The following is a 107,398-nucleotide window of genomic DNA, read 5'->3' as shown; positions in this document are numbered from 1 at the left end:
TCGACGTTTGACGTCATAGTAGAAAATCGATTTTTGACATTTATTGCGGGTCATTTTTGATTTTGTGAGTATGACGTTATGCATTGGCACATACATCCATTTCATATACACTCATGTCGTTCAGATGTCAAGCTGTATTTTCTTCGCTCACACTTTCCGTAAAGATGCCAAATTAAAAAAATCGTAGCAGAGTGCTTTTATTGGTGCACGATAAAAAACTGAGAAATTTACTGTTTTTGAACACACACAAAAGTTTTGAACAACTTTTAGCAGTGTCTATTTCTCAAACCCTTGAGGTAGCCGCAATTATATTTATACCAACGGATAGGAAATCAAATATTCTACATGTCTGTGCAATTTCATAGCCGTACGCAGAAACTGGGCCACGCGATCGCCAATCTCGCACAACGTTCACTTTTCAAACTTTATGAAAATGTGCGCCTGAAAAAAAAACTCGGCATCCAGGGGGTTAAGCTGTGTTTGAGAGGTCGGGCCAAGTCGGGCTGAACAGAGACTTAACACTTTTGATGGAGGCTATGTTGAGAATGGAGAGCGAAAAGGGCTTCACTTTAAGGGGCCAGTTTTCTTTACATGTTGCACTTCATAACATTATGAAGTTGCTATAGGTGGATATGAAGCCGGTTTATGGATTTAATTACAGTTGAAGATGCACGTTGTAGGTTTAAGCTGGTTTTGATAGCTCGGGCCAAGCCGGGCCGAACTATTGTGGTTGAGATGATGTGGGGAAGAATTCATATCTTGCATGCTTTAAATACTATGAACAGTGAATTTATGGGATGGTATTAATTGGATGTAGACGTAGGAAACATTTTCGTGCCGATAGAAACCTGTGTCCGAATGAAGTCAAATATGTATGCATTTTAAATCATGTTTCGTTTATCGATTCCACTTTTAGACGTAACCTCGGTCAGCCAGCTCTCAGGAAACTCGTCTTCATGAGTTTTAGCCGATTTATTCGTAGTAAACTGTATATGGCACGCGTTTGTGGCTTAAAATTCATTATTATTGCCAAGGATGTATGTTGCATTAATCATTTGTAGGCATGGGGCTCATTAATGGGTTCATTATCCAATAATATGTTTGGCCCGCCGTGGCCCGGCCCGGCCCGACTTTTAGACCATCCCTAATAGTCTGATTATGTCAAGATTTTCAAGAACATCCTAGAGGCTCTTCCGAAGAAACCAATAGTGAAAACAATAATCTTGGATTTTGAAATAAACATCTAAACATTACGAACAATTAAACAATAAAGTCAACATAATAATAAAGTCAACATAACATTGTTTGATATATGGTGACGTTTTAGCCCATTAATCAGTAACCGTTTTCGCCAATTTAGTGCCGTTTTCACCAATCGATTTTGGTACCGTTCTGCTGTGGTGCCGTTTTAGCTATAACCCTTATTAAGATTTAGCAGAAGTACATACTGTTCTGGTAAATCAGGGATATGTAACGTCATTATATATCTCGGAATGACTTTAGTTAACCAATCGCAATCCAGTATTTATTGACGTCATTGTAGAACGATGGTAATAATCACAAGTCAATAACAATAATCCAACTGGTGTCTATATTCTAGCCAGGGTATGATCACCATACACAATGCTAGGCTTCTAGTGACTTAAGATTAGCGTGTTGAGAGACAATAAATTCCTGGACCAATTTATATGCCTAACAAAGAGGTGCTACAAAAAGACAGGTGAATTTGGAATATACTTTGTCCATTTCTAAATCTATTAAGCAAAGTAAACTTTATGGATGTAAACTTCTTTATTGTGAATATCGGGATGTTTCGGGGCGTGTGCTTGCTTCTTCATCACCTGATGAAGTCGTGTTATTCGCAATAAAGAAGTTGACATTCATAAATCTTACCTCATTGCAACGGTGAGCGTTAGCGCCGTAAGGCAAACAAACCAGTCTCGTTTCTATCCCTTCCCTGTATCGGTTAGGAGCTGTACTGGGCTATCGCTGTGAGGAGCTTGGCTACAATCATGTTGTCGAACGTTGTCAGGCGAAGCGCTAACCTGTTCGGTGTTTTCGTCAGGAAGATGAGCCAAGGGAACAAGCCCATGTCAGGCACACAGGATACACAGGAAAATAGAATAGTTTGGATTGATCTGGAGGTGTGTCTAAGAGAATATATGTGATAAGAGAGATGACATCAAAACGAAAGTACACTTAAAATAAAAAAATATTTGATGCGCACCCTGCTACGTCGAGAGTTGAGTCTCGGTTCAATCCGCCTGGGAAATAGTCTTATTTCAAACGAGCGAAGCTAACCTTTCGTGTCAACATTTATTTAAAAGGTCACGTACGTCATGCTTCAATTCAGTCCTTCGGCACTTTCTCGCTCTCGCAGATGGTGCTTTGACTGTAGACTGGGCTACTGTCTGTAAGGACAGTCACAAGAAATTTTGCGACCTAGGCCGTATACGTTTCGCAACCCTAGTCTCCGAAGATCTCAGTAAATCCAAGTGCACCTGTAATTTAGTTTCTTCACAGCATGCAGAAAAAGCCTTGTGGTTAATGCTTGGGGCATGTAGTTCTAAAACCTGTCATCAAGGTATGGTTGATTGAGTCTGGACAAGACAAACCAGTGATTAACAGCATAATCATCGATCTTTGCCGATCGGCATTCTAGAAGTTGGCACGTCAAAAATGAAACATACAACTTTACTGATGACATCTTCTTATTCATTGCATAGAGAGATGTTTCATTTATAATGTTTAACATACATTTTTTAAAGACTTGAGGCCATATATACACTTAGTATGATTCTGTTATAATAAACTAGATGGACAGATTTTTCAGCCAATTTATGAAAACACTAACATACTTAGGCATTATATTAACTGCCTACATGAAAATTCATTTTGTTTTGCACATGGATTGTAACAGACACATGAGTTTAATTGATAAACAATGTTCAGGGGAAGCCATTAGTAGGTATGACAAATAGAAACAGTATAAACAGTCAGAGAACACCATTCGTTTTCTTGAAGTTCATCACCATCACCAGTGCACCAAATAAAGATGAATACATTTCCTTATTAATTCCAAAATGCTGTTCTTCTTTATTGATCAGTGTGAGAATTCCAGGCTTATACTTACAGAAGTACTTATGATAAGTGCAGGATGGATTGTGAACCAGTTGAGATTTCAGGGATTAGTGAGAGACCAGTGCCCTTGTAATGTAATGAAACCAGATGTTTTTATGTTTATACAGACATTAATGCAGACGTTTGGTATTAATTTATGTCAGATTGAGCAGTTTACAAATTCATTTCAGAGAATAGCTTCATGTATCATTGACCAGTAACGTCTCAAAAGGTACTGTTCTGACTGACGTGAAGCACATGTGATAAGGTAGTGTACTTTTTTCAGATGACCGGACTGAATGTAGAAACAGATCAGATCCTGGAGATAGCTTGTCTTGTCACGGATGAACAGCTCAACATTGTTGCTGAGGTGAGAACCAAATACTGTCACATGAGGTACAATTCTAATGACATGCAAACTGAAGGACACATATACACGACACATATTTATACATCTGGGAAACTCTTTTGTAGCAGGATTTTATTTTTAATATTCTTTACTGAGTTTTTGTGCTACTAGATGACATTCATAGTATACTCTTTTTGTAGTAGCCTTTCCTTGAGGTCAGTATCGTTAAAGAAGTAGCAGAGGACTTTATGTAGGCATAGGAAATAACTCTCGGTGAACATAGTTTCTCACAAGATATGGTAACTGCTGTGTCTATTCAAAGTAACATGTAGGATATTGCTGTAACTGCTTGATGACTTGTCACTCAGGGCCCAAACCTGGTCATCAATCAACCAGAGTCTGCCTTGGATGCCATGGACAATTGGTGCACAGAGCATCATGAGAAGGTATTACATTCTGTCATAACTATATTTCTTTTGAGTAATTATTTCAGATCAGGCAAAATTAACCTAAACTATGCTCATTATTACATACTGAACAATATTTGTTTAGGTAGTATGTAACAAATCTAGCCCAGCAAATTAATAGACAGTTTGTAAAAGCATTAACTTGAGTCGTGGTTTGATTCCCTGAGTGGGTATAATGTGTACTAGTCTGTGGTCAACTGTGGCACCATGTCAGTGATATTCCATCAACTACAAGACTCCAGCTATTTGACATACTGTTTCAGTCTGGTTTGACAGAAGCTGTGCAGAAAAGTATAATCACACTACCCAAAGCTGAACAGGAAGTTGTGCAGTTCGTCAAAATGCACACCCAACCTGGGATGTGTCCTTTGGGAGGCAACTCTGTGCATTGTGATAAGATGTTTCTAAACAAGTACATGCCACAGCTTGTGAACCACCTCCACTACCGCATCATCGATGTGAGCACTGTGAAGGAGCTATGTAGGTAGGTAGCCTTAAACTTCAAACATTAGCATTAACGATGGTTTTACTCCCAATGGGAAACAATCTCTGGAGATGTATCAGAGAGAGTGAGTGAGTGAGTTTAATTTTACAATATTCCAGCTATATGGCGTCAGTCTGTAAATAATCAAGTCTAGACCAGACAGTCCAGTGATCAACAGCATGGGCATCGATCTGCGAACTGGGAACTGATGACATGTCAACAAGGTTAGCAAGCCTGATGACCCAATCCTGTTAGTCACCTCACTACAATTGTCATGACAAACACAGTTGTCTTTTGTGGCAAGCATGAGGTGCTGAAGACCTATTCTGCCCTGGACATTCATGTATCTGCTGTATCAGAAATAGTGATCAGGCAGTGTTATATCAAACTTAGTCTCTGTCAGTTCCAGAGTTCCAATTTTTACTTTGCCTAGTGCCAAGCAATTTGTCTGGATGATACCTTCACAAATACAATGACTTTTGTCAAGTTAACATCTTCCCTGAGGCATCATAAAGATGCCATCATCCATACATGCTGCTTGTGATGATATCAGATATGCAGATGCCCTGGCCAAAATGGCTGCCCAGATGGACAAAATCTGTGTCAAAATGTAGGAATGGGAGTTGTTACACTGATGCACCAGGTTTGATTCCACATGCTCTCCACATGATAAAGTTTGAGTGATGAAAATCAACAGTACTGCTCTCTTGACATTATCTGCTGTTGTTGTGGCCTGGGGACCTGTTTGAATCAGATGGCTATCAACTCAGTACTCCATCCTGCTCAGGTAGTAGGCTCCAGCTGTGTTGGTGTTGTGTGCTTGTAGCGCTGACACATGGTTGTCACAGTTGGCATAATGTAAAGGAAAATCTGTTTGCAGGCGATGGTGTCCTGAGAAATATGAAGCAGCGCCCGAAAAGAAGGTTTCCCACAGGTCTGTAAACATCTGTGGTTATCTCTGAGTTCTTGCTTCATCAAGTGGTTATCCCCATGACCTCAGTTGTATGACTAAATAACCGGCAGCTGTTGTAAAACTGAATAGCCGACAGCTGTTGTGTGACTGAATAACTGACAGCTGTTGTGACTGAATAAAATAACAGCTGTTGTGTGACTGAATGACTTACAGCTGTTGTGTAACTGAATAATTGACAGCTGTTGTGTGATTGAATAGCCAACAGCTGTTATGTGACTGAAAAACCAACAGCTAAATAGCTTACACTTGTACAACAGCTGTAAATGTAGCTCAGTTTTGAGCTGTTGTACCACAATGACTGGCAAATTGTTACCCTATCAATAAGACGTCAAAAAAATGATTGAGGTCATATGTAACTTTCTTCAATATGGTATTGTATTTTCACATAATGTTTCTAACATTTCAGTATATAAATTGGTTTGTTTCAGAGCACTGGATGACATCAAGGAAAGCATTGAGGAGCTCAAGTATTACCGTGACAGCATATTCTGCAGTTGAAACACTCTTTAAGCATTAACTTGTACCGAGTTGCAGGAAGTGAAGTATGTTGACATATCTTCTGAGGGTGGCATTTTGGAAGTTGGAAGGACATACTACCTTATTGGGCAATGCCTTGACCTAACATTTCACTAATGGATAAGGGTGCAGCATATTGACTGAGCCACCTCAGCTTGCTTTGGAGACTCAGCTCCTTCAAGAAGGCTAGGACTGGTTGCCAAGGCATGTCTGTGTACTCGTTCATACCATATGGTGGCATGGTGGCATGGTGTCATGGCTGGGCGTGTTGTGGTACCCTGATGTGGTATCTCCACAGGACTTAATCTAATTGTGTATCATTTCTTTGGAAGACTGTGACAAATCACTCTTACATTGGTGTTTCAACTATGGACTGAGGAATTATTCACTTTGAGTTGCCAGACTCCAGTCTACCAATGAAAAGAACTAACTTCACATTCCTAGAATTCAAGGCAGTGATGCTGGTGGTAATTCATTGGACGGAAGTATTAAAGGCATCAGACCTTATGATCCAATCAGACCATTTATCCGTGGTTTGGTGATCAACTCAACAACATTATACCATCAGTCTAAGTAAACTTATCCTCAGTACTTTTCGTTACACTCCACTACTGAGTCTAACAAAACCTTATGGGAGGTCACATCAGGTAACCTTTGGGACTGACCAATCAGAACACAGCTTACCAAATCACGAAAGTGCACATTCGCACATGTTTTGAACTTTTCATCTTGAAAAGGTTCACACCCGAACGATTCTGAATGCTATTTAGCGTACGCTCACTTCCGGGTGATGCATAAGGCGTACGTACAACCATGACAACGGTGAGTAAACAGTCATTGAAAATAGTGTTTTGGGCAATATTCAACGATGTCAGCTTGCGGGAACATTAGCTAATGGTAACCACCATGTCAACAGAAACCCCAAACCCTATATACCACAGGTCAAATAATTGAGAAATTAAACGAGACTTACCTGTAAGTTGAAGTTTGATCGAGATTCTCCGAGGCATCAGGGAACAAGTGAGGTCACGTGAGATTGCGCGTGAGGAATCGGTTCAGTCTTTAAAGGATTTGCTCAGTGGAATATGTTTATAAAATCATAAGAAAACAGGGTGGGTGGGTGAGGCACGTGACCTCACTTGTTCCCTGATGCCTCGGAGAATCTCGATCAAACTTCAACTTACAGGTAAGTCTCGTTTAATTTCTCAATTCTCCTTCAGCATCAGGTCACGTGAGCTCCCGTGAGATTTTAAAGTCATTCCACGGAGCAAATGGGAAAAAACCCATAATGAACACAAGCACAAGGCAATATCATTAAACAACAAGGAAACATTTATTATTTCCGAAAGAGCATAGGATATGAAACATCATGTATCCAAATATTCCTACACTAATAAATCTATATTATATACAGCTAAAAAAAAAAAAAAAAAAATATCCCTAAAGTGGATTTGCTAGATTAGACGAGGACAGAACTGCCTCTCCAAAGGAGTGTTCTTTATGCATAGGTTTGCAGTAGAAACGGGCAAACACACCTGCAGATGCCCAACCTGCAGCCCCCATGATGCACTGCATTGGAGCACCCTGCATGTGTGCAGCACTAGTCGAGGCTGCTCGGGTGCTGTGGCCCGAATAGATGGTGGTGTCAATCCCAGCAGCAGCAAGGGTTAACCGCAGCCACCTGGAAATAGTCTCTCTGGTCACTGCCCGGTGGGGTGCATTAAAGCTCACAAGCAATTGTTTTCCTTCTCTTATATGTTCAGTCCTTGATACATAGGCTTCCAAGCACTTTACCACACACAAATTTTCATTCTCAAAGGCTTCAATTTCAATAGGTTGAACATGAACCCCAGGTCGAGACTGTTTTACCAAACTTGTGAGTACAAAAACTACCTTACTACCTACTCTACTCATATTATCTAAACTAAGCAATTGTAAGGACTGTGATCTCTGACCGCTAACTAAAGCTAAGAGCATGCTAAATTTTAAAGTCAACGTTTTAAGTGATAACTCCTCATTTTTACCCAAGGACTCTAGATAGTCTAGCACAATCTTTACGTCCCACACATGTTGGTACCTGGGCAGGGATGGCCGCAAATTAAAAATGCCCCTCAAAAACCGTTTTACTAAGGGATGTTGCCCTACAGGCATACCTGATGGGAGAATTAATACTGCTGACAAGGCACTGCGTGCAGTATTAATAGCACTATATCCACATCCCGAATCAAATAATAATTTTAAGAAATCTAACACAGTGCCTATATTAGGCAAAAGCGGATCTCTCCCTAACCGAGTACAATATTCCATATACTTTAATAAGTAGGTCTTGTACTGTTTTTGAGTGCCGCCTCTCCATGAATTCATTATAATTGAGATGGTGTCATGTGAGAGGCCCTGTCTCTGTAAATAAGTCCTGATAAATGGCACACCATCAGACGGATCTTTTTGTACAGAGGATGTCGCTCCTCCTCTTTGTAAGGTAACATTAGAGTTCTCTCCCCCTGGGGAATCAGACGAGGATGAGATACACACATGCGTAACATCACTGGATACCAGTTCTGTGTTGGCCATTTCGGTAACACAACCAGACCCTCTGCTCTGTCCTGTCGAATTTTCTGTAACACTCACTCCAAGACACCGAAAGGAGGAAAGGCATAAAATCTTAAATCGGACCAGTCATACATGAATGCATCTACAGCATAGGCCTCTGGGTCAGGTCGCCAAGAAAAATATTTAAGTACTTGTTTGTTTAAGCGAGACGCAAACAAATCTACTTCAGGTATGAAAAATATTTTGGTAATAAGATCAAAGCAATGTTTGTTCAACATCCATTCCGTTGCATCATTAAAAACTCTACTTTCCCTATCTGCATCACAGTTAAGGATACCAGGCAAGTGAACTGCTGATAACCACATGTTGTTTTGTTTAGCTAACAGCCATATATCTCTTGCCATTTGATTACACAGTCTTGACTTGGTACCACCCATGTGGTTTATATAGGCTACAGCTGTAGCATTGTCAATTCGAATTCTAACATGCTTGCCTACCAAAACGTCTAGAAAACACTGGATACCCAACAGTATGGCTTTGAGCTCAAGGTAGTTAATGTTGCTGCGTAGTTCAAGCTCAGCAAGCGACCATCTACCACCTGTTTTCTGATTAGTATCAGAGTCCAGCATTGCTCCCCAGCCTAATCTGGAAGCGTCCGTGGTAAGAGTTATTGATGGTAAGCTTCTAGAAATTGGGGCACCATTTAACCTAATATTGTCTGCCCACCAGGCCAGATCCTGTCTGCTAGCTTCACTGATTGTCATAATAGAGTCAAAATCGCCTCTACCTTCCTTTAGAGCAGCAGCCTTTTCAATTTCCAATTGTTTAGTAAACAGTGGACCAAATGGCATGGCTAAGGAATAGGCCACCATAATTCCAATTATCTCTGCAAATTGTCTGATACTGATATCCTTTCCTCTGGAAATACTATGATATTTTTCCAAAAAATTTTCAATCTTCTTTTCTGTGAGGGATACAGTCATATCGATGGAGTTAATGATAAATCCCAGAAAAACAATGACCTGACATGGCTTTAGAATTGACTTCTCATAGTTTATTAAGAAACCCAGTTTTTCCATCTTTTCTCTAGTCATGTCAATATTTTCTTGACATAGCTGAGTGGTATCACCCTGTAGGAAAGAGTCATCAATATAAGCCACTGACAGATACCCCATGTTTCGCAAATCACCCAAAACTGGTTTCAAAAGTTTTGTAAAGACACGAGGTGCAGATGTCAAACCAAACAGCAAGCACCGATACTGGTAAGTATTGCCTCTCCAAATGGATCTTAGATATTTCCTGTCTTCAGGTCTAATACTAACAGAGTAATAAGCTTCTTTCAAGTCAATGGAGCCCATATAGCAACCTGGGGTAACCAGGCGTAAAGCTGACACTAGGTGTTCCATTTTGAAATGTACTCTTTCAATAGATGAATTTAGCTGTTTCAAATTTAGAATCACTCGGTAGTCCCCATTTGGCTTAGGTACCAAAAACACAGTACTTATATATCCATCATCATATACCTGCGTTACTTGCTCAATAATTCCTTTTGACAACATAGACTTTACTTCCAAATCCAAGTATTTCCCTTGTTGCTCATTCAGTCTAGTCTCACGAAACTGAGACTGGTAGGGTGAATCAGTGAAGTCAATTTTGTAACCTTTTACAATTTGCAAAATAGTTTCATCACTAGTCAAACATTGCCATTCACTGAGAAATTTAGTGAGCCTGCCAGCAACTGGGGGGTCCAGAATACTAACCTGGTCTACCTTGGCCGTCTCTTCCCTCCCCTCATTGCTGCTCCGCGGGGAGACTGATAAGTTTGGAACTTGTTGGGATAAGGGGACTGGCGATAAGTTTGATGGCTTTGAAACTGGTCTAAAAAACGACCACCGCGACCCCTTGAACGGAAACCCCGGCCTCTAGGTGAGAGAAACCTGCTCTGACCAGGTGTCCCCCCAATCTTAAACACAAGCTTGTTGGTCTCAGACAACTCCTTAATTTTGTCTTCAAGGTTATCACCAAAGAGCATATCCGTGACTGGCATAGCATGCGCACATAATCCCTTATATTCCCTTCTCTACGCTTAATACTCAACTCATAGTTGGCAGCAGCAATAAGAGCCTCTCCATCTACAATTTCACTCAACACTTCAGGCAATTTGGATCCCATTTCAGCCATATTGGCCCCATTAGGTTTGGTTAGGTCACATAAGGTGTTGATTGCTGACGTGAGAGGCATCAGACCATGGCAGAGAATATCCTGCATTTTTTGTGCTTTAGAGTCACGAGCATGACTGTCATTGTCCATAATCTGCCAAATGCCAGGTTTAACTTTAGGTGGTTTGAGTTTCGTTAGATTGCTTGGAGGCTGGTGTTTTTCAAATATCTCAGATCGTTGCTTCTCTTCCAGTCTTGTGACCATCAGTGGTTTTTGTTGTCGCATCTGCAGATGTCGACAGATCATGACTATTGGCTATAGAGTTGTCAGAAAGTAAACATTCAGAAACATTGGCCGAATTATCTTGTCCCAGAAATTCTTTATGCATTTTCTCAAGAATAGGATTTGTGGCGCCGTCGTTGCCCGAGGTCGCCATTGTCTAATTAGGGACGAAACAGTCAAAGTGAGAACAAACCCAGCAGCTTAAGCAAATGTCCAAAATTCCCGATCCGTGGTAAAGTTCCTCAAGTTGTAGAGAGAAAAACTGCAAATTAACTATCCAATAAGGTTGAAGACACGAACGCTCTAATAATCCAAAGAAATGTCACAATATTCCAGACGATGGGAAATGGGTCAACTGACCGAACCGACGCCAAACTTCGCACTGAACCGATTCCTCACGCGCAATCTCACGGGAGCTCACGTGACCTGATGCTGAAGGAGAATTGTGTTATATGTGGATTTTTGTTTGTGGAGAGTTCTGTGTCAATGACCTGAATACTTTGAAAGTCCCTCCGATCCCTAAATAGTAGCTGTTGTCTGATTGGTTAAATCTATTTAACCGTCTTGCATTTGATTGGACAGTCATTGGTCGCTCAAAGGTTACCTGACGCGACCTTCTACTAGGTCTTGTTAGACTCAGTGGTGGAGTGTAACGAAATACACTGAGACTAAGTTTACTTAGACTGATTATAGCATCTTAGTCGAACCTGGTGACAATGATCCATTTCTTTTGGCCAATCTTCACATTCAGGTTCCCAGGTACATCCCAGGGAATCATAATGTAATGCCAGATATCAAATTAATCAACTATCCCAGCAAAGTGACAACTAGTTTTAACCACATTTGTTGGAATAACAACTTTATCCAAACCTAGATGTGGTTCAGGTGTTCGGAGAAGAATGTGCACAAGACCCAAGAAAGTTATTGATTCTTACTTTCTTTATTCATGTGAATTCATTAACCTGCGCCGTACTGTGCCCATCCTTACTCACACACCTGGCTCTCCTTTCTTAGCACTCCTCCTTTGTGTTCAGGATTGATTCCAATACATCGTTCCGCTTATGAGTTGAACGGATTGTAGCACTCCACTAGGAGCCCAATTGTTGGCACATCATGGTTGTTACATATGGTATCATATTTAGATGGACTCAAGTTCGAATAGATTCACAGGAACCAACTAGGATTAATGTTGTCTGAGGCAACCACTTGGATGATGGGGCAGTGATAAAGTTAGCATCATATGACTGAACTTGAAAAGAAATATCAGTCACCTAATGGTGTCTTGTCTATGTTATTCAAGACAGCAGTCATTTTGATACCTGTAAGGAGTGTGTGAGGTTAGCAATACTCCAGCTATATGGCGGTGGTCTGTAAATAATTGAGTCTGGATCAGATAATCCAGTGATCAACAGCATGAGCATGAGCATCAATCTGCGCAATTGGGAACCGATGGATGACATGTCAGCGAGTCTGACCACCCGATCTAGTTAATCACCTCTTATGACAAACATAGTCGCCTTTTAGTTGCTGAAGGCCTATTCTTCCATGGACCTTCACGGGTCGGTACCAGTAAGGGTTAAACAAAAACACAAACAGCAACAAACACGTTTGCAGGTGATATGCTGTGTTTATTACTGATTTTTAAGAAACAAGATCATAATGGCACAATGCCATACATCATAGTCATCTTAGGTTTGTAAAAATTGTGCCCTGCTTGTGGTTTTCATTCAACTAGTAAACATTTTCATTTCCTTACAAAGGCTGACAAGTCCTGAAAATTCATTAATACACTACCCATCAAAAGTTTAGACTCTAGGGTAAATGTAGCCACTTTTGTCAGTCAACACTTCTAAACTACATTTTGGAAAATGCTGTTTAAAGGAATCCTTTACACATGAACTGATGTATTGTAAAATAAATTCGTAACGTTGGAAAGACTATTGACATGACTTCAATAAACGATGAAACTTGACAAATTCTGAACAAAACTGTCCTCATAAATGCAGCTGTTGATATACACTTTTCAGCAATTTGATGCATGATCCTCATGTATTTCAGTTGGTTCCCCTAAGTTAGTAGAGTAATATAATGCCATATGCGAGTCTAGACTTTTCATGGGCAGTGCACAATATTGTTATCATATTGCATTGCTTCTGATGTTATATATTTAGACAGAGTTGTGACTAATCAGGAAGCAAGATCAGGGCCTAGATTTTCAATGTTCTCCTAGCGCTAAAATAGTCGAAAGTCAGTGTTAATGTATGGCACTTATGATTATCTTAGCGCTAAGAGAGCTTCGAAAATCAAGGCCCAGACTTCTAGAGGGTTTGCAACAATGCTAATGCAAGGTAAAATCTCATTCATTATTTCACGCTGCCATTATAACTGTACTGCCATTGTGACTCTTTTGCAGTAATTTTATTGATCAGTAAACCCACTGAAGTAAAGTTGTTAATAGTAAAACATGCAGATTTGTTTTACTTCCTGTTTCAGCCCTAAGATCATCACTAAAAACCATGTAAACAAGACAGCATTCTTGAACTACAGTTGCCTCTATGATAAATGTAGACAAACAACTTGAAAGTAAATTGAGTATTGTTGAGTATTCCCCAACTAGTAGTTGGCATGATGGCATTGCACATTATGGATAATACCTTCTCAATGAATACATTAATAAATGTATTAGCATATATTTTGGCAAGATAGTTTGGCAAACAGACCGATACATCTCACAAAATTTAATACATACTTACTCATTTGCACATATATAGGTATACATGACAAAAATTTTGTCTGTAAACTGTTTAAATAAGTGCAACAACGTGTCAGCAATAAAGACCACCCACATAACTACAACAACAGACAACAGCACAAAATCAGTGACATCATTCATGGCACTAACACAACCTAAACCACACCCACTTTATTACAAGCAAAAAATATTATTTTGATTAATGTGAACGCAAAACTGATTGGATAGCAAATCAAATGCCCAGGACTTACCGTAAGTGTTCACCAATAAACATCAAACCTTCGTCATACAGCTGGAATATTTGTGCATGTGGTATAAAACAATTCGGCCAATCAATCATTTATCAGATCAGACATTTCACCAGGTTTGACAGCTGAGCAATGTTCTGACATACTGATTTTGATGCATAAATACTGTCATCAACCTGACTGGTTCAGTAACCAGTAGGTTCTTCCTGTGCAAGTGAACAGGGAAGGTTAATATAACCAACATTTCTACACCCAGGACCTTGGTGGAAGAATTCTACATGAATTTTCACCTATATCCATCACTGGCCTTGTAACAACACCAGACTTGTGGCAGAATGTGTTATGTCACCTTCTTAATTCCAAGAGTCAGAATGCATGTATACAGCAAATAAATACTCTGACGAAGAGCTGTTCATCTGCCTACAATTTTTCTTATTTCCACAGAAATTAAAATCAAGGAATGTCTTCTCAAAGTGATATTTTGAATATCTAATCACAGAACTACAATACCAGTACACACATACATGCAGTTCATCATAGGGTATGGTTTTGGGCAACAGATCTTACAGTGACTCCACCAATATAATGTAAGCTCACACCAGAATATAATCAGGATTTCCTTAATGCTCTGAATCAACTCAAAAGTACATGGAAAGTTCCATCAGAGATGTGCTCCCAATACAAACAAACATAATAAACTTGGGGGGAAATATACTGCATCCCGAGCAGTGCACAATAATATTCTGTGTAGTTTCAATTTTCATTTTCTAGTTTGTGGGGACTATATCAATTATGCTGCCTTTAAGGCACTAGAAGATCAACAGTCCTTACCAGGTACCCAGCCCTAGAAACCCACATGAGTCAAGCTGCTGGATGCAGACACTTACAGCGATCTCTCAGACCATCACTATTAAACTTCATCTGATCAGTGTGTTGTACCAGTGCCTAAACTTTTGAAGCTGTCTTAGCACTAAGATAGTTGTAAGTTAATGTCAATCTATGGCAATTACAACTATTTTAGCGTAAAGACACCTTCGAAAATCTAGGCCCCAGACAACAAGCCACCTCAATAGAGCCTACACTCTAGGCAACAACATACAGAAATACACCATGTGCAACTCCTACCATCCTCAATATCTCCAGGGTATACGTTCCGATAAGTCTCCACTATACCTCCACTATACCATCTACGGGTCGGCCCGATAATTTTATTACCTCCCTTTGCTGGCTCCGCATTCTCACAGTAGCCAATCAGCAAGGCCGCCGTTATAACCCAACTTGCCAGTGTTCAACAAAGGTAGCAGTTGCAACTGCAAAGGTTTCCTTGCTGTGCGACTCACAATTTGGGGAAATCATACAGACAAATTTATAGGTTCGAAACCTTTTTAAAAACATGTACAAGAAATCCATCTACCTCTTTCAGAGAACCTCTGCATAATTTGTTTGCCTAGTTTAATCGGTTAGATAATTTAAAAAGCGAAAGTGAGTTGTGATTGGTTCGCTCAAATTCCCAGCGGAGACACCTGATTGGATAAAAAGCCATCCAAGGGAGGTAATAAATTTATCAGGCTGAGCCGTAGATTCATCCAGGGTATAGTGGAGACTTATCGGAACGTATACCCTGGAGATATCGAGGATGAACTCCTACATACATGAATACAAACCTGCACTGAGGACTAAGTAGAACAGAAGCCAAGCACTGCTTCAGTCAGGTGGTACATCTTGGTGATTTGACTGACCCTGAAAGTCCTACTGCATTCAAATACAGAACTGTTTGTGCTACATCTCCAAGAAAAATGCATCAAGGATTTACAGGATGCAAATTCCTGCATCCTATACGCAAAAAAAAATTAACAATGGATGCAACAAAATCAATCAGGGATGGAGGATAAGTCAAAATACTTTTTTTTAATATGTTAATCAAGTAACAGTACGTAACCACTGAATCTTCTACTGGCCAGGTTGTGATATCATTTACAGTTTAATTACTGTGAATATCATAATACACAATACAAAACCACTGACTGAATTGCAACAATTTGATAACATAGTATTAATAATAATTTTTGAGTGTCTGGGTCCCCCATTCTGTAGTCCAGGACCCCTGAAAATTAAGAGTAGGAGTCCCAGGGACCCTCAAATACAAGACTCAAGGTAAATCCCTGATACATGTTGTTCCTTTAATGTCCCCATTGTCAACAGAGCAGCTTTTTAATAATCTATTCTAGACTACACAGAACAGGTTGGATATTGTGAGCAATTGATCTACAAAAGCGGGATAATGCAAACCAGCAAGTCATCCACCAATCCAATGGCCACCTCTTACAACAAAAACAAGTAACTGGAACCAGTTCTAACTAGGAACTCCCACACAGTACCACACAGTACAGAGTCTGAATAATGCCTAGTGAACCGTACAGGCAACACACTCCCACAGTATCATGAAGAGCTATCAGCAGGAGCTGGTATGAGGACTTCCTGATCATACGGAGCATTCTGTACAGTTGCGTGAATAGAGGACATGGATTTCTCCACAACATCCTCCTCCTCCTCAGGTTTCACCTTAGCCCAGGACTGTTCTTCTCCACGAGCAAACACAACGAAGATGATTGTTCCGAACACATAGACTGCTGCCGTGATGATAAACACAATCCTCCATCCAGCTATCGTCTCCTGTGGGCATGCACATAATATATCAAAGGTATTGAATAGGTTACTAACAAAACGTCAAATAAAATACTGACAGTGCCAGGTCATGTCTTATTACAGATAATAGTTTAATTTACACTGAAAGACAGAGTTTGAGATGAGCGACATATTCACTCCAGTGACAAAAATAAATCTCTGATACATGTATATCATTTGTACCGATATTTTTCATACAATGAAAGTAAAAGGACAGCCAACGATGAAAAATATGTGTTGTCTCCATGTATTTTCTATTCTAAATACCAAAGTTAAAGCATTTCAGGTGTCTAGTGAAACATGAGGTATCTTGACTAATGTGAAAACTGTAATAGTTTAACAGTGAATGTAAGAAACACATCTTAACAAGTATCAGTCAAAAGCAAAACGTCCTCCCTCTGGCACTCATACTGTTTCACATGTTTAGGGTGCAGTGGGATAGCCTAGTGGGTAAAGCATTCACTTGTCATGCCCAGACCCTGGTTCGTTTCCCAACATGGGTACAATGCATGAAGCCCATTTTTGGTGTCCCCTATGTCATTGCTGGAATACTACTAAAAGTGGCATAAAAATAAACTCACTCACACATGATATAAATTTATTTTTATAAGAAGTAGTCTTCTAAATAATGTAACTGCAAATAAACTAAAAACATCAGATTTCATTTAAGCATCAAATCCATCATCAACTTGGAGATGTCTTACTAATGGCAATTCTCATAATATGATTAGCCTGGCATCAACCATTCACATTTTCCCTTATTTCAGTGCTCGAAGCTGCTTGAGTTGGAGTCAAAATTATGTTCTCACTCCGTGGAAATAATTCCAATTGGCATTCAAATATCGAAGTGGATTAAATAACCAAAGGATTTACCTGCTAAGACATTCATAAAATGACAAAACTTTCTGTTGAAAAGCGATATGTTCTCACTGAGAAACTACCAAACTTACAGGTAGTTTCCAGTCTCCTGATTATACTTAACACAGGGTTACTTACATTATTATTGGTGATGATGCCAACTAACTGAGGGCCCAGGAAACCTGGAATCGTAGCAATCCCATTGGTTATGCCCAGTAGGACTCCTGTAACCATAGCAACACTGGTTACTACATTTGTCATGAGTTCGAGGAATAATACAGTGTCCAAGCAGTCTTATAATACTTTACTAAGTTTACGATATTATACCTGAGAATGAACAGCATATCATATTGATCACTAACAATGTATTAATTTGCCTCTACATGATCCACAACTGGTGTAGTGTTGACAAACCCACGATAATAAAAGGGGTAATTTGGGGGTTAAAAAATCCTAACAGTCCCAGTTATGCCTCATGTATCAGATGTTTCTAGTTTGTTTCTTACCATCTCACCCAGCTGTACAAGCTAGGTATACAATCAACCAGATATTCAAGCTATTGATATTATTGATCAGTGATCCATGCTATGATCCCATCAGTCACATGATACATGCAACAAGATGATGACTAATTCTAACTAGAAACACTGCGGATGCTGCTTGTTGTGACGGTTTATGTGATCTAAGAATTCTGCACTTGGTGGACTGAGTGGAACTGTTTTGAACAGTGTGGATCACTGCTCACATTACTGATCACTAGGGCTGCAACGAATACACTATGTGGCGAATATGATACATATCACCAATACTAGTATTGAGTAACGAATACGAATAATTATTCACAATATAGAACCCCCATGTTGACTGTTAATTTGTCAGAGTAGTAACTACTGACCCAACATGACACTCAAAGTTGGTATGTAGTACACTTATAATTGTAGTCCACAGTACCATGTGCAACCATTGAAAACAAACATAACTTGCACTACTGCAAGGCTAGTACAAATTCCATTCTTGCATATTTTCACTTTAATATATAATATGTATAGATTCATTCATATTCAGTTCTGGTGACCATGGATAACAAATTGAATTCATGAAGGGCTACAGTTTCATATGGTTAGACCATGGATGATGATGATGAGTGATGAGTGAGTGATGATGATGAGTGACGATGATGTTGATGACATGACATGACGATGATGATGATGATGATGATGATGATGGTGTCAAGATACCTGAGAACTTAGGAGCAATGTCTAGATGGTTGATCATATATCCTCCCATTGTGATCCCACTGCTCCCCAAGGCCAAGGTCAGCAGTATAACTGCCCACACATGGTTACAGCCCACATAGCTGACACCGATCACCATGCCGGCAGGGAGAAGCAGCCCTGGAAGTCAAGCAGATCATGAAACTACCGCCACTGTGATCAAATCATCGTTTAGTGTATCACAATATGTATTCAAAAAAATGGAATTCCTACTGAGACTATGAATTCAGCTACTGTAAGCAAAAAAGATGTTTACATTAGTTCAGCTAAAACTCCCCAGAAGCTTTCACAAACCAGACATAAACTCAACAAAGATAAAAACTTTACACTCATTTCAAAGTCAATAATTTGAACATTTTGGAAAATGGGTTTGAAATAATGATTGTATTCAATTCTCTTGTCATCAAAGATGCTGTAGCATACAGATCATGTTTGTCATGGAATCTGTTCCACCGGAAATGCGACTACAATGTTCCTGATCAAAAATTATGAGTCACAACTTAATGAAATCATGCCAATATTGGGTGTGTCCTCCATGGGCGCTCACAACTACGATACAACGTCTCCTCATGGATTGGATGATGTGTCTGCCGTCGTGCCCAGAGAAGACATTGGTGTCGATGGAAACTGGTTAGGATTGGTCAACAATATGGTCGCCAACAATATGGTCACTCGACCTCCAACCAATACAATCCCGGTAGATGTGGCAGTGACAAACCGATTACGCAAATGACAATCTGTCGGTCTTCTGCATGTGACGTTACACACGGTCGACCAGGACAAGGGTTGTCAGCTGTGGTGCCAGTTTGATGGACACTTGTCTGGAGATTATGGATGTCTTTCGACTGCATCCCATAATCCTCGCAATATCAGTGACAGATGTTTCCACATAGAGCATGCCAATGGCACGTTCACGCTGAACGTTTGACAGTCGTGGCATTGCAAATTAGCGAATAATTAACCATAAAACCATGGTTTTCTGAGATGACACTCTACTCTGCTACCGTGAGATCAATTGCATGTGTATCAATAGGTCACGTAACTTGTGGCAAGTAGAAACATGATTTTAGCATGCAGTGCTCTCCCCCTTGCTATGTAAGCCTGACCAGTAGAATGAATGTGTGACGTAATGCCCTTGACAATGCATATAACCATAAACACAACAAGAACTCTTTCAAGACAAATTTCAAAACACTATTTGAAAAATAATGAGTGTCAAGTTCTTAATTTTGCTGAGTTTAGTTTAAATCTTTGATATGTAACAACACAAATATGTGGGCAATGAGACCAATAATCATTATCCTCTACTTTTACCACTACTAAAATACTCTGGACATGACAGATGTTTTGACAAAGGTTCTGTGTCCCCTTTTCCCCTCACAGAATGTAAGAAGTGTTACCCAGTGAGTTCATGAGTCTGCGAGTGTTCAGGGTTGACAGGTAACCATGGGAACGGAGATAATCAGCAACAAACCCGATTGCAACTTGAACTGACCACAGCGCTACGTAGGGCACAGCTGACAGGAAACCATCCTGACAGAGGGAAACCATTTGAATGTTGAATCATCTGATTCTGACTGGTCAGTCAGAGGTATTAAATCACGCACGAATGCAATAGCCAATTCTGCTGCTGCTACATCACAGATGCTCATTTAGAAAAAAAATTTCTTTCTCATTTTAAAATGACAATAATTAAAGTGACAAGTTCCAAAATCAGACTTGTGGTATGTTTTTGATATTTAAAGTATGTGTGGTGACACTTTGTGATTAAACACCAGTAGAGTAAAATGTTAGCAAAAACAAAATTTCCAGAATGAAACATATTCTGACTTACAGACTGGATATCAAACTTGAGGATTCTCCTCATAAACGTCGGGAGGCAGGTGAGAAATGTATATTGGCCCCAGTTGGTTGCAAAATGTCCTCCAACAATTCCCCACAATGCCCCAGAGGTGAAAATCTTCAACCAGGGTGTCTTCAGATGCTGGAGAGTACATGAACACATTCCTCACACAGCTGTAGCTCTGTCAAAGTTGAGTTCTTACAAAGTCACAAAACATAATGATGGTTGAAAGAAACTTTACAATTTTGCTTCAGGTGGTCAAGACCCTATGTATAAAAAACATTCAGTTCAGTTCACTTTTTACATCTCATTCACACAGCTTTCCTCACCACACCGAAACACAATATCAGTTCCTTGGCGATGTTATCAACAGCAGGGCATCACTGTTGACTGACTACATGTGATCATATATTTGACTGGTGCACCTGAACCAAACTGACACATTAACATTTGACAGTATCTGGCATACAACCAATATGGGCAGAACTAAATGCCAACATTTCACCCATTGGCAGACATCCATCATCTGGTGGCCAAAATGCTCCGCTGCCTCACACGAAAAATAGCTACACCCAGGATGCACATTGTTAGTTTAGTTACCAGTATTAGACAACCTTCCCTTTCAAGAATGTTGCTTGTCAGGGAATACTTTAGGACAAAACAACTGATGAAATAGTATTAATATCATTATATAATATTTTCTTTTCTTTTGATCAGTTTCAATGTCAATGGCACATCCCTGGGGATCATACAACTCTGGCAACCATTAAAGTACACAAAGTGGCTTTCCCATGCTTAAGAGATACCCATCCATAGCTGGGTGGACTGCAACACATAGTCACAGTACTTTGTCCAAGTTTTACTGCATGTCATTAGCCCGGTTCCTTAGATCGCTTGCCCACAGTGAATGAAGGAATATTTTACATTGTTTATTTCAACTACAAAAAAGTTACACTTCTCACACTTTATATGAAGCTTAAATATGCTTTTCCACAGACATATATTATCTGGACAGATAATGTTTGGCTGTATTTGTTAATTACCTGCTTCTTGCCAACAGAGTGTTCTATGTACACTCTCTCCTCCTTGGTTATTCGAGGATGGTCAGCAGGAGTTTCATGAACCATCAACATCCATATCATGAACCACACACAGCCCATCGCCCCTGAAGTGAAGCATAACAGTAACACTTACAGATACATACAGACATCCACACGTATACAGACAGAGTCTCACACAGGCAGACACACAGACACTAAGATCGACAAAGAGACACATGGGGAGACATATGGACACACATGGAGAGAAACACAGATAGACACTATGGGTCGTGTACACAAAGAAAGATACTGATAGACACACATGGTGAGGTACTTAAGAATATTTCGTTCATGTGACGCCATGTATGCGTATGCATGTCTGTCTGCTTGTACTCGCCCAGCCTCAAGTTGGTTTTATAGTGCTAGCTCACTGAGATAACCCTCTCAGAACCAGGGATGTGAATACCCCTCAGACACATTATACTGACTCCGAGCTGATTAGCCCTTGTTGTACTCATTAATGCCGAGTGCCAGTCAGGAACAAGTACCATATTATAACATCTTCAACATACAGAAACATACAAACAGAGACAAACAAAACAGACACAGAATGATATCACAGAAAGAGATACACATATTTTCAATATCAAGGAATGTATGGAGTGGGGGCGATGATGATTTTTAAAGAGGTCACCTGGAGGCGGTTCATGAGATCAGTACAGATGTACTACCAGGTGTGGTCACTGATTTTCTACATCAGTATGGAGTGGGTGTGATGATGATTTTTAAAGAGGTCACCCGGAGGTGGTTCATCAGATGTGTACAGATGTACTACCAGGTGTGGTCACTGATTTTCTACATCAGTATGGAGTGGGGGTGATGATGATTTTTAAAGAGGTCACCCAGAGGTGGTTCATCAGATGTGTACAGATGTACTACCAGGTGTGGTCACTGATTTTCTACATCAGTATGGAGTGGGGGTGATGATGATTTTTAAAGAGGTCACCCGGAGGTGGTTCATCAGATGTGTACAGATGTACTACCAGGTGTGGTCACTGATTTTCTACATCAGTATGGAGTGGGGGTGATGATGATTTTTAAAGAGGTCACCCGGAGGTGGTTCATCAGATGTGTACAGATGTACTACCAGGTGTGGTCACTGATTTTCTACATCAGTATGGAGTGGGGGTGATGATGATTTTTAAAGAGGTCACCCGGAGGTGGTTCATCAGATGTGTACAGATGTACTACCAGGTGTGGTCACTGATTTTCTACATCAGTATGGAGTGGGGGTGATGATGATTTTTAAAGAGGTCACCCGGAGGTGGTTCATCAGATGTGTACAGATGTACTACCAGGTGTGGTCACTGATTTTCTACATCAGTATGGAGTGGGGGTGATGATGATTTTTAAAGAGGTCACCCGGAGGTGGTTCATCAGATGTGTACAGATGTACTACCAGGTGTGGTCACTGATTTTCTACATCAGTATGGAGTGGGGGTGATGATGATTTTTAAAGAGGTCACCCATCTCGTTCATGGGAGGTGGTCCATCAGATTTTTACAAATGTATTATCAGGTGTGGTCACTGATTTTCTACACGACATGCAATGGGGGTTGTGTAAGGTGGGGGTGGGTGACTTGTCACTTACATTTTACATAAATTTCAGGCATCGGTGGAGAAGGGTGTGTGTCTGTGTGTGTGTTCATTAAATTGGTCATAACACCCCCAAGCCATAACTTACAGACAAATCCTTAATATATTGGACAAAATAAGTTAGGGGCATTGGTATTTTTATGACTGATATTTTAGCAGTAAGTCCATGAAAAAATACACAATTATTCATAATTTTAAAATTTACAAATATCCCTTAATATTTTTGTCCAGTATATATACCACACTCCAGTTAATGAAGGAATTCAACATTGACTTTATGCTGGGCTGCAATCTTCCACAGCAATACTTCTACACAATCTCCATCTGTGGAGTCTTTAGATCATCTTGAATAACAACAAGAGTAAAAGCATGCACTGATTTGTTATTTGTCCACTGTCTCTAGAACCATGTTCAACCCTCAAACAAGGGACACCATAAACTCATTTGCTCAACATCATGGAACATGGAACTGTCAATACATTATCCACTAGAACCTGTTTTTGTTTTGTTTTTTCCTCCTACTGGTGCTTATATACTGTGATAGATTATCCCCTTCATGCACCACTATACGTTCTGTACTGTCTTGCGTCTCGTAGGCCATATGGCCGAATGTTATATTTTATCAGTGTTTTAAATCATGTACGTATATTTTATGTATTTATGACATGTGACACATAAATAAAAAATTTCTTTCAGTATTTTCTCTAATAACCTCCCTGGTGCCTATTATCTCAAAGTACTTCCAGACCTAGTGCTTGCTAGAGGCTCCGCGACTTTAGCGCTTATTGGGTGTGCTGTGCATATTACTTTAACCAGTACTTTAAGCCTCTGCTTATGAGATAACTAGCGCTTATTAGAAGAATTACAGTAATCCACATACCAAATACATAAAAGACAGATGGCCAGCCTCCGAGAAACGATGACGCACACAGTAAGCCCGAGACTGGCATGGAAAACACCACTCCCAACTGAGCCCCTGTCAAACAAACACACATGAATGAATGTGAAAAAAACATGGAAAAGAATGATTTAAAGACGTTGATTTTTTTCACGGTAGTTTGATTGCTGAAGTTAATGTGAAACGATTATTTGATTTTATCTTTACAAAACCAATGTAATTATGATCTGAAATATTTGTTTTTTTCTGGTACATTATTTGTGCAACCTTTTTGCAGAATCTAATAAAAATTATTAATTAAATTTAGAATCTCTTTACACAACCTTGGAGTTAACAATTACTGTAAATCTAAAGATATTAATTTGAGTAATTCATTTTGTAAGTTGTGTATGATGAATTTCATATTATTTTGTCTGTGAGAAATATTCAGCCATTTGTAAGAAAATATATTCCATCCTACCTTTATGCCCATAGCATTTTAAGTACCAAAAATGTCAAAATTATTAAAAATGTTGACTTAGTTTTTAGAAGTGCATTTAACTGTCATAGAACATGACTGTCATGTGATCCTTCAATGTATCGTACTGATTTTAATGTGCTCTAAGCCATGAGGCCCTTATGCTATATTTACTCTGTTCTGTTGTGCAGCAGTGAAACAGTCCATGGAACAGATAGTGTCCATGCTGGATCTGCCTTCAGTTGTGAGATCCCTGAAGATCTTGGTTAAAACTGATCTTCAGTAACCCATACTCTTTGTAAGAAGTGACAAACAGGATCCGTCAGACTAGTTGACTTTGCAGACTCATGTCATCGTATGCCATTTGTGCAGATCAATACTGATGCTATTAATCACTGGATTGTTATACAGATCAATAAACTATTCACAGATACAACTGAAATACTGTTGAATGCAGTGTATACTTCATAGATTGTACCTATATTGCAAGCCAGCTCAGTTGATCAGCAGGAATATACTTCACACATTTAACCCATATTGGGAGTCAAATCCAATCGGTGAGCATGATTAGAAAAACTAAAAGGCATTGTATTTGTTTGCTGTTTAACGCTGCACTCAGCAATATTCCAGCTATAGGACTGTAAAGTGTGAATAATTGAGTCTAAACCAGAGAATCCAGTGATCAACAGCAAGAGCAATGATTTATGCAGTTGGGATACGATGACGTGTTAATCATGACATCTGACCACTCATTCACCTTTGCTACCTCTTACGACAAGAATGGGTTGCTAAAGATCAATTCAAACTTGGATCTTCACTGGTATCTTCCTTCCCTTGTAAGTAAAAGAAAATAAATATGACATATAAAATATTAATCTGACTAAAATATGTCCAATGAAAGGGTTATAATACCAGCATAGGAAAATCCTGCAAGCTTGCTTCTCTCAAGGATGGGTGCCCAGTTGCCCCACATGGCATGCATGGCTGGGAAGGTGACCCCCTGCAACATTAGACAAGTAAGGACAGAGATGGACAAATAAGGACATCATCACCTTCTGGATACCTGCTTCTGTATCTCAACCTGAATGCATTTGTCATATTCCCTTGTCATGAACTCACCTCCACTATCTCCACTATCCACTACCCCCTTGTCATGAACTCATTACTCCCATCCACTTGTCAGGAACCCAAATTCCCCATTCCCTTGTCAGGAACTCACCTCCACTATCTCCACTATCCACTAGACCCTTGTCATGAACTCATCCCTCCCATCCCCTTGTCAAGAACCCACCTTCCCCATTCCCTTGTCAGGAACTCACCTCCACTATCCCTCTGTCACGAGCTAACATCCCCTTGTCATGAACTCCTCCCCTGTCCACTACCTCCACTATCCACTACCTCCACTATACCCTTGTCATGAGCTCATCCCCCCATCCCCTTGTCAAGAACTCACCTCCACTATCCCCTTGTTAAGAACTCACCTCCCCTTGTCATGAACTCACCTCCCCTATCCTCTTGTCAAGAACTCACCTCCCCTATTCCCTTGTCAGGAACTCACCCCCACTATCCCTCTGTCATGAACTAACCTCCCCATGTCATGAACTCACCTCCCCTATCCCCTTGTCAAGAACTCACCTCCCCTATCCCCTTATCATGAACTCACCTCCCCATGCCATGAGCTCACCTCCACTATCCCCATGTCATGAACTCACCTCCCCTTGTCATGAACTCACCTCCACTATCCCCTTGTCATGAACTCACCTCCCACATGTCATGATCTCACCTCCCCTATCCCCTTATCATGAACTCACCTCCCCTATGCCCTCTAGGACTCGTACAGCTATGAAGACAGGCAGTCCCCCAAGTCTTGCTGCCAGTGGTGTCAGCAGTGTAAGTATAGCAGTGCACAGGATTCCAAAGCCGTACAGCCTCTTGGCACCAAACTTCAGTGCCAGATAACCGCCTGGCACCTGCAACAAATCACAAACACAGTTATGGACGAACAGTTTTCAACAAAATTACAAGTGAGATTTCTTGAACATTAGAAGAAAACCTAAAGCCATGTTTCAGCACTGTAACACAAGATCTGTCAGTGGAAACAAAGAATCTGCAGTGCTGCTACAGTGAGCAACATCCCAGCTGCATCACAAGTTCCTCTAAATAATCAAGTCTGCACCAGACTGGAAACAGATTCCCCAACAGTGTTGGGTTATTTACATTATCCACATCTCTGAATGCATGAACAAATATTTCTCACCTCGGTGGGGATGTAAGTATGCACACATATTTCTCATGTGATCACCTGTGATCATACACCTGGGGATACATACACAGATATCCATGTCACCTGGGTCGGGATGTATACACACATAGTTTCACCTGTGAGGGGATGTATACTAACAAACTTTTCACCTGTGCCGGAATGTATACACACATACATGTATTTCTAACCTGAGTGAGGATGTATAAACAGATATTTCTCAACTGGGTTGGGATGTACAGACACATATAAACCTAACGTATGCTTCTCACTATATATTAGGTCATCTCTTGTTATCCCAGAACTACCGCAATTACTTTTCTTTAGTAAGACCACTTCCCCGGTTTTACTTTTCCCATCTTTATATGAAAATAAACATTCAAATGATACATGAGTGTTTGAAATCAATTGAAAAATATCATTCAAGATTAAACTCACAATACAAAGATTTTCTGATGCAGCATTGGAACAGCAAATCTCTCATCCATAGGTAGACGTTCTACCGCACGACCACCGGGCTGATGAAGGTGGTAGGGTTAAATTATCTACTTATAGTTAATGTCATTAAATTGATTTTACACACACTTCAGTTATTGTTATGTAGCTTCATTAAATAATCACCTACATTGTAATTACCCATCATTGACAGTATATATGTTAGAGAAAACACTTCTCCTCAGTTCTGGTAGACAGTCATCTGTGCTGGGGTGTATACACATATATTTGTCACCTGTGTGGGGACACATTCACATATATTTGTCACCTGTGTGGGGATGGGTACACAAATATTTCTCACCTGTGTTGTGATGTATCCGTAAAAGAATGAGCCCAGGATCAGTCCCTGAGTCTGCTCATCCCAGTTAAACTCTCCTGTCTGAAACAGACAATATGTCTCATGAATATCTACTGTCTTATTAGTTGTATGCTTCTCTCATGGGTAATATGGTTTAATGTACACTTTTTCTGTTGCAATGTTCCCTGAGCATGGCGCCAAGGTGGTGTGCATCAGTATAACCAGAAGGAGAAGCAAACAACATATCAATCTCATCGCCATGTTAAATATATAAAATATCATTTTATTTTAATACAATTTTCTGAATAAATTTGATATTTTATACTTATCCTGACTCATGCTCATCTCCTCCCTCTATGCGAAGATAGTGGAACATTTGAAATCAATTGACGTTCCCTTCTAATTGAAGTGGACTACAGGGTCATAATCACTCATGCTAGCCTGTTCACTCATGCTAGCCTGTATTCAGTATAAAAGCTCTCATCCAAGCTGAAATAGTGTTGTGGGATACTTCCGTAGGTGTCTCAGTAGATATCGGGATGAATAGGTGCTTGAAACATGGTCTCCTTGCCTTAGCAAGTTGGAGATATATTTTCCAGGGAGCTTGATACATGGGTTTAGTAAAGCTGTCTCCCCAAGATGACCTTGATAGTAGACCTTGTTGGCATAGTTAATCCCACAGACGCCGAACTAGACGCTCCAAAATAAATGGTTGATCATTCTTCTGGGTGACAAGTACAGAGAGGATCATCCTTTCTTCTTCATTCTACAGGTTGTGGAACTTGGAATGAGAGTCTTGTTGGTAGCCCTGGAATGGGCCCATTTAAACAAGGTATGACGTGTGGTTGTATCCTGCTGAGCTAGTCACCTATGCTCCACTTTGTAGGATTTATTATAAGTCTCAACAAGAGTCATCAGAAGATGACATATCCCCCCGGCCCCAACATATTTGAAAGGACAAATCATCTGACAGTTACTTAGTGTCTTTTTGGAAACAAAGCCCATCTGTCCATTTTGAGGCTTAATCGGAACTGCTTCCATGGAAACCAGGAAAAGTAAATATGCCAAAAAGCATGACATAAATAGCAAAAGGCACAACTTTGTAGTCTGCCTCAAATATCTCCCAAGTGTTGCTGAAAGATATTCAGACGTTTTTGAGTTCTGCTCTGGAAATGAAACACGGCTCTTACTTTTCAGACTAGGTCCAAAACGTTTCCATGGAAACCGAGAAAATAATAAATCACAAGATGTTGTACATAGCTAAAGGCACCACTATAGGTTCTGATTGATATATCTACCAAGTTTTGCAGAAAAACATTGAATGGTTTTTGAGTTCTGCTCCGGAAACGAAGCCAATCCCTCCATTTTGAGACTATGTCTGAAACATTTCCATGAAAACCAAGAAAGTTATAAATCACAAAAACCTGGAAATACCAAAAGGCACCACTATATGTTCAGATTGATATATCTACCAAGTTTTGCAGAAAAATATTGAACGGTTTTTGAGTTCTGCTCCGGAAACGAAGCCCACTCCTCCATTTTGTGACTATGTCCAAAACGTTTTCATGGAAAACGAGAAAATAATAAATCACAAAAACCTGCAAATACCAAAAGGCACCACTTCAGGTTCTGACTGATATATCAACCAAGTTTTGCAGAAACATATTAAACCGTTTTTGAGTTCTGCTCCGGAAACAAAGCCCTCCCCACCATAAAACACCAAAATGTTCCATGGAAAAACAAAAAAAATAAAAGAAATGGCAAAAATCTGTAAATAGCAAAAGGCACAACCATAGGCTGAGATTATTATATCTATCAAGTTTGGTAAAAAAAATATCGAATGGTTTCTGAGTTATGCTCCGGAAACAAAATGATTACGGACGGACAGACGAAAAAAATTGAACTCCTGTAAATTATGTTAATTAAGTTGAGTCTGGAAATGATTCAATGTATACAACTGTTAAATAAAGCAGTGAAAGTTGGTGAAATACATGTCTGCATAGTGAACTCAAAAACAGTTAATCGAATGGTTTTTAAATTCCGGGCACTGCATACATATTATGTCATACAACAAGTCATATGATGCTAGCTAAATATAATATAATGTTTACTATATCAGAAATACATTTAGCTTCTGAATGCATTTAAAAAAAAAGCTTTTTCTATTTTCTACATTCACTGAGCAAATGAAAAGCCTATGAAATAAAAGTGAGTGAGTGAGTGAGTGAGTGAGTGAGTGAGTGAGTTTAGTTTTACACCACTTTTAGCAATATTTCAGCAACATCAAGTCAAGCAGGAAACAACAGAGATTGGGTCAACATAGTGTGTCCATGTGGGGAATCAAACTAAGGACCTCAGCCTGATAACATAACGCTTTAACCACTACACTAACCCACACGACGTACGATTGTTGAGAAAAGTCATGACATGACCACTGAAGGCAAACACGACGTGTTGTATAATACATGGATATCTGTTTCATTGCTCCCAGCACTCAACAATATTGTATAGGTGGTATGGACAAGACAATCAAGTGACTGAGCTCATGAGCATTGATCTACACAATAGTGACGTGATGACATGGTTTAACCAAGTGAGCATCTAGTATAGGCCTAGGCCTGACTCGGTTTGTCACCTCTTCTAACCAGCTCTTCTAACATCTTCCAAGCTCAAGCAGTCTCAGTGTTAACACAAAAACTGCCTGTTTCACTCACATAAATTTTCATTTCATGCACGATATTCTCTACCTGTCATGCTCTATACACAAAGCCTCCTGTGTTCTGGGACCAAGTAACCAACACAGTATTTGCCACAAGGAAACAACAATTGCTTGCGATTGATGACAACATGCTCTAAACAAGACATCTAAATTTGACAGTGGGACCTGCCGCAAATGCACATGCAAGAACCTTGAGGCTGTGTGTCTTGGAGCAATGCAGAGCTTTCTTGCCTACCAAAAACACTACAAACAAATGATAAAGCACACACCTCATATTCTCAACATCATGTACGTAAACACAATTTTATTACCTATGATTCAGTACCGTGGACATCATGGATTCTTTAACAGGACTCAAATGAAAGAGTATAGTCAGTTTGTGAAATATGCCCAAAGCCCAGCCAGACAACAGGGCTGTTAACTTCAAAAATGTTACGAGCCCAAAATGGATTTAACCAGACCAGTCAATCCAAAGAAAATATCTCAATTTAAACTCAGATGTATGGATGATGTTATTAAAAATTTTGACCAGACTATCGGGCTGGCCAGATGTAAATTTAGATCATCACAGACGGATGTTATTTCATATACTGGTATAGCAGAAATTACTGATCGATAAACCTATACTTGATTTAGGAGAAATTGAGCATCTACATGTTTAAGGCAGAGTCTATATGAATGTTGTTAAGTATTGATACAAATAAAGACAAGAATTTAAGGATGTAAACTTCCTTATCTGACGAACACAATGTTTCATCAGGTGAAGGAATAAAAATATACTCCAAAATGTTGTGTTCCTCAAATTGTTAAGACGTTGACATCCATAAATTGTCATCTTTATGTTTAAGGGAGTTGTCACACACTTGCAGAACTTTATGGCACTGACTTACAGCATGAACTGTGGTGTTGCTGAACCCTCCTGGAGCCTCACATTCTGAGCTGTCGTTGAGGTCACTTTCGGTATGAGTACTGTTCACCATAGCAACCAGCGCCACACTGAGGTTCACACGGAGACAGTAGACAACAAAGAATCCCAAGAAGGCCCAGATAGCCAGTACATGCCGTGCCTGGATGAACTGACATGGTACTAGAAACAAACAAATCAAATTTTAAGAGCACAACCATTAATAAACTGGAAAACCATGCTTTCAGGAAATTCCCAATGACAGAACTCTGCAAGGCTTAAACGAATACGTTGCGATACAGAGCCACAGGTAAAATTTAGCTAATCAGGGTACTCTACCTACTGTATATTTTTGGAGTGGGTATTATATTTTTTCCATTACCCACTGCTTTCAAACATGTGGGTATTTCAGTGATTTTACTCACCTAAGTATATGTCACTGAGAAAGTTTACAGAGCAGCCATGTACTGCCTCATGTAATACCGAATCAACTTCAATATAATGGAAATGGTTGCATGAAAAATCACTCATTCTTTATTGACTGTACATCACCACCCCTATATCATCAGTACAATTTTATCAGTACAATCGATGTCTTTTTCATTACGCAAGTGATGTTTATAAATATATTCCATATGCTGTAAACTTTTTTGCATATCTAAAATTTTAAATGTGTAATTGGTATACTACAAACATTTTTCAATGTGTAATTGGAAATTTTCTATGCATATTTCACTCGGATATGCTGCTTATCTGGATCTCTGAAGATATGATTTTCTTACAGTCTAGAGTATTTTCAGTACTTTGTCAGACCTCCTTGTATATGCAATACATATTGCAATACATGACTGCATGACTGAATGCGTCTAGGTACAATACTGATCAAAATTTGTAGGAAATCTTGTGACAGTGTATGCCAATATTCTACCACTTTTTCTTCATATCATCAATGTTTCTAAGTCCTTTTTGGTTTATTCTAATCCCTACACATTGTGAACCATATATCACTCGTTTTTGTTGATATTGATAGATATATTATAAGGTAATAGCCTGACAATGTAACTTTAATTTTAATATTTGCATTTTTGTTTTTATTAAGTTGTCGTAGCTTTCAACAGAATCATTGTTTTTGTCGTGAAGTGTAATGATGCAGACGACATACACTAGGGCGTGCGTGCAAATTATGATTCATATAGGCAAACTATGAAATGTCTACATATTACATTCCTGTTATACATTCGCAAATTGCTTCTTTTTATTAACTTTCAAAATGCATACAAGTATGATTATAAAGTAATTAGGATTATGAAACCAAGTATAAAGACGTATATTGACAAGTGTCTACATACTGGTGAGTGAACGTTACAAACCAAGTACATTTAGCAAGTGATGAAATTTATCGCACAGTATTTTCACTTCAACCCCGACTTCGTTTACGTTATGTTACAGGTTGTGTCATGCAAACTGCTTTTGGCTATGACTCAAATACATATTTATGCTGTTTTGATTTTCTAACTTGATGAAAACAAACCATAATCCCATTAATTCAAATGGATTTGACTTCACGATTTTCAAAAATGGTGGCGACCTGTCTGAGGATGAATGCTATTTAAGTTTGTTTTCACCGACTTATAAAAGCAAAATTACTTTCTCTACCTGTAGTAAAATATGTATTTTATTGATGGACAATAGGATTTTGCATCACACTGCTTATAACATAACAACTTCACTCTTGGAAGTGAGGTGGAGGTCAATATAATATTGCTTGCAATATAAATGTCACTTCAACCCCCACCTTGCTTCCTTGGAAGAAGTCCTCATGTTAAAAGTTGTGTCATAAAAAATCCTTTTGGCCCTGATTCAAATGCATATTTAACTACCAGTAAAAAGTAGTTTTGATTTTCTAACTTGATGAGAACAAATCATAATCTCAATACAGTAAAGTTCACTTATAACGTACACGCTTACAATGAATTGCTGGTTACAACAAATTCAGAAGTCCCGACTGCTTTCCTATATATTGTTATGAATTAACTACCGTATACACCGAACACTGATCGAAATTATCTGTTACAACAAACAAATTGACAGGTCCCTCTGTGCTATTTCACACCTTGATTGACGTGTTTACAACGAATAGCTGATCCGAATCCACTGGGGTGTCATCTCATGTGTCACCAATTAGCTTGTGAAAACAAACAGTCTTCCTCACATGGGATCAAGGGTATAATAAAATAAACTTACCTTTGAACTTTTATCATTTATTTAATCTTGGTAATCTTGTTAACATTGTCAAGGCATAAATAGCGATCTGGGAAGTCATTCTTTCAAGTCAGCATGGAAGGCTTGTCACGGAAACGTAAAGCTCTAGAATGTAGGGAGAAGTGACTGACATTGCTATTGTACCAGAGGCGACACACGAAGATTTCTTGAATGCAGATGAAAACATTGTGACCACAGAAAGACTTACAGATGAAGATATAGTTACGGCAGTGAAGAAAAACAATGAAACAGTTGATAGTGATGAAGGTGACAGTGAGACAGTGACAGAACTTATTTTATTTTCTGTGTGAACATGATCTTGTCTGAAACCAGTGATGTGGTGATGATTCTTATTAATTTCCGAATATTCACGAACATTCCCAAATCGCTTAGAACAAACTTTGCTTACAACAAACTGAAAACAACAGTCCCTTTGAGTTCATTATAAACAAATATTACTGTAATTCTAATGGACTTTAGCCAGTGACTTCACGATTTTCAAAAATGGTGGCGCCCTGTCGGAGGATGAATGCTATTTAAGTTTGTTTTCACCGACTTACAAAATCAAAATTACTTTTCACTGGTAGTAAAATATGTATTTTATTGATGGACATTAGGATTTTACATGACACTGCTTATAACATAACATAATAATGGTGTTCCGTTTATGACTAACCAGAAGTCTTTCATATGCAGTGATAAAAAGAGTACCCAAAAATTGAGTTTAGTTGTTCTTTAAATGTTGACCAAATTATATTAAGTTTGCACTTCTAAATAGCCTCAACATCATGCTCATATGTTCAGTTACATAAAATGCCCAAGCTGTTACTGTAGACAGAATATCATATCTCACAGAACATTTGTACATGGTGACTGGTAATCCATTCATCACATTTATTTGACCTACTGTATCTCGTTATGCACATTTTACCTATTTAGAATGCAGTACAATTACATGGACCGGTGCATCCTAATTGTTTGATCAGGATTCTGTGCATACTTTCAATATACCATTAATGGGAATATTTCTGCACAATGGCACATGACCAATAGCCATTGCTAAACTGGTAATACCTTAAAAAAAACACGTGTTTGTAATGCAATGATATGTCACATTACATAACTGTACCATTATCAAGATAAGTGATCAACAACTGTAATTACAATATCAAGTACACTGAAAAAAATGAAAATATCATACTTAGTTTGGAAGATAATGACAAGTTTAAATTCATTCCAGTCATGATTTTGACTTGGCTGGGATGGGTGGTTTGGATAGGGTTGGTCGAGTAACCAGATTTTTAGGGGGGTCAAACATTAAGAGTTGGCCTGGCAAATTTTGATACAAAATAGATAAACTGAAAAATAAACCAATGTTTCACTTTTCACCACAGCTCAGCATCCAGAAAGCAAATTCACCTTTTTCACATCATTAAATATTCTTGATGAAAATGATGACAATTCAAATTATCTGAACTTCATTTCTTTCACCATTCTATCAAAAGTAAGCTACCAGCACATTTCATGTCTGTAACACATAAACACTGAAGGATTTAACACTTCATGTAGAACTAAATTTAAGACATTGTTCTGCAACTTATGCCAAACATGACTTTCTAACACATCATTCATAATCAGCAGTGAGGTGATCAGTTGATGTGAAAGAAAGATTTAATGATACATCAAAAACATTTTTCAAGAATATGCCCTCCTCATTTTACTATATCACAAATGTTTCCTGCAGCAATAATATTTTCAGAAGATACAACCTGCGACACACATTTACCATGCTTACTCATATGAGCTAAAATTTTAATCCTACATCAACTCATGTTTTAATCCCATATCATGGATGGAAATAGTATTTCTTGCATTGGCACCATAGGTATTGAAATATCACAGTTGATGTCATCTTTGATATATCCAGGGTATATATTGCGAATAGGATCTCCACTACACCCTGGATGCATCTACAGCCCGATAAATTTATTACCTCCCTTGGCAGTTTTTTATCCAATCAGGTGTCTTTGCTGGGAAGCTGACTGAACCAATCACAAATAACTTTCGCTTTTTAAATTATGTAACTGATCAAACTTGGCAACACAAACCATGCAGAGGTTCTCTGAAAGAGGTACAAGGAGTTCTTGCATATATGTTTGTAAGCTTTCCCCGAATCTGACACACACTGTGACCAAACCTTCGCAGCTGTGACCACTGTCTTGCTGACACTAGCAAGCTCGGTTGTAACAGTGGTCACCTAATTAGTTTCTGTGAGATTGCGGAGCCAGCAAAGGTAGGTAATAAAATTATCGGGCCGTAGATGCATCCAGGGTATAGTGGAGATCCACTGGAACATATACCCTGGAGATATCAAGGATGAGATCATGTTAAGATGGCATGAATGACCTGTTTTCAGTGTGCTCTAGTGGCACAAATAAAATTACGAACAGAATACACACCATGATTCAGTTAATAGGAAATGGAATAAATCTGACCAACTGAAACGATTCAAAACCTGGTTTTGCACCTCATCCAACTGTTTATTGTTGGCACACTCAAACTCACGACTTCGTATGTCCATTTTGAATACAAATGTGCACAAAAGGAAATCCTGTTTAGGATGATTACATATACTGAACAGCAAAAGAAACACAAGTTTTGAAAATATGAAAATACATAAAAGTAAACATGAATGTTTAAATCTCCTGTTTAGAAACTTGACAAAAAGCCAGAGTCGTCTCATTTGCTGCTCAGAATAGTTTGTGTGTTAGTTTATCGGTCCAGGACAAATGAGTGTTTTGATGGGGTTCAGGGCCTAGATTTTTTAAGCTCTGTTAGATCTAAGATAGTCGTTGTAAGTTAATGTTATTGTGGGAAATGAACTAGGATTTATAGCTTTTGGGTAACGTTTGTATAAGAACAGGGTTGGTTCAAGGGTGGCTTAAAAGTAAAAGTTTAACTGATCTGACTCAATCAGTTGAGGTAATAGTGTGTCATTTATCAGCTGTTAAGTTTTTGTTTGTATTTTTCTACATATTCTGTTTTGTAATAAATTATTGTCAGTTGTTTCCTTGTTTCTGTTATTTTCCCTACTTGCCCGATTAATGAACTGGTTACTGAGTGTGAAAGTAGAGAACACATCAGCCTGAAACACTACTTTTTTAAAAATACACAACGCAAAGTCCAACGAAGGTTGATTAACATCTTGTTCCTACCTGATTATTTCTCAAACTCAGCTGTCACTGGGTGAAGGTAACGTACATCAACACCACGTCTACTACAGAATTAAACAAATTATTGTAATGAAATGACATAACTGTTATAACACACTCATAACACACTTCCCTTCCAATGTTCTTCCCCATTTTGCATCGTGCATAACTGGCCGCCACACTATTTTCGGTATTCTCTACCCTATCACTGGCCTCTTTTTATCTGTGGTATATTCCATTAGGTCCAGATACCATGCTGTTTTAGTACATTAGTCTTCAAGGTTGTTAAACATGTCAATATAAATATATATATACCACCCTTGGCACTCCCTACTATTCACCTGATGCAGGAGCAAGCATAAGCTCCAAAATGTGTTATCCATAATAACAAAGTTGACAATCTGCCTTTTCATATGCTTTCCACTTCTAGATACCCTTCAAGCACTTGACATGACTGTTGTTTTATTGGATTATCAAAACGTATGGGTACACTTAGTAAAAATTATTTCACAAAGGCACAGTGGATGTCTTTTTCCATCTACAATATGAATGTGGAACAATATTCCCATAGAAAAAAGACAAATAGATTCTTTACCAGGTTTTAAATTGAAAATTCAAATTAAAATAACTGTAGCCCCATCTTTCTTTTCGTCTTTTACAAGGAAACTGAACATTCTCCACACAAAACTAAGGTACAATACAAGTCCGTTCAATTATTAAACAAGTCCGTTTATTCAGAATTAATTTAAAATCCGATGCTTCTTGTGCTTGTGGTCATTATTGTGAAAACTCATGGCATTACCTTTTAGAATGTTCTTTATATACAACGCATACAAAAGAATTGTTTGTAAACGTAAATAAAACATCGCATACCCATCAATTTAGATTTATTGTTGTTTGGTCATGCTACTCTGTCACTTCATGAAAACAAATTATTATTTGAACATGTAAATATATATATTAGGTTAACTGAAAGAGTTTTATAGTTCATTCTTGTATATAATATTGCCATAAATCCCTGTTGTCAATGTTTTTATATTGTAAATATGACATATGCAACTTCTTGGAGAGGGTGTTCCTAAGTTGGATAACATGTGCCCAAACCTTTTCAGTTTTGATTAAAATATGTTTAAAGCAAGCACCTGAATTATCTGTGTGGTGCCCTCATTGAATTTCTCTCCCTATTGTTCACAAATGGAATGTTTAAAACAGCAATTTAAAAACTTTGTTGGCAAAAAGTGTTCCAACTAGTTTTAAATACACAATTGTACATTTATTCTTTTTATGCTAAATCTATACTGTACAACATAAATAATTCATAAGCTTCGTTCCCCTTGTTTCTAACTGGTGTTGACATCTCTTGTTTGTAATAAAGTGTTCTATTGCCCTATAGAAGGCCAGATATTCAGGATGTATCCAGTGAACAATAATTCACATTATGATGTCAATAAAAGAATAACTTTATCATATCTGTTGATCCAATAAGGTTTTAATGGAAATGTGTTATCACAGTTACCTTGGATCAGATGCCATCTACCAGCAAGGAAACAGAAGGATACAATGTCAGTGGGATGTGCATAATCAGATAGCTTATCAGAACTCACATACCACAGCATTCAAGTCTTGGCGCAGTTATATCTTTAATGTAAGCAACATCCCTGGTGATGTTTCAGCAGCGTGGAGATGACAAAATACAAGAAACTGCTGATGACAGGACAACCAACATTTTGTTTCACACACATTAAGAATATAAGGTGCAAAGTGAAGACGTTAACACCTTCAAGAATCTGTCCTTCCACATAAGGTAAATCTGGGATAACTGCCTCAGTTTAAAGGAACCTTTCTTATATTATTACAACTGAATTAGAAGCATCAAGAGACAGGATCAGGTGGTCAGGCTCGCTGACTTGGTTGACCCATGTCATCGGTTCCCAATTGCGCAGATCGATGCTCATGTTGTTGATCAGTTGATTGTCTGGTCCAGACACAGTTATTTACAGACCGCCACCATATAGCTGGAATATTGCTGAGTGCGGCATAAAACTAAACTCAATCACTCACTATGTACACGTTAGGACAACATTGGCTGAGCACCATTTCAGGAAAGGTTGAGATAAAGTCAATGCCCATCATACGTTCAACTGTTACAAATGTATATTTCTTTTCATCCTTATTATGATTTGCAAACAACAAACGACCCTCCAATTACCAAAATATCAAATGAAAGAATTCTTCCAAAATTAGAAAGATAAAATAACTGCTCAACTATTATACTGCCTCTGAATCTGTACCATCACTCTATTTTGTACTACTATATTGATACCTTTATATTTGTTTGTATGGATTTGTGAGCTTAGCTGAGGCCAGGGAGAAAAAATCACCAATCAAGTAATATTACTTTCAAATATTGCCTTATCTTAGCAGTATTTATATTGCTGCTGTGCAGTTCATTAACATAATCTGATAATGAAACAGGATTACCGATAAATGTAATACTAATTAGCTATTCACTGATGTGTTCAATGTTCAGTCCATTCACCGCAATCGATGACGTTTTTATATAACATGGCAGAAAGGAATCATGGCAGTGCAAAATAGCTGTTTACTCACAATCAGTTGTAACAGTTATCACCATTTTAGCATTTCTTGTGTCATTCATTAAACTATATATATATATATTTATTTGTTACATATATATCATAAAGACACCTTGAATAATTGATTGTGTGGCTAAGTTGAGTACAGTTACAGTTACAACTTGTACAGTTAATTGATTAACTGATTTGGAATGGACTTCTTAATGACTTTTGTGAACTTGAACTTGTTATTATATTGACCCTGTGACATCCCAATGACAAAAAAAATATCATATAGGAATTAAAAATTATTATTATATATGATTCATGACATTACCTTTATCTTTAATTTTTTGTTACGTTACTTACTGTAAAGAAGTTTCTATTGCTGTCTGTAATTGGTGTCAAACACCATGGGACAAAATACCGGAATACCGGAATAATTGAACAGAACTGCGCACTGATGATTCTCATGTATTGGCAATAACTGGAATACAGCAATAAGTGTTCAGCAGCCTGTACTGGTGTAATATTTCTTGGAGCCTATTTCCTTATATTCCATCTTTTACAGATGAGGACCTCCTAAGAAGATCACATTAAAATTTCACGTCCTTCTGTGACTTGCAAGTAAAAATATGTATTGCCCGCCAGATATGATGGAATTTCAAACATTTAATGATAGATTTCTATCTATTAAGTCAAACTTATGATTTCAAAAACTTATTTGTGTGGTCAATTATACAAGGCCGACATATTATTGCAAAAAAAACATAGGTAATTCATAAATCATATATACCTTCCTTTTGTCCTGGTTTAACAAGTGGTTGTTTTTCACCTGCGTTGGCCATTGATCTGTCAGCTTCACCTCCACAGGTCCACTGCCAGTCGCTATCGCGCACTTATGTTGGCAACTTGAAAGACTGAGTCGACCTGATCAGGCTGCTCTCCAAGTTTCATGAAAATTTGCACTTTAAAAAGTTATCAGTTTAGTGTAGTCAGCCTTCAACTTTCCAGTGGTGATAACGACTTGATCAGTCTTGTGTGGCGTGGTTTGTTTTCTTGTCACAGTTTGTGGAGATGAACTTTGACAGTTTTGTTATCAATGTGTGCACGTGACAGTGCCAAACAAACGCACAACACTGATGACAGAAGTAAGCTGGGCTCTGTCTCCAAGCTGGCGCAAAGAAAGAGGGGAACCATACTAGAATTTCCGTCTCCACTTAGATCGAGCAAGTGGGGTTTTTTTCAAGCTCCTAACAGCAACAACGTCACCCACTTCTACTTCCTCCATAAAGACGATCGTACTTCAAACTCCTTAGCAGGGCTGTTTCGGGCATCACGTGCAACTAAATCAACATCAACACTAGATGGCCACAATAACAGGGGATGTCATGTGCTTCCTTTAAGCTGTCTTGACGCTTGGAGAAGCTCTTTCCAGATCTGTGAGATTATTGGTTAACTCTAACACAATCAGCAATCTTCGGATCTTTGTAAAACACGACGTTGACCATAATGAAACAGGTGCCAGGTTTGACAGGACGATGGTTTACGAATACGCGATCGGTGGCAGCTTTACTGGGAAAAATAATAATTTTGTGAATCATTAATCAAGTGGTAACAGATGCATGGGATAAACCACGACAGGAGTTGTTCATGTAGGTATATAAGTACATGAAAACATGTCTCGTGCTCCATCACAGTTGTCAGAAAACATGGAAAACGAAGAAAACCGACCACTGTTGCAGAATGATGGCCCAGAAGCGAGACGGAGAGAAGAGGGTATTAATTTGTTTATCATTTACCAGTGACAGTGCCAGTGTATCATTTATTCAAGTAATCTCATCTGGTGTCAGTTACAAACAGGAAAGTTTTTAAATTGATTTAAAATAGTTTGCAGATTATATTATTTTCTGTGATATTTAAGTCACCAGAATGGTTGCTAGCTGCTATAGCTTGTGTTGTAGATCTTATTTTAGGTATGGGACATGGTGTGATGAACATGAACGATTTCATCGCATGCTTCATAATGATGTCCACATCTTCACTGAAACGACACATCCCTAGCAATAAAGACATTGTCAATCCCTAATTAAATCATTCTTCCTGCTTACTTTGTAATTTGTTCAAGATCTCATTGTAGATATGGGTAATTTCCAAAGACATCAAAGATGTTAGAAAACAGTTAAAATGGTACTCATTATTACCATGGCAATCTGGTTGCCGCTGAGTGTAACATACCTGAGCATGGTATCACATATACAGAGTATGGTCTTACATATTTTAAAGTTTTATGAGGCAACATCTGCTGCCAAGTGATTTCTGTCAACACACATTAGTAGGATTATGAAGAATTACTGAAAAGCTGGTATAAAAACTGCTTTCTGGCATTTGTTGAGACTGCAGAGGCTACAGTCTAGTTACAGTAGCATTCAGTCTTCACTCTTGTTTTTGGTGTCATGTTTTAATTTCGCTGCCAAAGGTAGATTCAGATGTCACTGAAATCTGAACTTTTTCAGGGGAGAAGTTGGGGTAGTATGTCATTGGAAAACATTAAGTATTGGCTCTGGAATATAAGTTCTTTGTATATATCTGCTCTTTTACTGTTAGGGGTAATTTGGTTTTTGGCCAAGATATCTCTATGATAAGATATCAGTCACGGGTGCATATGGATACTGAAATCTGTTTTGGCCTGTGGTTTTGCATTTTAAAGTTGAAAAAGTATGTTATTATCATGGAGGCATTGAATTGAAACATGTCACATCTGTCACATGAGCATTAGGACCATAATTGTATTGTCCTCAAAATACGTCACCCATCATCATTTTCATTTGACTTTTCTCAGTCTGTTGTGTCATGGCAAAACATTTTTCTATTTATTTGTTGTGTGATTATGGACATGAAAGATGAGCTAGGGTCATTTAGAAATGATCAGGTGTTCAAGGTGTCATTTATTTTCATTGCTCAATAAGCTCTGATTTTTCAGGGCAGTAAATCCATTTTAATTGAAATATTGTTAAGTACCGGTATGCTTTTTGGATGTCAACCAAACACTGTTATTGTCTTAAACATTGAATCAACTTATTTCATGTTATTATAACAATTTAAGTAATATTTATCAGTGAAACAGTCTTTTGAAAGGATTGTACATGTGTTTTGAAGATAAGGCTAAGACACTTGACAATTATGTAGTTTTTGAAGCAAAAATCTTTCAATGATTTTTCTGAACTTTCATGTATGTTATCTTTAATGTAGATAGCAGAGAGCACATTTGGTAATAATGTGAAAATTTCAACTTCTTATGAGTTATAAGTATTTCATACAACATAAGATAAAGATGAAAAATTCTTGTAGGAACTTTTTGTCACTAAGAAGTGTATAAGATTCATACAAGAAACACCATTTTGATTCTTATAAGTTTCTTATTCCTATTTCTTTCTTATAAGAATGTATCTCCTTATAACTAATATAAGAATCCTATAGAAATCATATAAGAAACGGGCGGAACTTCTTTTATGTAGTATTTTATGTAGAGACTCATCATGGAAAGTAAGTATGGATCATTGTCATCCATGAGTTAAGGTTTTGATCGCCACCAGGAATAATGTATGAAATCCAAGGATAATGAAAGAAGATTTGAGTTTGTTTCTTTTCTCATCTACATGTTCTCAATAACCATGACAGCATTGTTTGTCAACAGCAACATGTCAGTGGATTCAGGCGAGGCATGTCTTGGCATTCATGGCTTTCACTGGATTCTTCAATGTCTACTGTCTCCGTGTCAACCTTAGCATGGCACTGGTTGCCATGGTGAACACATCGTCCACCGCGACCAACAATGACTCCATCTCCGAATGCAAACCTTCGTACAACACATCAAGTCCTTCACAAAATGTACGTACAGACCTGCTTGGTGGCAATGCATATTATTATGTGTCGGCCACAAATATATTTTGAAAAGCAAGAAAAATGATGTATTCTTTAAAAGATTGATTCAATCTGTACATCAGGAGCACCCAAAATTTGTCAAAATTTACTCCCTAAATTCTTGACCACTGAGAAGGTGTTGACAAACTTTATTCATTAACACACCACAGATCACTGGATATATGTTACCAAATTAAAGCTAAAATATTTCTGTGTACAGCAACACCAACACAAGGTGGAACAAATCGAACCTCTACTCACACACAGGGAAAGAGCACGCAATCCCACTCATAACCTGCATTACGTTTGATCACTTTATAAATGGCATTGTGTATTCATAGCTTTCGGCCAAATACTGTATGGTAGTTTGTAAACTGAATAACAATACAGATCTAATTATGATCATAAATGACAACGTATTGAGCTTTCTGTACTGCAAGGAACTGGCCTAGAAATCTCAGGTTGAATATTTAGTGTAAATACTGACAAACAAGGATAAGTTAGTCCATTGCAGAGAACATGTTTATGAGAAGTAGGCAGTGCACAGAAATGAGTAAAATTAGTTTGTGGCAGGTAGAGAAGAAGTGGACTAGTGCACGTGAAGTGCATGATGATGAAATTGACTCCACATGTAGGAGTTTGCTGAGACAGGCCACACACTTCACCTTCTGTTCTACGCTTGTTCACAGAAAACCTGAGGTCTTTTCTCTCACAACGGCAAGTGCCAGTGGGTTGCACTTATACATGCTAATATAGATCAACTGTCCGGTCAGCGCTCAGCTTATCCTTATTTGCCAGTAGTTGTGTTGAGTTTTCTGAGTGTTGGTGAATATTGGTGACGTTTCAGCTTGGTGAATTCAACTGGGATGAACAGACACAGGGACTCATCCTCGGTGCCTTCTTCTATGGTTATGTCACGACACAGGTGCCAGGGGGATTCCTGGCAGAGAAATATGGAGCCAAGTTTATTTTTGGATTTGGAGTTCTGTCCACATCAGTCCTCACGCTGTTCACACCTTTAGCAGCCCGCTGGCACCTCTACGCTTTCTACGCCCTTAGAATACTGGAGGGAATAGGGGAGGTAAATTTCCTCATTCACTGACATCTTCTTGTTTCTTGAAAAGTGTATAGGTCTTTTGATTTAACTGGTCAATATACTCATCCAGTTAATATTTGACACATGCAATTTGCAGAATTTCTTTTCTTTCCTCCACACGAATAAATGTTTTGCAAGAAGCAATGACAATTAGTTATGTGATCAATTGTCTTAAATATTTATATTTTACTGTTATTTGGATCACCATTATAAAACACTCTGTACACAAACTAAGGAACACAAACAGGTTTAGGCTAACAGAACTCACCTTTGTCAAATAGGTCATGGTTAGTCTAGTCATCAGACGCCAAGTTTGTCTGTGAACAGACAGGACTCGAAACAATTCAAAATAGCACTCACACAGCCTTAGCTTATAACAGTCAAATAAATTTAACTTAAAAGCTCTCGTGAAAATGAAGTGTGGGAGCGTGTGACACACACACGCACGCACACACACAGTTCTTTCTCAATTGTGTGCCCCCCTCCCTTTCTCAAAAGTACCCGCCCCTGTATGAAGCAAAGCAAATAGCTGCCTCAAACAAAGTCATATAGTGTCACAGAAAAATAAATCAGACAAAAGAATTCAAGCCAGTGATTGTGTTTCAGTCTTTACCTGGCTCATGGTGTAGTGCGCAGTGTTACATCCCTTTGTTCATTCACAATTATCCTGTGCATTACATCTCTAAATCTTCACCTGGAAATCATGTACCAGTGAAATCGTCTCGCTAAAGAGAGGATTAAAGTGAGGACCCTGCAGCCTATCAAATTGAATCAGATCATGGATAATGGACTTAAGTGTGGAAGACATGTTTTCATAGGAAGGAAGTTCTTTTGCTGCAAGATTTGATGATTAATAGAGTGATTTGATATGTGTGTGTGGAAGTGTTTAAGCTGAGTTTACACTTATCCTGTTGTGTAGTATGTTCCAGTGTGTTCCAGGTTGTGACACTTCCAGCTATGTGATCTGCTGCAGGATGTGACATTTCCAGCTATGCGATATGTTCCAGGGTGTGACATTTCCAGCTGTGTGACATATTCTAGGGTGTGACATTTCTTGCTATGTGACATGTTCCAGGATGTGACATTTTCTGCTATGTGACATGTTCCAGGGTTTGATATTTCCTGCTGTGTGACATGTTCCAGGGTGTAACATTTCCCACTAAGTGACATGTTCCAGGGTGTGACATTTCCTGCTATGTGATATGTTCTAGGGTGTGACGTTTCCTGCTGTGATATGTTCCAGGGTGTGACATTCGCTTCCATTATGTTCTAGGGTGTGACGTTTCCTGCTATGTGACATGTTCCAGGGTTTGATATTTCCTGCTGTGTGACATGTTCCAGGGTGTGTCATTTCCTGCTATGTGACATGTTCCAGGGTGTAACATTTCCCACTAAGTGACATGTTCCAGGGTGTGACATTTCCTGCTATGTGATATGTTCTAGGGTGTGACGTTTCCTGCTGTGATATGTTCCAGGGTGTGACATTCGCTTCCATTATGTTCTAGGGTGTGACGTTTCCTGCTATGCATGCGATGTGGGGGAACTGGGCCCCAGTGTGGGAGCGGAGTAAACTTGCAGGTTTCTCCTACTCAGGTGTGTATAGACTGCCAGTGAGTGTCATCAAGAACAGACTATATGTGAGTTTGTTTGAAGATATCATTCAACTGTAAGACTCACTGTCCCAATCAGATACAAATGTTGAAAAATTCATGTACTAGAAAGCGAGATTTGTTCATATAGGAGAACATGAATTATAGTGACTAGGATATTTTTTTGACATCTGGAAGGGTTTTATTGAGATGGGTGGTATATACTTTGTACATTTAGAGATATCAGGTCTCCTGTCCCTCATGGCCACTGAACGTCCAGGCGGAGTGTATCTTCAGTAACCCATGCTTGTCATATGTGGAGACTAATGGGATTGGGTGGTCAGGCTTGCTGGCTTGGTTGACACATCATTGGTTGCCAATTGTGCAAATCGATATTCATGATGTTGATCACTGGATTGTCTGGTCCAGACTCGATTATTAACAGATCACTAGCTGGAATATTGCTGAGGGCGGCAAAAAATTTAGCTCACTCACTCACTTTAATCCCTTGCAACAAACTCAACCAATCGGACTCTTTACACATTCTTCATTGTTAAATCATGGAACATATACTCACCCAAAGATGAAACGCATAACTGTTTGTGTTTGTAAAAGATCTATTACTTGCCTATTGCGATGATGTTGTTTTTCACAATTGCACAAGTAAAAAGTCAATTTTACCTGAAAATGTTGATTTTAATGAGATGTCTTACAAGGATTAGAAGACATTGCCACAACATGACAGAAATCACCTTCCAGTAGAAATTGTGCAGCAGAAAGCATACACTCTCTGGCACTAAAAATCCAGATTACTTTCAGAAACTGGCATTGTTTTGAAGGAGATTCAAGATTAAATCAGTATGTCACACCTTGACTCTGCGACACGGAACATCGCCATTGAAAGAATGCATGCTGGAGATCACCAGTCTTCTGTTGCCAGGTGTCAAATGTTAGTCTGAGCAAGATATCATGGCTTGTAGCTGGTTGCAACCAAACAGGTATAACAAATGACCATCCCTGTACAGACAGACCTCAAGTTACCACTGCAGCCCAAGATATCGGCACATCTGGGTAGTACAGTTGCGCAACATACTGCCATGGGTGAGAGCAGAGCAGCTCTGGTGCATGGCCTTCAGAGGATATCTGTTCAAACTGTACAGAACAGGTTGAAAGCAATTGGTCTGAGAGCCATGTTTAAAAATACAAGTTTCGCAGCAGATTTCACATCTCAATCAGTTTCATCAACAGCTAGCTGTGTGTCAAGATCATCCTACAACCTTTCACAACATTTTGAACACAATTAAAGGAATATTCATACTTCCTTCTTAAAAATTTAGCGGATTTTTCATCTCCTCCTTTTTGTTTAAGGGAGATTTACCATTGTTTTCAGGTTCTTGGCTAGGGACAGTGGTCTCAATGCCGATATCTGGAGTGCTGTGTGTGTCGAACATTCTTGGGGGATGGCCGTCAGTCTTCTACATATTTGGTGAGCCATTTTCTGTTGTAACACATTCATATTACTTCTCTATGCTATATTCCAGAGTCTAGATTTTTTAAGTTCTCTTAGCGCTAAGGTAGTTGTAAGTGTCATACATTAACATTAACTAACAGAACTCCGAAACTCAACGTCCAGGTGAATGGTTCAGCAGCCTGTAAACATCTGTACCTGACAATCCAGTAGTTCATATTATGATCAACTATGCAGGGCTACAGTGTCAAATAATGAACCAAATCCTTTAGCTTGACCACCTGATCAATGTTTAGTAGCCAGTTACTAGCAACATAGGTGGGCAGGTACTAGGCATGGAATGGCTAGCTTAGGTGCCCAGGTAGATCCTGAGTAGTACTGAGGAACCTGCAGGACTAGCTCAGCCTGTAAAATAAGTAGTTAACTACAGGTGTTCAGGAAGATACAGGTTGTGTCTACTCTATGATAGGTGCTGTAAGTTGTGTATGGGTGCTGGCCTGGTTCTGTCTGATACACGAAACACCAGCGGACCATCCTCGTATTTCCAAGTCAGAGAAGGAGTACATCGAGAACTCTATCGGGAAAAGAGAGGTAAGTGTGCACATCAGAGAATGTGAGTGAGTGAGCAAATGAGTTCAGTTTTATGCTGCTTGCAGCAATATTCCAGCAATAACGTGCTGGGAACACCGGAAATAGGTACCACACATTGTGCCCATGAGGGGTACTGAACCCAGGTCTTCGGCGTGACAAGCGAACACCTTAACCACCAGGCTACCCACAGCGCCTACTTCATCAAAAGAAGCATTTATGAAATTTGCTTGAACAATTTAACATTCAATGATTTCATTTCCCATTCAGTTTACCCCTGATGCTAGATGAACTATGACACTGACATCACTTGTGTATCTGTCAGTATAGTCAGTGAACAATGACAGCTGAATTAACAAGTTAGTCTTCATTGTAAACCAAAAGTCACTGTGTTCTGTTATCTGATTAGTTGAAAAACATGATCAAATGATTTGATTCAAGAAAACTGCTGTTACATACCCCTTCCGTGCTGCTGTCTTTTGTAAACAAATACCAATGTCATACATTTATTCGTTTGGCTCAAAAGCGGAAGGATACACTGGAAAAAAAGTTCACCTTTACAAGCTTGTAAATCTCTTGTAAAGATGATGTTTACAAGACATTTACAAGCTTGGAAAGATGATGTTTACAAGACATTTACAACTTGTAAAGATCCACAAGGGGAGATAACTGGTGGGTGATGGTAAAACGGTCCGCAAGGCCTCAAATTCACACCTAATAAATCCCAAAGGCTAATTACAGTTTGACCCCTGGACATAATTAATGAGGTAATTGGGGCGTGAAATGAGAGTGGGACAGACCACTGTTCAGTGGAGAGTGGTCACTCTGTTAGGGGTAGGATACTGATGCTCTTACCACAGTGTTTGGTGGAGTGAAGATGCATGGGTCTTTCTTTCACTATGCGCAAGCTGTTTAGAAAAGAATTCTGACTCAGTATCCCACTTATTTTGTGTTTGGGAACAGTGAATAACAAATACCATAAACAATATCACCTTGTCACCTGTGATAATATGCTAAATGATAGAGATTGTGTTGTGATAACATAACACATGACAGTGTATGTTGCTATGAATCATGTGGTCGATCCAACCTTTACCAATAGTACCAGTGATACAGATGGGATAGGTCACCTTTTGAAATACTTTACAATCATATTTGATTTCTGTTGTTTCTGTTGATTCTTCCTTTCTGTGGTCAGCGAAGCAACAATCCACCATAATCCCATAAAATCATTGAGGCATGAAGTCCAATAAGCCGAGTGAACTGTACCTAACTGAATAATTTTAGGCTTCGTGGGACTACACCTGTTGTACATGGGCTAGTTGCAGTTAACACATACTGCTATATTTAACATAACTAAACAACAACCTTCAGGAATGGAACTCCATGACAGAAATGTGCCCTGGACAAATAACAGGTAAGAGGTTGGCATGGGAGGTTAAAGTAACTTGTTCGAAAAACCCATCCCAACGTTTTCGAGGTCATAAATTTCATGTTGGACTGGGGACGCAAATTAATAAACTGAACATGGTGCAACATAGTGCTGGCCAGACACTGTCCCAAAGAAAAAGAAACATCAAGACCTCCAGAGAGAACTGCTCACCCTGGAGCATAGGGCATTATTGATATGTTGTATTATTTTGACAGGTTATCTCATGGAACGAAACTTTCTAAAAGGTCACATAAAAAAGGAAATCACAACTTTGCAGATTCTGATACCTTTCGGTATGCAGTTACCGAAACAAATCATAGAAAATGCCAATTCAGCCTATAAAGAAAAAACCGCGATGGAAAAAAAATCCACGAATTCGGAGTTCAAGCGATTCACTAAATTTCACCCAGCGCAGGGGGAAGAAGTTGTTTCAACAGTTGTGCTGCGCTGCGCCCATAACGCATGCGCAGTGAATAGGTTCGCAGAGCTTGAAACCGTATGCATGCCCGGAGTATGAGGTCGTGAGCAGTAGTGTAATCTTGGTTGTGTACACAAACAAGTAAATAATCTACTCGTTACATAAAAAAACATGTTGATCGTAAGAAGCAGCCTCTATCACAGAGAAAGCTTAATGTCTGGTTTATTGACACCTATATGTATGGCTGCCTGTCTGCTAAAGACAATATGCAATACACAGCTTCAATCATTGACCACATGCCATTTAAACTTAACACCTATCAGGCTATACGCCATAAACAAAATACATTGATTGATGACTCATGCACCCGAGTCCTGTCTCAGCCACATTATGCAATAAAGCAAGTGTGATACTTGTACATATGACATGTTTTTTATGTCTCTGGGTTGCAAACAAACTACATCCGTTTTTCATGGATGACTGGATCTCACGGAAACTGGTGCAAACGCTTGTCAGTTTCAACTCCTGCTTTGTACTTGGACGAACGACAGTTTCCAGTAGTTCACCATCTCTACTGAGATGATTTTTGATTGGATCGAACGCAAATTCAGAGATTTACAAAACCCAACATTTCTACATACATTCTTTATGGATAACAACATAGTGTATATGATTTTGTTTGACAACGGTATATCAATCCATACTGAAACGATGCATCATATACAGTACAAAAAGTTGATATCCACAAGTTGATATCTTGTGACTCGCCATACTTCTAAAATGCCCATCAAATACATCTTTCTGAACACACTATGGGCCCCACCTTATGAGTGCTCGGCGTATAAGCAAATGAAGCAGACAATCGTTTGCCGTCGTTACACTTGAGTGCACATCCACCAGCTATGACTGGGTTTGGTCTCCCGCTGGTTTCCTTACGAGGGACGAAAGTCCAAGTACAACCAGGGATACTCTACAATACTCTATATAGGCTCCCTGGTACAACATATTGCACTTCTGAGTCGCGATTGTACGCTTGTAATTTTATTTATTTTCTTACAAACAGCAGAAGTGATATATGGAATATATGTTACTAGTACTTATAGTGGTGGAATATTTGACATGTTGATATTTCATATGTTTTGGGGGGTTTTCTTATCTCGTGATCAATACTAGTAAGTTCTTATCCACCTTGTGCCTGTAAAATACACAGAATGGCCTTCGTTCGGCTTTGTGCATTGTCATTTTATTCACATGGCATAGGAACCATATTTGAGCTGTGGCGAGTCACACTGCTTCCATTTCCCCCGCAACTCTACTGCATCTTTCTTGGATAAAAAATTGGATAAAAAAACATTTTGAAATTGTTTCTGCTGAGTTGTAGGCTGGTTTGACATCTTGCAGTGTCATCATCGCGATAATGCGCCGAGGAGTGGGTTGTTTAGGTGGTGAAAGTTGTAATTTGCTGAATTTGTTTCATGACGCGTGAACAAGGAATTTAGCATATCATAACATTGAAATATATTTGATGTTCGCTTGATAGTGCTCCGTGGTCAATACTGCAGTGTTGATGGAAATGGTATTCAATAATGAGTATTAGAATACTCATGTCTTTCATGCGAATTAAATTACCCCAAAACAAATAGACAGTGTCAAGCTTACACTAGATGTTTATTTACAGACTACAACAAGGAAGAGGAAGATTAAATTTCATACAAAAACATTCCATTTACAAATTTACGGAAAATATGTTACACATTATTATCAAATATACAATAAAAAACAATGGGGTAGCATTGTAGTTGTGCATTCCTTAATACTGGTTCATATTTTGCTTTCTTAAGGCTGGGGAGGTCTGCCTGTCTCATCCCTTCCACTCGATTTCTGAAGAAAACTGTCAATATGATTATACTTGCATTAAGTGAATGGTAAACCAATGTGAAAATAGAATCAATGGTTATTCTCATAGCAAGTATTATTGATACTTGTGTATTTACTGCATTAGAACACAGGTGTTGTATGGTACAACCTTTTTTCTCCTTTGAAAGATCACACGGATTAATATAGACTAACAGCTAGTCTCTGAAATGAACAATTTTACTGAAAAAACGTTCATAGTGAAAAAAATAATGAAATGGAGCCCTGAGACTGTCTTCATTTTCTGAAGCTAAGGAAATCTAGACTTGCCACATTTTCTAGACTTGCGTGGGCTTTCTTGGATATATATACTTCGGGGTCTGTACGACAGACTAGGATTAATACTGTGGGGTGATTGTTACTGTATCTCCCAGCCTTGAACAAAGCCTCAACACATAACAAGGCCTAATCCCTTGTTCATTGATGAGCATGTCATGCCAGTAAGGGTTCATTAAAGGGGCACTAATGCGGAGCAATTTCCGTGGACTGGTGTAAACTTTTGTTATTGTTTTTCTCCCGTGAGTACCCGGATGATATCCCAGAATTCGTGACTGGTTTGTGACCTCTGCTGCGCAGTCCGTAGGCACAACTGATAGTTTAATTATAGACAGATCAGCTGAGGTGAAGTCATTTTTTACTTCATTACAAATGTATTATGAAAACAAATGAAACACTTTGAAGGTTAATCATCTGCCAGTGGTAGAAATGGTAAAAAACTATTAGGACGGAAAAATAACGAAGCCAATGTACGTCTCTATATTTTGCTTCATAACCCTAATTAGTTTATTGTCATATTTGTATGATTCTGAAAATTAATAAAAGAACACACGATCTGTTTATACTCATAGTAAATTTCTAACATAACAGCAACATTTATACATTGTATAGATTGCCAATGTGGATCCTATTTCACACACATACGCGATCTAGTGTCTGTTTTCTGTCATACAGATTCTGCTGAATGCTACAACAAATAAATTAAAACAAAATGCAAATAATGAATGTAAAACAGACTAATTTTATAGCAACAATGTCAGGCTACTACCTTGTTCAGGAGTGTATCCATCAATATCCACGTAAAAGAAATCGTATTCCATTCATCTGCAGCTGGTAAATAATCCTGCTCTGTGTTTCGTGTCTTACAACTGTCTCATTTGCGAAAAAGTAACACATCGTTTCACGTCTTTCATTGGTGAAAACCAGATAAACTTCTCATTGGTCTCCCAAGATAGCACACCTGGCAACTAATTGTTTGATGTCTCACTATTCTAAGTAATTTAGTTAACCAATAATGAGCAATCAATCAATCAACGCAAGGGTGGATAATTCTTTGAAGGGAGGATGTTGTTTTTGCACTCACACTTTACGGTGTTGTCATCTACACACACTGCCTTTTGACAAATCCGCTAGAAGATAAAAGTAATTAATCAGTCAGTGTGTTATCGGTTAATCCTTTGATCGATGTTTGCTTTTGTAACTCAGCTGATAAAACCTCTTGCATCACTTACATGCACATATTACATAACATACAATACATTTGCCATTACAGACCTTAATTTATAATGTTGAGTATTTACTCCAGACAGGAGAAATGCCAAATGGGAACCTTTGTTGAGTAACCGAAGTGGTGTTACTACTAATTATACCTGTTAAAAAAACATTAATTGACCATCCAGGGAATGATGACAAATAAAAAGTGTATTTACACCATCAAGCGCGAGTTACAACAAGGAAGATGTAATCTCTGTGTCGCATGCAGCCTGAAAACACTTATGGGCCGAAACTGTTTTGAGGATACCAACAGAATTTCGTTACATAAGGAATACACACTGGCATTTGCTGTGTACTTTGGTAAATAGGTGAAATAAGGGTTTTTTTACGTAAGAAAATTTTCAGATTTCTCTACCAAAGGCAAAGTCATCGTTTTTTGTTTACGAATTCAAATAAATCAACTGTGTGTTTTATTATCATAAATAAGAAACCATTGTAGCTACCATAGCTGCCACAATTTACGTATGATATTTGCTATCACAGCTCAACCAACACTCAAAACTACCTAAATATAAAGCTTTGCAATCTTCCGTACTGAAACAAATGGCTTGCTGCGTGCCTGTAGACATCATATTTTCATGTAACATGATTAAATATCGAGGTTAAAAACGCAGAAATAGGATCAAATTGGATCAGTAACTATACCATCCAAGCATCCGAAAAGTACTACACTGCTGGGATATTTGGTTACGATCGGACAAGGAATACCATGGATATTTTTAAACAAATGGCATATGATGGGTATCCGGCCTCCTGACTGTTTAGGTGAAAAAAATCTGCTAATATGGACAGGAGCGGGCGCTGACCAAACTGCGGTTTGGTTTCGTAATTAGACCGTTGTCGAGAAACATTATTCGCTCCGCATCAGTGCCCCTTTAATTAACAAGGCCTAATGCCTTGATATCATCTCAGTTGAGATTCATCAATTAACATGCCTTCTTCCTTGTTAATTGATGGTAAGCTAAGTTACGTAGTGCATCCTCTTAAAACAGTTTCATCTAATTCTTGATTCCCGAAAGCTAGTTAAATTGGTTTTCATGTTTACTTACTGTAGTTTTCCTGGAACATTTTCTTATGACATCACTGTGTTTGTTTTGGTTGTTTTTCTTTCTTGAGACGGTTTCCTTTTTTGTCTGCAAACATCTTGTCATAGCCACAGCAACAAACAAGATACAATACCCTGACAGAAACTTTATGTTTCAATAAAACTGACGTATATTATAGAGTGATTACAGAATTATAACAAGAAGTCGTCACCAAACACATGCAACCGTTTCAAACGGTTGAACAAAATCGCCCATGAACATCACATTTTGTTGCATAATTTTATTGTGCAACAAAAGTCACGTTTGGAGCTCAAGAAATGAGCATTCTTATTTATATGACAGTGGGTTGTGCTCAATTTTTGTTGTGCGCTGATGCATAAAGGACAGAGCATTAAGCAGAGCTGCAATACCTTGAAACTCAGCTTGCGGAATAACAGGGAGAGCTACCTTAGCATCCTTATTCTGTCCTGTTTCCAACCTGAAAAAATACAATTCAAAATTTATTGCTAGCACAATGAAGATAAATTCATGGCGAGGTTATAGTAGAAACACCAGACGTTTTACTTGTTGAATGGTTTAATGCATTGAAACTCATGCAGTTACTGTATTTAAATCATATTAAATTATATTCTTACATCTGTTGTGGATTTCGGGACATTCCTCTTACAGACTCAGCATTCCATAGAGCCTGCCTCACAGTTGTCTGTGAAAGTAAATTCATGGGAAAAATGCAATTAGCATTTTGAAAAACCTAACAAAATGACTAGCAGGTATTATAACTAAAGTCTTGAATAAAGTCGAATTACTGCTAATACAACATCGTATAAGAATTTCCTGTCTGAAAACGTTACAAACATTTACAAAGAGATAAACAATCAATTTAGTTTTTAAAATATATTTGTGTTACATTTGATTTTGAAATGCCTCAGCGATTTTGAAAAGGATATATCTATTAAGATCACTATTCCATCCATATAATGACGTGTGATATTGGAACCCAAAATACGTATATGCATGAATACTGGGATTAGTCTGCATTGCTCCGTCATTGTTGTTTTTGATGAAACCTATATCTTAAAACATAAAACAGAACGTTTTACGTCTGTAAGAATACGTCCAAAATCAGTCTTTTACTAATTATACATTATAATTGAAATTACATGCAACAGGTAATCCTTCAGCTCAACCACAAAAAAACAGCTGGTGTTACCTGGGGAATATATTCCACCCCCATAGCCTGATTAAGTCCCAGGAAGGATATTTATGACATGTAGTAAACCTTTGATCAGCCAATTAGTTGGGCTGTTGTTCTCATATCGTGATTCAATATACTAAACACTTACTGAATGGCAGGGATACTCTACGACTTTGTGTATTGAGCTCCCTGCTAAATGATATGGTAGTCTTGAGTGTAAGATTTCTCAACAACCATGCTGCTGAAGGAACACATGGCGTCATCAGGATTGCCTTACTGATTTTACAAATAATATACTTGCGTCATCTGCAATATACTCACCTGAGCTGAATGTGCCCTCTGAAGAAATATCGCTGACAGACATTCTGAACGGCTTTGTAGATGTAAAGTCTCAAATTCACGACAGCAAAAATGTCCGTTTGTTGGTGTGCAATGATCAACTGCATTTTCCAAACGGGTGTTCATATGTGTATTTAGATCTCAAAACATCTTCAAGCAGAAAGAAAGACCATGACAGAGTATGGAAAAGTTTTTTCCCATCTTGTTGAGTCAGTTGTGTATAAAGTGAACAATCACTGTTGACACTGATGATGTATGATTGTGTAGCACTTTAAGAATTTCTTATATTTGCGAAAGTTACCAAATGCAAAACAGAGTGTACAGTTATGTAAGTTATGTTTTATGTATGAATGATAAATTAAAAAATATGTACGTCGAACATAAACAAACAAATGATAGACCGGCACGCACCATTTAAATATTCTGTAACATACTTCTTGTAAATGATTATATAAATCTTGTTACACAATGATTTGTATTAATTCATTTGAGTATTTGCTCCAATCCACACGTACTGACATCACAACCAATTATCTATTGACATGTTTATGAGATTTCTTGAATACGCCAATTGCATAACACCGTTAATGAGCACCAACATAAAAGGTCTAGTGACAGGTGTTATTTAGAGAATGCATATAGTTCCCACGGAGTAGCGTGGTAAAATCACCGGAATGAGCTTGGGATGATGATCTCGAACAAAGGCAAGACATCTGTTTTAACAGTCACAAGTACTTGGTATATAGATCAATGCTGGCCGTACACATCAACTTTCATGTTTTCATGCACCAAACGCAGTTGCATTGATATAAAGAACAAATGGACTAAACAAATTATGGCTTATTCCTTTCCATTATTCCATTCAGTTTTCATGAATAAATATGTCACATGCAAGATCTATTATGCATGTCAACAGTAAGAACTCTAACAGAACAAAAAAAATAATAAATTAGTAAGTATACAGAGTCATGGGGATTCTTGAGAAATGGCAAAATTCAAATCCTTCCTAAATTTACAAAAGTTTACAAGCCTTGTAAACATCACCTTTACAATCGTTGTAAATGTTTGTAAATATGACATTTAAATTTTGTAAACTTTTGTAAATCACCATTTTTTTTCTTGTGATAAATTGCAGGCTAGCTCAAAAACTAATAAACATAACACACTCAATGAAATGCAGATCATAATCAGGACATCATACCATCTCTGTGAGGTTTTCGCAGAATATTCTTCCTTAAAATAAAAAGTTCTCTAAGAAACTGTCATTAAAATTTAAAATATTTACACAGTTCACTAATTGTTTACAAGGGAGGATTGGAGAGAAAGGGACAGACAGGTGTGCGAGGAAGCATGGAGACAGCACAATACAGGTTAATGAATATATAACTTACACAGAACTTGTGCGTTTCTCTTCACTCCTCCCTCATAATAAACAGTCAGCTGTGTCAATATTTTAATGATAGTTCATTGAGCAACTTTTCTATTATTAGGACAAAAAATCTGCAAAAACCTCACAGTATGTTATGCTTATTAGGTTTTGAGTTACATTGTAATTTATCGGTCCACTTTTGAGCCAAATGGACTCTAGTTGTAGGCTTTAGTTGGGTGAACATAACTGATTAGTCCTAAAAGTTGAGTATAGTACCCCTGATTTAATTGATTTTGATATGGAAGTTGGAATACTAGGCCAGGTGTGATCTAAGATATTCTGTAGGTGATATCAGGAGTTGTGCCTGCTTATATCCTTACAGAACTGTTCAATCAAAAGTTGTAACAAGACTGGCAGTTTGTAGTATAACAGTTGATAATCTGATGACCTGTATACCAGAGGCTGCCTACCCCATGGAAGAAGATCTTCAGCAGCAGTGCATTGTGGGGGATTGCTGTAGTCAGTTTTACCAACAACTGGGGGAGCTACATCTTTCTGACATGTCTACCAACATTCATGCAGCGAATTCTTAAGTACGACATCAAATCTGTGAGTAAATCTGATGTTTGGAAGAGCAGTTTTATTGGAATATGTCTGAGCAGGTTTTTCATGCAAGGTCTCTGTATACTTACATTGTATGGAGACACACAGGCAGGTGGATGTACCAAGTCTCAAGGCCTGTATGGTGGTAATCTGAATGGGTCAGTGTAGGACAGTCAATGCCATGAAAAGTGAGCTGATGTGCCAATATTTGTCAATATTAACTGATATATGCATGTACTTTTTTCTCACAATTCACCGAAATACTAAGTCTTGACTGTTTGAGTATGCATGATCTGGCATTATGTGTGAAAGTTCCTTGCCGATTCCTATTTACCAACTTCGTGCAATGGCAGAAAAATGTCTAGTTAGCTCAAAGGGAGGTATATATAGTATTAGGCTCCATCCATCTGTACATATGTACGTCCGACCATGTGTGCGTATGTACGGATTGGAATATCTTAAGAACTATTGACTAGATTCTTTTCATAACTGGTATCTAGGATTATCAGAGTAAAAAACTGTCTCAGTCAGGTTTGGTGACCTTGACATTCATCTCAAGGTCTCAAGGGGGCTTTAGCGTTTTACCTTGTCATCGAGATATCTCAAGAACCGTTTACTGGATTTTCTTCAACACCAAGCTTCATCTAGAAGTCAGTTGGTGACCTTCAGTTAATTTTCAAGGTCATGGCCTCTGTTTTTAAGGAGTTTTACTGGTCAAAGTCTAAGTGACCCTTCCAAATATTTTTTGTGTTTGAACTACACAAGATATGAACAGGGTTTGAGAGTAATGTTTTTGTTGACATTTTACTTCTTCTTAAACTATGACCTTTACTTTCATTCTTTTTTAAGCTGGATTTGATAATATGGGAGTTGGGGGGGATTATGTCACCTTAGTCACAATACTTGTTATCATATGTGTTCCTCCATGTACTAGTATTGAAATAAAATGCTCTCTGATGTTCTTTTATAGAAATGTGATGTTATATGTGATGTTATATGTTCCTCCCTGTGATGTTATGTATTCCTCCCTGTGATGATGTGTATTCCTCTATGTGATTTTGTGTGTTCCTCCCTGTGATGTTGTGTATTCCTCTGTGTGATGCAATGTGTTCCTCCATGTGGTGTTATGTGTTCCTCCCTGTGATGTTGTGTATTCCTCCCTGTGATACTATGTGTTCCTCTATGTGGTGTTATGTGTTCCTCTGTGTGGTGTTATGTGTTCCTCTGTGTGGTGTTATGTGCTCCTCTGTGTGATGTTGTGTATTTTTTCCTGTGATGTTGTGTATTCCTCCTTGTGATGTTGTGTGTTCCTCCCTGTGATCTTGTGTATTCCTACCTGTGATGTTATGTGTTCCTCCCTGTGATGTTGTGTGTTCCTCCCTGTGATGTGTGTTCCTCCCTGTGATGTTATGTGTTTCTCCATGTGATGTTATGTGTTCCTGCATGTGATACTCTGTGTTCCTCCATGTGGTGTTGTGTATTCCTCCGTGTGATATTATGTAGTCCTACCTGTTATGTTATGTGTTTCTCCGTGTGGTGTTTTGTGTTCCTCCCTGTGATGTTATGTGTTTCTCCATGTGATGTTTTGTATTCCTCCCTGTGATGTTATGTATTTCTCCATGTGATGTTGTGTATTCCTCACTGTGCTGTTGTGTATTCCTCCGTGTGATGATCTGGCATCTGTCCCAATGTGTCACTTGCAATCATGTTTTCCCATCATCACAGGATGGCCTGCTGTCGGCACTACCATACATTGCTATATGGATCACACAGATGACTGCTGGGTTCATTGCGGATTATATCCGCACAAACAACTACCTCAGTACTGTGGGCACTCGTCGGTTAATGACTTTACTAGGTAGGCTGTACTTCCATTCTTCAGTAGCCAGGATATAGGAACTAACTCCTTTGTATGTCCACATGGAATCATCGGCCACATCGTGAGTGAGTTAAGTTTTACTCCGCACTCAGGAATATTCCAGCCATATGGCGGTGGTCTGTGAATAATCAAGTCCTAACCAAACAATGCAGTGATCAACAGCTTGAGCATTGATCTGCACATTTGGGAACCAATGACATGTGGGAACCAATGACATGTGGGTCAAACAAGTCAGTGAGTCTGGAAACCGTATCCCATTAGTCACCTCTTATGACAAGCATTGTTGCCTTTTATGGTAAGCATGGGCTGCTGAAGGCCCATTCTACCCCAGACCTTCACAGGTATGACGTCACTGTATCACTGCTAATGCACTGATATGTACCTTTCTGAAATCCATTTGTGTGATAACTGAAGTAACATAAGCTTACGTTGTGGGTTGTTGACATAAGCTAAAGCATTGAGAACTAAGTGTTAAACCTGGAACAGACATGTCTTGACCAACATTCCTGGCTGTCCTCCACAATTCTTTAATGAACTGACCAAATTCCTTTTTTCAGGAGAACTGCTACCAGCTGCCGGTGTCATTGGTGTCAGCTATGTTGGTTGTGACCATGTTTGGGCAGTGATCCTTTTGACTGTTGCATTTGGGACAAATGGATTTGGTATGGGGGGTTTCAACATCAATCACCTTGATATTGCACCTAAGTTTGCAGGTAAGAGTCGTCTTGGAATAATTTTGAGTTATCTCTCTTCCTACAGCAATGCTGTAAACATGGTAATTATGATGTGACTTTAATGGCTTCTTTCATTGCATGTTTTGTCTTGTAGGTGTGATGTTGGGGATCACTAATGGTATAGCCTCCATCCCAGGATTCCTAGCACCGGCAGTTGTGGGCTACATCACCAACAACAGGGTGAGTCTCTCCGGCAGTTCAGGGACTGTATCACCAACAACATGGTGGGTTTTTCTGGCAGTTCAGGGACTGTATCCCCAACAATAGGGTGAGCTTCACCAGCACTCCAGGGACTGTATCCCCAACAATAGGATGAGTTTCACAAACAGTTAAGGGACTGTATCACTACCAACTTGGTGGATTTCAACAGGATGAGTTTCACCAGCACTTCAGGGACTGTATCCCCAACAACAGGGTGAGTTTCACCAGCATTTCAGGGACTGTATCCCCAACAACATGATGAGTTTCACCTAAGACTGTATCACCAACAACATGGTGGGTTCACCAGTAGTTCAGGGGCTGTATACCCAACAACAGGGTGAGTTTCACTAGCACTTAGGGGCTGTATCACAAGAAAGGTGAGTTTCACCAACACTTCAGGGACTGTATCACTGACAACATGGTGGGTTTCACCAGTAGTTCAGGGGCTGTATACGCAACAACAGGGTGAGTTTCACAAGCACTTAAGGAACTGTATCCCCAACAATATGGTGAGTTTCACTAGCACATCTGGGGCTGTGTCACCAACAACAAGGTGAGTTTCACCAACAATTAAGAGACTGTATCACCAACAACATGGTGGGTTTCACCTAAGACTGTAGTTCAGGGGCTGTATACCCAACAACAGGGTGAGTTTCACCAGCATTTAAGGCGCTGTTTCCCCAACAACAGGGGGAGTTTCACCAGCACTACAGGGACTGTATCCCCAACAACAGGAGGAGTTTCACCAGCAGGGTTAATTTGACTTGATGTTGAACCGTATCATAACAACTGGGTACATTTCCCTTCAGCCTTTTAATGGTAATGTAGGAACCTGTTCAGATATGTATTCACTTTCTTGTCTTTCAGGAAACTGTTGAGAGTTGGCGCTATGTCTTCTTTCTGACTGCTGGAATCTATGTCTTTGGTGCACTGGTGTATATTGTTCTGGCCCGGGGAGACGAAATGGCATGGGCCAGGGAGAGGCCATTGCACATCAGTTCCGTCAATGACAGTAGCGGCAATATACAAGTAGACAGACAGACATTGCCACCTCCTCACCAGGACGTCTACATCCCTCCACCACCTCACTACACAGAAACATGATGTCACCAGTAAACCTTGGCATTCTGTACATCAGTCTGATGATCGTTTGAATCTTAGTATGGTGATTATTCAGAATGTGACTGAATGTGTTTGACCCATTCAGGAGATATGCTGTTTCACGGGTTCCTTGAAAGTGATAAAATGTGATGACCGGCACACAGGGATGTCACTCAGCTCATTGTGATGAGGAAATCTCTATATATTGCTCAGTGTTAAACTCAGGCAAGTTGTTACTGCTCTGAAATATGGTTGCTGGACAACTTTGTTTTCACAAATAACTTTGAAGCATTGATGACCTGTTTTCTGCTTCCAGTTTATTTTGTTACCATATACATTTTAGCAAAGTTTACTTGAAGGCACTTTGTAGTCATGTCTAATAACCTCACTGTATGTAGTGTTGTAGTACAATGTACTAGCCTTGTTTTACTATGAAACTGTTTCAAGTTTCTGCTTGTCTGAAATTACGTTTATCATTACTAGAATTAAAAAACTTAAGAATATACCTGGATTAGCTGAGGTCAAATGTTTCTAAGTCACAACTCAGGACAAATTAGATTTTGTATCAAGAGTGCTGGCTGAGGTAGAATAAAGTGAGAATCATCAAAAACAGGAAGCTGTTTACTAGAGTTTAGGCAGGCATGACACTGACAGGTGCCCCTCGAACGTTAAATATCTTTACAACAATGAACTATTGAGGAACATGCAGATATTGGAGTCTGTTGGAGTACTGTTGTTGATGGTAAGCAGTCACATGATCTAACGATGAATGTTGATAGCATTAAGTGAATGAGTGAGTTAATATTTAATGTCACATTGGCAATATTTCAGCCATATTTTGACGAAAACAATTTATGCAATTCAAAACTGAAAACATTGTGAAGAGTGAAACCTGTTGACAATATACAGTAACGAATACTAGAGTATCACAGATATAAACATAAAAATAGCATGCTGAACTAAAACAGTGTAATTATAGCAGACAATAGAATTTGTAGCACGGGCTATAGATCACCAACAACTGCAGGTAGATTTTCATACTGGGAACCATAGGTACTTACAGTCCTGTGGCTACCTGCCTAGGCCTAGATTTTCAAAGCTCTCTTAGCACTAAGACAGTTGTAAGTCAATGTTAATGTATGGCACTTACAACTATCTTAGCGCGAAGAGAGCTTCGAAAATCTAGGCCCTGGACCCTAGCTTGATTTATATGACAGCGTAAAGACTTTGTGTCTTTTATCATCAGTTTGTGATGTGCATGAAATGCATGCCAATTTCCTGTTGGTACACGGAAGTGTAGTCGGGAGGTGTTACACCATGTTTTGCGAGCTATTGGCTCTTATTAGAAGACAAAAAATGTAAAAATATACTTCTATATTGCGACAAGTGGGTAGGAATCTAACAAAACATAAATATTTGACACAGGGCCTTGTCTTTTCTTAGAAAGAGAGTTGCTTTCCACATTATAAGAGTGCTATTTCAATACTTTGATGTACAAAAAATAATCAGCTGCCCCACTGGGCTACATACACCCGTGACATCTGTGACAATGTGAAATAGCGCCTACATGTTTGAAACAACGAATTTCAGTATTGTTTGCTGAATGCAAAATCATATCTAATCTTATCCTTCAACAACCTGTTTGTCTTTCATTGTTTATTTAAATGACTGGAATGTCTGGCCCCTGTACGTGATGTACACCTCCAACAAGTGTAAACTGACATGACTGAGTATGTCAGGCTGACTTTGCTGACTTAGTCAGGTAGACAGCCAACTTAATGTGCTGGCTATAGTTGCCAGACTTGTGAGTGAAGGTTTGAATTCCGGTTGGGACTCAACCCAACAGAAGTACTAGAATCTGTACTTAACTAAGAAAAATTGTAATCCCAAATATAACGTGTAACATGTGAACACTTTCTAAATAGAATTATGTATTTGCAGCATTATAAGTTTGATAGAAGCTTCTTTTATCTTAGAACTAATACTTGTGTATTGTGATAGATGTATTTTATATTATCTTTTTAGAAGCAGATATATTTGCAAAAGTGATGAACATTCCTATTTTAACAAGGTACACAGTAATGGGCAGTCTGTAATTAAACATTACGAGATGAAATAAATAACCTTTTTTAAGCAGTTACTGTTTTCAGTTTTTCACTCCGTTGTTAAGCAGCCCGTAGTTTGGAATGGACATCTGATGCCATGATTGGTTTTCACAATGGTTCATGTCAGTTCTAGTGTGTTTGTGTCCACTACTTTCGTACATCACCCTCACTATGTACACTGATTTTCAGTGATCAATTCACATTGTTTTACATTCTATCTAAATATTATATAGATAATGCACACTGAAAGTTTCAGTAACATCATATCAATACTCAACTCATGAAGATCCGGGTTAGAATTGATCTTCAATAACCATGTTTGTCATAAGAGGTGACTGGACAGTCAGGGTTGCTGACTTCATTGATACATCATTGGATACCTGTTACATAGATTGATACACATGCTGTTGATCACTTAATTGTCTGGTCCACACGTGATTATTTAGAGACAGCTGCCATATAGCTTGATCATTGCTGGATATTCAACCAACCAACCTATCAATACCTCCAGCTTTAATTGCCAGGAAATGGCACATCAGGCCCTCTAAAGTTCCCACATGCATTTCAACACCTGGCCAATTCTTGGCATGTAAAACAGTTTGAAGTTACGGTTAGGGGATTACAGTGGAAGCTGTTAAAACCGGCATCTGTCCGATCCAGCAAGTTGCCAACACTGGCTTAAAATTTCAGTCCTGTCTGTGCCTTGTACATTTATCATCAGCTGTACACTCCGGCACATTGTCTAAACCGGATTATTTCTTCAGTTCCAATGAGTGCCTGTTTAGACAGCAACATGGTGGGTTCACCAGTAGTTCAGGGGCTGTATACCCAACAACAGGGTGAGTTTCACCAGCATTTAAGGCGCTGTTTCAGCAACAACAAGGTGAGTTTCACCAACACTTCAGGGACTGTATAACTGACAACATGGTGGTTTCACCAGTAGTTCAGGGGCTGTATACCCAACAACAGGGTGAGTTTCACAAGCACTTAAGGGACTGTATCCCCAACAATATGGTGAGTTTCACTAGCGCTTCTGGGGCTGTGTCACCAACAACAAGGTGAGTTTCACCAACAATTAAGAGACTGTATCACCAACAACATGGTGGGTTTCACCTAAGACTGTATCACCAACAACATGGTGGATTTCGCCAACACTTCAGGGACTGTGTCAATGACAACATGGTGGGTTTCACCAGTAGTTCAGGGGCTGTATACCCAACAACAGGGTGAGTTTCACCAGCATTTAAGGTGCTGTTTCCCCAACAACAAGGTGAGTTTCACCAACACTTCAGGGACTGTATAACTGACAACATGGTGGGTTTCTCCAGTAGTTCAGGGGCTGTATACCCAACAACAGGGTGAGTTTCACAAGCACTTAAGGGACTGTATCCCCAACAATATGGTGAGTTTCACCAGCACTTCAGGGACTGTATCACCACCAACAAGGTGAGTTTCACCAACAATTAAGAGACTGTATCACCAACAACATGGTGGGTTTCACCTAAGACTGTATCACCAACAACATGGTGGATTTCACCAACACTTCAGGGACTGTGTCACTGACAACATGGTGGGTTTCACCAGTAGTTCAGGAGCTGTATACCCAACAACAGGGTGAGTTTCACCAGCATTTAAGGCACTGTTTCCCCAACAACAGGGGGAGTTTCACCAGCACTACAGGGACTGTATCCCCAACAACAGGGGGAGTTTCACCAGCAGGGTTAATTTGACTTTATGTTGAAGCGTATCATAACAACAGGGTAAATTTCCCTTCAGCCTTTTAATGGTAATGTAGGAACCGGTTCAGATATGTATTCACTTTCTTGTCTTTCAGGAAACTGTTGAGAGTTGGCACTATGTCTTCTTTCTGACTGCTGGAATCTATGTCTTTGGTGCACTGGTGTATATTGTTCTGGCCCGGGGAGACGAAATGGCATGGGCCAGGGAGAGGCCATTGCACATCAGTTCTGTCAATGACAGTAGCGGCAATATACAAATAGACAGACAGACATTGCCACCTCCTCACCAGGACGTCTACATCCCTCCACCACCTCACTACACAGAAACATGATGTCACCAGTAAACCTTGGCATTCTGTACATAAGTCTGATGATCGTTATGAATCTTAGTATGATGATAATTCAGAATGTGACTGAGAGACGCAGGTTTGACCAATTCAGAAGATACGTCGTTTCACAGGTTCCTTGAAAGTGATAAAATGTGATGACCAGCACACAGGGATGTCACTCAGCTCATTGTGATGAGGAAATCTCTATATATTGCTCAGTGTTAAACTCAGGCAAGTAGTTACTGCTCTGAAATATGGTTGCTGGACAACTTTGTTTTCACAAATAACTTTGAAGCATTGATGACCTGTCTTATGCTTCCAGTTTATTTTGTTACCATATATATTTTAGCAAAGTTTACTTGAAGGCACTTTGTAGTCATGTCTAATAACCTCACTGTATGTAGTGTTGTAGTACAATGTACTAGCCTTGTTTTACTATGAAGCTGTTTCAAGTTTCTGCCTATCTGAAATTACGTTTATCATTACTAGAATTAAAAAACTTAAGAATATACCTGGATTAGCTGAGGTCAAATGTTTCTAACGTCACAACTCAGGACAAATTAGATTTTGTATCAAGACTGCTGGCTGAGGTAGAATAAAGTGAGAATCATCAAAAACAGGAAGCTGTTTACTAGAGTTTAGGCATGACACTGACAGGTGCCCCTCTAACATTAAATATCTTTACAACAATGAACTATTGAGGAACATGCAGATATTGGAGCCTATTGGAGTACTGTTGTTGATGGTAAGCAGTCACATGATCTAACGATGAATGTTGATAGCATTAAGTGAATGAGTGAGTTAATATTTAATGTCACATTGGCAATATTTCAGCCATATTTTGACGAAAACAATTTATGCAATTCAAAACTGAAAACATTGTGAAGAGTAAAACCTGTTGACAATATACAGTAACGAATACTAGAGTATCACAGATATAAACATAAAAATAGCATGCTGAACTAAAACAGTGTAATTAAAGCAGACAATAGAATATGTAGCATGGGCTATAGATCACCAACAACTGCAGGTAGATTTTCATACTGGGAACCATAGGTACTTACAGTCCTGTGGCTACCTGACTAGGCCTAGATTTTCAAAGCTCTCTTAGCACTAAGACAGTTGTAAGTCAGTGTTAATGTATGGCACTTACAACTATCTTAGAGCTTCGAAAATCTAGGCCCTGGACCCTAGCTTGATTTATATGACAGCGTAAAGACTTTGTGTCTTTTATCATCAGTTTGTGATGTGCATGAAATGCATGCCAATTTCCTTTTGGTACACAAAAATGTAGTTGGGAGGTGTTACACCATGTTTTGTGAGCCATTAGTTCTTATTAGAAGACAAAAAATGTAAACATATACTTCTATATTGCGACAAGTGGGTAGGAATCTAACAAAACATAAATATTTGACACAGGGCCTTGACAGAAAGAGAGTCGCCTTCCACATTATAAGAGTGCTATTTCAATACTTTGATGTACAAAAAATAATCAGCTGCCCCACTGGGCTACAAACACCCCTGTGATATCTGTTACAGTGTAAAATAGCACCTACATGTTTGAAACAACGAATTTCAGTATTGTTTGTTGAATGCAAAACCAAATCTAATCTTATCCTTCAACAACCTGTTTGTCTTTCATTGTTTGTTTATTTAAATGACTGGAATGTCTGGCCCCTGTACGTGATGTACACCTCGAACAAGTGTAAACTGACATGACTGAGTATGTCAGGCTGACTTTGCTGGCTTAGTCGGGTAGACAGCCAACTTAATGTGCTGGCTATAGTTGCCAGATTTGTGAGTGAAGGTTTGAATTCCGGATGGGACTCAAAAAAAGTACTAGAATCTGTACTTTACTAAGAAAAAATGTAATCCCAAATATAACGTGTTACATTTGAACACTTTCTAAATAGAATTATGTATTTGCAGCATTATAAGTTTGATAGAAGCTGCTTTTATCTTAGAACTAATACTTGTGTATTGTGATAGATGCATTTTATATTATCTTTTTAGAAACAGATATATTTGCAAAAGTGATGAACATTCCTATTTTAACAAGGTACACAGTAATGGGCAGTCTGTAATTAAACATTACGAGATGAAATAAATAACCTTTTTTAAGCAGTTACTGTTTTCAGTTTTTCACTCCGTTGTTAAGCAGCCCGTAGTTTGGAATGGACATCTGATGCCATGATTGGTTTTCACAATGGTTCATGTGAGTTCTAGTGTGTTTGTGTCCACTACTTTCGTACATCACCCTCACTATGTATACTGATTTTCAGTGATCAATTCACATTGTTTTACATTCTATCTAAATATTATATAGATAATGCACACTGAAAGTTTCAGTAACATCATATCAATACTCAACTCATGAAGATCCGGGTTAGAATTGATCTTCAATAACCATGTTTGTCATAAGAGGTGACTGGACAGTCAGGGTTGCTGACTTCATTGATACATCATTGGATACCTGTTACATAGATTGATACACATGCTGTTGATCACTTAATTGTCTGGTCCACACGTGATTATTTAGAGACAGCTGCCATATAGCTTGAACATTGCTGGATATTCAACCAACCAACCTATCAATACCTCCAGCTTTAATTGCCAGGAAATGGCACATCAGGCCCTCTAAAGTTCCCACATGCATTTCAACACCTGGCCAATTCTTGGCATGTAAAACAGTTTGAAGTTACGGTTAGGGGATTACAGTGGAAGCTGTTAAAACCGGCATCTGTCCGATCCAGCAAGTTGCCAACACTGGCTTAAAATTTCAGTCCTGTCTGTGCCTTGTACATTTATCATCAGCTGTACACTCCGGCACATTGTCTAAACCGGATTATTTCTTCAGTTCCAATGAGTGCCTGTTTAGACAGCTTCCACTGTAGTTGGCAGTTAAAGTAGTCTGAGACCTCACTGGAAATATAAAAACAATACTTGATTTTAATGTAATGTTAACAACTTCCTGCTGACTACAACACATGTCATATTTTGACAAATATTTGATTGCTATGGCAACATTAAGATCAAAACAGAAAATGAAGGTAAGAAATTTAAAGTGTTTTAAACTTAAGGTCAAAGGAAGTCCGATAATTCAGGTACTCCCATCTAAAGCTGCAGTACATCAGGCGTGTGCATGTGTGATTTGGGTGTGATGTCAGAAAAAATGGAAAGCATTATCCTTTCCTATTAAAGATGCTGGACAAATGAGTTTATTTGTTCTCAGATTGTACAGAAGTATACAAAGCATTTTTCACTGTGGTAGAAGAAAGATAAATATCTTACTTCAAAGGTAATGTGTCACATTTCTAGTGGTGTTACAGTAGAGAAGTGTTTTCACAAAACTTACCTTGACACACTATTTGTTTACCTAACATTCAAATTGCCTGAGAGTGGTCAAAGAATAGAAGTATATTTGGGTGAAGTCACCTGACTTCCTGATACAATGAGGTCAGTGTATGTATTTTTAGGGAATGTGTTGATATGTTACATATTTGGTCGATCACAACCATGAGCAAACTCTGCCTCCCAAGAAAAGTCAGTTGTTAGCAAGTCTGGTCACCATCTGTTGAAACAGGGATTATACATAATGTACATGTTGAAGGGGTCTAGAGTATGATGTGTGCTGTGACCTTCAGCTGTTCATATTTATTTCATACAGACTTGAGATCTTGATTCCCCAATATATGTATGTCATCTGTTCCTGACTGTAACAGTGGAGTAAGTTCAGGGCATGCATGCAGTCTGTTCTCGTCAGTACGGTTTGGCATCAAACATGTACGTCATCTGTTCCTGACTGTAACAGCCATCTTTACGTCTGACTTGTATGTCATCTGTTCTCATCTGTTCCAATATAGTAAGTTTAGAGCATGCATGCAATCTCTTCCTGTCGGTATGGAGTAGATTTAGACCATGCATGTTCACTGTTCCCGACTGGTCCACTGGAGTAGGTTTACAGGATGCATTCTGTTCTTGTCTGTACGTTGGCATCAGACATGTATGTCATCTGTTCTCGTCTGTTCCAATAGAGTAAGTTCATGCCATGCATGCGATCTGTTCTTAGCAGTTCTTGTGGAGCGAGTTGAAGCCCGTGTTTCTGACTCGCAGACGTCATTATTACACATCAGCAGACACGTATCCGTTCACAGTAGGCTTGTCACCAATAATAGATATATACCTGTTCGCACACGGAAGTCTATTGTTTGTCCTTGATAAATTGTCATTTTTGTCGCTGCCTTTGTGGACTTCCTTTACAACGGGCTGTGGTATGACAATATTAATGTCATTTCTAAACGATCTGGAACTGCTCCCTGAGTATTTAGACCAGCCCACCTCTTCCCCCTCTGAGAAGAGAAGAAACACCATTCCCCCGCAGGCGTATATTGCAGCTGTGATGAAGAAGAAAACCCTCCACTGACCCATCGACGGCTGAAAATAAATCACGTGTTTAATTTGTGAGGTTATGGTATTATTCTATACCTTGCCAACACATGCGCTAGTCGGCCACATATCTTGACGAGGTCCACGATGAGGTGGTGAATGCGTTTATATTTTAATAGAGGACACATTTTCATTCAAATATATTTTGAAAAGTATCCACTTATCATGAATGTGGAATTAGTAAAGTAAGGCTCTGTGTGTGCGTGTGAGAGTGTGAGTGTGAGTGTGAGTGTGAGTGTGAGAGACAAACGCCCGTTCAAAATGCCATCAGCATCAGTGACCGCCTGCCATGTACAGATATGAGTTCTTGTGATTCAAAACTTACGTTGTCTTTTGTTAAGACGCCGACAACCACTGGACCTATGAAACCTGTGGTGGTTCCGAAACTGTTGGATATTCCCATCAGAATACCTGTTGGGATGAAGATGCATCGTTAGATTTACCATTGACCTTTCGCCGGCCTTCACAAACATTTCATATATATATAAATAATACAAATTACTATACACCACTTACACATGCAAAGGTTATTCTCAAAGACAAATGTTGTGACATGTTGTTGGACACAGTTACTGCTGTTTATGGTATTACATCAAGTTCACTGGTCAGTAGCTAGAGTTTCCACCAGGAGGCAGGCCTGAACATCACAGGTCACCAAACAGTCTGGCGTTCCAACGATTCCATACATGAGAATAGAAAGGCCGTAGTTCCTCCAACATTGTCTCGGACGGTTGGAGACAGATCTGGGGACCTTGCAGGCCATTCAGGGTAACATATTAGCATTGCTCCGTGTCAGATACTGTCACACAGTGCTAGCAACAGGTGATCTTGCGTACTGAACCCTAGGGTCGCTCTGCTGCAAAAGAGACCACATTATGAAATGGTCTGTGGTTGCCAAAACCTGTTAATGGCGGATTTGTAAAGTTTCATCCTGGTATTCACATTGCATTGTGATTTGTCAGAATCTTTACAGCCATGTTGTTACCATTATTATAACTCCACGTCCCCATTTGAACCGTCCGAAGACTTGTGTCCCGCCTTAGGAACAGCCAACAGGAACTTTCACCACCAAAGCTTCATCTACCGTCACTGGAGTAGTTGACGCGAGGGCTGACTGCCTGACTGCTCCTCGCACGAATGAGGATGATCCTCACTTCAACGCGCAACGTCACCCAGTGAGGTTGCGGTTCAAAATGCCTTTGACTTGGCATCTATCAGTTTTAAACATTTATAACCATTTCTCCAAGCATTCAATATTCCTTGCCAAATCTATGCAATTCGAACGACATTTCGTTCAGTTGCATCAGTTCTAACTGTTCCGTATGTGGTTTGAATCATCACTCTATGTTTGTAAGAGAAAAACTGCTCGTCACTAGGACTTTTACATAGCATAAAAATAACTTCAGTTATCAGTTACTCGACATGTTGTAATTTGCCTCTGACATGCGTCAAACATTCGCAAACTTCTAAAGAGCGAGGTTACGTACCCGCGAACCTGGGAGCGATGTCGATATGGTTGATGCTGAAACCGGACAGTGTGAAACCGCTCATCCCCACCCCCAAGGTAAGCAGAGAGACGGCCATCACCGGGTTGCACCCGACATATCCTACGCCCAACATCAGCACAGCGGGGACCAACAACCCTAGAAGAAAGAAGTGCATTGTACCACGCCATGGAAACCACTGGGCCTCTACGTCAGTTGATAGATAGGCATGAATGTGGCTAGCTCTAACATTAGGAAAAAGCGAGAACCAGGATCAGTGTTTGCCTTTAACCCTGAAAAGCTACAGATACTAAAGACCCAGAGTCTCAAAAGGTTGTGGGCCACGAACAGGAAGTGTTGGCCCGATATTTAGATAAGGACAACACTCTTAATGAGGGGTGTAAAGACTGTCGGACATAAGGCTCTGAAGGAAGGACTGACGTTAATTTTAAACGCTGGGCGGGGTAGTTCGGTTAAATCTGATCAAGGGACCAGTTTTACTTATATCGGATATCTTGCTCCGATCTATACCTCAGGTCATGTGCAGGTCTAACAACACTTTCACAGAGTAAACCACGAGGGAATTTTACCTAACAGTCAGAAGTTTTGATGAGCAGGTTCCAGATCTGCATGTATCCTGATAACATGTTTCTAATCGGTATCTAATGAATCAGCAATTCCACCACGATTCGAAAATTGGAATGATACAGACGTAAAAGCTAATCAGACACCCCCTGGTACTCCACTGTAGACGACACGTCACGATCATTCGGACTCACATGCGTTAAAGATCTAGACATACACCGTTCGTGTAACGGCAACTAGATCAGGCAGTTGAGTAGTGAACTCGTGGTAGGGGAATAAAGCATCCCACTGTTTTATTGAGTAAGTGAGTGTGAGTAGGACTGGTACCCTTAACTACTTGGCTATCCCATTAATGCCATGTGTTACTGAGTGAGTTGGATTTTAGCAATATTCCAGCAATATCACGGCGGGTAAAACCAGAACCCCTAAGTGTGGACACTTTGGCCGATATGTTCAATATTTTCTGTTACTAACGTATGTTTAAGAAAATAGAAGAGTAGCTCATTTTGTATGCAAGCAAAGCAAACTACGTACCTACAGAGTTCATTATTTTTCTAGTGACTTTAGTGGAGAAGTGCCGGCTTCTAAGTCCGTCTGCGATTGGTCCACTGGCTATGTTGGCTAGCCACAGCACCACGTACGGTAACGCCGATAGACCTCCATTCTGAAAATATAGCACCAATATGACTGGACTGTCGAAGGTGTGTTGTCAGCAACTAGAGGTTTCTGACTCACTATATACGAAAGATAGTAACATCTTAACAATTATTAGACATTTATTATTTGTGTATAGTTATTTCGGTGAAAAGTGAGACAGAAATCTCATCATGTGATATAGAAGGCGTATGTGTGTGTTTCCAGTTGTGAATGATCTACTTTCCTCAAAGACGCTCAAAGGTTCTACTTTCTAAAGGAGTATTGCCGAGGAGCTGTCTTTACAAATAAAGCTACCTTCACTAGGGAGGTTACTCTTCCAAACTTTCCATAGGGAGACCAGGTTCTCTATGAGCCCATGAAAACTGCCTAAGAGATGCTAATTTGCCGAAGGAGGATATTCTCCCATGGGACTTCAACGTTGCTTTCACTAGAAACGTTTCTGCTCCTTGGCGATGTGATATGGCTTCATAAAACCCCTGTCCTTTCTTCGTAATAAAAAGACGCTAGCATTTGAATCGTGTGCTAATATATTTATACATTTTTCATTGCAGCATGCTGAAAAGTGAGTGCGTGAGTTTTGTTTACTCCACACGCAGAATTATTCCAGATGTATGACGGAGACTGTAAATAATCGAGTCTGGACCATCCAACCAATGATCAACAGCATGAGCATCAATCTACGCAACTGGGATACGATGACATGTGCCAACCAAGTAAGTGAGCCTGACCACCCGATCCCATTAGTGGCATCTTACGACAAGCATGGGTTACTAAAGATCAATTCTAACACTGAACTTTACGGGTGTATACTGAACAGGAATTGCTCTTGATGGAAAAGTCACAGGCTTGTATTCCAATAGAAAACGTTTTCACTTGGAAAACGTGTAACAATGGGAATAAATATGAAAACACAAATAAAACAATATGCACACAAATTGATTTTGTAATGCTTCGTTTACATTTGTAAGTCGTGACGTTCGTGCCAACCAAAATTCAAAGAAATATCATTTATACGAGTTCAGGCTGTCGGACAGTCACTATAATCAACAATAACAAAACGAGTCTTTCAGAAATACAAACACACGGTAGCTAAGGTGTTACCAGCATCCCAACATAGTGGCAGGTAGAGCACTTGGCGATTACTTCCCACGAATCAGCAGTCATCTACGAAAGCATGATGCTGCCACTTTCTCGTTACTTCGATTATTTACTCGTTGCTTCGAGCATTGTCTCGTTATTGCAATAATTTTCTCGTAACTTCGAGTATTTTCTCGCTATTTCAAATATTTTTTCTTTGCTTCGATTAATTCCTCGTTTCTTCGAGAATTTTCTCTCATTTTCAAGTTTCAGTCAAAAACTTAAAATTTCGAGTATTTTCTCGTTACGTAAAGTTTCTTTCAAAAACTTGAACTTTTGAGTATTTTCTCGTTACTTCAAGTTTCGGTCAAACTTGAAATTTCAAGTATTACTCGTTTCTTCGATTTTTTTCTTAATTTATAAGTTTGATGAAGTAAACATGTATATTTTAGGAGATCTGTTCCGTGCAAGATGACATCCTCATAGTCACACACATCCTACAAGCTACACCCTACACCATCCGACTTTCAGTGGTCATAAAACAAACTTTCAGTTCAATAGGGAGGACGTGCACCCTTGGAACCACGGTATCTTCCCATAAGGCAGACCTCACAAAAGACATACCGCTTAAAACACACGTTATGGTTGCTTGCATAAGGCTTAACTAAGCTGATAATAATGGCATGTGCCCATATGTGTAATGTATGAATTAAACTTTTTTAAATTCATGTATTGAACTATGATATTTACATTAAGATCTATTGCATCAAACACACAAAATAAAGTCTTGAGAACATTCTCAACTTCTCAAACAACTCAATTCTCTGCTACTTTTCACTCTAATTACCAGTAAACTATGAGAGATGGGAATGTGTTGTTACTATACTCTGAAGTGACTGGTAGCAAAACAGAACAGAACAGAATTTTCATTCTTTTCTCAAAAGCACAAAAGGTGAAACATAGTGCATACAAGTATATATAAATATAATTAAAATATTTACAAGATATCAAGGCACAGTGTTTCATATATTTGGATAAGTTGAGAGTGAGTGGTTGATAAATCACATTTCATGAGAAAAATACATATACATTTTGTTCAAAATGATATTCGTTGTTCGACAAGTGGTGGGCATGTCAGTAAAACATGGAATTCGTCACATATGGCTTGAGTACAAATATTACTAAGTCGGCTTTCTTTCAAACCATTCAGTCAGCGCCCTGTTTCCATTGGTAACCTATGATTTGTTGTCCTAACTTTTGTCAGTGAATTCTACTTTGAAATGTTGATTTAAAATGGGTTTCTGGAATAAGAACATTTTCATTCATTGTGTAATGGACCCGTGAAGGTTCCGGTGTAGAACAGGCCTTCAGCAACCCATGCTTACCATAGAAGGAGACTATGCTTGTCGTAAGAGGCGACTAACGGGATCGAGTGGCCAGACTCGCTGACTTCTTTGACACAAGTCATCAGTTCCCAATTGCGCAGATCGATGTTGTTGATCCCTGGATTGTCTCGCCCAGACTCGATTATTTACAGACCGCCGCCATATATCTGGAATATTGCTGAGTGCGGCGTAAAACTAAACTCACTCACTCATTGTGTAATGAAGTCCTTTTGATGATTGAGTATTGCTTGAATTCCAAGATTGTACAAACTGGTCTAACTCACTTTACTCACTGTGTATTGACTCCAGGTGAGCTTATTAATAGAATAGGGGTGGAGAGCATGGCTGAGCTAAATAGGGTACTCACTGAGTCTATCTTACAGGAGGTCTGTCTTTTGGGAGCGAACCGCAACTATGAGTTAACTATGAAACGATACCATATATTAGATAACTTAGAGGATTTGACTGAAGTCAATTTGGTCAAAACGGATACCATTTTGGTACGAATACCAGTACGAACTGATTTCCTTTCAGTCTCCGCATACAGCATGTAGCGAAGCAGTTTTCTTGAAAACATTAAATAAACAATTTTCATTAATACTTAAAGTTTCATATGGCCAGAGGTCGTTTAACCATTTCTAAACGTAATGTTGTCTTTTTTTTTTATTAGGGCACATACCCGACACAATTTTCAAGGGTACAGCCTAATTCCGCCTTGTGCAACCAACCATGAAATGTGTTGTTTTAAGCGGTCTGTCTTTTGGGAGGTCGATACCGTCCGGAGCATATTTCCTAAACAGTTCGTGATAACTTCATCAGACTTGGTACACATATCAAGCATGATAAACCCAGATATGAATCTTTTGCGGTTTCCACCCCAGTATGACTTGGGCTCTGCTATAAGGATGACATCTTGTTCGGAGCAGATTTCCTTGAACTATACGTGATAGCTTCATCAAATTTGGCACACATATCAAGCATGATCCAGAGATGTGCCATTTGATGGTTATACCCAGATGTGAATGTTATTTTCTGCTGGACACGTGACTTAGGCTGTGACTATGAGGATATCATCTTGATCGGATCAGATCTCCTAAACTATACATGCTAAATTCATCTAACTTAGAAATTAAGAAATTAAGAAAGTTTTTGACAGAACCTTGAAGGGAAGTGAAAATACTCGAAGCAATGAGAAAGTAATCGAAGGAACGAAAAAATAATTGAAATAACGAGAAAATACTCGAAATTTCAAGTTTTTGAAAGAAACATTGAAGCAACGAGAAATTTCTCAAAGTAATGAGAAATTAATCGAAGGAATGAAAAAAATATTTGAACACGTCACAATTTAATTCTGGACTCACAAAAGTCCAGAAACTCTCAGCACTGTGGCCACTCTCTTAAAAGGGATTTGGCAAAATTAAACACGCAGCTGTTATGTATATGTGCTAAGGATGAAAAATTGAAAATTTTTTTTTTCGAAAACTCAAAATTTAAACTCGCTCGCCCATGGGCACGCCCATGGGCGAACAGTGACCAATGGGTAGGCCCATGGGCAGGCCCATGGGCAGGCCCATGGGCGAAAGTGTTTAATTTCATCCAGAATAAATGTTTTGGAGGTTGTAAATGAATGAAAAAATGTTGATAAGTATCATGACACAAATTTCAACTTGTTGTGACTTGACTCTGCTAACTGACAGCGATTTAAAAAAATCTCGCCCTTGGGGGAAAAACATATTGGCCCATGGACGAGAATAATTAATTTCATTGAAACTACATGGTTTTTTTCCAGGCTTTGCAGTTTTTCAATAAATGAACGTGTTTTTATAAGTGTCGTGACACGAAATTAAGCTTATTTTGACTTAATTCGGCTAATTTAGAGTGATTTTTCAAAAAGTCTCGCCCATGGGCGAAAACCATTTGGCCCATGGGTGAGAATATTTACTTTAACTCAAAATACACCTTTTCTCATGTTTTGGAGGTTGTGAATGGATGAAAGTATGTTCATAAGTATCATGTAACAAAATTCAACTCATTTTGAATTAATTCCGTTAATTTAGAGCTATTTAACAAAATCTCACCCATGGGCGAAAAACATTTTGGCCCATGGGTGAGAATATTTCCTTTTACCCCAAACACATCTTTTCCAATATTTGGAGGATGTAAATGAATGAAAGTACATTTATGAGTATCATGACAGAAATTTCAACTCATTTTGACTTCATTCCTCTAAATGAGAGCTATTTTGAAAACTGTCGCCCATGGGAGAAAGACATTTTGGCCCATGGGCGAGAATATTTGCCTTCACTCAAAATACATCTTTTCCTGTGGTTTGGAGGTTGTAAATGAATGAGGATATATTTGTAAGTATCATGGCACAAAATTCAATTCATTTTGACTTAATTCCGCTAATTTGTAACAAGTACAAGAATCTGGACTTCCACTTAAATTTTCATAGTTTTTTTTAGTGTCTTGGAGGTTGTTAATATATGAATGAAAGTGTGTTTATAAGTATCATGACAAAAAAAATGAAATCATTCCGGTATTAAATCGACTAATCTCGCTCGTGGAAGAAAATATTTTCGTTTGCTTGTTTTCTTTATTTGGCAAACATATGGTTTAAAAATAGATGAAATTCTAATGACAATTCAGTTTAATTTCGTGAGTTTAGTTTTATGTCGCACTCAGTAATATCCCAGCAATATGGCGGCGGTTTGTAGATAATCGAGTTTGGATCAGACAATCCAGTGATCAACAGCATGAGCATCGACCTGCACAACTGGGAACTGATGACACGTGTCAACCAAGTCAGCGAGCCTGACCACCCGATCCCGTTAGTCGCCTCTTACGACACGCATAGTCGCCTTTTATGGCAAGCATGGGTTGTTAAAGCCCTTTACTTCCAGCAACATATAGTACACTCACACTACAGTACACTTAGAATACTAAGCCTTGAGATTCTTTTGAATTTAGGTGTACCTACCCAGTTTAGCATGTTTCGTTTTAATAGTGTGGTCTCCATTTTTAGTAATTCCCGTTTTCCCGTCCCGGCTTTTCTTCGTCCGAGGTTTTATGGGGTATTCTCCTATTTGTCAGACCAGAAATAATCTACAACAGGGGTAGGTCACTCGCTTGTTTTCTTTGCCATTTGTACTAATTAGTATGCGCCTCGTCATGCATTTCCATCGCAACTTAGGCTGCGTTTAACAGTACTTCAGCCAGTTTACTGTATGAGCAGAAATCTTACAATGAATGAATGAATGAATGAATGAAGAGCAAGAAGTACATGTGAATGAATGAAAGAAATAATAAAAGAAAGAAGTACATATATGAATGAATGAAAGCATAAATGATACACCACGGCCATCCCTTCTAAAACATGCTAAAGAACGCAAAACTATCGTTAGATCACATGTGTTAACATCAGCTTGTGATTGTTAAAACAACAAACTATCTGGTTGACTGCACAGCTGCCTGTTGACGTAGTATACCCACATCACCTACTTTTCCGGCGTATCCTTCATCTACATCACCATCCTTAATATATTGAGCAGAGAGCACAGAAGGTCGTATAGATGTAACCACTGAACCGTGGCGTCTCTCTGTTCCCAAGTTCCCAAGTGGGGGTGTCCTTCTGTACCTCTTCCATTGATCTTAACAAGCTCAACGCATGCATCTTTTTATTAAAATGTGATGTTATACCTAATCATAAGAGTATTTTTATGTATTATTCAGTTGATAAATTATTATTTTATGATACATATATGTATGACACGCTGGACAGGTCTAGGGCATTTTGTGTTAATTTATCATTCCCAATTTTATAATGCTTAAAAAAAGACACTCATTAATCTATCACAGAGTTTTGTCATTCCTTCACTCCAACATGGTCGCTAAATCCCCTATGATCATAGTATATCGACTCTCCCATACCCAGTTCACCTAATCCTGAGAGATCAACCAGTCATGACATACCCACATCGCCTAATTAATTTTCCGTACCTATCGAGTTAAAAATACATAAAATGGGAGGACGCCTTCTTAACTAATGGGAGTGAGCCTTGTAGTGAGTACCCTCACTCTCACAAATCCACATATTGAGGAGAGGCGGCCGTGTTTGTCGGGGATTTTTCTGGCTTTGCTAAATAAATCGTACGTAAACATGTAAAATATTTTGCTTTGATTCTGTAACTACCCACATTATGACATTGAGGCCATTTTGATTTATCGAGTAAAATACGATTGAATAGTTTTGAGTTTGAATCTTGCCACTTTAGCGCTCTATCTTTTTAAATGGGGCGTGCATACTAATATTTTAGGTGGTTTTTAGTATTCCATCTATTTGTTTAAATTAATTGATTTATCTGTTTTTGCTTTATTTGTTTTTTCTTTTTTTACTGCTAGTGACCTAGCGGGTGAGTCTGCTTTGATACCTGTAAATTTATTCTGACGTTTGACGAGCGGGACGTAAACAAGAACATATATGGAGCCCCTGCATCAATACGTATTAAAGTGTTTGAAACATTATTCTAGACCAGTATTTGTACACAACAGATGAAATGTACCTGAAAGATCACGGTTCATAAGAACGTAAGAACGTACAGGGCACATTTCTCCTACCCCATTTAAGAATGTCCATTTCTGATTGGTTCACGTGGCCTTAGGAGGGAGAATAGATCATTTAGATTTACCCCGCCACGTGGGAAAAGCCTGCATCCACGGCAGTCAGTGAACTGTAAAGCAGTGGTTCGAATCGACTATAGTTAGTACCATGTTAATATAATACATGGTTTCAGCTTGTTTTGATGCTCTATTTACATAAAGTGGTATTTAAACATTCGTTATGGTAAATACGTTGTAGCAATGTGATGAAGAGTATGCGGGTTTTCTTCATCCCATTTCATCCACCGATGAGAATGGTGCTATCCTCTTTTGGTTCACACCCGGATTGTCGATTGTTTTATCAAATACACAACAGGACTGTCGAAAAGCAGTGGAGTGTGACAGTGCTCAACACTGTTCTAATGACACCCGGAGCGTCGACTGGCTTGGAGAACTTGTGCCCGAGAATAGCAGAAGACTCGTCTCTACGCTAATTAACGAACTAAAACACATACACAACGACATCGGTGAAAGAATGAGCTGTGGAACCAGTTCCTGAATGATAGTCGTCTCACGGACAGTAGTCGAGAAAGTTGGCGTCATCGTGAATCGAGGGTCTGTGAGCAATGTAAACTGCATATTGTGACACAGTGGCCACAATAAAGAATAAAGAAGAACTTGACAGAAGGCTTCAGCGTCTCAACGAACAGCTCCAAAGAAAAGAGATTTCCGTAATGAGCTGTGCTCATCAGACTGTCTGCCTCGCTCATAGTGACCACATTACTGTACTTTATAACGTATTTGGTTTACCTTCATGTCCGGAGCGTCGAACGCCATAGTGTTGACACCTGATTACCTCCTTACGTAATACCCGAAACATCGAATTTACAAAATTTTCAATTCAATTTTAGACAGCCCAGGCAAGTAAGAGGATTAGGAGGCATGGTCGACTAGATTTCTTTGTTTAACTAATCTCACACGGCCTTCACCTATAGAGGGAATGATTTCTGTTCAGTTATGACATTTATGTTCTCCATAGGTCTTTATTTTCTCCACACATCTCCATGTTGTTGTATATTTGTGTGTTTTGTAACTCTGATTGGGACTGGTGAACAAGCTTTACAGTACCTCACCCATATAGCATATAATACAAAATATAAATGAAGCATGTGTCGTCATCCATATGAACTATCATATAATAACATATGAATACATATCATTACATCAAATACAATTATCATATAAGTAAGCATGAAAACTAGAGTTATGGTTTGTTGTGTCCGACTAGCTCTTTGTAGAAATACTGAACATTTGTGAGAAGGTTTTTGACAAGTTAATTAGTTTCCTGTTAAAAATTAAAAATCAAGCTTTGTGTTTTATGATAAAATCGTGGACGGATTCAACTATTTTCTGGTTTTCACAGTGAATAGGTTCTTTTCTGTTCACCGAAGTCATCATAGACCACAGTGAGAAAAGGTCGATCTTCAAGCAGTAAGTAAGGCCATGATAGCACATGGAGTACGTGTGTCTTGGTCATCTCCTCCGTTACCCCCTCCCCCGAATCCACACCCCACCAGGGCGTGTAGGACTTGTCTCGGTGGATAAAAAGGGACTCATATAACCCCATATACCCCTAATCACAATGCTATAATTTGTCGTTTTTGTGTATCCGGTTTTGTGTATTCTGTAATATTGTATAGTACTGGTGAAGTGTTAAGCAAAGCAATGTTTTGCTTGCAATTCTTTCTTTCTTTCTTTCAATTCACATTCTTTGAGAATCAAAATATGTTTTAAGCACATTTCAAAAATTGAAATGCAGCATGCACACAATAACTAAATTGGAAGGAATATCGTGCTAGCCAAGGTTTTCCAGAGCACATGCACATAAATGTCAATGTCTTTCAAACACTAATATGTGCAGGTCTTGCAAAAGGACAAAGCGGGTATGCTTGACAAAGTTCTTGCAAAGGAGGTTTATACACAACACCAAAACCAACTGGTCAGCTCGACGCCTTATAAAACAATCAATTCGAGATTTCCTTTGAATGTGAGATATTTGGCTGCGCGTCTTGCGCAATCAGTCTTTTTCATCCATATATACTCACGAACACCTGTTCATTTCAAAGCTGGTATCCCCTAATGACCTAATGTGATCCATGGATGAATTTTGTATATGACAAGTAAAATACACTTGAAAGCGGCAGCTGTTTTACTCCAATAAACAAGACTAGCGGACGAGACATGACTTTTTCGGCGCAAATTGTCGTAGGCGCTTTGCGGAAATTACGTAAGTAAACGCGGAAGAAACAGAAAGCGTCATCGTACCGTTCAGTTTCCATTGTCTTTGCGAGTTATGCTGAGATACTCAACAAACTGAGATAAAAGTCAAAATGATGAAAAAGTGGAAATCAGTGTGTGGATTAGAACTTGAAAATCACTTATGAAGTCTCTGACAAAGTAATGGCTGTTCAGGTCATGATCATTTGAAGAAAAAAACCCCGAAAGTTCTATGGATATACAACTTCTTATAAGGTAAGCAGCATTTCGGCGTAGTTGTTAAACTCGTTATCAAGAAAGGGATATCTACGGGGTAGTCCTGTAAGTTAAACCTTTGTTTTGGGTCGAGGTCAAAATCGTTTGGTGTAGTGACAACGGTGTTGTTTTATGGGATTAGACACGGATTTTCTATAAAAAAAAGTAAAACGTGTGTCCTCAGGAAACGAAATAAGACACGTGTACCAGAATGTAAGTGAATCGATGTTAGCGAGTTCAATCAGTGACTTCGGTTAATAAAATGGGCTTTCAGTTCACTCCTTTCATTAGTAATGAGTTATTTATTTTCTTGATAAAATTGCTTGCAAGGTGAATGTTGGAAATGACAGCTTTCAGGATCATTTTAACAACTTCAGTTATGGCAAACGCGCTGCTATGCTTCACGTTTCTTCCTACTTATTTTACGGGAAGATACCTTTGTGTAAACGGTTATATGTTTATTTTAGAAATGGTAAAAAGGGAGAATATATCTCGTGAAAATGAATTTTGAAAGACTGCAGATCAACAGTTCCAGTTGTCTCAACAACATAATTTCTAAAATACTTACAGACCACAATCACGAAAGCCAAAGTAAATCTTTTCGAGTGTAGCGAAAATAGTGAAAATTTATTTAAAAAAGAGAAAAGTAAACGCAAGGTCAATCTTGATTATATGACGTATTCCCCATAGCCCGATATAATGATTACACATGAATAGTATGAATACCTTAATCTATAGTTTAAACTAATCTCCTCAAGTAATCGTGACTGGATTGGCAAGCATAAACATACATATCAATGCCGCTCCATACCAATAATATACATACATAACATACATGATAACAACACTTCATGTTCCGCTGGTCAAACGTCAGAATACATTTACAGACTAACAGGCCCACTAGCAGTAAAAAACAAAACAAAACAAAAACAAATACATTAATAAATCCAAATGAATAGATGGAATACTAAAAACCACCAAAATATGCACGCCCCCTTTAAAAACGTAGAGTGCAAAAGTGGCAAACCGGTAAAATATGCCAAGATTCAAACTCAAAACTATACAGTCGTATTTTACTCGATAAATCAGAATGGTCTCAATGTCATAATGTGGATAGTTACAGAATCGAAGCAAAATATTGTACATATATGTATCGTGAAATAATAATTTATCAACTGAATAATACATAAAAATACTCTTATGATATGTATAACATCACATTTGAGTTAAAAGTTGCATGCGTTGAGCTTGTTAGATGTTTTAAAGATTAATGGAAGAGGTAGAAAAGGACACCCCCACTTGGGAACTTGGGAGCAGAGAGACGCCACGGTTCAGTGGTTACATCTATACGGCCTTCTGTGCTCTCTGCTCAATATATTAAGGATGGTGATGTAGATGAAGGTTACACAGGAAAAGTAGGTGATGTGGGTATACTACGTCAACAGGCAGCTGTGCAGTCAACCAGATAGTTTGTTGTTTTACCCTGTCTGACAATTGTTACGTTTGACCAGGGAGACAATAACAAGTTGATGTTAACACATGTGATCTAACGATAGTTTTGCGTTCTTTAGCATGTTTCGGAAGGGATGGTCGTGGTGTATCATTTATGCTTTCATTCATTCACATATGTACTTTTTTCTTTTATTATATCTTTCTCATTCATTCACATATGCACTTCTTTCTTTTATCAGTTCTTTCATTCATTCACATGTACTTCTTGCTCTTCATTCATTCATCCATTCATCCATTGTAAGATTTCGGCTGATACAGTAAACTGGCTGAGCTGGCTGAAGTACTGTTAAACGCAGCCTAAGTTGCGATGAAAATGAATCAGGTCACTGTGTGCATTGGAGCATGACGAGGCGCATACTAATTAGTACTAATGGCAAAGAAAACAAGCGAGTGACCTACCCCTGTTGTAGATTATTTCTGGTCTGACAAATAGGAGAATACCCCATAAAACCTCGGACGAAGAAAAGCCGGGACGGGTAAACGGGAATTACTAAAAATGGAGACCACACTATTAAAACGAAACATGCTAAACTGGGTAGGTACACTTAAAACTACTAGGTAGGTACATTTGGCGAATATCAGTGGAATTGACAAGACATATTTCAATACAATTTAAAGATCTCACAACACCGTTTATTAATGTGTCCCAGCATAGTCACTGGAGTTTGGTCACTCTTGATTAGGGCTTTCACAAATAACTTCAACTTCATAGATATAGCTTGAATTTTGTTATATTTATAGAATACCTAAATTCAAAAGAATCTCAAGGCTTAGTATTCTAAGTGTACTGTATATGTTGCTGGAAGTAAAGCTCTGTGTTCGGGACCCGTGAAGATCTGGAGTAGAAGAGGGCTTCAACAACCCATGCTTGCCATAAAAGGCGACTATGCGTGTCGTAAGAGGCGACTAACGGGATCGGGTGGTCAGGCACATGTCATCAGTTCCCAATTGTGCAGGTCGATGTTCATGATGTTGATCACTGGATTGTCTGATCCAAACTCGTTTATCTACAAACCGCCGCCACATTGCTGGGATATTACAGAGTGCGACATAAAACTGAACTCACTCATCTATTTGTAAACCATATGTTTGCCAAATAAAGAAAACAAGCAAACGAAAATATTTTCTTCCACGAGCGAGATTAGTCGAATTACGACCGGAATGATTTCATTTTTTTTGTCGTGATACTTATAAACACACTTTCATTCATAAATTTACAACCTCCAAGACAAAAAAAAACTATGAAAATTTAAGTGGAAGTCCAGATTCTCGTACTTGTTACAAATTAGCGGAATTAAGTCAAAATGAGTTGAATTGTGTGCCATGATACTTACAAATATATCCTCATTCATTTACAACCTCCAAAACACAGGAAAAGATGTATTTTGAGTAAAAATAATTATTCTGGCATATTTTTTAAAAATCTTCCTGAACTCGCAAAAATTAAGTCAAAATCAGTTGAATTTGGTGTCATGATACTCACAATGGCACTTTCATTCATTTACATCCTCCAAAACATTAGAAAAGATGTGTTTGGAGTGAAAAGGAAATATTCTCGCTCATGGGCCCAATGTTTTTCGCCCATGGGCGAGATGTTTTTGAAAATCGGTCTCAATTAGCAGAATTAAGTCATAATGAGTTCGATTTTGTGCCATGATACTTACAAATATATCCTCATTCATTTACAACCTCCAAACCACAGGAAAAGATGTATTTTGAGTGAAGGCAAATATTCTCGCCCATGGGCCAAAATGTCTTTCTCCCATGGGCGACAGTTTTCAAAATAGCTCTCATTTAGAGGAATGAAGTCAAAATGAGTTGAAATTTCTGTCATGATACTCATAAATGTACTTTCATTCATTTACATCCTCCAAATATTGGAAAAGGAAATATTCTCGCCCATGGGCCAAAATGTTTTTCGCCCATGGGTGAGATTTTGTTAAATAGCTCTAAATTAACGGAATTAATTCAAAATGAGTTGAATTTTGTTACATGATACTTATGAACATACTTTCATCCATTCACAACCTCCAAAACATGAGAAAAGGTGTATTTTGAGTAAAAGTAAATATTCTCACCCATGGGCCAAATGGTTTTCGCCCATGGGCGAGACGTTTTGAAAAATCACTCTAAATTAGCCGAATTAAGTCAAAATAAGCTTAATTTCGTGTCACGACACTTATAAAAACACGTTCATTTATTGAAAAACTGCAAAGCCTGGGGAAAAAAACCATGTAGTTTCAATGAAATTAATTATTCTCGTCCATGGGCCAATATGTTTTTCACCCATGGGCGAGATTTTTTTAAATCGCTGTCAGTTAGCAGAGTCAAGTCACAACAAGTTGAAATTTGTGTCATGATACTTATTAACATTTTTTCATTCATTTACAACCTCCAAAACATTTATTCTGGATGAAATTAAACACTTTCGCCCATGGGCCTGCCCATGGGCCTACCCATTGGTCACTGTTCGCCCATGGGCGTGCCCATGGGCGAGCGAGTTTAAATTTTGAGTTTTCGAAAAAAAAATTTTTCAATTTTTCATCCTTAGCACATATACATAACAGCTGCGTGTTTAATTTTGCCAAATCTCTTTTAAGAGAGTGGCCACAGTGCTGAGAGTTTCTGGACTTTTGTGAGTCCAGAATTAAATTGTGACGTGTTTTTGAAATAACGAGAAAATACTCGAAATAACGAGTAAATACTCGAAATAACGAGAAAATGCTCGAAGTAACGTGAATTGTCCTTGAAAAAATATTTTATGCTACAAAAGTGGCAGCATTAGGCATTCGTAGACTTCCAAGTGTATACAATCAAAATTATTAAGCACACTGATAAACCTTGATGGTGCAAACACACTGAATGCACTGAATTAACTTATTAATGTAGGAGAATACGCTTCTCTTCTTGTGAAATCCTGATGTTAGTGGATAGGTTTTCGTCTTCATGAAACAAGAATGTAGCATACGCTTCCCCAACAGCGCATTATGTTAGGTCGATGACCTGCCACTTTAGTGCTTGGTAGTTATCTTGAAATTAGATCTCTAACCTGATCTGTGCAGTAAAACACTTGTAACCCGATAATTAGACGTTCACAATTCTATGTTGTGGATGTACTGTGAACCATACCCAAGGCACGTTATACCTTCACTGAAGAACGCTGAACACATGGAGCACTACACGGTGCTTAACCCCAGAGGTATTTTGATCTCATTGTGATGGGGGTTTAATTGACTCTAATCACCCTAGTGCGACCATAAAGGTTACGTACCTCCTGAATGTCGAACTTAAGCACCTGTTTCATGAACTGAGGCAGCAAGGTAATCGAGGTGAAGCCTCCCCAGTCGTAAGCGATGTGCGCCCCTACAATCGCCCACACTGCGGGTGTTGACAAGACCGCGCACCACGGAGGCTGCAACGACTTTTTCTAAAAAAAAAAAAAAAAGATACACGCATTGCATGACTGGTAGACATTTTGATGACTTAGTGCTTTCGTGTGACGAAAATATTACCTTAGAATATGGATTGCAGTGTGTAACTATTCGATATTTTGTTTGTTCCATTAGATCTTCTATGGTCGCACCCTTGAGGATGCGGGTTAGAATTGATCTTCCGTAACCCGTAAGATTCGACTAACAGGATCGGGTGGTCAGGCTCGCTGACTTGATTGACACATTGTCATCGGTTCCCATTTGCGTAGACCGATGCTCATGCTGTTGATCGCTGGGTTGTTTGGTCCAGATTCGATTATTAACAGACCACCACCATATAGCTGGAATATTGCTGCATATATTGCTGCGTAAGATTGACCTCGAGATCTATGGTCGCGCTGACAATAAAGTTGGATATTACTTTTCAGTACTACGTAGTTTTCAAAAATGTGATCACCAAGAAGGTATTCGACGTGACCTACCAGGGACACTATGATCTATGGCCTGGAGCCAGTTTCCAACCTAGACGGTGTTATTAGCAATGAAGTGCATTAAACAGGAAATAATTCAGTGAGTGAGTGAGTAATATGGCGCCACTTGTAACAGTATTCCAGTTATATCAGAGTGGGTCTGTTTAATGTGGGAGAAAACCCCGAAGTGATGCATTGGACCTTGTTGGTAAAACCTTCAAAGGTCTTCTGATGAACGTAGAAGAACAAATTGTGCCATAGCAGGTTTTTAAGCGGCCTTACGTGCACCCGCACTTGCACCCGTTTTATAGCGTACTTATTTATACCCGTACTTACTTCCCTGCTTCCAACAGACTTGAGTATATAGTCCCTCTCCTGTGTAGATATGTAGGGGTGGAGGGTGGGACTATCGAACGCCATTGCCGCCCAGGCTACACTCCACGTCACTCCCAGAGTCCCTGCAACAATCCAAGATTCAACTGAAAGTGCAGGTAGGACCTGTGACCTGCTAAGGCGCGGCAATTTGTGACAACCCTTTCGGCTTTGGATGAAGCTTCGGATCGTATGTTCGAATCCTTGTATGTTTAGACTACACAATTTTCAACAAAATAGTTACGCTTTAGACCACCTTCACTTCGGGTTCACTCCCATTTAAAGCTGACACTCTGTGATATAACTGAAAAGCGGCGTTAAACCAGTGTCACTTGTTTAAGGAGCAGGTATATACATATATACGGTCGCGGCTAATGCATTGTCACTGACAGTTATCTGTCAATATCACAGTAATACAGTTATCATGTAAATAAGGATGTCATAGGTGAACAACTAGATACACGTGGGTTTTACCTAACCTATTACCGAAGTGCAGGTTTGTAGATATAAATGTGTTCACTTTCTGTGGAAGCTCACCTGGGCCAATAAAGAGCTGACGTGACATGGCGTTATTTTATAGATTGCTGTACTATCGTATACAATTGCTTCATGTGGGAATTTTGCATTGCAGGAATGGATGCGTGGTTCATGGACGGTTGAGGACTATGACTCTCACTCTCCTTTTATCTCCTTGTTGCCGGACGCCATAGAGATACAACTAATGTGTCGAATCCAGGGATCGAACTATCGACCTTCCGTTTTACCCACTTGACTATAGAGCCGCTCATCTTGTCATGAGCATTCAATCAGGTTACGTCAGTTTGCTGAAGAATGGATCAATGCGCATTCTAGATGTTGGTGAGTCAATAACCCAGAATACGATGTTATGGATAACAAAACCAGACTGCTTTCTTGCCAAAGAAACTCCCACTCTTGACGTCTCAGTATCCGGATACTCCGACAAAAATAACAAAACCACAGTCTCAAGGAAACCTACAAGTTCACCCATTTCAACTCCACAAATCAAACTCTGGCTCATCTCAAGGTGCTCCAGCTGCCATGACCTTGAACATGAACTTATCCACCTGAAGTGTGTCGTCACTTACTTCATTCAGTACCCAAGACAATTCGACCATTACTCCAGCCAAACCCCTGTTTTCACCCTTTACTGCCTACTCTTCCCATATATGCAAAAACATCTCATTAGATCTGTAGACTATTCGTACGTCATTACCAAGCCGACATAGACGTAATCTTCTCTGACTCCCATCCCTCGGAACCATCCTCCGAGTATGGAGGTCAGGCTAATTTTGTACATGCATTTTGTTATTCAGGGTATATACACTCTTTTAGTTCGTGCATGAGTAAAACACTCTTCGGTTTTCGTTTATGTCAAAAACTTTATGAGATACGAAAGCTTCATTAAGAGCGTATTCTCGCCTTTTCGTTTTCCATTCAGTTTTGCCACATTAAAGGGATTAAGAAGAAAATGACCACTGTCCAAAACGCAAGCAGTAATCTACAATATCAGTTGTAGATGTGTTTGCCAGATGGAACCTCCAACTCAGTAGATACACGTATTATAGGGCAAAAACCTTTAACAGCGAAACTAGATAACATTCTCAGACCACCAACAAATGTTTCTCTGCCATTACATTCAGTTGACGACGACGAAAACCTATCCACTAAAAATCAGGACTTCACAAAAAGAGGACTTTTGGTAGCCATCGCAACTATTCATCCATCTTGTGTTATTTGTTGTTCTCATTTTTCACCCAGCCTCATCCAGTTATGTACTTTCTGTTATCAGTTACTTGCTGTTAATGATAATCTTCTTGTGACAACATGCTAGACATGTATTACTAGCATGCCTTACTTACAACAAAACTTCGCGTGGTGATTTATATTTGAAGCAGATATATCGTGGTGGATCTCTTCTTCACGTGGGAAGTGCAACATATTCTGTTAATAGTAAGACATAGAATCCTGTCATTCTAACTCGGGTGCATTTGGAAAGGCACCAAAAATAGCTGCACTGGTCGAACGAAATTACTCTCCTGAGCGAGATAAACGCCTGTAATCAGATAGAGTCAGTGAGAGCGTTGTAACTCACGATTTTACATGAGCACGGCATTGTGCAATCCGAGACACATCGGTGCTAGCCGAGGATCGAGCTCACAATCACAGGTTTCTCATGTATAAACGGGACCCAACAGTGCCAGAACCGACGAACTATGCAACTGATTTGTACTGTAAATGTGTCAAGTGTTTTATCATAGGAGACGTAACACACTCAGTAATTAGTTACCATCGGTGAATTGATAAACTAACGTGTGTTTATTACGTTTTTTAAGAACGTATTTATTATGGTATCCAGCACGTGAGTCGACACTTATCAGCGTCTGGGGGTAGAATGTTTTGCTTTTAGAGACAGGTGTCGGACCCGTATCTATTGTGGATTTCACCAAAGTGGGTTTCCTCTCACACTAACCGCCATGATATTAAAGGAGATGGGGCGAGGAAGCGCCAGATATGAAAGCAATAACATGATATATTAAGCAATACCACGAGACGGGAAAAAGTAACAAGAGATGAGAAAGAGGGAACAGGAGACGAGAAAGCACCAGATATGAAAGCAATAACATGATATATTAAGCAATACCACGAGACGGGAAAAAGTAACACGAGATGAGAAAGAAGGGACACAAGACGAGAAAGTTTTAATAAGAGACAAGGTAGAGGGTACAAGAGATGAGAAGGGACCACGAGAAGAGAGAGAGAGAACACGAGACAAAACAATGGGACCACGAGACGAGAAAGACTGACATCACAGACAGAGTATCAGACTTGCACTATCGTCAGATCAGCTTCTATTCAACAAGAAATATGGTGAAACTCCGTCAATACCTTGATGCTGGGACAACACAGTTGTTTGTCCACATGGATGTGTTCATGGTATCATTTGCGGTGTGTACACACACTGCAGCCTTTATCATTGCAAGATTTAAAACCACAGAGCATATCACATCGATCTTCAGTAGCCCATGCTTGTCGTCATATGCTCATGCTTTTGAACTCTGGATTGTCTGGTTGAGACCCGAATATTTACAAACCGCTCCATTACAGCGGAAATATTGCTGAGTGCTGTGTAAAACTACACTCACCCACTCACTAACCAAATGCTGATCAAATGTATTTATCTGTACACCCAAACAAATGGGTAAAATAACTTTCTCAGTCGTTTCCCCACTATTCATGAGAACCTCGACATTTTCCGGCCTTTTGTTTTACTAACTGCAAACCACAGGCAGCTGTAACGCACATAGATGCCCATTTCAAGGGGTTGTGCTCTCAGATTTCCAAACTCATAATAATCAATTACTACTTTAGAACATATTTCATTTAATACTTTAAAGCGCCACTCGTGGCATACATAATCGTTCTTCGCCTCCATTACCTCTGCCAGCTTCCGGTTCAACGGACACTCTCATTCTCTGTCAACCTTTGATGGTAGAGATATTAAAATATTTTTCGAACCGAAGCGAGGGGAGTACGTTGCTAACCTTTGCTCGCATACAGGAAGACTGGTCATTTATCTCTCTCTTTCATAAATCTATTTGCGCTGCGGTTTGCCTGTGTTGTAACAGCCTTCTTACACCGTCGCTGAGTAACGTTCTTACGAACCCGTTTCAGTTATATCTGGACACTTGACGTGATGTCCGTTACATGTTATGTCAGTGTAGAGTAAATAATTTTCAAGAATGTAATTTTTTTGTGGACATCAATGTCAAATTGTGCACATGTGTGTGGAATCATCTTATCAACAATCGTACGTTTATAAATGTGATGTCATTCGTTAAACAGTGGTCTGAAAACAAGTGAAATTATGTGTGCAGAGCAGAGATGATTCCACACTTGCTTGTCAAATTTTACTAAGATCCATACTAAACTCACTTCATGAAAATTAGTTATGCTACACTAAATTAACACGTAAGTCTATGGAAATAACGTCAAGTGTCCGAACATAACTGACACGGGTCTGTAGATGACAGGCAATACATAGCTAAATATTATAACGAAATAACACGAGGCGAGAATTACAGGCGTTACAATAGGAAGAAAGATTGTTAACATCACACGAGAAAGCTACACCACGACATGCAAACTGCGTTACCATGAGACGAGAAAGCTACACCACGACATGCAAACTGCGTTACCATGAGACGAGAAAGCTACACCAGGACATGCAAACTGCGTTACCATGAGACGAGAAAGCTACACCACGACATGCAAACTGCGTTACCATGAGACGAGAAAGCTACACCACGACATGCAAACTGCTTTACCATGAGACGAGAAAGCTACACCACGACATGCAAACTGCTTTACCATGAGACGAGAAAGCTACACCACGACATGCAAACTGCGTTACCATGAGACGAGAAAGCTACACCACGACATGCAAACGGCGTTTCCATGAGACGAGAAAGCTACACCACGACATGCAAACGGTGTTAGCCTGCGACGGGAAAGCCATACCACGAGATCTAAACATCAGACGATCGGGAGGAACGTGAGACGGAAAATGCTACCATGAGACGAGAAAACTATAAGTCTGCTATATTGGTCAAAATGATACCGATGAATCACAATCCAACTCCAAAAGAATTCAGGATCAAACATTCATTTCAACGCAGAATCTAGTGAAAACCTCAGACCAACCCTGGAATAAGGTTTTATAACGTTTGTCTCTCTAAAATAGTAATAAAAAAGTTACTTAACCAGCTATCAACATCTTGTTTTGATTTTCCGCATGAAGTTTTACGAAGCTAGGCTAGCAATAGGACCTCACCGCACTTACCAAATACATAGAAAGCTGACGGCCAGCCCCCCGAGAACCCATGTTGACAGAGAAGGCCAGTAACCGGCATAGCGAGCACCGTACCAACTTGTGCCCCTGTAATTGATGCATAATTGATTTAGCATGTTTACATAGTTAATACATATTGAAGGTTCATCAAATAAGTATTTGTTTTAGACTGTCTAGTGTATAAAGAGTGGTTGCTGGTTGAAATAATTATATGTTTTCTAACTTTGAATGAAATCCACACAAGTTTGGTCACACAAGTCACAGTTGTGAAAGGATGTGATTTATTGTATCTTCAGTAATTCTGTACCATATCTGTTTTCGAATTGTCGACTAATTCTGTTCAGAGCGTAGGTCGGTAGTTTGTTAAAACGTACAGTTTCCATGAGATGTACAGGTTTACATCTAAACAAAGTTAAGAGGAGACAATGGTATCAATATTTGAATATGATGCTAAAACTATTTTGGCAGACACAATGGTGACGCGTTACAAGTTGTATGTACGAACATACCTGCGTATGTAAAGGCAACAAGTCGACTCCTTTCTTTAACAGGAGCCCATTTGGACCACAGAGAATGGATAGATGGAAACGCGAAGCCCTGAAAATGTAGGTTACAAAATATATTCAATTTGTCTTTTGCAAAACCTACAGCCTTTTTGACTATAAAAGGTTAAAAGTTACATCGTTGTGAAACAAATTACTCATTTTTTAAAACGGAATAGATCTATCATTAAAATGCATTATATGAGTATCTTGTCAATATTTCTTTCTGTTTGTAGACTGGAGTGACACTATACCTGAGCCATACCCTGCAACACCCTGATGGCAATGAGGGCGTACACGTGGAGAGAGGCTGCCGCCGGTGTCACAAGCGTCAAGATGGAGGTGACAAGTACGGCGAACCCGAATGTCCGCTTGGCTCCCACCAGCTCGGCAAGCCACCCCCCTAGCACCTGGGTCAGACAGTACCCGTAAAAAAACGACCCAAGCACGTGACCTTGTAGTTGTTCGTCCCAGTTGAATTCGCCATTCTGAAAATTAATTTCGATAGTTAATTGCAATTTGTCTCTCATCTACCAGAGAATCCGCTCATTCCACATCCCGAGGACATTGGTGCAAACTGGACCGACTCTTTAATATTCTGATGGGAAACTTGAGGCTAAGTGAAAAAGAAAAATGTTTCTCGGGCACCGGCGCGTCACTTTCATTTGTGCGCGTAACAATTTTTTATTACCATTTAGAAAAAATAATTTTGGCTTGGCCGCGTCCCGACCATCCATTTGTCCACTAGAAGATTGAGTGTCTGTACGAACGAGTGTGACTGAATCTACAACTCATTAACACGAGATAAACTTCCCAAACTGTATTTCTGAGAGAACAAAATACAAATGTGTTCCTTCCGTGTCACATTTTTCTATCAAAACGTTTTAAAAAATGTCCCTAAGCCTAAGATAAGATAAACTTTTTTGTCCCGCATTCTTGCAATACAAAGCATGTAACGCCAAATAATTTAAAGTACATATACACAATGCCAAGCTAATCAGAACATAATGACGAATCATAATATAATCCAACTACATGATATAATAAGCACTAGTGCCTCGTTATGGATTTCACTATTACAATCCTGGAGGAAGATTTCGAAGTTCTATACTGTATGGGAGAAATGATTTCGAAGTTCTATACTGTATGGGAGAAATGATTTAGAAGTTCTATGCTGTATGGGAGAAATGATTTCGAAGTTCTATACTGTATTGGAAATATGATTTAGAAGTTCTATACTGTATTGGAAATATGATTTAGAAGTTCTATACTGTATGGCTGAAATGTTTCCAAAGTTCTATACTGTATGGGAGAAACGATTTCGAAGTTCTATACTGTATGGGAGAAATGATTTAGAAGTTCTATGCTGTATGGGAGAAATGATTTCGAAGTTCTATTCTGTATTGGAGATATGATTTCGAAGTTCTATTAGTCGTGTAACACATGCTTTTGAAGGTAGAAGTTCATAAATCATTTAAATAGTGTGACGGATCCGATTGAATGGCCAGAGCTTTCTTCTTTTGACTCAGATACTGACAAGGTAGAGGTTTGAAATAGAAGTCGCAAAGTTTGCTGGATGGATGAGAGGAAGATTGCAATATCAGGCACGAAAGCAGAAAGTTAACATAATACAGTTAAATGACCGCAATTTTCGAAGAAATAAAAGTCTATGTTGTGCTTTCCCACGTACACGATGTCGGTTTGATTTCGATGAAAGGTTATGATCAATGATAGCACCCAGGTATTTATACCCTTCTACGGTTGCTACTTATTGTCCCTCAATTCAAACAGGTTCCAGTTTTCTGCTTCAGAAGACAATTGTCATTTCCTTTGTTTTGTTTCTGTTCAAGGAGAGGAAATTCTCTTTGGCATTTGGGGAACGGGGATTAAAAATGATGCTTTCCAAATTGTTGGTATATGATGGATGTCGATAGACATCTGAAACATCACTCTGCGCATCCCGCACAACAGTGCACAGCTTGTATTTGTTTCAGAAAATACTGATTACATATATCACCACGGGTTTCGCTAAACGTGAAGTTGTAATCTGACTGAGTGGGTATATATATATATATATTACGGCGAGTGAGTGAGCTCAGTTTTACGCCACACTCAGCAATATTCCAGCTACATGGCGGCGGTGTGTAAATAATCGAGTCTGGACCAGATCCATTGACCAACAACATGAGCATTGGTCTCCACAATTGGGAACCGATGACATGTGTCAGCCAAGTCAGCGAGTCTGACCACCCTATCCCGTTAGTCGCCTCTTACGACAAGCATAGTCGCCTTTCATGGTTTGCTGAAGGCCTATTCTACCCCGGAACCTTTATGGGTCTGTATATATATTACACAGACACAATCCGGGCCCATTCGGAATCAGACCCACGATCATTACGGGCCTGGTATCCCCAAGGGAAGCAACTCTTTAGAAGTAAAAGAGATGTGTTACCAAAATCTATTTATATTTATCTCCTCTTAGAGAAGACGGTTATCAGTCTCAACAACATGTTTCTGTACGCAGACTAACAGTATCATTCACATATCATGCCATCGTGCATTGGTACGCTGAAGAACCCCGCAACACGCCAAGAATGTGAATGTGTTATTGTCCAGAAAAACAAACCTCAAACACTTCTTACCCAAATAGTGCTCAACAGTTTGGCCAAACAGATTTAACCAGAGAAAAACTTCCGTTTTAATATCAGATAATACCTGTCTGGTGACAAATGAACAGATATATTAGTATTACACAATGCCATTTAGAATGTGCTCAAACGTAACATATATCATATTTGGAATCACACCTGCTTAGTAAAATATCTGGTACTTCTGGGTTATGTCCATCCGGGATTCGAACAGGTATATGTCCATAGTGGTAGGATAAAACTAGGATCCGGTTGGCACAGAGGGTATTTTGGATGACTCTGTGTAATCGCACGAAGACAACAGCGGGGTTCCTTGCAAATTATTTAGAGGGCGCAGTAATATTTCGGCGATAGAACTGCAGGTTTTAAACAACATTTATTCACACATTCCTTCACTCAAAGAGTGCACCGACCATTTAAAAATGCCCTTTTCTGGAAACTGGAATTACTCCGCCTACCTTGGCCTCCAGAGCTGGTGAGCCATTGTTCTGTAGTCCACATTCATCGTTGCTAGACGACGTATTCGAGACCAGAGTGTAGTTAACCATGGCAACCAGAGCGACGCTGAGATTGACTCTGAGCGTGAAGAGATTAACGCAGCCTAGGAATGCCAGGATTGCAAGCACATGGCGTGCGGGCATATGTCTGTATAGACCTGTAACGACAACACACATTATTAGCTAAACATGGTTTGACATACGAGTAGACAATTGTTTTCTACATTCTTAAATAAATGGCTTTATGTCAGGTACTTCATGCCATTCTGATTAGACCTCAGGCACGTCACATGTATCTCAATATTAATTTGCTCCCAGATCTCATTCCTAATTCACTGACTAGATACTACGTATTCTTGTCCTTTTTTTATAAATTTGAGCTGATATCAGTACTTCAACAGGCATACGGTTTTCCATGTCAGTGAGTATGGTTTACGCCGCTTTTAGCAATATTTCTGCAATATCAAGACAGGGAAAATAACAAAATGGACTTCACATATCGTACCCATGTGGGGATTCTAACCCGAGTCTTCGGTGTGACGAGCAAACGATACATCCATTCGGCTGCCCTACCGCCCCGGTTTCCAAGTGAAACAGTCTTGTTTGTGGACGGCTTCAAAAAACAGAGGTTCTCCGACGAAGCAGGAGCAACTCCGTTGCATTTTATTAAAGCTATCACTGTATTTATACCAGACCTCTTGTCCGAATTGGAAAGTAAGCACATGCAAGATGTGGGCCATTATGCAAACTCGGATAAGGTTGGATAGCTAAAGCAAGACAACAGTAGATCATAAATGGTACAGAAATGTTACAGTTCATACTGATATCTTTCTTCTTAGCACCTAGGTGATACTTGCTGTGACTCAACATTAGATAAACTCCCGAGTCAATCGCCCGGGTTTGACTGAGTGAATGTTATGCTGTTGAGAATAATTCTGCAGGTTCTAACAACGATCTAACCAAACTGGGTTGAAAATGACAAAGTATGAGGCAACAGTCTACTAATGGAATATATATTACACACAAAAAGCATGCATAATCAAACATGGTGTTGGTGTATTTCAAGACCCTTGTTTTCCGTTGTAACTCAACGAATGCTGAATTGATTCACTGCATGTTCCAACATGTCGTTTCAAGTTACCATTGAACACACAAAAACTGTATTTACTTTAGAGTATAAATGCCCTCACCACGTTAAATATGACTATTAAATCTTAGGGTGTTCCCATACGTTTTGTTTGAAGTGTATTTGAATTGTTTGACCAGCATTCTAGAAGATGGTGACTCAAAAATGAAATGTTCTGACATCGTTATCAAGCACATGTCCGTGTAACATGCATGCCATTATGCGATGCCTCTCCCTATTATGTGCCATTTGTTTTTCAATTATATGTTGTTGTTGTTGTTGTTGTTGTTGTTGTTGTTGTTGTTGTTGTTAATCCACTGTTTGTCACACATACTATGTATATATACTTCTCATCATCTGGTTGTATTCACTTAATAAAGATGTAGGAACCTACATCGAAACGTCACCCTATGTAATAAAGAAGTTGTCACCCATAAAGTTGTATGTTTCATTGTTGAGTGTATTTTGAAAGTGATAGAATCTTGGAAAATTATAATAATTCTAACACTGTCATATAAACTTCGTTGAATCTTGTTTATATGCAAGTACCTGTCGTGGCTATCATGTACAACTGACATATAGGAATGAGAGATTCTGTTTCTGATCCCGTTTCGACAATACTTCCAACGGTACGTGTTTGGTGTAGATAATAACTTCCTCTTGGGGTGACTAATGTAGACATGTACTGGAAGAGTGTCACACAGTGGATGAGAGGCCTAGTGGTTGCTATAGCACCGACTAGCTGGTTATTTATGTTCAAACTGATTTTAGCAATATTCCACTGACAGCAGTGTCACGACGGAGGACACCAGAAATAGACTTCACACGTTGTATTCATGCGGGGAATCGAACCCGGGTGACGAGCGAACGTTATAACCATCAGGTTGCCCTCACCGGCCCTGGTTACAGATTAGAACAGCTTTGTTTGATTGGGGTTACATGTTTACATACACACTTATTTTTCAACAGTCCTAAAATCGCGTTTATATTTTCTCGGCCTATTGCTGTTCTGAAACATCTTTGAACATATGAAGACAATCTATTCTCAGCGAGAAGAAACGCACACACTTTAAGTTATTTAAGTCATGACGAGCTTGAAAATTGCATTCGTGTGAATTACTCCAGTAGAGACATGAATGGCGATGATATACTTTTATATTATGTATAGTCTTTACAACATAGAATCGTTACTGTAGCGCGAGCATTGTGCATTCGTCATTATAAATACATTTCAAAATTAAACCACAAAACACACACGTTTTTATAAATATGTAGGAGATCGAGCATTTACATAATTTTTAATTTTTAATTGTGTGTTGTTTAACGCAGCTATAGCGACATCCTGTAAATAATCAAGTCCAGACCATACATTTCAATGATCAACATCATGAGCATCGATCTATGCAATAGGTATATGATGTCATGAGTCAACCACGTTAGTGAGTCTGACCACCTGATCCCACTTGTCGACAAGCCATGATTGTTCAAGACCTATTCTAAGCTGGGCTTGCATTTACAAGTAACAAAATATGTCAAAAATCCTATTGTACAACAACATCCCCTTTGGACATGGTACACAAACGGACCGTTTCTGTGATGAAAGGATCGTGGCTAATTTCCATAGCTTAAATGTATGAAAACATGATGAGCATAAGGATACAGTCGAAAGACCTGTCTATGCATAGAGAGATTTTAAATTCGCATGCAGTATACGTGGGTGCATACTTGTAACACAACAAGGTCTGGTTATCATTGTTGCACAGGGGTGAAAAACAGATACAATGTTATCCAGTATTTATCATTATGTGAAAACGGTTTCCGGCAATATATCTTAAGCGTGTTTTCGAGGGACAGGTACATGTATTTGTATTGCTGTGATGGTTTTGTCAGTCAAACACGGTTCGCTCTCTTGTAGCAGTGACTTTGGATTGCTCCCCACGTCAGTATACAGTCAGCAGAATCCCTCCATATTTACCTGTTTTGGAAAACCATAACAGAGTCGTGATGCTTCGACCGTGCCCTGGAAAACCAGGACGCAGACATGTAGTTATTGAGATAACGGCAAACACTGACTACAGAGACAACATACGTGGACTATAAAGAAGCTGAGATAAGCACCAGTTCTTTTCAGTTCAGTCTTATATGAGCAAGAGGTGAATTCATTTCATATTTCCTTTGGCAACTGCGTTGTCCTACTCCTAAATTCAGGAGAATATTCCTGAGGGTTGTTACACGCTTGTGAAAAATCACCCATCGTTGCTCAGGCTCAGAAATTACATGTGGGATTACAAAAAAGGGTTTGCTGGGTGAACCTGGACCATCAACCCGTGACATGAACTTCACTAATAATGAAATCAACTCACGCATATGTGTCCTAGCTTAATGGAAGAAATATATTCACGCACATTCATTTATACACAATGTGTGTGCAGCTTTGCATGTAGGTGAATCAAGACTGATGTAAGCAAAGAAAATGTTTTTTTCTTTCGTGACTTTATCATGAACTAAGCTCGTTATAACGTATCACCATCAAACAGTGATGACGCCTGGTGTGGCGAGAGGGAGCACAATACCACACCTCAGTTCATGCTCTGGACAAATAGTTTCATGGCAGTTGGTGAATATTCCATAGCGGATTGCATGCCTCTTTCAAAAAGCACGCATTTCACCGTGATTTTACCATCGTCTTCCTCATGTTAGACTCTAGAAACATAAGAAACATTAGAGAATGCATCATGTATTCATGTTTATTGTCCAACGGGAATATGAGGAGTGACGTTAATATGATACACATAAAATTCTAAAGCACACACAGAGAGAGAGAGAGACACACACACAGAGAGACAGAGAGAGAGAGACAGAGAGAGAGAGAGACGAACAGTAAGAGCGCACACATTGTCAGGAGCATGCCCTGTACTACTGAGTATCTAGATATCAACCTGATTTGCCTTATTGCACAACTAGGTGGGTGCAATGTTCTAAAGGCCTCGTAAACTCACCCATCGTTAGTAGGCCAGTAGAGTTCCTCCTCGGGATGGGACGTAGACCATCTACCTTTTGACTTTGGTGGACGTGCACAGCCGATAGTAAGCTGGACTCTATGATTTTCTGTTAAACTTTCTGTCATGGCAATGAAATACAAGGTAACAGTATTACAAGACAATTGCCCCATCGCGAAGTCAGAACCATGACTAGGTTGCATCGTTACAGTCTGTAACCGAGACGGTACAGGGTTCACACAATCATGTTTTCCTCGCACAATGGAGCAGTTAGTTGAATGCCTGCAGAGTCAAATACTGGAACATTACACCCACAAAGTCAACACGGCTTATCTGCAATCATCTTTATACTGCCACTTCTGAGGTACACGTTTGGATAGCATTTCCTTAGTCGTTTGTAGCGTGAAGACTTCGTGTGACAATGATACTGACATGTAATATATTACACTTCAGGAAAGCACTGAACATGTTGAAGAAACATAATGAAGCGAGATTGTTACTATGAAGTGTCACACTTCATTGTCGGAAATATTTTTTACCAATTCTTTCTATATCAAAAAAGCAGCGACAACCTTTCAAGTTTAATGTTGAATAGGCCCAATATTCCTGAAACTAGAGCCTTGATTTGTACTTCTAACATGCAATGGAGCATGTTCCTTCTAACTCTTTCCAAGCATTGTTTGGCGAGGGTAGTAGCATTCAAGCCCACGCAAAGCTGTCAAAGAGCGTTATGAAAAGTGATTTATACACACATTCTTATATTATGATCGGAATAATTTTGATTCATCATGTTTTCGATCAAAAGAGAACGACCGCATTTCCTGGTGACAGTGGAACTAATATGACTTTGTATACCTTAAGACAGATGTGTTTCACTTACTGTCCACTTAATTGGCCGCTAGTAACTCTGGATCAACTAAACATTCAGTTCTGCAACCAAGACCAGGAGTAGTTAGTGCGAAGTCGCAACACTCACTACAACAGGCAGTATCAAATGCCCTATCCCTGTCAAATCCCTACTCCTGTATTGTAACATGACATATTTAACTGTATCCCATTTGCGCAGGTCGATGGTCATGTTGTCTGGTTCCGACTCGATCATTTACAGACGGTCGCCATACAGGTAGACTAGTGAAACATGGGTACGAATTCAGGCATGAGATATATCGTTGACTCAGTATTGGTCAGGTAGCCCCTCCACCGATCTAACCACGTGTTCAGGAAATATAAGAAACAACCCCAACAACCACTTTTACATGTTTGAGCCGTTGGCCCTTCGACAGCATATAAACAGGGCGGTTATATATGAGTAAGTTAGCCGAGGAAACTGGGATATGAGAGTGACCAAAAACTGTCAAGAAGGATGAGTTCACTGTTAAAGGAGTCAACAGGGTTTTAAGATGCAGTGCCCCAGTATATTTTTACTGAAACTATGCGGCGAAGGCACGGATATGCAAATTCACAATACTTCAGCTGGTGACGAGGGGACAAAAATAACGGCTTGTTTGTATCAGAAAAAATACATAATTATACATGCATCGTTACATCTGGTTATCGTTTATATTCAGTTAATTAAGCATGGGTGACATCTATCAATATGAACAGATTACGTGAGATAACTAACAACATCATCTCAATTAGAATATGCAAGTATGTTTGCCTCCACCATACAGTGACGTCTGTAACCACATGCGCTGACAGATAGAACCGTTGTTTTAATGCATTCTGATACTCATGGTTACAAATCGCTCAACCGAAATCTGCTGCAAAAGAACGCACATGTCTATCGGAGATGACAGATTCAGGCGAGAGTGAGGATCGCGGTCAGTCAGTGTTTGTTGTGCATGTCTACCACGCTCCAGCTGCACGTACAATTCTCTTCCTGTAGCTACAGACAGCTTCGACCTGTTTACGTGGAGCACAACACTGCGATGGTGTGGGGGATAGGGGTGGGGATGAGGGGGGTTGTCCGCCAAGTCCAGTAACACCGAAGGAGTCCGATGATAACAACAACCCTTCTTGACGTTTGCAGTCATCACGTTGGGGTTCTAACCTTATTTCATTTTCATCTACCTGCATGTCCAATGTATATTCCTTGAGCATCGACACATGGAAAAGAGTCCTTGTCAAGCGACTGAAATATAGACTTTATTGTATCTTGAAATCTTTTTTTATTATAATAATAAGCAGACATTGAAATGTCCCTATCAGTTTTCACTTCGTGAGAATTTACTGTGATGATATTACTTTTAACACATTGCCTGAGATTCTATTTAACAATACCGAGTTTTAAAACACGTTGCTTTGCACACAACTGATATTTTATAGTAATCGGTAATCTTTCACATAGATATATAATGTGGTATACTGCAGATGGTCAGTTGCTAGTCAGCTATTCTGCTTCATGCTAAATATCCCTCGCAAACACCTTTATCACCATGCATGCCTTGGTCAAAGTACATTACATAATTCTGTGGAGATTGCGACGCTAAGGTACACAACTTTAATGTCATTATGGTCTGAACTAACCTACCGGTGTCAGTTGTATATACACATGTGTACATGTATCGTGGTTTCAACGTCATACTAAGAAGTACCACAACGTCCACGAAAACACAGCTGCCTATTCAATATGTTGTTACGTCAAACGTCGGCTAGTACAGGCAGTTGTTGAGCGGTTCAACAGCCCGTGCAACTTCAGATTCCCTCTGACTATACGCCTTTAATAATTATTGTCAGCATCACTCCTGGTCGCGTGGGATGTACATAGTGTAACACATCTTATCGGGATTTCCCATATTTATGCCCACTCGAAATTACATTCTTGGGCATTAAAACGGGATGTTTTCCCGTTATTAAGCACATGGGCCTAAAATAAAATTTCATGAGTATTTAGAGTGACATCCCTTTGCAAAAGTACATGGCGAACGCCAGCATATATAACGTTTGTAGTGCAGTTGTATGTTTACGCGTGTACAGAACGTTTTTGATAACTGAACGTTCCGATGTCTGTAATGATGTTCTTTAATGATTGTTTATGGTTCACTGGGTGACTATTTTAGAAACGTTCGTGGTCCTACGAACTTCTTAAGCCCAAGAAGTTAAATTAGCTATTAAGCTATTAAGCCCAAGGCTTAAATAAGGGAAATAACGGCACACAGTATCACGTGCCTATGTCATGTTTCCTCGGGTGTAAAGATGACAGCCGTCATGTGACGAACTACTATCCAAAGCGGCCATATAATCATGCACTGAAAAATGTTCTTATCTTTCCAACTAACTACTTATATATATTAAGAGCATATATAAATAGTATGTATGCATTATTTAGGTACCCCTTTCACATGTTCACAAGTATGCAGCCGTGAGACAGATAACATCATCCAAACAAACCATATTTCCATTTTCCGCCGCAAGTCCGGCATATTTATAACACATGGGTTATTTCCTACAATACGATGATCATAAGTTGTCAGATGGTATGGAAAAAATAAAACGTGCTGCAAGTGCTCGAAAGGTCACCACCTGTTTCATAACTATTCCGGCATCTAGAAAAATACAAACACTAAAAATGGAAACACCACGACTAAAGTTAGTTTAAAATACGTTTGAAGTATGTTTTATAAGCTAAATCTTGAGGACACGTAGCCCAGTGATGCTGTTGTCCCTCCGGCACCGAGGTTTGATCCCGACATTGGAACAATGTGTCAAGTCATTTCTTGCTGTTCCCAGCCGTGGACAATTCTTTAAAAGATGAGAATACTCACAATCACTCAGTTTTGCTCTGTGTATTATACCTCTTCAAATTCTCTAAAAATTCGGTGAACGTACATAAACTCTTTCAGAATGATTAAAGTAAGCATACAGGGGAAATATATGCAAAATGTTACCTTTTCCAGCAAACGCCTGCCTATAATCTTCAATCCCAATGGGCGACACCTCCAACATGCATCCTGCCCGATACGTATTGAAAAGTCCATCCTTCTCCGCGTCAACATCACCATCATCACCATCATCATCATCATCATCTGACTGTGTATTTGACTCAGCATGAGGTAAGTATGTCTCACCCTCAGTCTCTTTTGTCCCTTCCGCAGTTAGTACCCGACACCCCCCTTCCTCCCCCTCAAGCAGCTCCGTGGCAACTCCCCCCTCGTCACCCCCACCGTCACTGCCGTCCAGTGACTGCTTGTCTGGCATTGTTTCACAGTAAACACCGTCTTAGTGCTGTATACCGGAACATCAACAGCGAACTGGCACTACTGTGCGATGCACGAACGAGGGCTCCATGTTATAAAAAAAGTCAGTTTTCAAGACACCAACTTTGGTTGAACTGCTCTCCTCTGTGCGGTTCTGGTTGTGCGGCTCTTCCACAAACTAAGTCTGTACGTGGACATACGTCCTACAGTTCCATCTCGTTGGACCTAGAGGTACAGTTAAACCAAGCAAAGAGGCGCTGACATGACCAGACTGTGAGTGTGCGTTAGTATACATACAGCTTAACCAGCTTAGAGCGACATGGCAACTCGTCGAGTCCTCCAAGCTCTGCATGTATCACATAAACCATAATATCAACCTTTCGGCGTTCGTAATCAGCCTTAGGAGAGGACAGGTGTGAGTTAATTACTGTGACAGAACATGATAGTTAGCTATAGGTCAATGACACTGATAAGGTATAAACATGGGGGAAACACTCAATTATGGTGACTACTTGGGCCGAAAGGGTGAGTGAGTTTACTTCCATGTCGCCTTTAGCAATATTCTATCAATGTTACGGCAGGGGACACAGGAAATAGGCTTCACACATTGTACCCACGTGAATCGAACCCAGATCTTCAGCGTGACGAGCGAACGTATGAACCACTGGGCTACCCCACTACCCGACTAGGTATAGTACAACGATAATGGGGGTTTAATGGTGGTAATATACTGTTATAACGCACTGCAAATGTTCTGCTACGTCGATGACAAAATGTGCGTTTCAAGACTCAACCAGATAATCTGGGGTTTGATACCATAACAAGAAGTCTATCACGTGTTGACCACCAGTCTGACCGCTGGTCCTAGCGTCGCCTCTCACGGGCGGCTCTTGTGGGACGCCCGAATTTCGCTATGCTAGACACAGTCAACTGTTGCGTAGCTTCCCACTTTGACACCATATTTTTTCTGAGTTAGTCAGTGGCATACCACAGCTGGAATATTTTACACTGAACTTCCGTAAAGCGTGCATCTGTCTTATTACGTTCATACACGGCCATTCAAAGATAAATTTGATTATCTTGTCCATGTGAAAGAACGAATTAGTGAGTTAGTGGTGCCGTCGTTTTGAAGCGTTTTCAACCAACGTTTCCTGGTTCACACACTGCAACTGTGGGGAGAATCGAACCAGGGTCTTGAGCTTGAGCAAACACATTAACCATTAGGCGACCCACGACCTTGTGTCTGATACAAGGCTTGTCATATCATAGGTATATACAGTTGATAACACGTTGCCTGTATAGCAGGCTTATAGATAACAGATGGCATATGTATTGTCACTGTCATGTAGACAAACCGCCAGAATACCGTAAATCTCGAAATTAATACGACGTGAGTTCTCTTCTTTTGTAACTGAACAAAAATACTCATTATTTGGATACAGAGAAATTTATTGCCATAACATATTCAATGAATCACTTAAACAAATATTTAACAATGAAATTTAATCCTAGATCTGGTCTTCCTTACTGGGTACCATGCCAATCGTAGTCTCGGGTAGTAAATAGATGGGGTAACTTAGACGTTAAAGCCGAAGACCCGGGGTCAATTCCCCACATGGGTACAATGTATAAAGCCCATTTCTGTCCCCCGCCGTGATATAGCTCGCATATTTCTAAAAGCGGCGTAAAACTAAACTCACTAAGTGAATACGATGTAAGATTTTGTGTCTAATATGTACAGACGAACTGTTTGAAAACACAATATGAAAAACTAATGCAAACGAGAACGCCCTTTACAAAGATAACCTGACTGGATATGGATGTGCAAGAAAGATTTGTTGTCGGTCATCGGTCGCCGGTCCTACATAGGGTCCATGGGCCCATCGGACAAAACCGAGCCGTCGGTAATGGTGGCACGATGGTGTGACATTCTGTTACTGTTTGCTGGGACGGGCTTGTAGTAACACCAGGAGGTGTTAGTCCGGCAGGTTCAGGCTGCATGAGTTGAG

The 107,398-nt window shown here is 39.2% G+C and overlaps 5 protein-coding genes across 6 annotated transcripts; 2 read left to right on the top strand and 3 right to left on the bottom strand.

The window, feature by feature from the left end:
* Nucleotides 1–1,991: 1,991 nt before the first annotated feature.
* On the top strand, nucleotides 1,992–7,757 carry LOC137277454 (oligoribonuclease, mitochondrial-like). Its single transcript, XM_067809181.1, has 6 exons — nucleotides 1,992–2,144; nucleotides 3,407–3,490; nucleotides 3,838–3,915; nucleotides 4,200–4,420; nucleotides 5,301–5,354; nucleotides 5,822–7,757. The coding sequence occupies exons 1-6, from the start codon at nucleotides 2,013–2,015 to the stop codon at nucleotides 5,889–5,891; spliced, it is 639 nt and encodes a 212-aa protein (XP_067665282.1). The 5' UTR covers nucleotides 1,992–2,012; the 3' UTR covers nucleotides 5,892–7,757.
* On the bottom strand, nucleotides 7,350–8,499 carry LOC137277361 (uncharacterized). The gene has a single exon (XM_067809060.1). It carries the CDS (start codon nucleotides 8,478–8,480, stop codon nucleotides 7,350–7,352), a length of 1,131 nt encoding a protein of 376 aa, XP_067665161.1. The 5' UTR covers nucleotides 8,481–8,499.
* A 4,009-nt stretch (nucleotides 8,500–12,508) lies between these two features.
* On the bottom strand, nucleotides 12,509–40,688 carry LOC137277453 (sialin-like). The gene is made up of 12 exons (XM_067809180.1): nucleotides 40,135–40,688; nucleotides 31,275–31,471; nucleotides 27,669–27,746; nucleotides 26,424–26,582; nucleotides 25,525–25,612; nucleotides 24,138–24,233; nucleotides 21,605–21,726; nucleotides 20,553–20,702; nucleotides 20,119–20,251; nucleotides 18,683–18,838; nucleotides 17,583–17,668; nucleotides 12,509–16,574 (listed from the first exon to the last, which is right to left on the bottom strand). The coding sequence occupies exons 1-12, from the start codon at nucleotides 40,184–40,186 to the stop codon at nucleotides 16,341–16,343; spliced, it is 1,551 nt and encodes a 516-aa protein (XP_067665281.1). The 5' UTR covers nucleotides 40,187–40,688; the 3' UTR covers nucleotides 12,509–16,340.
* LOC137277450 (sialin-like) lies at nucleotides 40,216–63,921 on the top strand. Of its 2 annotated transcripts, none has more exons than XR_010956617.1 (11): nucleotides 40,216–41,117; nucleotides 43,036–43,229; nucleotides 44,110–44,343; nucleotides 45,864–45,951; nucleotides 47,338–47,433; nucleotides 47,885–48,006; nucleotides 57,727–57,876; nucleotides 59,596–59,728; nucleotides 60,307–60,462; nucleotides 60,578–60,898; nucleotides 61,552–63,915. XR_010956617.1 is itself a non-coding variant. In XM_067809178.1 (11 exons), the coding sequence occupies exons 1-11, from the start codon at nucleotides 41,018–41,020 to the stop codon at nucleotides 61,786–61,788; spliced, it is 1,596 nt and encodes a 531-aa protein (XP_067665279.1). In that variant the 5' UTR covers nucleotides 40,216–41,017; the 3' UTR covers nucleotides 61,789–63,921. The 2 variants fall into 2 exon arrangements, 1 of the variants encoding a protein (XP_067665279.1); XM_067809178.1 differs by having other exon boundaries at nucleotides 60,578–60,663; nucleotides 61,552–63,921.
* A 6,141-nt stretch (nucleotides 63,922–70,062) lies between these two features.
* LOC137277451 (sialin-like) lies at nucleotides 70,063–105,159 on the bottom strand. The gene is made up of 12 exons (XM_067809179.1): nucleotides 105,081–105,159; nucleotides 97,027–97,223; nucleotides 94,175–94,408; nucleotides 93,888–93,975; nucleotides 93,370–93,465; nucleotides 88,469–88,594; nucleotides 88,046–88,053; nucleotides 87,507–87,662; nucleotides 73,008–73,137; nucleotides 71,892–72,047; nucleotides 70,730–70,815; nucleotides 70,063–70,392 (listed from the first exon to the last, which is right to left on the bottom strand). The coding sequence occupies exons 1-12, from the start codon at nucleotides 105,136–105,138 to the stop codon at nucleotides 70,081–70,083; spliced, it is 1,647 nt and encodes a 548-aa protein (XP_067665280.1). The 5' UTR covers nucleotides 105,139–105,159; the 3' UTR covers nucleotides 70,063–70,080.
* Nucleotides 105,160–107,398: the final 2,239 nt, after the last annotated feature.

This window comes from Haliotis asinina, chromosome 3 (assembly GCF_037392515.1).
Source record: "Haliotis asinina isolate JCU_RB_2024 chromosome 3, JCU_Hal_asi_v2, whole genome shotgun sequence".
NCBI lineage: Eukaryota > Metazoa > Mollusca > Gastropoda > Lepetellida > Haliotidae > Haliotis > Haliotis asinina.
The sequence above is the reverse complement of the archived record's forward strand: the minus strand, read 5'-3'. Positions and strand labels throughout refer to the sequence as shown.

Excerpts from the sequence above, each read along its gene's own strand:
- LOC137277454 (XM_067809181.1), top strand. The coding sequence starts at position 2,013 with ATGTTGTCGAACGTTGTCAGGCGAAGCGCTAACCTGTTCGGTGTTTTC. Across the intron at positions 2,145-3,406 it reads TAGTTTGGATTGATCTGGAG|ATGACCGGACTGAATGTAGA; the intron begins GTGTGTCTAAGA and ends TACTTTTTTCAG. Across the intron at positions 3,916-4,199 it reads GCACAGAGCATCATGAGAAG|TCTGGTTTGACAGAAGCTGT; the intron begins GTATTACATTCT and ends ATACTGTTTCAG.
- LOC137277450 (XM_067809178.1), top strand. The coding sequence starts at position 41,018 with ATGTCTCGTGCTCCATCACAGTTGTCAGAAAACATGGAAAACGAAGAA. Across the intron at positions 47,434-47,884 it reads GTCAGTCTTCTACATATTTG|GTGCTGTAAGTTGTGTATGG; the intron begins GTGAGCCATTTT and ends ACTCTATGATAG. Across the intron at positions 60,463-60,577 it reads TATTGCACCTAAGTTTGCAG|GTGTGATGTTGGGGATCACT; the intron begins GTAAGAGTCGTC and ends TTTGTCTTGTAG.
- LOC137277361 (XM_067809060.1), bottom strand. The coding sequence starts at position 8,480 with ATGGCCAACACAGAACTGGTATCCAGTGATGTTACGCATGTGTGTATC.
- LOC137277453 (XM_067809180.1), bottom strand. The coding sequence starts at position 40,186 with ATGGCCAACGCAGGTGAAAAACAACCACTTGTTAAACCAGGACAAAAG. Across the intron at positions 24,234-25,524 it reads TGCAGGATTTTCCTATGCTG|GGGCTCAGTTGGGAGTGGTG; the intron begins GTATTATAACCC and ends TTTGTTTGACAG. Across the intron at positions 16,575-17,582 it reads GCATCATCACCAATAATAAT|GAGACGATAGCTGGATGGAG; the intron begins GTAAGTAACCCT and ends GCATGCCCACAG.
- LOC137277451 (XM_067809179.1), bottom strand. The coding sequence starts at position 105,138 with ATGTTGGAGGTGTCGCCCATTGGGATTGAAGATTATAGGCAGGCGTTT. Across the intron at positions 88,595-93,369 it reads GTCAGCTTTCTATGTATTTG|GGACTCTGGGAGTGACGTGG; the intron begins GTAAGTGCGGTG and ends GGATTGTTGCAG. Across the intron at positions 73,138-87,506 it reads TTAAGTTCGACATTCAGGAG|AATGGAGGTCTATCGGCGTT; the intron begins GTACGTAACCTT and ends CTATATTTTCAG.